Source organism: Varroa jacobsoni, unplaced genomic scaffold (assembly GCF_002532875.2).
Source record: "Varroa jacobsoni isolate VJ856 unplaced genomic scaffold, vjacob_1.0 scaffold_479, whole genome shotgun sequence".
NCBI lineage: Eukaryota > Metazoa > Arthropoda > Arachnida > Mesostigmata > Varroidae > Varroa > Varroa jacobsoni.
Window position 1 is genome coordinate 27593 of NW_019213381.1, and position 144179 is coordinate 171771.

Sequence of the window (144179 nt, forward strand, 5' to 3'; positions counted from 1 at the left end):
GATGTGATATCATTATAGCGAAATTCGCGACCTACCATATATGATTCAAACAGCAGCAAACCGTGCAAATGGAATTCCAAAATTTTGCCACGACCTAAGGAACTGCTCTGAAGGTATTCTGAAGCCATATGATGCCTTTCACGCCTATCTATCGCACAAGGATAGTTTGCAAACCCTAAGTGTCACGCCACACTTAAAGCGTAAATTGTACCGAAAAAGCCAGTAGAAATAACAGTTGATGGAGAATTCTTTAGAAATGAGCGTTTTTTTCTTCTCAAAATCCTTATCCCAATGGAAGCAAAACTACACTCGATAAATATTTAAGGCTTGTCAACAAAAAACACGAATTAACAGTAATCTCTAACATGTGGCCTGACTGGTGCTTAATATGGGTGTGTGTACGTTTCAAGAAATCCATACAGTATGTTAGCTGGATCGAGCTAGAAAAAAAAAACCACGTTGAACGAGCTCGGTTCACACATAAAGACAATGCTAGAAGTTATCCTTTCAAACAATAGCACAACCAGCAGAAATTTAAGATCAATGGTAGGGAAAAACATCGTTCCGAACAGGATTACTAACAATAACATTTAACTCACGATGCCCGCGTCCCAAATGCATCACTTATGATGTGATTGCCCATTTATATGTGTTATCGTCGAGCATATACAAACGCTGTAGACTGAAAGGCCCAGGATATGTACAAAGGAAAATGGAAAGAGCTCAAGTAGTAAGGAGAAATATTCCGTGTTCTACCAAAGCATTTGAAATAACGGAACATACGAAAATGCAAATCGACGCTAGTGGAGATTTAACCACAAATATCAAGGACTGGGAACAACTGGGAAAACCAAAGCTTTACTCAGCTAATACGGAACTCTTAGCGTAAATCGCCTGATAGATAGATACGTTGCCGATGTTCCAATGGTATCTTCAATTAAACGACAAGGTTCACAAATTAGATTATTACAATTTGAGGCTCTGATTGCTGGGAGGGAAACGCCTTGAATTGATGTTGTGCGTGGATTATAGTACGAAACTAAACGACATAGCCAAAATACCACTGCCCGCCTTCGACGCCTGGACACCTCATTTGACCGAAAGTAAGTATGTGTCACAGGATGACCTTAGCGAGGTTTACTTACAAGCCCAAGTTGAAGAAAGAAAGAAATAAAAAAATTCATATACATCAATTTAATGGACCTTTTATTCGAAATGAAGGTAATGTCGTCCATATTCCAACACACTAATCAAAGTCCTTGCCGAAGTACGTGCTTACCTTGATGACGTAATATTGATAGCCGGACCTTAAAAAAAACCTACAATTATATTCGCACGATTTTCTAGAAGAGATCAAATTTGGTTCATAGGTTCGTCTTAGAAGATGTGTATGTCTGAAGACTCAAATACGATATCTGGTATTGTCGGTCAACAGAACGGAGTCTGTGCCCGATTTAGAAAATCTGCAACGGATATAGCCTGCTTTTTGAAATATTTTTTACCTATGCTTTGTGATAGGGATGAACATCTCTCATAGCACCATTTCATTGTTTCGTAAGCTCATAGGTTCAGGATTGTCCTGAACGGTGGATAAACTATTGGCGAAGGATACCGCATCTGTTTAAAGCGAACAATGCCAAAAAAGTTTGAGCAAACGAAAGAAATGTTCGTTCTACATTTTCTACTAAGGCACTATATCCAAAACTCTCAGACACATACGATTCAGCGCAGTCGTATTTTAAAAACAATCCAATGAAAGCGAAACATCTATCTCACATGCAGTTAAATGGCTCACGTCAATAGGAACTAAATATTTGCTTAAGCTGAGGGACAAGAACTTACGGCCGTCTTCTGTTGTAGGCAAGTTCCACTGCTGTATCTATGGGCGCCCGTTAACGCTGCTCACCGATCATCGCCCTCCGCTTTCTATATTTGGAAGCAAAGCTGAAGTCTCTGTGTTCTCGGCGCGTCATTTGCAATGGTAGTGACTCTACTAAATAGTGCCAAACGACAAAGTTTGGACAAGCCGACGCTGTTTCACGACTTAGCAACGCATGCACACGTAATAAAAACGAGAAAATGTCACAGTCGCCACAACTGAGAGACATTCGTGATTCTATTGAGATCATCGAACTAAGATACCGCTTACTTATTGGCGAAGGAACAACAACTGAGGCTTTTACTCTGCTTAAAGGTTTATCTGTACGGAAAAGATGGCGCCGACAGATCTCTAGAGGCGGCCCATTTTAGCCATTCCGGAATAGTAAAGGTTCACTAACGATTCCTAAAATCTGTCTAGTTACAGGTGATCGTGGAGCGGTTTCTCTGTGTTCAAGGTCACAGGACATGAAAGCTTGTTGTATCGCCTATTCTGGAACGACCTGCATAAAACGTCAATTTTGTGATATTTCGATTAGAGATCTTATTAAAATGAAACTACATTTATAGAGTCCTGCGCATATGGTAGGAGCGTAGCTTAACGGCCTCGTTCTTTTTCCCAATGTATATACATGGAAAGGGTCAAATTAGAGAAGGACGATTTGCGCGATCAATTAAATTTGTTATCTATTACATTTTGTAACTGTTCAACCATTGTTTAGATCGCCATTGGTGTAGTGGGGGTCAGCATGAGATACGGATTTTCGATGTGCCAAATTCGAGTTTCGCATTGATTTTGTGAGCTTTTACGATGCCCAGTGATTCGATGATCTATCTATTGGTACATATATGAGTTGGCTTATCGTATCTCTACTATAGTACTGCGACTGCACAGAACACATAGGTAGTTCTTCCTCGTTTATGTACTGCCGAGCAGAGCGACCCTTATGGGCTTCGTCCGTCCTTGTTTTTCCATCGCGCATACGTTGAGCGCATTGTTTACGCAATGCAATTTGCATAGAAATATACACTTGTGTATTTGAAGATATATCAGCACGAATGACCCTGGTAGCAGACTCTTAAACGCTGCTGCGGCATGGCATGAACACGTGTCATAAGAACGATATCGGTTGCTGGTTTCTGCTTCCGACCAATCAAATTTAATAGCACGCTCTAGGAAAAAAAGCAAATTTTTTGTTCTAAGCTAACAGCGTATGGCCAGTAAGATCCACTTTCCGTTCAGACTTTTCTAAAATAAAACTCTAGCGACCCAAGATCAGCAGACACCCACTTTTAATCGTTTAGAAAGAGATACATTTGATTCTACCTTACTAGAGGTAAACGGCCAATTATATCAATAACAGGTAATATAGAGTAACGGCTAATTATTAAACTAATGGACACAAGTTTCGCCTTGACGATCTCCGCTCTTTCCTATGCGGTAAAAGATATTGTTTTTTGATTAGTTGAAGAAACTATTGGCATACTAAGTCCTTAAACGATTGCCCGGGTGTGGTCATCCGCTGCAGGTATTACTCTTGTAACCTAGGTACCTAAGGATGAAAAACGCGGTAACGTACAATAGGTGCAAATCAGTTTCAAATTGGTAAACAGATACGATTACGTGGTGGTCAAAAATGTAATTCCGACGAATCAATGTGAATGAGCAAGTGCTGAAGCAAGCGAACGTTGCCGAGGTAACACTTGTAGATATAGTGCGCCACCATTTCATGGAGATGGTGCAGGATGCTGTGTGTCGTCCGAAATGTTGCCAGGACGGCTGTCGAGCGATGCGCGTACAGCTGTTCAGTGGAAGACGTTAAGATTCATAGGTGCTAGTATTGTTTTTGGGGATATTTTCAGACCCACGAACCCGGCGGTAAATAACCTAGGATTGGCCATGTTTGAAAACAAAGTCGTTCAGAAAAATAAGAGCTCAGTGGATAGTCATTGCAAGAAAAATGGTAATAGATGCCGACTAAATCCTATGTCTTAGAAAAGAGTGGGCGCAGCTCACTCTTATTTGAATCGGCCCGCTGCTATCTTTGTGGCAATGAGGTATCGGCGAATGCCATTGCATAGTTTTGGAAAGTCAAGGTTAATCGGAGCACCTTCTCCAAGTTGCAGAAAAATACAGCGGGAATTCAGATGCCTTGAGCTTATCGAAGAACTCAGTCGTGAAGTGAGCCGAACCGGCGTCATTCGAGACCTTAATAAACGCTTTGCACTGTAGCCTTCCAAAGAAAAAGATCAATGCAGCGGGGGGGGGGGGGGGCGATCACCAACGTTCGCCTCGTACTATCTCGGTGAGTGAGAACTTGTCTCCGTTTAGTAATCTGAACTTTGTTTATGTATAAGACTTGAGTATTTCAACGTAAGATAGTGTTTTAGGGAGAGCATTGTGTTTGCAGTGGCCAGGAGTACAGTCTTTTCGCAAACCTTGGTGCTATATAAAAATAAAAAAGTGCACTGACCATCTATACGGAGAGTTAACTATATTGAACTAGGCCGTCATGTACTTCAATACTAGTACATTAGGCTCTAGGTTTACCTGGATTTTAGGTTTTCATCTGCATAAATTTTGCAACGTTTGTAGCTAAGACCTTGTTTGTTCATCGAGCCAGAGGAGAATGTAGACACGCGGGAACTCTTTGTCTTGGTATCCTCAGGTTGCTAGATAGACCATGACATTGCCAGATTTCTGCATGTGATGACTTCGGCCCCATGAAGGTCTTAAACTGGAACTCTCTTCGATCATGCCTGAACCCGGCCTTGTATGGTAGGCTGGCAATAAATGCTAAAGAGAGGGTACACCACTTACCCATAAGGGCTGGGTAGTTATGATTGTTGACTGCGCAAGTGGGACCTCTACATCTCTGTAAGAACGGATTGAACTTGTTTACATCAATGGCATGTGCTCGTTATAGCTATTATTCTTTCAATGTATAAGGCAATGCACTTATAGTAGAGGTTGGGGAGCACAGACATAGACGTAATATCTCGTAGAGATGAAATCGTTTTGCTACAAGAGAATTTAAGAAGCACCGTGGAAGAGACTTCCGAAGGCTGACGAATCGGCTATCAGGCGTCGTAGCTGCAGCAATGAACGCTTATGTACCACGGTAAATAAAAAAAATCACGTTTTTGGAATTTTTCAAACCTTTACGTGTCGCATATATAGTGCAGAATCGTAGATGCCCACCTTGATCACCAGAAACTCATAACATGTCGTTGCTTAAAAATTGTTGATTGTATTGTATACAATTAACGTATTCCGACTCAGTCCTCACCGTCATATCGACAACGTACTCTTGGGACAGATGGCCTGGCTGGTGCAAGTGGTTAAACGTACCAGTTTAACTGATGATGTGGTATGCATAGTGAAGGAGTACGGTTAGTTTTTTGTTGTGAATCGTCCATAGCAAACAGGAATAGGAAACTATCTTGAAAACTGTGATAGTATAGATGTAATAGGACAGGAGATGAGCTTTGATGATGAGGATAAATCTACTAACACGTGGGCCGGGCACACGTTTCACAGGAGAACAATGTACCGGGGCTGTGGCAGTACTGAACAATAATTTCTATTTTGCCGGCTATTGATGCGTCGTAAGTGCAACCGTGCGCCCTTGGTAGTCGTCGATCTGCATCAATAATGATATAAGCTTTGCGTACGTTACAAATCCTTTGCTGTGATTAGATAATAAACAGAGGGATTCTCCTACCGAAGCTTATCCTTTAGCACTTCAATGGTGGCGGGAAATTCGAGACGATTCATAGCGTGCAGCAGGCGTTCGATGACAGCGTGGGGTCTAGGAAATAGACTTGGGGAAAATGTTATGGCTTGTCGTATGCTGACATTAGTTAACTTATTTGATGATACAAAGCTGCATGGTTAAAAAGGAATTGTATGTAGCCTCAGGAGGTGCCACAGCTCGTTAACAACATCAGCTCAAAGGGGTGTGAGTCACATAAAACGCTTAGGACGGCGGGTGTGTTAATTCTATATAACGCGTTAAGCTCTGCGGGTCGATGGTAGAAGTATAAGAGGAGTTAATTTTTCTCTACCTTCCATGCATCAAAAATTTGCCTTCTCATCTTTAATAAATAATACAGCTTTACAGTGACGCATACCTTGTTCACTGGGCCAACACTTGCCGACAGGACGTTGATTCGGTTCCTGATTTGTTAGACGGGTCGTTAGACAGCAAACGGGGGGAGGGGGTAGGAGCTAGGGGGTATATCAAGGGGTCTCGCTCGATTTATGGCTGGGTGGTTGTGCATTTAAATGGCTTAACGACTTATAGCCGCCTCATACTCTAGCCCCGAACCGGTTGTCATATCATAGCGATTGTACTGGTGTCGACGGTTGTGGTCAGTTAGTCGGGAGCTTGTCTGCCTTGCAAAGTGTGAGGGCCCTCCACCTAAAAGTAAAGGTGAAGTCAGCGTACTGCTTCTGTTATAGGCCGGAGCGAAAAGTGGAAGCATAACAGTCGGGATATTGCGAAGACGACGTGGTCTTCTCGCGGCCTGAAAACCAAGGATGGGGCTTTTTGACCAGCGGCGCCTCGCTATTGCAACGCGGGCTAGTAATTACAACGTATGAGTATAACGCTAAAATGAGAAGCAATTTTTTTTCTCTTTAAAAGGAAATATGTGTGTCGAATATGTCAATGAAAATTATTTGATGAGTTCATTTGATGATATATCGGCACACACGATGTTGGCGCTCGCCGTGATGTTGCTAAATACTGCGCTGCCGCTTGTTTTCGAATCTGATAAATGGGTATAGCTGCTGCGATTGATTCATGGTCCAATCAACATTATGCTCTATGGGGCAAACCAACCGCTTTCCGCTAGAGGCAAAGGTTAATTTAATCGGTATTTTTTTTGTATTACTTTTCTCAGGACGGAACTATACCAAATAATGTTAATGATTTGATGACCAACTAAAACCTATCAATGCTGCAATCATATCTACCCCATGGACGAACAATTTAAGAAGCATCCTACAGTAGACATGCTTTCTTTCTGCCCTGTTTTTAATTTCTATTCTTGCTTTTCTTTTCTGTAGGCTTTTCTTCTTTTTGTAGGTTGGATCCATTTCCTGTTACTCCTCCAGATTGATTAACTGCACGACGATGACTGGCATATGGGGCAAAGCAAGTCGTCAACCCTCAGTCATTCATTCACTCACCTACCAAGTTGGCCTTTCTTCTTCTTCGCTGATCGAACTGCTTCTTCATTTCCCTTACCTACTCTTGCCCGCACTTCTCCTTTACAGCCATTCTCCAGTGCCCGAATCCCGATGCCCGACGCCCAGCGACAGACATCACCGAGACATCTACAGAGCGACATGAAGCCAATGCCAGTCTCAGCAGTAAGAACGATATAATCAACGTAAAAATCTGTTCGTCCGATCCGGTTTTATGTGTTGGTGTTTACAATACTGCCCTGTACGTTGGGGACGATATGCTAACGACGGTGGCACGCTCCGATGCTTGTTCTGCTCTAAGATCGCTCGTTTTATTTATCACCACTGCGTCTGCTCTGTGTGGTTGCGGTCAGATAACTAAATGCAATAGGGCCTATTCGTTGACGGTCAGCCAGTGTAATAGCGGGATCTATGCCTCAGCGGCAAATTTACTTGTCTGCTTACGATGCAGTTGTTACGGTCGTTGATGTTCATACGGCCTTTCATTGAAGGCGACAGGATGAAGTTTATGTCGATCATATGGACCTCATACTTGTCGCTCTATCGCTTTATCAATAGGTACAACAGGTTTGTACGCCCATTACCGAAAATGATTGCTTACACGCATTAGTTATTTGCTTCAGCTCTAACGCGAGCAAGATTTCAGAACTAGCATCCGTACAGCCGTCAGCAAACCACAGGCTCAGTTCGTAAAGGCATTAGGAGAAAGTCAGCGAATTTTACTCAGGATAAGGGAGGTAAAACTGATGGCACTGAGAACCATTGCACAAGTACACACAAATTGATTCCTACTCCTGAATACAACATCTGCTGAGAGAAGACGAAGCCCTACAACCCAGTACAGACATTAATGTTATTGCAACACTAACTGGCTTTGCATGCGTGCTTCGACCATGACTTTCGCCGAACGATCTTAGCTATAAAGGCGGCGTTCGTGTAATGTGACAGAGCTCCACCGGTGTCAGCAATTGTCGTGTATATAGGCACGCACGTGGTTGAGCGGACTGACAACATTGCCTCAATCGACAGTGACTTCCGGGCTGCTTAAGTGGCCTCCTCGCGCGCTGATGATGATGATCGTAATGACTCCCTTGCTCCCTCAATGGTAGCTTACGCGAGCCGTAATCGATGAAGGACACTTTTGATAGTTGTCTGCTACTTTATGTCTCTTACGATCGCCGCCTAGAAATCTGCTTACACGTGATGAGAACTGGTAAGGTGGTAACCATACAAACCAAAGCTTTTTCTCCCTGTCAAGCAATGATATGCTTTTCTATTACTGTACTAATGAATATGACAAGAAGTAGTCCAAGAGGGGCAAAATTTAGAGACCCGCACAGTATATATTGCTCCACATCTTGCCACAGATTACTTGTTGCTTTACTGAGCACGTTTAACTTATGATGATGATGATGATGAAAATGACATTGCTTTACCATGAGATGGTTCATTTAAAAGACTATTTCACAAAAGTAAATGTAATTCATTCGGCAACAAGTAAAATGCTACAACAGGAACCTATTTAACAGGATGGCGCCTTGGCAAATTGGCCTAGGAACGAGCGAGCAACACATTGAAACCTAGTCAGTTCGTGTTTGCTCAGACAAGCCAATAGTACCTTGTGTCTAAAATAAATATTGCACGTCAATTTGCAGAGATTATTTATTACAATCCCATGAACTCACATAGCACATATATCTATATAGTGCGTCTGATGAAATCCTGTCGAAATCGCTAGAGGGCAAAAGCAACTTGACATTGATATTAGTCTCTACATGATGATCAATTTGAAAAATGGCAAAATGGCGACAGAGTGGAATAGCTACGGATAGGATCCTCAAAGCAGGACTTTCCCAAAAGCATAGTGGTCCTACTATTAACTCTAAACTTACATGGCTAATATGGGGATATTAGGCGGTTGAGAGTTACCAGAGTCGCATTGTGGCGCACGCGTTTTGCAGCTGCAGCCAAATTGGACTCTAGTATTGCCTAAAGTTACGGCTGGCTTTTGCTTCTCACGTCAGTACCCACTGAATTTGCATGCTCGTCTGTACCCGCTTAATTTCTACATCGGTTTCAGGAGAGATTCACTTCCTGTTCAATTCAAGAATAGGCTATCCTTTGCTCTGTCTGCGTCTTTCTCGCTATTTTCGTATTTTTTTGAGCGTCTCCAGAACCTTTTTCACACGGTCGGACTTGAATCGCATTCTGGCGCTGCTCACTCCGAGGCATGCAGTTCACCATAACGACGTCTAAATGGGCACTGTAGCACTTTTTTTCAATGTTTGTCCCTTACCCCCTAGGGAGTATATGAGGCTCATCAGCGCATAGGTCAATGTTGAATGTGATGCACGAGTCACTTGAAGCTGACTCCAATCTATGGCAATACGTTTGGAGGCCAGTGAAGATCTGGGTTAGAAAGCTAGACCACTTCTCCGATGCCACTACCACAACACTACGATGTTGGATATAAACCTTTTAATTCAAGCAACAACTTCTTCTGTGCTTTCCTATTTTAAAGAGTTGTGAACGTCATATTACAAAGCGGCGTTACAATACAACCCCAGCTAGGTCATAACCGCAACAGCATGAACATTTTTAAACCTTAAAAGTGCTCCGCTTAAGGCATCGACACCTCGAGGATGATTCTAAGGAGCTTTATCTAATTTACAGATAAATTTGGCTGAACAAAAAAGTCTGCTGACTTTAACTAACATTGTTCGCATAGCATTGTATAAATTATGTAGCGGGAAGTCCTCGGAAGAAACTTCATGAAACTTTGGGACAGCATATTGATTGAATCATTAGAAATGAAAAGTGCTCTACTTTATATAGTTTCAATTTTGACAGACACGAATTAAGAATACAGGTGATTATTTGACAAACGATGCTTGAGGTTATATTCAAGTAGGACACACTTGGATGGCCCTTGTGAAGCAAACAATATTTTTACCTCGAATTATCGATCTGCTTCCATTAAGATGGCTTCAAAGTTATATCGTAGTTAATATGAGTTGCTGCCATTTGAAAGTCGAGACTTGATAGTAGTAGTTGTGCTAAAATTGTCAGAGTGTCTTTATCCAGATTTAAAGCATGTTTTTCTAAGGATGAGTAAAACTTCTGCAAAAAATCGTTACTTTACGATACAGGCTCATGAATCTGCTGTACTACACACTACGGTCGAAATCCATTTTTGGAAAAAAAGATAGTTTTGTTGTTTTCCTTCTGAATTTCCATGTCAAATATGCTTATTGTAGTACGCGACCGATTACGAAAACAGTCGATGAAATTATCACTTATATCGAGCAAAATCGACACCTCGGCAGCCCCGATGTTGTCCAGGGTCTAAACATCTACTGAGGTATATTTTGAGAAAAGCTGGCTGCAAAAAGGCCAGTGCACTACGGGTTGCCGCTGCACGAGCATTGCAAAACAATTGATTTGTCAACAAAAAATAAAATTGGAAAAAGTCGACCAGAACCAACGAGAAAAACGGGCATTATTTATCACTAAGTTTATGCCAGGCCACATACATTTCGGTTAAAATTGGGAGAAGTTATGCATTCGCCATACGGTCCACATTTTGCTCAGACGATCGCCTGTTTCAGTCATTGCAGGATTCGTGTTGAAGTTGAGAAATGCAGAAGCTTATCTCGATTCTTTGCCCAAAAACCACGAAAGTTCTCCAGTGATGGGATTATGCTGTCACCGGAAAAATGGAAAAGGCTCATCGACCAAAATGGCACATGCTTAGTTTAATAATATTATCGCAAGACACATGAAATTTCTACTTCAACACGTTTTCGACAAGCTAATATAAAAAGGATTGTTAGCTTATATGGGGCGTATATGCGCGTCTTGAAAGACCCAAAGCAGCGATGTTTTAGGCAGAGCGTTAAGATGCACTCATAGTTATGGTGGTGGCGACTCTTTGTTGTTATTAATTATTGGCGCTGTTGTTTCCAAGCGCCAATAATTGCCTATTCAGAAGTCCCTAATAGATCACAGTCTAGAAAATTGGCATCTCCCTATGACGTTCTCGAATGGGACCTTTCAGAGGGCCGCAACGATTCTAGGACTAAATCCTTGTAGGTTCGAATCTTCTCAGAGAACGCCAAGCTAATAGAAGCTTAATCTGACAGCTAAGAAATCCTAAATTAAGCACCTCGTTGTACCTTCACAAATTTTCCTTCACGATTAACTGATGCTTCTTCCAGTATACAAAAGCTGAATGTATACATATGTGTACCCGCGTCATACGAGTACTTAGTGGCTATGGTGATCCGTACTAAAATCAGTACGTGATACACAAATATTACCACTATAAACATGTCGAAACGTAATAACCCTTTTGATTCTGTGAACAGAATTTATTTCAAACTAATCATAATATAGATCTTAACTATATTACTTTTGGATATCTATAAAATATAATAGTTGCTAATGTGATCATGCGATACATATCAATAAAAACCGAGGATGTAAAAACAGCTGTGGGGGCATTAGAAAAGGGAGTCTAAGTAGAGGTAACATATCCTAAACTTTGTCAAACGAATTTACATAGATACCTGGGAACTTTGAGCTACTAATATCGCACGGACGCTCCCTGGGCTGACCGATACACTTTTTTGCTTTTCCTTTTCTCCGATCATGCAAAGGAAAATAAGCGGAAAGTTAAAAATATCCAATCATGCCAGATAACTATATTGATCGCAATATACGAAATCGTTTTACATATGTGTAGTTCTGCGGTATCAAGATAGCCAAGATTCTTACAAAGGCCGTACGGTGTACCGAGGCCTTTACCGTTTAGTATGAACCTTGCATTCACAAATTAATTATACTATAACTTATAAATAGCTATCCTTGTTATACTACCTTGCAAACATTTCGTAGTCTGTATGCAGATCTACCTGGTGTGGTAAATGTGAAACATATTTTTTTTAGGATCAATGGTCATGGACATCTTACATCAGAACTATAAGCGAGGAACAATATCGCAATGCGTATCGCCGATGTACGATATAGGTCGTTAACAAATAAGACCGAACTGTACGACGAATGATAGCTTAGAAGAGAGTAACTTAGTGCGGCGTGCTTCTTGATACCCGTTGCCTTCCCATTATTTAAGAATTAAAAAGTTGCTAGCTCTACACAGACGAAACAGTACTGCTTTATAATATTTATTAATTTTATTATAGTCATACCGATGAGCCGTTTGAGGCTACCTTGTATACATAGGATTTTTCGTAGAGCACCTAGAAGTGTCCTCACCTCAAGTCTCTTTCAAGTTAAAATTAAAAATGAAGTTGAAATCTGCGACAACTTCCTACGATGTGACACTGAAGCAGTTATTTACGGATTGACATTACGAACCAGTCTATAGCCAAAAGAATATTGATCAGCTCAAAAATATGAATTAAATAATCGTATTCCCCGAGATTGTCTCGGATCAAACCAATGAGCGGGGTTCGTAGTAGAAACGGCAGAAAACAGCTAACGTTCATAGTGGCAAACACTAACGGGGCTTGTGAAGGCGGATATCTTTTGCTTACCATTACAAACAGAAGGAAACCTCGGCTACCCTGTCCCCAGCCAGCAAGAAAGCACCCCAAAAACTGCCACCAAAAGGCACCCTTAAATGACACCATAAAAAGTAAACCAGCAAGTTGTATTATACAGGAGCTGAATATGGCATAGCGGTCATAATTTTCACCCCTATCGACAATTGGCCCTATTACACTACTAGCTACAAGCCAGCCAAAGGAAATAACGACGACCAAATATGCGGCCGAAGTGCTATTGATACCGCAGTCGATCTCGAAATCGATCGTTATTAGAGCGAGTGCAAACATTATGAAGTTGGCTAAGGCGTTTGTAATACACGTATTAAATAGAAATCCACTACAAAAATATCGTTTGTTTCCTATACTTTCATTTATCGTGTTGACTTTTGCTGTGACGTTATCCGTCGTCAGTCGAGCTGCCTCCTGTAAGGCAGGTTTCCATACAGCGGCCTTGCAGACAATAACCGATAATATCTGGTTCAGGCAGATCCCGGAAAGAATAAGCAAAAGACCTGATAGCGAGTAAAGCTCAAAGAGCCACGTGGCCAAAGGCGGGTAGATGATACCACTTAATGATGCCGAAATAGATATTAACGACATGGCAGTCGCCCGGTGCTTGATAAAGTGCTGAGATATGACAGCCGACGGAATGCATGTGGTACATGCCAGGCCGAATCCTGAAGCAGCAAGCAACAACATAGTTATAACCGTCTCTACTCGGTAGAACCAGGACAGCCATTATAAACCAATGAATTTCTGATTCCGTATTAATTAGATCAAGAACAATCTACGCGAGTAAGTTTCTTCCTACTTTTTTTCAGAATGTCTGCCGGTCTAGCGCAGTTAAAGCTCAATTTATTTCGGATAAATACTTTAAAAGCATCTTATCGTATTGGCAGCCTTCCCTCAGACGTACCTTAATGCTTGAACTTAAGGCCGTATGAGAAGTATATGGCAACCGCATATACTGGCTGATTCCATTCTTACCATGTGCTATTCCCAAAGTGAGGGACAGTATGAGGACGCTGTGTATGAAGTATGATGCGATAAAGAGTGCCCCCGAGGCGAAGATTGCTCCAATAAAGAGTAGGCTCTGCTCAGGGACGTAGTTGATCAGAACTCCATATACCACACCTCAATGTTTCATTGGTACATAAACAAGAGAGAATTTTAAATATTGTTTACTAGATCAATAAAATATTCCCTGCAACTATCTACAGAGACCGTAGACAATAGATTTTCATGCACCGCTATTAGTAAGTATGTGTAGCAATACTAGCCTTTTTACTCAAAAAGTTAAATATTCACTGCACAATATCAGCGGTGTTTCGATCTGTTTCATTAATGATCTGCAATGAATTCGTAGAGTATGGGGCCAATTCGCGTTAAAGCTATCACTACAGCTGAAAAAAATCAGAAGTTAGACGCTGCTTTAGCAGAATTTTATTTTGAGAACGGGATACGAAGAAAAAAGCAAAGACGGTTGGAAGACATGACTCACTTCCAGCAAAAGAGCAGCAAGACATGATAGTGAACGGCCAAGATGCGAGTTCGCGCATCAATTCCGGATTGGTCTTCATTAGAGCCACATATAACACTGGCGTTGAACTGAATGCGCACCAGCCAAAGAACATATAAAGAGAAGCAAAAGTTGCCACAAACCAGGATCGCAGCGAATCCGGGCCCTGTGGGCGTCCTATGTACTTTTTCAGTGGATTCATAGGGGTGGACTCGTCGGTGATTCCCGCTAAACCGGTGGCCTTTTGTGATTCCGTCATGGCACAACAACTATCGCCGCTAGCTTTTGTGGACCTTGAATCCATGCAACTACACTTCTTGATAAAGCACAACAGACGCACACGGCGGCTAGCGGAGACGCTCTGCCTTACTTAGCGGATGGTTGTGAATGCTGTAGCGTTCCAAAAGGATATATTCGTGCCCTATCACAAACTCACTGTTATGATTTCATAACAATTATCTTAGTACAAGCAATAGCTGACAACACCCGATAAAAGTGGCGTTTTCCCGTTCCACATGTGTCACATACGCACATCAAATCATCGATGCTCCGAATTGTATGTAGGAATCGCGTAACATTAACTGCGCCTACTGCCTGTCTGTTTGTCTGTGTTACAGCAAAGCTCAATCGGGAGCCAAGTTTTATTGGAGGTCTGACAGGAGCGTGATTTCATTCTGTGACTAAGCGAAGAGTGCGCTCGAAAAGCTAAAAGCGTTGATGTCATTCTTCTTGTCGTAAGGGACCATTAGTCTAAGACGTTTTTTTTAAAGGGATAACATCTTTACGAGACCCGTCAAGTCACCCGCTTGCGCGGCTCGACTATTCTATACATGTTAAAAATTTATAACTGCAAGAAACCTCACATAGCAACAGCAAACGACTAGTACAGGTGATTGCTAATTGTTTCTACGGAACGTTTCACCCTGGTGCTTCCATTAGGTACTTGGAGTGAGTAGTAAATCACCGCTGCGAAGATCCGAAAATTATCTTAGCGCCAAGATCCTGACTTACAATATGTTCACGGAATTCTAAATGCCGTTGGAATTTTTTTTACCTCTAAGTTATTACATACATAAACCTTGCAAACCATATTAAAAGCTGCTAAGAGAGAAAATCAACTCTGCATTAAAACTGTCGTATAAGCGTAGTAGTCTATTTTCGCTATAATAATCTATATCAGACACACAATTTGACCGTCGTCTGATTGTCAGTGGGTGACGTTCTCATTTCAAACGATCATTTTCGATTTTCACAAGATCTGTAAGCAGTATTTCCCGTAGCACGGACACCTTGTTTTATGGCTTAATTCATAGAATAATAACGTTTATTAGCTATCAATTATTACGACTAAATAAGAAAAACATGACTCGCAGTTTATTTTGTTTACCTAGATAAGGTACTGGGCTTTATCAGGCGCCCCAACAACGCCTGATAATAAACACTGTCAGTCAAAGACCGACATTGCCGATTTAAATTTGTCTAAAATCACTATTCGCCTATGTATAGTCCCGAGTACGTTACCCCCCTCCCCCCCCCAAAAAAAAAAAACGGGTGAAAGCTTCAAGAAAAGACGTACCAAACAAACCTATTTTCATGATTCCTTTAGTTGAAGCGTCAGGAAGAATACAGGCTTCCTCGCCTGTTTCCGATTAATGTACGCAAGTGAATATACGACTGCAGACGGAGCGCGCTTCAGCGGTAGGTCCACGGCAAAAACTCTGCAGAGCCTAAAGCTGATTGACCTTATTGAAAAATGCAGTTCTAATGATACTTTTGTTGCGATAGGATCGTTAGATAAGAAATTTTCTATGGGCATGTTACTATAGCGTTATTGTTCGCGAAGATCTCAGGTTCACGTCATATTTCAAACAGACTCTCTTTGAGGCCACGAAAGCCACTCGATGTCATTTTTCTTAAAAATTTCCGCAAGAATGAGGCAGCAAGTCATTTTATATTCACCTCGTACGTATATATGCTTACTGTCACTGCAAGAATCGATTGCAGAAATGATCGACTGCTTGATCACGATAGAAAGGATGTGCCCCATATGGGTAAGGGCAATCTTTCGGCTAATGTTCATATTTTGAGTACAATATCTGATAAGGAAAACGTCACGCCAGCATACTTCTTCTACAAAGGTAAACGTATCATTAGGGAAGTTTATCTGTGTGTTTGTCGAAGTGTTATATAACTGTATATGGTTAAAACGAAAAAAATGAGTCCGTATGGCCACCGTATAGCCCAGAATCTGCCGGACAGAGTGCCACTGGGTTAAAGTCCAACAAGCTTCGACGTGACAACGTTGACTCGCTCGCTTGTGCTATCAAGAAAGCCTCGACATATTGCACAAAGAAACATTTGGAACGATTCTATAAGTGGTTTAGGTCCTAAAACGCTAGTTGATGGTTATACTGAACAAAAACGACCGTCCGAAACTAAACGAATCAAGGACTTGTACATATTCTATTATTCCCTTCGGAATACTAAACCAATTGCTTCTGTACATAGGTGTACTAATTCCTAGCTCCGCCATTTTTTTCTTTTTATATATATATATATATGTATATTGGAGCAAATTGACTTAGCTCTATTATCTGCAAGTAGGAGCAAGTGGTTTACAGCGACATTCCCTGCGTTTATATTGCCGTAGACGTACTAATTTGTATATTATTATTATTATAACGTTTGAACCTCAGTCACGTTGATCTGGCGGGATGTCCTTGTTCCCGTTACCGTTCAGTGTGTTTGATTTCATCGTGTCGGGCGAAGTTCCATGATTTCTCAAGCCGACTAACTAGCGGTACAACTCCCGACCTTAGACGTGATCGACGGCTTGCTGAAGTCGGTAATAACAATCCGATACGACTTCGCTTCCCCTCGTCCTAAACTACATGCTGTTATCGCACTCGTGGTGATAACAGTTTTGTGTCCTACCTAATAGGGCGTATACGTCACAGGCAGATTTTTAAACCCACTGACAACGGGGTGCGGAAGGACATCGTAACCGCATACACATAAATCTCTTTGTTATCAAATTATGAATAAGTTTCTCTGCGCTCGGGTTATCGTGATGATAGTTACGGATTAGCGAAGATTTGGCTGACAGCGGAAACATTAGCCGCAGTTGCATGCAGCCAAAACGCGAAAGGGTATTCTGCCTGACTGAGCATTCTCCCAACAACGGTTATACGGCTTAAGATTTGCATCGTTGCAGAGCTTCACAGCTACCTACCACCGGCGAAATTCGGCAAAAAAATTGGTCATTATGGTCGTATGTCACTCAATACCGAGTCAACTATTGAGATACAACGCTAAGCCGCAATTTGTCTATAGATTCAGAAATTTCATGAGATGGTGGAGCTTGAAGTTCATCGGACTTGAAGAGGTTAATGACGGTCGTATGGCGGCAGATCATCTTTTCACGATCTTGCATAACAAGCGCCTTGAGATGATCGTCAGCAAACTCAGACGTCCGGTCAGAGTGATGTACATGCTTTAGGTCCCAAACACCATATTTGAACTTCGTAAATCACGCTTCGGCAGTGGCTCAGCGATAGAGTCGTTACTCTACATACGGCAAATTTTCCCTGGTGTTTCGTCGTGGTAGCGTTGCGGCATTCATGAAATGCATAGCATATAAGGTAACAAAAAAATGTACTTTTCATCCACGTGGAACTTGAATTTTTAATTTTTTCGTACACTATCGATAAAGTAAACAACAAATAAGGAAACGTAGAAAAGAGCTCTAACCCTGTGATTAGCCCGATTGTAGTGCAACCGTTGACAGTATTATTTTGTATGAATGATGCAACCAGGTTGTCAAAAGCTCTTCTACAAGCAGTCACATAAGACTCTCTGTCGAGTATTAACCTATGATACCGCAACTGGACTAGACATATATACACGCATTCCTGCTAAACTGAGCTGAACTTTAGGGCCATTAAGTTTTGATTATAAAGTTAGCATTGACGGCACCCGATTTCATATATGAAGCGGCCTATATGGTCCCACCTCTCCCTGACCCACAAAGTCCCCAAGGTGACCAAGGTCAATAAAGTGACTTTCATAAAACGTAAGTTGCTTTCAGTTTATTTTCAAAACGTATCTTTGGGAAAGTCGAAGCTGCGGCTATACATGAGGCGACTCTCGTACTTCCTAGTCGTTCAACAAAGGTTCGATGAAATTTAGTACAATATAGAGCTGTTCTATATTACCTCACCTTTTATAATTTGGTTACACGAAAGATGCACATCTTTCTATAATAGAGCCACAATAGACCTCGAAGATGTTGAAGGTATTTACATTTCAACACTTATCTGCTAGGAAAAACAGTGTGGCTTAGATATAGTCCTTCATTTCCCAATATACGATATCGATGTGATTTCAGTGAACGGAAATTCGTTGAACAGAAAAGTTGTGTTATCTGTTTGTAAATACCAATTCCAGTTATCGTGTCTCACCACTACTATACCGGTTACTTCTACGTTCGTTTATGCTCTGCCGTCTGTCACGGTTCTGTCAAGATATTATACACACTTTATTTGACGCCTAGCTATTTACTGAATTGAAAATTAAAAAAAAATAAAGTCAACAAAAACGGGCAACGGGAATGTAAATGTTAGAAATAATAAGGGCCAATGCAATGCATCATCAATCAGATCAACCTAACTATTTGCTATAGTTTAAGAGCCTTACCTAATTAAGGACACCAATCGATATTTTTAACATAATCCCGCAACGCTGTAGCGGTTTCTTTGCGAGGACAATATAACGCCGGTGAACGTCGCATGCGCCCTCTCTTACACGTCGCAGGGACTTTATTCTTCGTCCATAATTGTCGTTATTTTATCATGGCCGCCCGTATGTGTCAATGTGATTATTACCGTCATTATAGTCAACGCCGTTATTTAATAGATCTTGATCTCCGGCATCTTTCTGGCCTCGGTCATCGGTCACTTATGCATTTTGTCGTCATGATTATTGTCATGAAGATCAGTCCTATTGTTGTTTGGCCTTTTCTATTTACTTTGTCCTCCTTCTCTGGCTGTTCGTGCCCTATGGCCGTTTGTCAGAGCTACAGTTATCATTGGCGGCATTTTGTCACATGCTGGTTTTCCTTTCATAGCAATAATCAATAGTATTGCTAAAATATTCGTGTTAAAAGTAAACGCAAGACAATACTCGCTGTATAATGATTAGTACATTCAACATCGCTTTTTTTTTATCTTTATTACTATTATTATTATTATTGTAAAAATTAATTAAAAAATAAAAAGAGTAGTATATCATTGTGGCGCGCCTGACGATCGTCTTGCCACAATATGGCTATAGTCAGAGGGCTGTTATTTTAAATATTTGTCCTTTCTTCAGGTTCTTCTCTGAAGGTGGTCCTTGCGCTGTACTATAACATCAGTACGATTCGTTTGTGCGACGGACTGTTGAATGTTGTTGTTATTGTAGTCGCTGAGTAACCGAGTGAATAGTCATTTTTATGTTTGTATGTGTGTGCGCCCGCGCTTCTTGAGAACACCTCCATGCTCATTCCGGGGGTGTCTGTCTGCGCAAAACGGAAAATTAGCTCGGCTTAACCTACGGTGATAGCTTACTCAGTGTAGAGATTACACAAACAAAAAAAAGTTTATTATATCAAACAAACTACGGTAACGTCGTCATATTTATCGAAATATTTAACGGGACCGACCTATAGAAATAGGTCGGCAATTTTATTTACGATGTATTTATATATATATATATATACTTATAAAACAAACGGAAGCAAAGGATGAGAACAAGATGACAAAGAACAAATACTACTATACAATCATATCTATAAATGTGACGTATATATATATATAATGTGGTAATGTTTAGGTGTTCAAATCTTTGTTGGTGTTTCTTTGTTGCAATCTTGTTGTGGCCATTGTTTCTTTGTTTAGAATTAGTCAGCAGGTCCAGCGACAGGGTTCTGATTAGTCAGAATCAGGGTGACGATTAAAAGGTGTGGTAATCTGAAGTGGAGCTGAACTTAGGGACGAGTAGAGTTCGGGACGGGGCAGCGTGTTTATCCGGCTTATGCCCTTATCAAACAATCAACAGGCTTTTTGATGGCTCAACAAGAGAATCAGTTGAAAACTGTTGTTTGCGTGTTATTATCGAACATTGTCTCATTTTAACGATACCCACACTATCACTCTAATTAATATGGCAAACGATGCTAGTTCAACTGATCCTCAATAGTGTCTATGTTGTCCAGCTTCCGTAGGTAATTCCACATTTATTGGATAGCATATTTAGTAAATAAATGTATTTCTCTTTTAGCAATACGGTGGCTGATAGCAGAGACGTCAGCCTGCTATTCATTACATCGATTTCTGTTAGTTCTCTATATATCCCATCAGCGTTATTACTATTAGCAATTTATTATCTATACGCACAGAAACTTTAAAGCGACACCCAATTTAAATAATCTAAACAAGTCAGGACCCAAGTGGGGTTGCGTTTACATTCTCGTCCTATCTCTTCGTTTCAGGCCAACTATCCGGTTAATCTACGAATATCAATAATCGTCGTCAGCAGCATCATCAGTTTAACATTTCAATAGCTAATACTCGGTCCTGACAAAAATCTCCACTTATCATTAGGGATACAAACAAGATGGGGAAAGAGATAAAGCGGGTCAAAACAAATAAAACAGTCCCGTCTAGGAAGGACGGCCACTGTTTAGATGGCGTATTTGGTTTTTTTTTTTCCGTAGTATTCCAAACTGGATTTGTTCTTGTCATTTTTATGGTTGCAGTGATTGATAATTGTCGGTGAGGAGAGGGATTTATGTTATGTCCATTTTCGTTCGTCCACCATCATCGGGTACGGAGAATCATTGTTTCCATCTTCGTCAGCAATGCTGTTAATAATATCACTGCTAGTATAGTATCGTTTCTCTTTTATATATATATATATATATATATATATATATATATATATATATAATCATAAAAGATTTCCATTCTTTATTATTGTTGTTGTTGCTGTTGTTCTTATCATCGTTCATTATGTCTCGTCACATTATTATTACTGTTACATATACGCATTCGATTATTGTTATTATTTAACCAGTCAATATTTATAAATAAAACAAAATAAATAATAACAGTCCAAAGAGATAACGTCCGTAAAAACTGACGAGACCAGGCGCCTTCTCGCAAAAGAATCCCATACCATCACCTAGGGGCTATCGGGCTAGTAACAACGGCCCGATTAGCAACCCGAACGAGCGAAATGGTTGACTTCGACGAGGTGAGCCCTGGCGTCAAAACAGAAAATGGGTGAAACAAGATCGACAGTGGTATACTTGCTGAATATATATATATATATATATATATATATATATATATATATATATATATATTGTAGGTGACTTTTCACCTCGACCGAAACTCTCGGGGGCGAAACAAACCCCTTCCCTTTCGGTAAAACGAATTAATTATGTTATTTCATTCATTAGTATAATGTTGACATCAAAGCAGCTCAACAGCTGCACCGACCATGATAGCAGAAGTTCAAAGCACAAAATCGTTTAAATCAGTCCGCCAATAGCACGTCTAATGACTTACTATGATGGAGACGGCGGCGGCGGCGGCGGCGGCGGCGTCGGCACCCCATGCTCTACCTACTCCCTAAAATCAAACTAAAGGTTTCAAGCGTGAGTGTAATTAATTGTCGCGCTTGCTAGTCGTAGTAAAAGTAACATAGAACGGCATTCAAACGTGTTTGTCTGTATGTGTGGATAGGTTTATAGAGGTGTCTGCATACGTAGGGTGTTGAATAAGGATTATATGGGTCACGCAGCATTAATATGCTTTATTGGGTACCTTTTGATCCGACAGACAGCCAGAGAGGATGTCAGTTGTGCATACTACTGGTTTCATTTTCTTGTGTTTTTCTGACAGAGAAAAACGCTGCTAGAGCATTACGGCGGCACGTACGACAAGAATACGCCGCTTCATAAATACATTCACTTTGAAGACGTACAGATGGATGGGCAGATGGTCGATAGACAATGTTGCAAGCGGCAGAACTATATCGAATCGGAAGTACAGTAGATATCTTACATGTACTTAGATTTATATCTATATATATATATATATATATATATAAAGTGGGTGAGAGAGAGAGAGAGAGAGAGAGAGAGCGAGCGAGCGAGAGGGAGGGAGATGGAGATGGAGATGGAGATCTCGTTTTCATTTGATTTTCTTTGCTTTTTTTTCTAGCTACAATAATAAATAATGACGATAAATTATAGAGCAGACGCGCTTATAACAGGTGGCGTTACTCCACTAGTAACGAGATTGCAGTCGATAATTTAGACAACATTTGAATCTCCTCCTATGAGCAAACCGATGCCGTTAGTACGGACCCATACTCGTGGTATTTGCCTTCTGGATCAGGTGGGTTCTCGTCGAGATTCGAAGGGGTAGATTTCGCCTATATCAACGATGGAAGGTTAGCCTTATTCCAAGGCAAAAAGATACGTCCTACTGGGGCGTTGCTATTCTGCACAATACCGTACATGAACGTACACGGGACAAACTCTACTGCCACACTAACACCTTTCAAAAAAATACATCACCATGATTATCTTCTGATGTCATGTGAGTTGACTCGACACGACAGGCTGCAGCCCGTAGCGGCTGACGTCTGTAACCCAAAAACGACACACAAACAACCCACTCAGGAACAATCAAATGCCAAAATTCGTTCGCACAGGACCCAGTATTGGTAGTAGAACAATTGCTATTTGTATACTTCTAGCAATAGATAAGCTATAACAACAACAAAAAAACCAGAGATTACAGACAATAGCGAAAACATGCCTTCAAAACTGTTTGTTGTTTCCATTTTTTAAAATATAACCGTAACCACGTACACCGTAGCGAGCCGATATCGTCGCCAATGGATACGCTAACTATATCGCCACCTAAATCTATACATCAATTACAGGTCCGTCCGGTTCTCAATCGTTTGAAGAAGCTGATGAATTAAGCCCCACGTGCCCTACGAAATCGTGCAACGGGAACGCCTTTGTCTTAGTTACAATAGATATTAGTAATAAACAGTTTGTCCGGCACGAACGTTCTAGCATTTGTTGTTGTTTGTAACACGTTTGATAAAATAACTGAGGCTGGTTAACAGTGACTAGGGAGCTAAGGGAAAGGATGAACCTGTCCGATCGGCTGTACGCCATCGGCCGCCAGCGCAGCCAACCCCTTCAGTTCTAAGAAATTGCACACCAAATAAATTCACAGATACTCTCATATGTATTCAGCCATTATTATAATAGTAGTAGCCGTTATTGAACGACAATCATCATATACTACCGTTACTATACAGTGATTATTACTGTTGTTAATATGGTACTAATCATATAACAATGATATTAATTGCTAAAATGTCAATAGTCAACGCTTTTGTGCTACACACAGATACAAAAATGATCTTTCTTGTTATTGGCCACCTTTAACAGGTGCGTGTAAGAAAGCCGAAGATATAGCTCTGTCGTAGTGGGGGGTAGAATCCAGCTGCCAGAGTTACTCATTATGGCAGGGAGCATAGCAGTCCTTGTCGACCACCGTCTAACAATCGATCGATCAATCAACTAGATCTTGCCGCACAACTGTATTTGCCCATCCTTCCGTCTAGTTTGTACGTAGATTCATACGATCGAGGTAGTAGTGCCTCGTGACGGTTCCATCCTACGCGTAAATGACGCCAACGGACGGCTCAAGTCCCGCTCAAAAACAAGAAGCAAGTCTACACAAGCAGAACTAGTCACTGCCGTTATCTCTAGAGAAAGCACTGCATGTTCACAGCTGTACGTACGTGCCATTCTGCGCTATCCGGAAACAGGAATAAGCACGCCACCGAAGAAATGTATACCAGTAGTACATTCCGATCTCCGCTGTTGCTATTTCCTCCTTGGTACCATTATCACTTTCTTCTGCCGTAAAAATGAAGCCCGATGTCACAGTCCCTGTACGATAGCAACTTAGACCCGACAGCTTGCTAATGGGAGATTTAATCTTATTATTGTCTTAGAATAAATCGGCATGTTTAGTTGATGACTCGTTGTCGTCGTCAGCTGCAGGTCTAGCCGCACTAACAGAAGCTAGTAGTCAATCAGTGCTGATGATTATTGGAATTCTATTCTTGTTTTCTCCTAATCTCTCGTATATCGTCCACGTTAATATAACCATTGACTGGAAGCACACTGACGAAGTATTTCGCAATCGCGTACAAAATTTTGTCTATTTCTGCCCATGTCTAGTCTGTACTAGGGCAAGCAGTAGCAGTGGCCGCAGCCGAACACGGGGAGGCTAAAACAGAGCTCTTTTCTCCAGTCCCATGGCAAAACGAATGTATCGCAGGCCGCTTATAAGAAGGAAATAAATGATTTTCTGTCAAAGGAAAGCGCGTCTGTTTATTTATGTGTTGTTTTTACTCGAACTTATCATTCCGTCTGCTGCAGCAGCAGCAGCAGCAGCTTCCGAAATCGTTGACGCACTCGTTAAAATATAGCAGCCGTACATGTCGTACGTAAACGGCAGGAAAATTTTCCTTCCGTGCTTATGCAGACGTAGTTACGCTTCAGTGCATCACCAGGGGCAAATGCAAGTGTCACAGTCGTAAACATGACCTTGGACTGATCGACTGAAGCGTAAATTGTAAAGTTCTGCACTGTTGTTCCTGTTGTCATTGTTGCGGTTGTTGTTAGTGGTCTTGCGAGACCTACGACTGCCATCTGCGGAATCACCAGGATCGAATAACTCGAAGAATGGTCTGGTTAGTTATTCCGACTCAATGAATGTGTGTATAATACGCATTAGATTGATGTAAATGGGGTCGTTGTCTGTTACATTCAATTTGGCGGCGTAAATAAATAGTATACAGCATCTAATTCATCTGTTGATTAATTGGCAGTAACAAAAAATGGGTTTCGTATAGCTGATGATGGCAGGGGCTTGTTTTCCTTCGTACGCTTCATGCAGTTGCACGGGCCTAAATAGAAAAAAGGAACTAAGCTCACCGCAAATAACACTCCGTTTTCATTCGTTGCCGCTTTCGGTACCGCCTACTACATGACTTGACCAATATTATTATTCCCACGGAATCCCACTTTACTCGATCGGTACCAAAGAATATAAGGGCAACGTCTGTTTCGACAGCGTCCTAAACATGAGACCGACAAGAGCACGGCAAATCGTGGCGTGTATGTGTACGTGTACGTGCAGACGTCTATTCACAACTCGACAACACCGCGCTGTCGCTTATTACTTGCTTTTACTATCATTGTTGCCACTCTGTATATTGGAGGTAGTAGCAGCAGCAGTAGCAATGACAAGAACAGGTAACTAGACGAGTGAGATGGACTGCAGGACCATTAGGCGCATATTACCAAACAGCTACGTCGAATAGTCAAGGCAAGAGGGAAAGCCCTGGGCCTATTATTAGTGCTAATCTGTCGAGAGTAGTTGAAAAATATGGAGACAGACGCTATTTCTATTTCTAGGTGATTTAAGTACAGGGGTACTGCTTACGCGGAATTGATATGATTCTTTGTGATTGAATACGATGTTTATAATATATAAATACAACGAGCACTGCTGGCGCATTGATAACTACCACTGCTACTACGAAAATAATATTGTAGTGGCCTACAGAGTTCCCTTGTTTTGGGAAAAAAAAAAAAAAAAAACTACCCATTGTTAACTCGCCTGGTTCGACGATGCCTTTCTGACAGTTGAGATCATTATGTCATCGTTTCCGCGTATAACATCGTCTCCGTTCGAACAGCCAATGTACAGGGCATGCACGCACAATGATGCGATAAATTAGGGTAACTTATCAATAGTTGTAAGATCGTCATGTCGAATGGTTACATAGTCCAACTTGATCAACAATACCCCTCATATTTCTGGCTAAATTCAATGTAAACCGTTGAAACGTATCAAAATGAAATAAATCCAACGGGTACTGCTCGATTGTTTTTCACAGCCCCCTGTTGTTAGTTTTTTCAGTATTGATAATTAAAATGATGATCGTCATAGGTATGTCAGCCATATTCATCCTATTAGATATAAGAGCGTGTTAGGATTAGGCAAAGTGACGGTATAGGATAAGGAACACAGTATTTTTGATTCCAGTGTATGTAGAAAAAATTGTTGTTCTATGTCTATGATTCCTACTTATCATAGACAGAGGTTACGTAGGCGAGGTGAGCATAGATCGCCCCGAACTTTCAACCGTTCTTGCAAATCCCAGCTCGAACGCAAAACAAAACAAAACAAAGAAAAAAAAGCCGAATGTTTAATGACGACGGCACACTTGTTTTCTCTTCTCCCTCTCTGTCGTTATCTCTGTCGCTTTTTTCGTCCGCTTCTCAAAGCTGGGTCGTTTTGTCTTTCCATAGGTGAAGTGTCCTCGAGTAGAGTAGTATCTTGCTTTGGAGAACAGTGCACTGTGTTTACTATAAACGAAGAACGAAGGGTCACGGTAAACAGCGATAGCAAAGAGGCAAATCGTAAAGCAGCGGGAACAGACGTATATATAGATATATGTATGTATGTATATATATATATATATATATTTGACTGATGTGTATATATTGATGCGCGTTAACTCAGCGACTAACTACCCCGCCACTTACTAACTTAAGCAGGACTCAATTACCTCCGTTAACTTGTTGTTGAATGTTTCGCGTATCCATCGAAAGATACAAAATAGATGTTTGTTTTTTTTTAATGCATCTTCTTAACTTCGTTCCCCCTTTATATCATCATCATCATTATTAATATTGTGTAATAATTATCGGCATTGTCATTTAGGGCATATAGTTAGTAGCATATAGGACTTGTCTAATCGTGCGGTACGCTACGCGGTTCGGTCTTCAGATTACGACTGGCCTTGAGGAGCCGGCGTTCGATTTTTGCATTTCGAAGCAGTGAGCACCGAAGAGGTAACTGTTCAATTGTTTGTCTCATTTCCGATAGCCAGAAAAGTTTCCTCTACACTTAGTTCGGTACCGAGTTCAGAGAGGAACCTGCTGTGGCATTGTTATTGCAGCATTCACTATTGAGCAACAAGCTGCTTGATTACGCCACCAGCACGAACACTGTTTCATGAGTACTATTATCGTTATATTATATGTAATCGTTACTATGGAAACGCCTTCGCAGCATCTCTGCGCCCAGCGTCCAACGTACGGTGGTCTATTAATATGACATATAATTTATATGACTGGCGAGTTGTGATCCGTTCTGTCGTAATCATGCTATGGGCTACTAATAATATAATAATAGCAGCATTAATTATAGTAAAAGTATCGTATACAGAGAGAGAGAGGTACGCCATTAAATGGCCAGCAGGCTTGATTTCCCTCAAAAATCAGCAGCTACCTGAGCAAACGGGATCAAAAGAATAACAAATTCTATTGACCAAACAAGCAGCTCAAGTGGTTAAAGGTTTACTCCAAACGTGTTCTTGTTGATGGCATTGCTATTCTGTCGATCTCAGGCCAAACTCGTGGCACAACGAGACGCGAACGTCCTAGCATTTTGCCAGACAAGAATGACCTTCGGGGTTACCTTTCCAGTGAATGGCTTTCTTGCCTGCTGTTTGTTCGTTTTATTCGTCAGCTTTTACCGGCGAGTTAGGGTGCTATGTTTGGGGGGCGGAGAGCCAATACAATCGCTCCGCGCTCCAGCGTTTGACTTTTCTGTCTCCGAAGAGGGCGTCCCATAGCCTAGACAGGGCACAGCGCCTGTTCCAGGGCGCCTCTTGTCTCATGCTGCAACGGCCGGTGGTACCTTGAGGTACATCTGATCAGCCGACAATCTGATCGCAGATGTGTGTTTGTAGAGGGCATATCTAGTCATACGGGTATATTCGCGATGTGTGCCTTCAACTGCGTACGCACACATTATCGGCGTTGTTGTTGTTGTTGTTATTATTATCGATATTGTGATATTTCAGGGAAGTTACAGCAGTGCGCTTGTCGTGGAACAAGTTGCATAACTGACATCGGGCGGGATTTGTCAATTAGTTCCCTTCAGCGTCAATAGGTAATAATAATGTTATGCTATTTTGTTATTGTTGCCTGTTGCACACCATGTTGTTATTATTATTATTATTGTTATTAATGATGTTGTCATTTTGTCGTGATCTGGGAGAGGTTCATTATCGTGGATCACTATATTTGATGCGGTAGGTAATCTGTAACGGTAATCAGAATAAAGTTTACTCTGTTTGTCTATCTGTGTCCGTCTGTACTTCTTTTACTGTAGTTTGTCGATACAATTATCTACCTGAACTTGACATTTCTGGCCATTGTTATAGTTTGTTAGTTTTCATTTTTCTGTGTACACTTGTATCCTTTGTCTGCTTTCTCTTACGGTTTAGTATTTGCATTCGTCTCACAACAACTCAACTCAATGGCGCTCGTCAACTAGTCAATCAATCAATCAATCAGTTAGTCGATCATATTGATAAATGATCGTCATCATACACAATAAATCAACCGACAACGTCGCCGTTTTCTATCTTACTCAGCTTGCCGCACACGTCGGATTACCGTTATAGATATATATATATATATATATATATATATATATATATATATATATATATATATTCACGATCATCATCATTATTATTGTCGTATGATTATTATTATTCCTCATCGATCAATCAACTAACCAACAAATCAATGAACCATCCGTCAACCAATCAACCAATGAATGATCAATCAAAGAAGCAATCAATCAACCAACCAACCAAAACTAAGAGATCATATGTGCTTGAGCGCCTCGTGAACCCGACGGCCGGCTTACATGCGTCGTTTGCACAATTTTCAACTGGACACAACTGTCCATATCCTGGTGCACGATATACTACTGTATACACAAAATAACCCGACAGAACGACGCGGTCGGGTGGAGGGCCATAACATTGAATAGGCGATCGCCGAAACGTTTAACAGCGTCACCAAGAAACACAACTAAAGAGACAATCAATCAATCAACTAGGACCGACCCTTGTTCCCCTACCCACTATCGCCTTTAATGATCCTTTTTTTTAACTCGCTGCCTTTTCTCCTCTTTTTTGCCCCATTCGTTTAATGAAGCACGAGCAGCAGTTGCCCGCTACCAACACAACGAGCTCTTGTTTTTTTTTTGTTTTTCTTCCTTCGGCAGGACTACACGGGTATTCGGGGTGTTGCACTTCACACCTGCACGCACGCACGCACGCACGCACACACACACACACACACACACACGCACCCGCACACGCGCACACACACAGGCACACACGCATACACGGTATCGTTCTTTCGTGGAAGACGGCAAATGTAGCCCGACAGTTATTTGCAACCTTACAATGATTCCGCGCCAGCGTGAATGTATCGTCGCTCGGCTGCAGATGGGTTGGAAAGATAAGACGAAAATGCATCGTCAGCATAACACCTTCTATACCCTTAAATATATTAATCCGTAATTACAGTTTGCTGGTGTGGGTTGATCCGTGCTTCCCCCTTAGTATTACCATTAGAACGCTAACTGCCATCGTTCGTCGGTATGCATGTCGTGTCATCACGGAAGTGTTGCGCTTTGCTCTGCGCGCTCGATCTGAGGTCGACAGCTTGATCTAGACCTTCAAGGGTACTTCACTCCAATGAAGTTCACGACTTTGAGCTCATCGCGGATGGATTGGATAAATCAGTTAATAAATCACCTTGTAGCGACGTCATAGTGAGTCGCTGAATTTTTGCAGAAGTCTGCTGCTGAGCATCAGTTAATCAGCAACCATTATGGACAATCACTCGCGACACACATATACATATATAATTTTATCCGGTGCCATTTCAAATCACGATTACGCTTCTAGCAGGCCACCACGGGCCCCAAAACGTCGTCTAAGCCTTATTTTTCATTTAGGTTCTTTCTACACAGTGAACAGATGTGCGAGACGTCGACTAACAGGACGTCGAGCTCCCATTACAACAATGTTCACCCAGCTTGACCCCATTCACCCGTTCGATCAATCAGCTGTACATTCGCTTTAGCTCCTCTACTAGTTTTAGTCAGTCAAATGACTTTCTATACGAATCGTAATAATAGAGCACAGACAAGATGTCACCTAAGTCGACAGTAACAATATTATACTATAATAGGTAAATCGTCGATCAATCACGCTCCGCGCAAGCGTATCTCACGCCAACGGAGTTCGGTGTCTTATTGATATCTAATCGATGTATGTATACATAAATGTGTGTATCGAGTTCTGTCTGCTTTATGTATTACATACTGTATTTGTATGTATTAGTACTATTTATCCACTTCAGCTGTATTCGAGTGCTCTGTGTATTGTTTGTTTTTTTGAAATAATTCTTTTCGCCCACCCGCTAGGTGTCCATTTAAAATATATGAAGGACATCCCTGTGGACACCTCACCGGTTGGCTTCAGTCACGATTCGTAAGTTGGATTAGTGACTCGAGCCGGTAGTAATAAATGTCTGGATTTTCGTATTGGGTGTGTTCGGCCCTGATCGCTCCTGCTCAGAACGAATGCCAAGTTCACGAGTGAGTTTGAGAGGATATGGCTAGTAATAGTACTGTTGTCGTAGTGGTAGTATACTTGTTACCATTATTATAACTTGCTTCTTCTCGAGTTTCGAGTCGCAATAGACTTTGTGTTTTTCTATCATCTAGGGACCAGCAATACATCGTGTGTATATGTGTGTGTTTGTTTGTCTAGAACGAGATTGTTGAGTCGTTATGATAAATCAATAATATTATTCAACGATTCAAAAATTATCCCGAACGAAATTGTAGTAGCGGTAGTGATCGTAACGGATAATAATAATAATTGAGTAGCGAGTGGGCTGAGCCGTTTTGACTGAACGCGCGAGTTATCAGTGACTTACAATAATAGCAAATGATAGATACAATGCGAGCGTCAAAAAATCTACCTTCGTCGATTTAAGAGCCTCCCCTAAATAACTTAATAATAATTAGCTCTTTACGACCGAGTAGGTAGCAGCTCCGTCGTGTGTACGTAGGTATGTGGCTGCGTCAATGAATGTGTTTGCTTTTTCTAGATTTATGTCTGTATAACCATCGTTATTTAGGACTTGGAAGCAACTGGGGCATCTTTTTTCTTATTTACGTTAACACTCGCCATCCGTCGTTCTTGACGACGGACCCGCATGTGATGATTATTATTAGCCTTACTAGTAGTAGCTGAAGTAGTATGTTTATTGGTATAAGCCAGCTGAAGTTGCTAGCAGGACCCGCGTGTCGCCTACCGTACCCTCACAGGAGACGGATGCTGGTCCGTTCTTTCACCCCCTACACTCTGTTCTTCCGCTGCCTAGAGGGCTAGCGCGGGCACCTGTATATAGCGGTAGATGTACAGCCGATAGTCCTTGGAGGCGAGCACGACACTACCGTCGTCCATGAGGGCGACATCGAAACATTGCGCGTGCTTCACCTTGGACTCGAGCGCGTTCACGAGCTGGCCATCCTGCGTGAAGATGGTGATGTTGAAGTTGTTGTGATTGTCCGCAACCAAAATCTCACCCTGTTGGTTGATGCATACACCTAAGCGCATCCAAATAGTATGAAATTATATCGAATCAAAGATACAACATTAGTGAATTATAGTGTATATAGTTTGCGGGTCTGTCCACACATTGTATACAAACCACACAACAATAATCGATCGTAAAAATAACAATAATGCGCAAGATAGTTAAACATATTATATAATTTACGATCTATAGTGTTTGATTGTCTAGATCGTATGGTTCCTATCTACAATGCAATAAGTCTCAAAACGCTACGGTGACTGGCAGTGTTCATAACGTGTATAAGACGCGTAATTATAGGGCATGAGATTGAGAAGTCTATTAAATCGAGCCAATTTACTGTACCTGAAGATGGGTGGCAATGTCTAATTTGCAAGAAAACATAACTGCCAATCAACAGAGTTTTAAAAGAGAAGATTCAAAAATGAGAAATGGTAAAATATACATTACAGCTATATAGCTAGTGACAGTACAAATCGTATAGTACATACCAATAGGATAATTAGTGAGTCCCTCCCCTCCGATTTGACGGAGGAATGCTCCTTCGTAGTTGAATACCTTGACGCAGTGGGCCCGATTGTCCGAGATGAAGATTTCCTGCTTGTCGTTGACTACGACGCCGTTGGGGAATTCTAGGTGCTTGGAGCAACCAAACTTCTGCAGGACGTTGCCCACTTGGTCAAAGATTAGAACGCGCATCACCTTGCACTCTACCACGATAATACGGCCCTTGTTGTCCACCGTAATACCTAAAACGTTTAATTACAAGAAAATGGTCTCGGCCAGTTTAGTATCGATCCATATTGTCACAGCGAGCCCTTTTGTATGAGATGGTGCTGTATGGTCGAAAAATACAATGATCTTTTTCTCGATAGCTTAAATTTACTTAAGAATGGTATTCAGCTACATACCACAAGTTAATATGCCCTTGTGCAGAATGAAAATAGCGTAGAACGTAGTATGACGGATCTTTGACAAGTCGCGAGAAAAGAAAAGGAGCTCACCTCGTGGGTGCTGCAGAATGTTGGCACCAAACTTGCGCACAAACTGTCCGTACTGGTTGTACACCTGAATCTGATGCGTAGGGCTGCGCTCCGTCACTATTATATCCCCTGACGTCTTGACTACGGACACGCGGTTGGGATAGAGCAACTGGCCATCACGTTTGCCGCATTCCCCGAACTGGAACTTAAATCGACCTTCTTTGTCGAATATCTGAATGCGATGGTTGTTTGTATCGGCAACAATTATATCGTTTTGGGCGTTCACGGCTACACCTGACGGCTCCGTGAACTGGCCTTCCATGACGCCGAACTCACCGAACTTGCAATGATAGATCATTTTCTGCCTTTTGAGTTGGGACTTGAGTGGGTAGATGGAGGGCGACACGAACTTCGAGCTTAAATCGACACTAGCAGGCGCTGTTGGCGGCGGTACACTAACTCCCATCGGAGCTGATACACCAACACCAACAACTCCAACCCCCATCGGGGGATCTGGTGTCAGCGAGAAGTCGGCAGGCGAAACGACACCAGGCGCGCACGATCCGCTGAAGATGTCGCCGCATCCCCCGGTTGACCATTTCTCATACGGGTTTATATCAAGCGATGTTGAGAATGGGCCTAGACTGCTGGCCGAGGAAAGACGCTTTGTCAGTGTTGATGAGTCGAATATCGACGGAATACTCGGAATACCTGGACTTGATGAGGTCATCGACGATGTTTGCGAGCCACCTGACAATCCTGTCATTGAGCCCATCGATGTCATTGAGCCCATCGAGTTCATGTTAGCTGGATTATTTCCGTGATTCATGGCCGAGGAGTAGATCGATGGTGAAGATGATACGGCCGAGATGAGCGATGAGGAAAGCGTCATTGCATGAGAGTTGAGCATTCGTTCCGCTCCAATTACACCACCAATTGGCCGCCCGATTGGTGCGAGTGGTTTTTGTTGAAGTGGTGCGGAGGAAACGCCAGACATACTGTTGCTGCTGACGGGTCCGGTGACCCCCGGCGGGCCGTTTCCGTTCCCGTTACAGAGTGGCCCCCCTGACGTTGGCGGGGTTGTTGTCTCCAGGCTCTGCTTGATATAGCCGAAAGTGTTTCTCACTCCAACCTGAATAGCCTGAAAGTTGGAAACAAATTCCAGATCCATATTTTGCATTGCGCTGTTCACGTCGGGCTGGTACGAAAGAATACTTTGAAACTTGTTGTCTAACAGCTGTTTGAACACCATCACTTCAGTATGAGATGAAAACTTGGTGAGTCGTTCAACGAACTCGGTCACACGGACGATTTTGTCCACAGTCTCTTGAACGCCTTTCTGCAGCATGCCCAGTGCCAGCACTTTGGCATTGTAGACGTTCTCAAGCTCTTTGAGCGTCTCTTGGCGACGTTCTTCGATCATAGAGCGATAAAACTGGAACGTGTCGCTCACTTCACCTTGGGCCTTCTGGTAGGCCATTTGCAGTCTCTGTTGTCCCTGCTCGGCGTTCTTGAGCTGTGTCTTTAGCTCATGGCTCTTCGAGCGACCCTCCTCAATCAGATGGACCAGTCCCTCAACATGTTTAGGCGCCACGTCCGTTAAAAGGTCGTAGTCGTGCAAGCCTTTGGGATGGTCAAGCGGTGTACATTCTTTGCATATCGGTAGGTTGCAAGTATGGCAGAAGAACTTGAGTGGCTCATTCTTATGCCGAAGGCATGACACTGGTTTGTCTGGCTTGCACCCGCTATCATTTCCCGTTTGCGCATCCTTTGAGCTCTGCAGTTCACCTAGGGTCATCACACGGTGACCCTCGAAGCAGTGCATGAACTGATGAGCCATGACGCAGTTGGGACATAGAAAGTTGGCGCAGTCGAAACAGCGAGCGATAGCCCCCGATTCTTTGCTCTTGCATGACGTGCACGATGGACTTCCGCCATCCAACGCCGAACTTTCGAGCATATTCGAAATAGCGTAGTCGCTCAGAAGACCTACTACGCCAGCACCCGGCAGCGCTGTCTCGACGCCACACTGTGGGCATTTCATTTTTTCGGGGCCCTCCTGCACCTGAAAAACCGATAAAGAGAAGAACGGCTTAGTAGTAAATTCAGGCCATGAAATTCTCCTATAAAACTGCGTAAATAGAATTAATAGATTATTATGATAATGTGCAAATGTAACCATAATAGAATCCGATCGGAAACTACATAGATGAGAATTATTGTCTGAGAATTGCGTAGCTGAATCGGCTAGAATGAGCATACCTTTTCTAGGCAGGGCTGACAAAATGTGTGCAGGCATGATAGCACCTTGGGTATGGTAAAGGTGTCGTGGCAGAGCCCACATTTGGTGCTCACTGTCGGCTGAGCGCCAGCATTTCCGGATCCGTTCTGCGCCACGGGACCAAGTGGCGGTGGACCGAGAGGTCCAAGCGAGGGACAGGAAGGAAGTGGAAGAACTCCTTCTATAGCAGGCGGGGAATCTCCGCTGCCGAATGTCGGTGTACCCGTCAGCGACGACGAAGGCGAATGTGTATTAGGTGAGGAACATGCGTTCGAGCCCATTGAAGGACTGCCGCCAAGCGATAGCTTCACCTGCAAATCAGTTTATCTCATCTGTCATTAACACGTTCACACGTTTTGTACATCTTAGCCATTTTCGGACCTTGCACTTTTCACTTTCTATATACCGCATTTAAGCGACACTTTAGCGAGTTTGCATCCACAAGTACCGCTTGACGCCCGGTTATTCTTAAAAAATTATTACGATTAAAGAAGGAAAATATTAAAATCGTCATTCGATCGTGAATTAATGAAATAATTGTGGCGATGGTCGTTATATTGAATAGGCATGATCGTCAGAAACCGCACTTCTAGAGCGTGGAAAAAGTTTATTCAAATATCTGTTTTTATTTCGATATAATTTTGGAAATTGCTAGCATAACAAGTACAGATTTAGACACTCCACCCTGCTCCACACTTGTGCATATATATATATATATATATATATGGTTGGCCACAAATGTTTCCGTAGCCTCATAGATATAGGCTCAAATATAGGCTCTCGAACAGTTCGGAGGCATATATATATATATATATATATAGTTTTAATTGTATTCTTCATTGAATTTCTAATGTGAACCGCTGATCTGACATGAAATACGTCCAGCATCAGTCGCGGTCATTTTCAACCAGAAGGTGCAATGACGTGTGCGAAAGGGAACGAACGTGTCATATAGGTAGCTTGTCGATGCCTTTAGATCGCAGCGAAGCGGTCGTTCAAATACATATTTATGCGTTATACATATATGTATATATACGTACATATGTGTGTATTCGAGTAAGGCATATATGAGTAAGGTATATATGAACGATAATTTCTCATACTAACCACGTTACGGAAGGGGATACATATTTGCACCGTATCCATCATCGATCGACATAAAGCCACTTTTGTTTTCTGTGCTTTGTTTGCTATCGGGTCACTGCTTCTTCCAGCATAGAGCTTCAGTACCGCGTTTCTGAGTTGTCCAACCTTTGTGGGCTTTTTCGTATTTGGGATCGCATGCCTCATATCAGCCGAGTTTTCCATTCGCTTACTTCATCTTTTAACAGTACTAAATAGCCATCAGAAGCTAGAACTAGCTCAATTGGCTTCTAAATATGTATGTAAACTGCAGCAGATGGTTTAGATCAGACACGTCTGAGTGGCCATCTGTCCTTACCGTTCTCTGGCCCACTTCGAATTACACAATGTTATTTATTAAAATAGTTTGATTCTATCTCTTCTTATCAGTTTCCTGTACGTTATCTTGTTAGCCTTCGCCTGTATCCATTCTTGTAGGCGGATTGGCCATTAACGTGCATGACAATGGAGATTCTAATTCCAAACACTCGTGACAACAAGTTGACAAAGGCGTATATCACTGTACGCTGGCTAAATCGCTTAATAGATACTTAAATATATGTATATATATGTGTGTGTGTGTGTATCGGTCGATCGAGCTGGGTTCACAACAGATTCAGTAAACGGGACCAACAATAAAATGTCTATAGTTTTAATTAAAATTGTAGCAATTGCGAAATATTACGATTGATTATATAAAACTGCCGTTATATCTTTGCTTGTGCAATAGAGAGAGATATAGGTGCATGTCTATATACCAAGAACACTCACTAGTACAATTATTACCATTGCTATGAGTAACAATTTAAAAAATCAATCAAAATGACGAGTATTTCACCGAGCGTTTAGCCGCGGCTATCGTCTATCCACTCGATTAGTTTATTCGTCTCTAGAGTGCTTGAAGACAACAAGCTTCAGGTGGCAGATTTTCGTTGTCGACCTTGTCTCTTTTCTAATTATACTACTACTACGGCGGAAAAATGAGAACACGTACTTGCATTTTATAGAACATATATGTATATATATGTTTTATAAAGTGTGCATATATACATGTTAATAGGAAAAATGAATCTCTACAAGACATCTCCTACGCAGTTCTAGCGGCGCTCGCCCCGCCGTGTCCCGCACCCGTTCCTGCTCTGTCTCAGCTAAACATGCATCCAGATGTAGCGACACGCATATACACTCATTCAAATCGCTGCTATGTTTTCGGCGAGTGGTTTTACTCAGTTACTATTCCATTTGATCATTTGGAGCCGCATAATGGTCGACAGCTACGGGGGGTATCAACAATAGCAGCTGTGACGACACAACAAACTCAACTAACGGCGATGGCTATCAATCATAGAGCTCCTTTTTAGCCTTCGATGTCTACTTGCGTACTAACAATTGTAACAACTGCGCAATTAGTACTGGTTTTTTGAGTAGGTTTCGGTCCCCGTGATGGTGCGGTGATAGACTTCGAGACACATCAACTGGTCTAGTCTTGAAACCAGACGTAGATACACTTCGGGTTCTACTAGGGACAAGCTATTCGAAGCAATACACAACAATGGTACCAGACGTGCAATTCCGAACGATCTAGTCGCCGATGGATACATGTATCCGCATTGCATTTAGATTAGGAGTACACGGTACAACCAACAGTGAAGGTGGCCTCTCGTGCCGTTTTCGCTATTCATAGAAGCAGAGAAACGCCGGCAGACAACGGCGAGTACACTTCAGAGCGTGCTTGTCGTAGTTCCGTAACGTGGTTTTCCGTCGTATCGCAGGTTGCCGCTTTGAAGAAATAATGGCAAGTGAAGTTTTTGTTAGCCGACCCATCGGCCTAAGTCAGTTGTCGTATGTCTGTTCCAGGACGTCTTCTAACTGGATGAGAACTCCTGTTGTCGAGGGTCTATTCCCAAAAGGTTTGCAGAACAATGCAAACCGTTTCTGCTAGAAGGCCGCGACGATGGCCACGCGTACTACACCACACCGCTGCTGACCCTGTCGTTTGCTCTACCGGTGAGCTTCCGCTAAGAGCGCGTTAAAGGCACATATGTACGGCCGCCTATAAATGACAAACTGACTAATGGTGGAACTTCCGATGGGTGACGCTTCCCGACAGTTTTAGTCATCAATAGGCAACACCAATCCGATACGCTCACACACACCCAGACCCAGACAAACAGACAGACACACACACACACACACACACACACAGCATATAGCCTTCAAACTGTTGGCGCCCACAGAACTTCAATAGCTTTTATGTGTAACTATGTAATAGCAACCAGACCGGGCGCGGCCCCAAAGGGAGGGCGGAAGTCGTCAGAGCTCGCCGCAGTTTTTGCCACCAGCTGCCGTCGGATCATATCAAGTTACCAGCGGCAGTAGCAGAAAACAACATCCCGAACAACCTGATCACGTCAAAAACTAACAACCAAGTCTGGACCCTATCTCCGTCGGCCTAAAGTTGGCCATGCCGCCTAGCTAGTTTCTAATTAGAAGACGTGCTAAGCGTGCTAGCCATGTTTGCTGCCCGGCAATAGTTGAATTAATCAAATTCGAAGTACGCTGATGGCTGTTACTGCTGGTACGGGCAGAACAGAGCTTGATGTTGAAGCAAACAGAGTTTCACTTCCCTTATCCCTCTCTGTCTTCGATGGCAGTCCTCGGTGGGCTACGGGGCACGAACCCGCCGCGGCAGCCTCGAAGTCAGCAGCAGCGACTTTCCTCAGCAGCGTATAGCGGACACAAGGCCAGAACCGCTGTTGGATGCAGAGAGGGTACTTTAGAGAAAGAACAGATAGACGTGGTGAAGGTGCTGGTTTTCGTGTCCTCCACTGTTGCTGTTCGGAGTTGCCATCAGAACCGCCATCTTGCTCCCCATTCTGAAAGGAAGGGTAAATACGTAGCGGCGTCTATAAACAGGAAACCCGGCGACAGGGCGTGAAAGGGCCGCATCGCTGACAGATTTCGAAGCAGCAAAGCTGGTAGGCAAACAGGCAGCCGGCCGTCTGGAGAATGGCACCACGAACGCCAGTGTAACTAGGATGACAGCGACAACAAGGAAAACAACGACGACGACAACGACCGGATCCATGGTTTGAGGACTTGGTCATCGTCGCTAACCCTCCCTCTTGAGCGGACGGAAGGCCGTCTAAGAGAGGGAACGGGCTGGCGGCGTCGTCACGAGGGCGTTGACTCCAAGGAACTGAACTCCTAAGCTAAACATTGAGCCCCCTCAACCCCTCCTGCCCTCGAATTTACTGACGTCAGCAGACATTGAGAAAATGAGTGAAAGCAATTCCTTTTCCAACTATTCCCCGCTATTACGGTTATCTCAATTCAAGCTTCAAATTCGTTGCCAGGGTCTCCAGTTGGGGGTATGAAATGCTGCATATATTATACCCATTATTCGTTAAAGATCTTCCTCGAAGCATGGAAAAAAGTAAGCGAAGGACGGTTCGATATTTGGATATATTTTCGTTTGTAAGGTATCAGGATCATTTGTGAGCTATCGGCATGTTGCGCTAACCTTCAATGGAGAACTAATGAAATAAATTTTTGACTAACTGGCCCCCTACCAGCTGAGAAAATAGCCGCTACAGATAGGTGAATATAGAACACAATTATCTCGGCTTGAAAACTCAAAATTCTTAATGAAATATGAAGGCCGGGTTCTGCTTTAGTCACTGCGATAACTATAGTTCCGCTCACGAAGCTTTACTGAACCAGCCAAAAAAGAATCATTTTTAAGAACCAGAGGTATATTAATATTATAATGATGAGAATATTATAATACTAATGTATAAATAAACGCACGTCTGCAGTCATCAGAGCGAATGGCTGTAAAGAACTCGTTCCTGCCAGTTATCGAAGTCAATTCGTTTTATTCTGTGGGATGACTAGCGACATGAAAGCGTTGGTGAGCTGTCTGGACGATTGGAGAGCATCGTCTTTGATGAGACTCGACAGAAGAGGTGGATCGAAGGATTTCAGTGCGCAGGTGAGGATCGCGGGTGCTCGGCCGACGAGATAATGCAAGAGAAGCACGACAGTTCCTGAAACGTACGTCCCGAAGGTGGTTCGACTCGCATGCAAGAGAAGCAACTACCTCGAATGGGTCCGAGAATAAACTCCCACGTCTAAAGGAAGCCGTTTTTGCATAAACGGAAGAAACAAAAAAAACTTGTGGCACGTAGTAAATAAAAAAAGTGGTGGATAAGCTATGAACCAGTGTCAACTGTGGTTATGGCTAACGTTTATATAACCGAATAATCGGCTAATTTTTCGGTAATTTTCCACTACATCAAGAGTTTATTCGTACACTAGGGTAATTCGAGTGATCCGCGATTATACGCCAAAAAAAGCTCTGCTGCATCCGGTTCCGGGATCGTACCCAGTAAAGAAAATGACCGGCGCTGTTGTTGCTCCGAAAGCATAACGCGCGGCATCCGTACTTAAGAATTGTGGCTGTCAAGACAAAACAGAGTGGCAAGCTCTAGTTGCGTTGGTACGCACTTGCCAGCCGGTATGCCCGCCATTAAAAACACCGGCCCCGCTCTATGCATGGTATATGAATTAGCCAGTCCTCGGTGGGTAGCGATAAGACGATTGTTGCAGAGTCTTTTTAATGGGAGACCTATGGATAAACCCTCAGTGGTATTCTGCTGGAATAGTCCTGCGAAGAATCAGCCAAGGCGTCTGTTTTTTGCCATCAGGGATACCCAGACGTTTACGCCGGCTGATTACGTGAAGTTCTCCGGACCGGGAGATATGGACTGACGACAAAAATACGTATGCGACCGCAACGTGTGCCGGCTTGTGGGAAAAAGCAGGGAAATTAAATAACTATCTATTTCATCCGTTGACCAAGGAATCTTCAAATTGGCCCTTGGAGGTAGATGGGAATGTATCCTATTAGACAAGGCGACAGTACTGATCACAACGAGCACTGCAAGGACAGCAGAATGTGCTTTGGGACGGCAAAAGGTCTGATTATGTAGTTCTCTTACTGCGAGATCGTAGACGTTCCCTATGGCACAAACTCGACCGGGATTGAGCAACACGTTAGATGGTTTCGGAAAGAGCGGGATTTCACCGGATACGCGCAGGACGGATCACGAGAAGGGTGGGATAGTGCAACGTGACGTCAAACTCGGCGCTTAAAGATATATACCGCGGAAAGAGATTATCCCGCCAGATAAGCGTGACCGAATTGTAATGATGAAAACATTAAAATATGAATCTATAAATATATACATCATAGTCCATGAAAGATCATAACTAAGCCTAAATATATATTGAATAAACACACAAAGACATTTGTGGTTATATAAAGAGCTAGCACCAGTGGCTGCGAAGCAACTATAACGTATATAATTCCATTATTACATAATTCCGTTGAGCCTTGGTTTAACACCATTCCAGCCTATTGAGCTAGCAAATAAAGAGGGAAGTTTAGTTGTATATTTGTTTGGCGCTAGCAGCAACGCCGCCTTACTTTGCTGGGGGTGCTGTGGTGTACACCCGGCTGTTAAGGCCGACGGACGTCTATACTTCGCTCAGCCCAAAAGGCTGGAAGTATCCCGCAGAGTGTGGTAATGTTTCAATACAACGGCACGCACCGCTCAGGCGGTTTGGAGGGAGCGGTACAATATTAGCGCACAATACACAAAGCTGTCTGCCAGTAAAATGCTTGTGGTGCCAATGCCGACGAAACGAAATTCCTGTCTGTTTAATTTCTGTCTTTTTACAAACAACTTTTACTGTAGTAGCCGTAGCGCCAGCCAGCCGAGCAGCTGTCCAAGCGAATCGAGTGCCGATTTACGCCATGAACTGGAGTTGTTTCGAGGGGCCAACAGAAGAATCGACGATGTTCCATTTTAAACGAGCGAAGCATGAACGGGCGCTGGCTGGTGGGCTCCCAATAGCGGAGGGCCATCGGCCACCGTGGTGTTCTTTGCAGTCGCGTCATGAACATTGAGCAGGGGACCCTTAAGGCAGTGAGACCTGCAGTCTCCTACAGTTTCAGCAGCCACCGACCCGACAGACTGATATGAACTGGTACCTCTCAGCACTCAAGAGCCGTACGCAGTGTTGATGTGACTCAAATAAGCCATGCAGCGCCTACACACGCACATCAGAGGCAACAACAACGAATCGCCGTCGCCATCAGAACGAAACAGGGCCCCACTACGAAGCAAATGAACATCAACATAGAATACCATCAACGGCACGGGGCTAGTCAAGCAAAGTTAGTCGGGTGTATTCTTTACATGTTCAACAATCAACAGAAATAAAGATACCAAAGCCATTTTTTGACTTTCGTTCAATAGCTATTTGAAAGGTGATTTGTCAATACGTCCAGCTTTGTCGGTAAACTGGACCAGATTAAGGCGAAGAATTAACTAAGTGGAACTAGTCAAAATAGGATTCTAAACCTATACGATACATGAAATTATATCTACCATTTAATAATCACGTGTCTTCAACATACGATACTTGGGCAACGACATCAACTATAGTAGTGCGGGGGCAAAACACTTCATTTGCTTTCAGTTCTGTTAACTGTGCTATGACGGTGTCATAAAAGGTCTTTTCCCTTTTCTCTTTCTGTAGTATTTTTTGTGTATCGTTCTCTTTAATTTTCATTCTTTCCCTTAGCATCTGCCTATCCGTATAATTCACCCTGCTTTCTGTTTGGGGGCAACGCTCCTCTTCCACGTTTTAATACGCTCTTCGTCATGCCTCTTCAAGTTGCCTAAGCTGAGCAAGTGACCGTAGTCGAGCTATAGCTATTTGGTAGTCCCACAGCCAATCTACTCCCGACTGCTTCTCGCATCTTCGAGCGCCAACGGCGGCAGCAGTCGGCAGATTCAGCCACCGATTTAAACAACTAAACAATGTACTGTGTGTGTGACGCTGGGCGTATATCTCTATGTATAATATGTATTAGAGAACTGGTCTTCTCCATCGTTATGTGTCGAAACTTGTCCGACAGCAGACGGACGCAGAAGGAACTGCACGTATTCGGTTCGATGCCCAACTCAGATTTTTGCTTCATCTTTATTCGTCCTTTTCTGCCTGTCTTTATTTCACTTTCTGGCTTCTCGATGTATGGCTGACAGTGTAGCTAGACGATGCGGCCGGCCTAACGTCATCGCCGACCTCGTCAGTATTACCTACTGCTGGAACGCTTCTGCTGTGCGATGCTCAGACGAAGCAGCTTTACATCGTCACCGTCGTGCGTCTCGTTTGCTTCAGCCTTTTTTTAGCTCACCGTTTTTTTGTTCTTCTTCTTTATATTCAGCAATCGTGTTCTCCTTCTTTTTTGCCGTAGCTGTTTTTGCGTCTACTTGTTATTCTGCTAGCCGGAGCAGCTTCTGCTCTCTTCTGTTCTTTCCAGTGCTCCGATCTTCAGTGCTTCGGTCGCTCGATGCGCCTGCCCATTTCGGTTTCTGTTTCAGAGCGGAGAAGCGTCGTTCCGCCCGTCGCCGTCACCATCGCTGCTGGCGTTTTTTTAACTAGCGATACACGGTACTGCTGCGAAACGCCACTGCAGTCGGCATCAGATGTTTGTACCCTCTCAATACTCGCCAACACCATCAGCATCACAGTCAGTACGGCTCTACGCCTCAGCTTCCACTGCGCCGACTTATAGCGCCGGTGACGACGATGATGGTGCCGCTGCTACAATGGCTACAGTCAGCGAAACAGTTCACGATCATCTGTATTGCAACGTGGAAGATTTTAACTGCCTGCGTCCCTGCTTTGCCGGAGATGCACAGTTCTATCAGCATTTAAACAACATCAGAACGCGTCACATGTGTCTATATACTAACGACCCCATTACAACATCGAGACTAAGGACAATTATGGCTACAACAACCGATTCCTTGCCTTCCGTCCGAGCGACTGCATGGAAAATGTCTGCCAGCAAGAAAAACGGCCCAGCAAAATCTCTGTTTTCTCAAGAGCAGTCCACAGCTATATGCCAATTCAGTGATCGTCATTCACTTACTACTAAAAAGGCCAACTCAGGCTATCTGCAGCGACTACTACTGAAATTAGGAATAGAATAAGGCAACTGTCTGGATTAATATTTCATGTATTAGTAAACAACCCTGTTTCTTTCCCGTTGGCTCACATCACCCTGAAGCCGTCTGATCAAATAAAGCACATACAAGTTTATTAGCAGTACTCGTAGAAAGAAAATCGTCCGACTAGGCGGCCTATGCCAACGCATCAACACCTTTTTGATTCAATAGACAGCTCTGACAGAAAATTTCTTCTCTCCAGGCTGAAATTGTTAGTCAAGAATTATGACAAATTGTGTATATGTTAGTGACATATGTTGGCGATAAATGCACCTTGATAAATTTAAGTCAATGTATCATTAGATTTGACGTTCAAAGCCCGTCCTTTCTGTGCCTACACTGCATTCGCTCGGCCATCTTACACAGTTATCTAAGAGTGTTATGTTGGGACTCGTATAGTTTCCTTCGATATGTTTATCTGACATCTGCGCTAATGCCGGATAAGTTCTCTTGAACTAAGTGCTGGTCATCGAACATTCTGTCGTTCACACAAAATGTATGATTGATTTTACAAACTGATCAGGTATCTACTGTCTTAGTATTATTTATAAATCATTGTGTTCGCTTTTATCAACCGAATCCTGATCAAATGAAGTCAGATGCCGATGCTGTCAGATGGACGTCTCAAAGCGCACCAGCACTGTGACGAGACACGAAACAGAGGGGGGAGTGAGTAAATGCGGTCAACGTCCCTGCCCTCGCCGTAAGACTTTCCACCTGTTTGCCTTTCTCTCCTATAGTTAACCCTCTCCTCTGTTTTTTTTGCCAAGGAAACACCACTGTGATTTAGATTGTAGTCGAGGAACCACTCCGGTGATTCCAGGAGCGGTGGACACTTCTACTACGCCAGCCACACGCGATGACTTTTTCTGGTTGTCGTTTGGCGTCGCATTTATATTAACGAACAACCAAAAAGAGGCAAACATAGTTCTATCAATATCTCCCCCCATCGAGTAAGTGTTCCATTCTTATAATACTCGCTCCTCTAACACTCCCTACAAATTACAGAAAGATATGTGCTTGAGATTACAATGACGACGCATATAAATGGTATCTAAACGCGTCCATTAAATGCTGTTGCTTTTTCCGATTTCGTGAAGCAGAAGGAACAGGCGAATAGTTTGGTTCATCTCACGATTTCCTAGCCCATAGCGGTCTGAATAGTCCTACTAAAGTTCGACACTGCGCAATACCCGCTATCCCTGCGAAATTAAGTTAGGCCCCATGGTCTTCTATTCCTGTTCCGCTTCTATGCTTTTTCTATAAAAACGGTACGGCATCTTACCCACCCGTATAATGAAGATCCTGCTGAAGATCATCAAGCTACAGCATTAACGTGAGCTTGCTATATAATTGAGGTCTATAGAATTAGTATGTAAAAGCTGTTTTGTAGGTTGTTAGTAATTAGTGTGTCATAGTGGTCATCCTCGACTGTTTCCAAACTGAATCTCTCCTCCTCGTTCATGATCAACTCATTGCGTTCTCTTTGTTTTCCCGACGTGGTGCTTGTGTCGAAAATTGAGGAGGAGGGAAAAGACGGCGACCGCGGGAAAGGAACACGACGGCTTTAGTGCTAGTTTGGCCCATCTTTTGGTTTCTATTCTATTTTGTTCTGAACGGTCGCCTTGCTCTTGCCTAGCCCAGTTCACATGCTGTTGGTGCTAGCAACGTTGCGGCGCCCATTCCCTTGCCTTTTTCTCCGCGTCCTTCTTGCGGCGACCGTAAAAGGCATCAGCAGTAACACCCCCCCCCCCCCCCCCCGCCCTGTAACTGTCAGCACCACCATCTACGGGCGGCACCCGCACCATCGTGTGATAACTGGCCATAGCAGTAACGCTCCAAACCGGTCTGCCAAGCTCGCCTGTGCGCAACACATCTGCCATCTACCAACCGTTCTCTTTCCCGCAATTCCACTCACTATATTCCCCTTTCTTGGCAGAATCCCCTTTGCTCCGCCTTCATTTATCCCCCTCTGCCATTCACCCCTCCGAACGAACGTTACCCCAATCATCCAGCCAGCCAACTGGCCAGTCGGACGGCCGACTATCGTTCGTCCCAATTTTGGCCCTTCTGTCGCTGCCTTCCAACTAGAGAAGACAGAAAGGCATCAGCCGGCTGTTCCAATACCCGCAGTAGCAGTCTAGGAAGAAATAGCGGGCGTGTAGCCGCGGGGTCGTTCACCTCGCCATCCATTGCCTCCCTTCCAGAGTTCCTATCTCAGAAGTTTCTCTTTCTAGTAAGCCCGCTTCGCTCTCCTCCTCATCCGCATCCCTCATCCCCCCCTAGTTATCCCGGTCTCCTCCCGACTCTTCCCCTTCCCTTTTCCTTCTTCCCCTTCACTCTCTCTCACTCTCCACCCCTGATCCTCTCTCTGCTACTCAGAGGGCATTGCCCTTCTTATAGTAGGACGAAAGCTAGACGAAAAGATTCGCCTACCTCAAGCAGCCTTAGCTGCTAGCCTTAGACGGACGCTTCAAAGAGTCAACATTTGCCTCTAACTTCCCAAAGCCAATCTAGCAAAGAAGAGAATAACTTTTTCCAAACGGACAAGCCTTAGGCCACTTTTCAAGATCTCCGGAGCATTCTGATAGGCCAACACTTTCAAATCGGCTTTTTGAAATGCACGTAATGTTGGGCAGCACCGAAAAAACATGCTCTCTTTCCTCGGTCGCACCTGTTGTATAATGCGTTTCGTTAGCGGAATTTGCACCAGCAATCCCCGCCCTTGCATAGATCAAATAATAGTTTTACTGTCAACCGTTATAATTGAGTATAACGGGACGTTGTTCGCGATATCCCTCACACATTTTGAGTCCAAAAACAAAAAAGTCATATATATATACAGATACATGTACAAAAGTAATAAATATTGCTGAAAATACGTATACCTGCATAAGCGATTTCACCACACCTAGTATGTTACGGCACGCCTAATAAGGTCGCGTGCATGAGTATTTTCAATCGAATCGACAGAACGTGAAAAGCGTGAATCCATTGCTTATATAACCTTATTCACTTTCCACGCAGTTGGGTTCTCCATGCTTTTACCCATTACTCGTTGATATGATGTAGGCAATTCCACTGCACGCACGATTGTATAGTTGTAGTTACAGTCGCGTTTGCGATAACATGATTTTCAGACGTGCTATAGAAAACGGTGCCTTGCCAATCTGGGACTGCGACTTCACACGGTAAAAGTATGTACAAACTGGGAAAAATATAAGTTACGCAACTTTGCCTTTTTTCGCACTTAATGAGAAACATCGATACACTAACTGTTCGACAACGGACCAACGCAGCTTATTTCTTGCCAATTTGCACACCGTTTTAATTACAATTTGTACTTAAAACCTATTTTCTGACAGCACGTAAAATGAAGTGCAACGTATCCGCTAAAGCGTAAACACACCCAGGCCGACAAAAGCACAGCCGACAATCTGACCTCAACGTACACGATAAAGGTATCGCGTAAAGACCCAACGGCGGCTGAACGTACTATACGGACTCGTCTATCCACACGAAAGCGCTGATCATGCTATTCATGGTGTTGCTATTACAATTACTACTTACATCGCCAAACTCCAATAACATTCTTCTAGCACGGGATGTAAGCACTGGGCGACACCCCAACAGGCGTATGCTGCTCGTGAGATAGACGGCAACTCCTTGTTTACTGCGTACCCTATAAACAGAAATGAGATGCCCTATTCGCCATGAAAACGCCAGCAACCATCTCCTCCGCAGTGACAACAACGACGACGACGACGACGACGACGACGACGATAATAATAACACTCACACTCGCAGACTGTCACTTCAATCACTGCACTGTCAAGTTAAGACGACTAGCACAAAACTATAAGTACCTACGTACAACACAATATTGACCTGAACTTTAACGCGTCGTCATTGTCATAGTCAAGTAGCGACCCTGCGACTGCTACACTCCTAAAAAGGTGCGTTAAGACTGCAAAACGAAACCTCACTTCTTTAGAAACTACAGACAGACCAACCCGACGGAACAGACAACCAGTAAGCCAAAGGGGATACATGTACTGTGTTATACCAAGTGTACTGTCAGACTGCTAAAGCTGCCGCTGCCACCGGTAGCAAAAGAACGCTAATGTGGCCCACCCCAACGAAGCCACGCTAGCGCAGGTACGCAGAGCACTACTACGAAAACCTAGGATAGCGTCGAGTGAACAAACGAAGGAGTCCCCCTCGCGCCTGCCCTCAGGGAGCGGGAGTCTGCCGCCCGCCCGCCTGCTGATACTTAGCCAGTGGCAGCGGGCTACTGTGTCGGACGTTGGGTGGGGTGGTCGACCAGAGGGAGCGGAACGGGGACTCAAGTGGGGGTAGCGTCCCTAGTTTCGCGCATGCGCAATCCACAAACGCGCCAGATCCTTCGTCTCATCTCATCCTATCGCACCATTACTGCGGAGGCCAGCACCGCAACCATCAACTTTGAACAAGAGTAACATATAAATGGGGTGGAGGAGACGAGGAGAGTGGGTAATACTAGTTGTATCCTACACTAAAGCGATCGTTGCCAATGGCGCTACAGTTGCCTCGGCTGCCGCTGCCGCTGCCAGCAGCGTGGAAGAAACACAGCTGACCCTGAAACCATGGCCAAACCCCACGCTTGATGGCAAGGCTCTGTAGAGGGGAGGGGGGTATGGTAGACAGAATACCGTTACTGATGAACTACCGTTGAGTAACGTGGCTCACTCTATATGTGAATGAACTACTCTGTCAAATAGTTGTCACGGTTCTGACACTTAAGAAAATTTTCCACGCAGTCTCGACGCTACGGTCATGTTTACTTGTATGGGACGCAGGCCTAAGACTGTTAGTAATTATCGTTAGCTTTCTTGATATATTCTTTCTTTCTGTATGTTTGGCATTTTCCACTCGAATAAACTAATTAAAAGGTTGACACGTCTACATCTACAGTAGATTCCAACGGATGAGAGCGACGTAAACAAGCGCGGCTGAACATAGCGGACGTTCTACAGCACGGTATCAGCTATTCATAGATAGACTAATCGCCATGTCAACTCAATCTAATTTTATCTCCGAAGTTTCGGACTACGTTAGACGTTTTGTGTTCCAAATTTGTCGGCTTTAGTTTCACTTTTATTTGCAAAGCTGAAAAACAGCGATTTAGCCATAATGACTGGTATTTTAAGCAGAGCTGGCTATCGCCTCTAAAACGGCTGTGCTAGGGACCAGATGTCTTCTTCTGGGAGTCTGATGGGAGGCACCCAAACAACAGTCGGAACAACGGCCTTACGAGCCACAGCACCGACAGAATCAAGAGTGAGCCGTCAGGGCTACACGGAGGGAGCGAGGAGACTAGATACATACGGTCGCTTGACTGAGAAGTAGGGTAGCGCATGAAAAGCATACGCTCGCAGTCAACCGATAAGCGAACATGGGAATGACTTTGAAGACGTTTGCTTACGGTGTCGAACTAACCACTACAGATGGCCGATCTAATATTCGGCGGCCAATGTATGATAAATCCATTTTTTACCTTCATAGATACAGCAACGGATGGTATCCTGATAATCGTCATCAATGAAATGGACTCGAAGAGTCCCCGAAATCACATCAAACTCCACTCGTCCTATTCATAGTGTACACAACATAACGCACTCCATAGCGTTAGCTTAATTCCTCAAAGCTCTTCTTACCATTAAATCCGTGTCAAGATGGCTCATCATCACAACGTCCATGACGAACTTCCCGCCCTGTTCACCGTTGAAAATATGCACTTTGTCCTTGCAGTTACAATAGTAAACGACGGAAAATTTATTTGACTACAACTCGCTCACTCATTCAGTTCACTTGACCTTCGTTCTCAGTCTTCGCTTTTTGCTTTTGCATGGCAATAGGGCATCAGGACATAACTGATTATTGCTAGCTTGATACACTTGAATTTGTTCTTGCGCATCATTTGGCACCGCCAGAGTAAGCGAGAGCTTTTCAGAACATCTTACATATATATACATAAATATATATATATTTTTTTCCGTAGTTATTTAATGTTGTATACGACTCCGGTCAATTGCGAGCTTGGATCACAACCAAAGTTTAGGGCGAGAGAAGCAGAACGGGTCAGCTTTCCCTTTTCTTTCTCCTTGCCTTATTTCAGACCTCTCAAACTTAACGTAGATTCAACCACTAGAATTGCTATCACTCTTGTAATGCAATATGTAGCCATTAGAGTCGATGTTATTGTACTGTCAGTTATTGTTTTTATGATAATAATGATGATGACGGTGATGATATGCTCGGTGTGCCTGTCTGGTATACCACATCAACACTATCGTTCGCCTGCGGCAGCCAGACTAGACGGGATCGTGTCTGTTCACGCAACAAAACGAAATGATCGGGCTTTCATTCACTAGCTGGTTGTTTCTACGCTACTCCGAGGGAGCAAGGTCACCCGACACGCGACGGCATGAAGGCAGCACGCGGCAATAGAGAACGTGACAAGAGCCTTACGCCACACACGATATCTGAGCACACCACTTCACATAAGCACACGCACAAGAAGATAAACAGCGATAAAACCAAGCGAGAGAACGTGCCCTCTTCTCTTTTTCTAGCGACAAAAGTGCGCCACCCTTCAACTGGACTCGGCAAATTTCCAGACGCCTTCAAAGATGTTTCCTAAGCGGATTCAAGCAGGAACATGTCACTATTAATTGGCGGCACATTGACTGGCACGACGGCATGGCCGGCGGCGTCGAAAATGGTCGGCCGAGAAAACGAATCAACGTTGTTTGCGAGGTGCTCGTTACTAATGGTGACCGTGGTTTCTAATTCATTTCGTTATTGTTCTTCGTCTCGAATTTGTTGGTGCGTTTTTTGCTAAGACTTTCTCATCGATCGGTCGAACTATTCGTATAATGCAAGAGGGCTACTAGTTGAACTACGGTCGATACGTTTCGCGACAATGGCCGACTGACGCAGTGGTACTCGTCATGATAGAAGTGACAACTGCCCGAGTACGATGCCACCGATGTTAATCGTCGTTGCTGTCGTTATTGCTTACCTACTTGCTTTGACTATTCGTTGTTTGTCCGTTTGTTGGTGGTGACGATCGGCGGTTGTTGACGCTGCTGGTTCTGCTACTTCTGAACGTTGTTAGATAGTGATGGCGTTGTCGTATCGTAGTTCGTGTTGTTGCCGTTGTGGAGTACCTCCCGCGGTCGTGGCTCGTCGCGTCTGATCTGTGAGAGCCAGCGAGCTATGCTGCCATACGAGTAGAAGCAGCAGTAGTAGCGCTGCTGGTGATAGCTACAAACGCAGGAACGAACAGACGACCCAACAACGAGTAAGCTAGCGGCAGCGGCAGCTATTCAGCGTAGCGGCCATCCAGCCAGCCAGCCAGCCAGCCAGCCGCTGGGCAGGGAGGTAGCGGCAGTCAGCCAACAACTAACCCACCTCCGACCCAACTCACTCGAAGACTCCTTCGTCTCATCAGCGGCACCGGCAGGCCGACAGAACCAGCCAGGCAGACGGACAGCAAAGGCAGAGAACCAAGCAGGCCGCAGGAAAGGAAGGCGCAGTAGTACCATCATCCACCATCCGACGGTTCTTGGCGATACACGCTGCTGGTTCGGCACAGTCGTTGCTGTCGCACTCTCTCTTTCCTCGATGGCCGCTAGCTGACTTGCTTGCTTGTATGCGAGCAGGCAGTCAGCCAGGCACATGGAACGAACGACTGCTACTAGTGGTGGAGTTGTCAGCCGACTGGAGCAGAGGACGACAGGGGTAGCCAGCCCCTGGCAAAGAGAGAGGACACACACCTACATGCACAGCCGCTCATACACTCGCGAGTGCTTGCTTGCCTGCTTTCTGGGTTTTTTCGCTGTGCTTGTATGTATTGGCGCTCGCGTGCGAATCAACGTGTGTTTGTGTGCGTGAGAGTAAATGACACACTCTAGGCGGTGACGGCGGCGGCGGCAGCAGCAGCAGCAGTAGCGGGAGATCGGCTAGTTCACTGCCTGCCTGCTGCCACCCCACCTCAAGCGACGAGGAAAGCAGTTGGAAAGATCCAAGCAAGAGCACATAGTAGCGGAAGTCACAACCGTCGACCGGTCTAGAATGCTCGATTCCACTATGTACTGGCGAATAAATGTGTCTCGTCCTGGGATACTCTTCGACTCTATCTGCCGATCGGTGCTGTACAGTCCCTTTCCTGGTACGAAAAGCAGAAGCAGCAGTATCAACGCACACCCTTGTAGGGGCTACTGTTGCTGCTGTTGCCAACACTAGTCTGCCAGTCCCTCATCGTCGTCGGGAAAATACATGTCAAGGCAGCAAGCGCCGCTGAGTCATCGGTAGCCCCCAAGGTTTGTCCTATTGCTATACCCCCTCATGCTCTCTTACGAAACCCCTTGTCCTTTTTTTCTGAATAGGGCTAGGGGGGACGTGGCATTGGGGCACAGGTATGCTTCTGATGTGGCTACAATACCCTCGGTGAGTCACCACCGTGCTTCGAATTCGCTTCCTTTGAACACTAAGGAATGAGGCGTCTATTAAACAAAGCGTCACTTTGACCGCCTACTGATCCAAGAGCGAAGACGCTTGGATGAAGGCTAAGTGGATTCCCCGTCCACCCTACCACGTTTGCGGGATAAGGAGCAACACGCCCGCAACCACGCTGTGGTCCACATGGGAGGGATGCACAATAAGAAACTGGTGAACGGAACGCGGGAAGAGCTCCAGCTGGCCAGACTACGTACAGGGAGACGGACTGCTTCGTCCGTCACGCCTCTTAGTTAATGGAAAGTGCCGTAAAGTGCAATCTTCAAAACCCAGGCTCTTGCAGTTCATCTCAGCCAGCTTAGGCCAGCTGCAACAACTCATAGCTGCGCATACAGCCCTAGTGACGCATTGGAACTGTTAGTGCGCCCTAGCATTCTGTTCCTTGGTTGCACTATGGTTATGTCATATTTCACGAAATGACGGCACACGGTCGCTGATCCATTAACAATGGTCCTTTCTGTATTAAACTGCGCGATTCTAAGCCAAATTTCACAACTTTCTCTATGATACTTTTTCTACGATTCTGCATCTGTTGTTGCTTTCGCTGGTCGCTTCTTCAAGCCCCTTTTTTCCACTTCCTGATCTAACCCCATCGTTCTCTTTTCACTCAATTATTTAACGAACGGCGTAAACTCACAAATCGCAATTGTCGCCTGTGTTCAGTCAAGTTATTGATCAGGTGATCATGTTTTGTTGCTCGCTAGGTACCCAGTGGCTGGATCACGGAACCAGACCAGTTATATTCGTCTTGGAATACTAAGCTAACCATCAGCTTGTTCTTAAGACTGATTCGTTTTTTTACCCTTCCAGTGCGATAGAACAGTTGTGCTCCTCCGTTATGAGAGGATTATACTACGATTACTGTTTCGCCTAGGCTGTACCAGTTTGAATTTCGTTTATATGCCGCCCATCGTAGTGTCCCTTGCTCTCGAGCAACGCAAAGCAATAGAAAAGGACAAATTTTTGCTCACCTCCATATACCACCCAGGGCTTGCCCGTTAGCACCACCAAAACCCTATCGGTGTCGACATTTTTTTTTGATAAAGTTCCCGGTCTTACGATTCCCAAGCTTCTACGTTAAGCTGTTGTCTCCGTTTCACCAAAACTTCCAACTCCGTTCGCCTCTGTTACCCGGGCTGTCTGGTTCAAGTATACATCGCGTTCTCTTTTCAGTAGACGGCAACCTGCTCGTTCCCTGTTTTCTGTACAGCAGCCATAGCATTAACAAAATAAAGGATAAGGTCCTATTTTCTCATTTTGCATCTTATTTTGGCTTTTGCAGTTTTCATTGGTTTGGCCTTTACTGGTTCATCTCTCCTAGTGTTGGCCTTAAGTATTTTTGCTGGAGCAGCACCCGCCGTTTTCTCCCGTCGTCTCGAGCTCCTGGCCTCTGCCTACGGTGCAGTTCTCCTAAGTATGCCCCTCTTCTTTCTACTCGTCTCTACTTTGCGTTTGGTACCCCCTTTCCTCTCCCTTCAGCGGTCCGACATTTCCCATAGTTTCTGCTCTGCCCTTCCAGAGGCCGTCGGGCTGGCTGCTTATACGGCCATCAAACGACGAGAGTATGACTCATTCCCCCTCGCACAAATACCCCCACTTATGGCATCTCTACACCTATTTCATACCAGGCTGCCAAGTCCTTTTGCTACGCTCCGCACTCTGTTACTCGGTGAAACTGCCACCCCACCGGTCAAAGCACCCTTGAGATACGAGCTTCTTTCCCCTTGACTTTTTTCGTACCGTTCGATACTGGGTTTTCTAGCAAGCTAACTCGCGCATGCAGCTTTACACACATGGGTGATGATGTGTGTCTCAAAGTACCAAAGAGAAGAATAGTTGCAAATTCCCAAACAGCAAGACTAGCGAGAACTGAATGAATAGCTCCAAAGGGGCGTCTTGACGGACGCACTGGGCAGGCCAGATAACAACAGGTAGCAGAGACAAACGCATATATTCTTAGTTATGCATATCCCTTTGCCCTATGCACTGAAGTTAAGCGGCCTTTTTTTCCTTATTGTTTGCGTTTTTATTGAAATCGCTTAAAAGAAATCTGCTTATTAACCCAGAAGTTATATAAATAGCTAGCGCTTCGTCTATCACACGATACAACGCTCTATCTTCCACAATATTTTCTTGGAATTTTGTATAGCCGGATAAAGTTAAATTGTATGATATTTACGATCTTTTTTTAATGTAGTTGGATCAGTAATGTTCTTAAATGTCATTAAAAACAGTAGTGCTATAAAAACTGCGACTAGACGCTAGCGTGCACTGGGTCCGTTTTCTTGGGACCTCGGTATTACGTTACAGCAATGAAGCTAAACCTTATCGTATCCAGTTGTTGTCAACGGCGGCAACGGACGTTCACTTCGATACCTTTCTACCGTGTGCTCAGTCATCATGGTCTGACTTTTTCCCTCCACGCCTGCACCCGCGGTAAACCTTCGGCCAACCCAAATCTTGTAGGACGCAAATGAACCTATAAAATCTTACCTAGTTCTACAGTTCACATTAGCACACCCGCGGGAGAATTCCAATCAAATACCGATGAGCGGAACAAATATAATAGACTCAAAGGTAACTTTTGTTTAGTCGTGGCCCATCTCCCTGCCGCAAAAGGTCTAAAGTTTAGTAGAGTTTAAGGTCATTAAACGCTGCTATTTGTAAATATTATCTACATTTTATATGTAATAGTTTTGAACAGCCATATATCTGAAGAACGATTAACACTCGATAGCTCTATACTCAACGAATTCCGAAGGTAGAACGAGCTTCGTGGTAGTTTAAGGTTTCGGCTCGATGGTATTCGTAGTATTATTATTGACAAAGCGGACCGTAGACAGTCTATCTCTGTTCCATTATGATTGATTTTACGGAGATGTAACATACGAACACATTATTAGCTCCATCCATAGAGAGGTTAACTACGTCGATGAAATCCTTTTTGCAAACTAACATCGAGGAGCACGGAAACGGAAGATGGTGACGCTACCGGTAAAATTACGTGATTGCATTTTTCCTCGCCGGGGATACCGTACGGCGACCACTGTTACAAACACAATGCCATGATGAGTTCTAACTAGCTTAGGCAAATGTTATAGAATACATACATGTGGACGATAAATCCGGACAAATACTCATGATGCAAAAATAATTTTGCTAATCATCATATTTGTTAACTAGGCTCCTACATCTGACACACATTTTAGATTACATCCAGTTTGAGGGATTATCAATTAATGATTGAAAGGATTCCGTACCAAATTACCTCTTTTATAACTGTTAGACTGTTACAAGCGATTCGGCAGATTTAAAAATTTAATAATTAAGATTTTTCTAATATGTATTAGAGATACTCGCCTTTTTTTTTTACATATATCCTAGCAGTTTCTGGATAGCCATATACCTACCATTCGTTTTCTTATATGTAATTTTTCTATCTATGGTTCCTTAAAGTAAATTGACAGTAAGATATGCCTACTAATCGGTTGTTCTTTTTAGGCGGGGTGGAAAACCTCGTAATTACACGGAGTTATATAAAGAGACAAGTAGGTTGAAGCCAACCCCGGATATTCTTTTACACAATCCAAGAAGCGCTTGAGGTATGACGATGACACCTGGCATTGTCATCGAAGCATCAGGCTGCGTGCTTTCAGTTGCCGTGCTAATGGCTTATAAGTCTTTTGAAGAATCTATGATAGCAAACCGTGATAGCACTTTCGACAAGTACTTTATATAAGCACATCTCCCCGATGTTCATTGCATATAGTATTATCACGTTACATCCAAACCTACATGACATTGCCACCGAACTCAATTGGTCAAATTTGTAGCGACGCCATTCCTTCGCCCGGTCTTACTCCGGCGAGATCGAGCCACACCTCGTCTATGGTGACCGTGTGCTCGAGACAGATTTTTATAGCCTGAAGTCGATTTGCAGCAATCCTATTTTTTGCTTAATTTTTTTAGAATTTGAGTTACGATTTTTTGGCCCCTTTGATTGATCCTTTGGATCCTGACGTTTGATCAGCTTCTCGCTGGTCTTTAACACCCTAATCTCCATTTTTGAAAGGTTTGCATCATTTACTTACTGTGATTTCGTTTAAGGTCGGCTTTTCGAACGTCTTCACGGATTGCTGGTAAGGTTCTACAGTGGCTTTCCAAGAACAAACACATGAGTACTAATGCTGTTGATAGTTAACTTAAGCTTGATTTCTCCACTAGTTTTATGTATAGATATACTGGGTTCCCTGACTAAAAAAGAATTAAAATAACTTTTGTCGACCTCTTGGCCATAGCAAGAGGTTAGTTCTTTTTAGAATTAAACCAGAATTAAGACTTTTTCCAAGACTCATCAAGGTTTGTCTTTGTAATATAAGTGAAGGTTAGCTATTGTCGAAGATCTCCACACTAGGCGAACCCCTTCTGGCTAGGAATCAACGGTCTTCACTACTGCTGGTTTATGTGTGACTTTCCGTATGACGAAGAATCCAACGAAATCTTCCATAAAGCAAAACAGTAAATCTTCAATTTTCAGGGTTCAGATTTACGGGGCTCAAAAATTTATCAAAAAAGCAATTTCTGATAATGCTGGAGCTTTGATCCAGAACGAAGAAGCTAGTTAACAGAGAAGAGCATCTACCGATAATCTGTTGATCCAGATAGATTTGTTTTATTAGACTTTGTTACTGCTTTGAGCCCTTAGTTTCTCAAGATTAGGGCCCGCTACCAGTCGAGAAATTAATTTCGCTAGAATTCTTCACAAAGCATACTTGGCCGATACATTAACGAGTCTTCAATTACCAATCGTGTGCGTCTGGTTATACTTAGAACATTATTTACGACTTCGAGAAATATTACTTTGAAAATTACTAGCAAGTGGTTAAAATGTCTATTTGAAGCTGTCATTAAGGTATACAAAAGTTATGCTAAATAGACGTAACCATCAGGACTGGCGACTTTAGTATATATACAAAATTTCGTGTTAATTATAAACGAAATTCCCTGTTTGGGCCGATCCACCTGTATTGTAGGATGCGTAATTGGTTGCATCGCATTGAATATAGCTATCCGTCTCTGGGCGTATTTAGACGTGGGCACAAGCGTAAGGAGTTTTCTTAACGCTCGAAGGCGCCAGCACTCACACTGTAAGCTTTATTAGTTTTTTTTTTTATCCAGACGATCTTTCCTAATTCTTCAGTAACTTATTCCCAGTCAGTATATGTGTTAGCAGACGACGTTAACGATTCTAGCTCACATGGGTTCGATTAGCTCGTCGAAGCACGGCGCGGAACACCAAGCAGTTGGAATAATTCTGGTACTCCGGAACTTAACAACAACAAAAACAAAAGTAATAGTAATGAAACGATGAAGGCTCAATAATCCGTCTGCGATTATCAGAAACGTTTGCGTGAGCTGTACGTTTGTTAGACGCCGAGAGCAGACGCCATGCTCGTGTTCGCGGAAACAACTGTCAGAGGCAGTACCTAATGGCAGTGAGGTAATGCTGAACGTACAACCCGAAGCGAATACTCCAGTAGTGGCAACGCTGGCAACGGATGACAAACATATGTCGAACAAAAGAAAGCTACTAGGCTTGCTGCCGCAATGGCAGTAACGCCGACATCACAGTCCCTCGAAATGCATTTTGATGATTTTGTTCTCTCTGAGATTTTAAGCAGCAGTAGCAGTAGCACTCGACTAGGACGCTCCTTCTTCCGTCGGTCTCTTCTATTATATACCTTGTAGGCGGTCGGATGCTCAAGCAGTGAGACAATCCATCTATGCAAGCAGTAGACAACCGATATCGCTGTAGCCATTACATCGCTGCTTATGTTTGCCCGTTGATTTATTCCTTGACGCTAGCTAGCTGACAACAGGCAGCGGCATCTGCCAATAGACGGACGGACATACGCGTCATCGGCCGGTCGCTCATCCCTGCGTCCAACATCACAACAACGACGACAAAGACCTATAGTAACTACGCCGAGACGCTGTTGGTCCATCATCTACAGAAGTAGCAGAGGCAGCATCAGCATAACCCTTGTTGCTGGTTGGACAGGAGCAAACCTGACGAATGGGAACAATAATCAATACTAACATCATTATTGTCGCCGCCGCCGTCGTCGTCGTCGTCGCCGCCATCATTGGCAGCAGCAGCAGCGCCGTAAGCGTCTTCATCGTCATTATTTCACTTACTGTTTATCCTCATCAGCGTCGTGCATACCATCAACATTATTACGGTTTATAAAGCAGAAATGAGTAAGAAGCACCAATCAATACAACAGCCGACCTACCACATCAATTCTTAGCCATGAAGTCAAAGAATAGAATAGAAACCTCGAACGAAGCTGAAGTGGAATTTCACCTTAATTTCTACGGACCGTATTCTAGCCGGTGAGCTCGCGACGTCTAACACAAGGCCAGTGTCGATAAATTAAATAAGTTACGTATGCCTATCTGTGCATGCAACAGACAACAATTGCATTCATTGAAACAGATAGATACACGCTTAAATTAGACATTAAAGTAATGGGCCACAAGCAAGGTACAGTATATAGTTCTATTTCTTACAAGCAATGCATCTGTTTCATCAATGCCAATTACGGAATTCGAGCACGATCTTACCGTAGCAGTTATGACCGCTTTTGTTGATCCTGTAATTCACACTGCGAATGCAGTTAGATCTAGCTACTTCACCGCGTGATGTCTTGCCTCGCTGTTTCATAGTCCTTATGGTTCGTAAAATGGTCTACTCGGACTTACTCATATTTGGGAGATTTAACGGCCGCACGTAAAGGAACACACTTACGCCAGTTAAGAAAGTTCAGAATAAATATTCACGCACGGTTACACTACGCTAGAATACAGACCGGGATTCAGTTACTCTCCCGGTGATGTCAGAAACGCCAAAAACAAATGCTGGTTTTTCGAATGTACGATCGACCATCTAGCTTAAACCGGACTAACAAATCCGTCGATAGGCAAATAGTTTAAGAAGCGGATGCACAATCAGATCCAAAGACATTTGAGATCGCCATCTGTGATCGATTCAACCATTCATCACAGGAAGAATGTTCGGATAACGTAGAGGATGATAAATGGACTATTCATATTGTTTAAAAGTTACCGATCCATCTTATCATCAGGGCAGATTTTGATATTTCAAACCAGGCGCTATTTTTTTTTTCTTTTTTTTCGTTTTGTCTTCCATGTATTTGAGCGTGTCATATGCAATGCATAATCTGATTCCAATTCATAGCTGCGAACACAGTGACGCTGTTAATAATTATTATTACACAACGTATGTGCTAGTACGTGCGTCCTTTGAACAAGAAAAAAATTAGGTTAGATTGTACTAAGGTTCGACCTTGTAGTCTCATCGAATATGCCGTAGTTAACCTTTATTTCAGCTGCAGAGGCAGGACGTCGGTTGAAAACTAGTCCACTTCTAAAAGGGGGCTTAACGTGAATAGGTCACCTTAATTAATTTGGAAACGATATTTGAAAAAACTTACGTGTTGTTCTTTGCAGTGACCATATCTTTGCCTGCAGGAGCTTGACGTAACCCATAATCCTCAAGAAGATCTAATGAAAGCACACTATGTAGCAGCTTATCGACGTCATCACCCTTTCATTATCATAATATACCTGACCCCTAGACAACTCCTTTTCGACGACGGCACTCGACCTGCACTCTCAGCCCCGACATTGAACTAGAAAGAAAGAGTTCAGCGACTTGCACGCCACGTTAGCTTGAGACCCTTCTCTGTCCATTTCTGCCACTGCAAGCAAAGACTATTGCGATGATTACCGCAGTCGGTTTGCTTGTCGCTGCGTTGATGGCGGCGCGCGGCAGTCAGTCGCTTCTCATAACAAGGATAACAGTCAGAGAGGGACGGGCCGGCACCGCGGACAATGCCATCGCCATCAACAACAACGACGACGACAACAGCAGAAGCAGAAGCAGCCGTAGGAATCGAAGCTACCTTTGGAGCTGCAGCACGCTACTACTATATCAACCCCGCGAGTCGTCGGGGCCGTCATTATCGTCACAATTGCACAGGCGACGACCCGCGCCAACTGCGGCGGCGGTGGCAGTGGCGACGCTGTGTTCTGTATGTGTAAGTGTGTGTGTGTGTGTGCGCGCGTGTGCGTGTGCGTGTGTGTGTCTCTGTGTATATGTATGTGTATGTGTGTGTTTGTGTCTGAGTCTGTGTGTGTGTGTTTTTGTGTCTGAGTCTGTGTGTGTGTGTTTCTGTGTCTATGTGTGTGTGTGTGTTTGTCTGTGTGGTATTGTGTCTGTGTGTGTGTTCGGGTGTGTGTGTGTGTGTGTGTGTGTGTGTGTGTGTGTGTGTGTGTGTGTGTGTGTGTGTGTGTGCGTGCGTGCGTGCGTGCGTGCGTGCGTGCGTGCGTGCGTGCGCATCTCGGTCTGTGTGAGTACCTATGCACGTGTGTATAGTTCTCTATCGCTGTTGTTATTGCAGCGATTGCTGTTGTTTGGTCGGCTGGTAGAATGGATAGTTTGGTCGTTCGTTGACTTTTTTGCTCCTTCGCGTCGTTACAGAAATACTACGCCACCATTACCATGACAGCTATGACTAGCAGTGCCATTTTTAGGGAAATAGAAAGAAAGAATAGCATGGCGTGCGTAATTCAGAAATGTGACTTCTGTTTATTTCGCTGACATCTCACGAATTCCAGCGTAACAGACAAAGCACGCACCTTCTTAGCAACAGAGTTCAATAACTTACAACTTATTCACTTATTTGGTAGCTGATTTGCTAGAACTTTCATTTCAATTTGGTTATGAATAAAAGTTGGCGAACGACAATTGTTGTATAGCAAAAGAACTCACGTCCGAACCTGCCGCCGGTTTATTACTATCAAAATACTTCAGTTTGATGTTATTGTAGTCTCAGTGATAAGCAGTATGGACTTGACTCGCTGCCGCCCAATAATAACAATCGGCATACGCGTTAGTAGTAGTCGTCATCAGCGTCAAGTTGTAGCGTTAATAGTCGTCTTGCTTGCCAACACCTTTAACGAAATCGGCTTTACGCGAACTACATACGATCGGTATTTTCGAACCTTGAAATCAGAAGAAAGTCTGTCTTCTTGAGGCTCAACAGCGCATCCGGCGAACAGAAGTTGACCTATCGTACACTTTACATAGGAAGCAATCATTTTTGTATCCTAAATATAAAGCCCAGAATTCAGACCAGCATGTATGCACCGTTATACTCTGGAAAGTGCTGGCAAGCAGACGTAACCAAGCACTGATAGGAGTGTGCTAATCAGAGCTTTGAGGTTCGCTGCAGCGGCTAACCCGGATAAAGGGGTTCAAACAAAGCCACTAAGAGCTTACGGTAAATCTAGAGCGTTATCTGCTTTTATTTATACAGTCTTTCGATGGCCGCCATCGACGTGCTCCCGCAAAAGTTTCTGCGTTACAGATGGCCGTTGTCATCACATTGCTTTCTCATTGTCACCTTTTCTTTCACTTAAGGTCTTCGACTTATCAGTTTCATAACAGCCTAAACTCTGCTTCGACGGTAAACGAATAATGAAATGAGATGAATTCATAGAAGAATCTACTTACACCAGAACACCAGCTTATACCAGCGGTTCCGCTAAATGATACCAATGTTTAGTTCGATAGACTTGATCACCCATCACAATTGCCTATTGCCTCCCTCTGTAGGAAGGGTTCAACATGCGACAAATATCCGTTTGATTTTTTAGAAAAACGTCAGTGCGTATCATTATGTTAAAATAGGCATGCTTTAAAAGACGTTTAAACAGTTCACGTAACTTATGGGATAACACACATTTTCTAGGGGCAAGAGTCGATACATCGCCAAAGGATATGAGACCATATTTTTTTTACCTGCTCACCTGAACATATTTGGCCGATATTTCTGGACAAAGACTCTACCAACAAACTAATCAGAAAATATCAGCAGGAAGCACAGCATAAAGACGCTCCCGAAAGATCCTATTTTCTCATCGCCCTTTTGCGAAGTTTGCGACTATTGCGGATCAGCTCCGACTATTTGCTGTCAAAGGTTCATAAAAATTTGTAAGCGTTCTCTCTTATTCATTCATTTTTCTGGTATGCAGAGCGTGTTCCCCGCACTTAGCTCACAGGTTATTAAATTCTTTCGATTTGAAACGGATGCTTCGTATGTACACATTTTTCTCGCCTAAGAAACATAATACAAACAACCACTGAAGAATAGAAGTACTTACATCAGTGGGGCTGGGAGAGTTGTTAAACGAAAGCGTCTCCAAAAGGGATGCCTCGATGCTTTGTAGTTCTGGCATCTTGTCTTCTTTTGTACGGCGGCAGTGGCTTGTCCGTAAGGCGAGGCCGACAACTCGGCGATTCGGAAAGGTAATATTCCAGGACGAGCGGATGACAATATATGGATAAGTATGTTGATACGTCGAGTGGCAGTGCACTTATCAAGCGTCACCGCGTCTTCTTTTGTGGTTGCTCTTCAAATTTTTTCGGTATCACGTCTAGTCCAGTTTCAGCGGGACTCGATTATCAGCAGATTGAAACTACGTTACTGAAAGTTGACTACTTGCGATCTTCTTTGCACCGTTTATCTGATGGACAGTGCGCAGTCTTAAGCGGATCCTGACCAGCAAAATCTTCTAGGCTAGTTTATAAATTGAGTTCCAGCCTATACGATGATTTTTTATTGGTTATTGAGATGAACGCTGGTCAAAGTTCAACAGGATGCGTTCCTTTCGTCGATTTTTACTGCTTAAAATTCAACTCTCCTGCAATGCACACGAAAAGTATTCTTATTAGAACTTACAAGTTAGCTATCTAAACGCAACATTGTAAACCATACCCAGATCTAAAAGATTATACCGAAAGTGGGATACGTTACTCGACTAATAAATCGCAGATGTAAATTGAATTTTGGCCCACGCCTACGATTAACGCGACCATTTCATAATCTGTAAATAAAAAAAATATATGTATGTGTGAATTTTTGCCCCTCACAGCACAACATATAAAAGGATGTCCTAAGAATGCATATTACTTCAATTTTTATTTGCATATAATACATTGTATATTTCTGCCTCTACTTCAGATGCGTTGCAATTCTGATTAATACTCTGCTGATAACGTTATTCAAACCCCAGCAACATTTCATTAAATGTAGTGGCACATTCTTGCTCAATCGCGGCTCTTATGTCCCTCAGTTGTTCATTCTCTGGCGTAGACCTTTCAAGGTAACTTTCAATCCGTGTCATATCCGGGAAACGGGTAAACTCTTTCATGGACCTTTGTGCAATACATATCTTTTGAAAGATTCTCACCAAAATATAATTATGGATCACGATAATCGTGTGCAGGTGCTCCATTTACATATACTGAACCTAATTACTAACATTCGTGCACTTTAAAACGGACCGGCTTTTATCAGAGTGTCTAACTTTTAGCTTTTCGTCTCTGCAGGCGGTCTTCCACAGGACTCATTTTCTGGTTCAGAGTTTTTTTTCTTAAACAATGGTTCACGGTGTTTTTAGCAATAGAACGTTCATCAAATACAAGGTTCATACGGTCAACTGCCTCCACCGTTATAGTTTCAAGGCGGAGCTTGTATTCGTAAAGCACTCATATTACCTGATTTTCCAAGGCTCACTAAGGCTCGCCTGCCAAAAGCCTAAATCACTGTATGCGAGTGAACTGTCTGAGATTTCAAGAAGCACAAGCGCATTTCGCATACGGCCGAAATGGCGCCAAATGTCGCACCGTTATAAAATAGCAGTTACCTTGAAATATCAGATTAACGTCTGGCACGTTTCTTACCAACTATAGACCTAGTACATATGGTAGTTGCAGCGGCACGAAAAAAAACTTACTATGAAAAGATGTTTATTATTCCTTAAAAAGAAGCACAAACTCTGGTTAAGGCAGGAAATTTGTCTTTACTATATTAGTGAGGTTTAGCTAGTGCTCTTCTAATCCTGGACGAATCCATATCGAAACTGTACATTTCCTTGATTTCTCTGGCTGAACAACGATGGCTTTCGTTTGAAATTGTGGTTGTGCGGAAGGCATAAGTAGGTTTCTGCATGCCATAGCAGAAAGAATACGACAGGATATCAGCTGTAAAAGCTGCGCAGCTTACTGAAAAAAATGCAAAAAACTAGTTTCATATTTTAGTAATCGTCTTGGGTGCTAAGTAAATTGAGAATAGGCACAACGAATCGTTTTATACACGTGGATCTCAGGTACGTTTTTTACCATTAGGGGAGCTTTCGGTGTTAATTGCTATTGGGTTCTCCACGGAGCGGTAAGCCGTTTTCGATTCTTCTAGTAGTGTAGTATCAATTTAACGAAAAAATGTTCACCGTTAATGCAAAAATAAACCGCCGCCGTGACTACGATTAATAACATGTAATATCAAGTGTTCAATCCGAATCCACATCCTATGCTTTGAGTCCTGTAAAGAGTACAACATGTTATCACATTTGCACATGTTGAATAGTAGGCCGCATGTCCACCCGCCGAACCAAATCATTGCAAGTTAGGCTGGCTAAATCGGAGAGGACGTTCTCGAGCAAAAACGGTCGCCTCACAATTTAGATTTTAGTCATTAGCTTACTATTTACTAGACGTGTTTGAGAGAAAATTTACGGAACTTTAGTATGTTACCGTCTACACGCTCGCTGCTGCTGGTAAAAAGTTGTTTCGAAATAAAGAGAGGATTATTCTGATACGTCTATATATATATACACCTGGAACATGAGTAATTTTGTCTCTTTTATCCAACAAAAGACGCATCATTTTACTGGAGGTATAGCAACAAATTAATTGGTGTACTGCGGTTATTGTCTACGACTGAATCCTATTATATTTATTCGTTGTCGCCAAAACTTTCCAGTTCTGCCGTGGAAGATCTCGAATAGCCATGGTTGAAACCATTCACTGTCAAATTTATGATTATTAATGTAATGACTGTGTATCGGAGATTTATTATTTTATCGGATTTGCAGATTATGGTGGGTGCAAAATAATCTCCCACTGAAGCTTTTGCATAGCGGCTTCCATAATCTTCATTATGTGCGACCAGGCGAAGATTATGAAAGCCAGCCTCAAGAATTTCGTCTTTTTTTGCTGGATAACCTCGTTCATTCGAGGTAGCTAGGCTGTACCTTGTTGTCCCCATGATAGCTCAGTGGGTAATCTACTTGCCTGCTAATCTTAGGGGCACGTTCTGGTCTGGGTTCGAATCCGGGCGCAAACACTTTCTTCGGGCAATCTCTAACAGATGAAACATAGATGCTGTATCTTGTTGATCATCTTGTTCTACTCAAGCCTTTTCTGGTACACAAGACACTTCAAGTCCCAATAAATGCAAATGGTTATGCAAACATTAAAGTTTAAGTCGACTGTAAGCTTGGATGTATCTCCTAAAGCTGCCCTTTCTTTTCCTTTAATCTACCTCAACATAGGATTATTACTTTTCGTCGCCGCTAGTAACTCTATAGAAACCTCTCTGTAAAATATCTGCCCGCTAATTGTTTCGGCGCCCGTAGGACACCAATAATTCATTCATTCAGTACCGTAGGATAGCTGACGGAATATTATGAAAATAGACAAGAGGTTGTTGTGAGAAGCCGATGTGCGATGAACAGAGTGTGTCTTGCTTGTAGATGAAGCAATTTAGAGTAGCGTAACGCACCTATATAATGTCTTACGACTTTATTCCCCTTCAGATCAGGGATGCGCTTGTCACCTTCCAATCTGCGAGTTATATCCCACAAATTGGCGCCGTACTACCAGAATCATTCTCTTTATGCCACTCTGGGAAAGCCAACGTGCTAGCTACGCCCTCATTTGCGACTACCAATTGCTCTCTAACGTAGCGACACGTGTATTCGTTGCCGCCAGGGGTGCCGTAGTGAATACGGCCCCCGTTTTCCTGCGTGCTTGTGAAAACTCTAAAGATCCGTTTGATAGTGTTTTGCTAAACTAGCGTTAGCACAACTGCGGACTGTTGTCCAAACTTAGTGACTGTCTAGTGGTTGTGTAAGCGCCAATTAATGAAGTCTCATTTCATCACATCGACGCCTGTAATACTCGTATGGGTCTACGTTGGAGCTTGTTGAGTTATAATGTCTGTCAGACATAGGTTAGCACACTTATTCAAAAAGGGTGCTTGGGTATTCCACGAAACGCATGTACTAAAGAGGAGGAGCTTGCCAGTTCTTATGTCGCTGTAAATGTTGCAAATCAGAACGAATTGTTGGACCTGGCTGCTAACGTCAAGTCCCTTTTGGCGAGGATAGGCAAGCTGGATAATAAGATTCGATCTCAATTCTAGCTGTGGTCCGAAGATGAAGTCCAGCTCGGTGCAGTCCATGACTACGCAGTCCACTACTAAGCATATAAGAGCCTACTTGCGGCCAGCGCTGGTCAAAACGGTTTTGCCGCTGGGTCTAACGGCCGCGTCAACGGCATCATCTGGGCAACGCAGTGCTAGCCAAACGCCGACCAATGACTATGCTAACCATCCCCCCGACAGTCAATACAACTCCCTAGTTATTTAACGATAATGTCGCACGACATGGAATTCGGCGTACCCAATTTAATGATTAGATGAGCAGACGAAGGACGGTGACGGACTCGGAGAGATTAATCACACTCACAAAATTACCTAAAGTATTGCGCAGAGGTCTAGTGCCACCACTTAGCATCAGTAGAGCAATCAACACTTGAACACTGGAACTTCTTAAGAGTTACTACAGGTCTATCTATCGACTTGGAACGGCGGCGTAGATTGGCAGGGATCATATGGATACCAATAGCGCATTCTGCCAGTGGGATGAGAGAACGGCAACAACTGCTAAATCATCTGCAGGTGTGTATACTTTCGAGCTCTCGAAGTACACGTTAACCGTAAGAACCTGTTGTCACGCAATCCTACCAGCGCCATCCTCAAGTCTGAGAAGAGTGCCCGTTCTGACAGGCTTATTGCAAATGATCGCCCCAAGACAATTAATCCAATATCCGTCTAACGACCAACTTCAATAGTGAAGTTTCTGCACATCGCATCGAGGGCATCATTGCATACCTAAACCAGTGCACCGAGCACGAGGTGCTATTAGTACAACACACGGATTGCGGAAATTATTTCAAGGACTAGTCATCGTCGTTATCTATGTTTTTATCAGCGACCTCAACGTTAACAGCTGCAACCATCATCACGCTCAGATACCCAACAGGGCCGTCCACTTTGTTGTTTTCCGCTACGTAATCATCAATCAATACAAATCTCCACCCTGTTTGTTCCGAAACGCGTCCACCATCGCCCACCTCAGTGCAATGATGGCTTGCACAGCGGTCCGATATACCTGATAGACAGGGGTAGTGTTCGGTCGAAGTCACAGTGAATATATTTGATGCCATGGGCCGCTCCACGTGTCCACGTGCGAGCTCCAAGAGTCGCTATCATTATGCGGCGATGCATTAGCCGCCAGGCCATTCTGCCATCCGTGGCTTTTCCCTACAGAAACTGCTTGTCGATAACGCTTACCTCGAAAGCACTGCACCTAATACCCGGCGCTACTTATTGCTATCAATCAATACTACAATACCATCCTCCGGCCTACATAGTTAAAGAGAATGATGGCGTTCGAAAGTTTTTTTCGGGTGGTTGATAATGGCCAGCCCCTTCGCCCGCACATAGGTGTACGATACCGGTCTTTATCTCTACTGCGATTGGACTTGCGCGCGTCGTTGAGCATTTGTGGTCATTCGAGGTTTTGGCTGTCAAGGATTCACCAGACAGCATCTTGTTCGCTAAGGAAAGCGAAGTGCTACCGGAGTAACGTGACGGCCTATGCCTTAACGTGTGTTTTCGCTGCGGCGAATGACCTGGGCATCGTATCCGCTAAAAGGTCATTTGCAAAAAGGAAGACTTCACTCTCTGCCAACCATCACCTGCACCTTCACAGCCTAGTCACCTTTTAGATTGCAATCGACATCGATGATCTAGAAGGCGGTATCTTCAATGTACTCTGAATCTTTCGAGGAATTGTTCTAAATGTTCTAAATTACATCTTCCATAAACCAACGGCATGACTTTTTGTTGTACCTATCCTCGACCCGATTAGTCGGCTAATGCTCTACCTAGTGCGCGGCGTTTGTGGATACAAACAGTAGCTGAGACAGCCAAAATGACATACCTATCTATTGCGAATTTCAGACATGGGCGGCCAAAGGGGTACCTGCCTGAGCTACATGTACTGGGACAAATTTATTTAACCAGTAGATTAGCTGCGTCGTACAGCCTTTCAGGTCTTCGGCCACCCATCCGAGCTTCCATACGCAGTTTCTATCTATCCTCAGATTTAACGTCAACAAAAGGCAAAATATAGTAGGTGTCGAAAGAGTACTTTTTTTTTTCCAAGAATTTACATCGCTAAAGCCTGCACTCGACATAAAGTTCCGTTTATTATAGGACTAGATTGTAGCGAACACAGAGGGAAGGAAGTAAAAGAGAGGTAAAAAAGGGAACACAAAAAACGAAGCGAAAATACTTATGTTCTTTATATAATATAACGAAACGTACACCTTAACGGGCTCCGTATTTTTAAATTAACTTTTCAACGCTAAAGCAAGTAAATAAAGCACATAAAATGATAGCGTCGTTTACGTAAAAATTAACGATTTGTCTTTCGTCAGTGGTTTGAATTAACCACTTTCAATCACAATCAGTAGGCAACATAATAAAATGTTGCCTACTGATATTGGATGTGTATCTACGAAATTAAGGTAAAAGTCTATGGACATGCAGATTGCATCATCAGTGTCGCAGAAAGCAACTGCAGCAAATCGGTCAAAAGTAGAGGAGGGGGATTTAGCAAAGGAACAAAGCTGACGAGGCTATATACAGCTATCTATTTCCGGGTGCTCCGTTCTTTGCAGCTCCCAATTGGCGCGCATCTCGCCGTCGAAGGACGCTAAACTCTTGTCAGGAATGACACGCTGGCATACCCCTTCCTGTGGCCTACTGCATAAACGTACTGTTTTTCAAAAAATTCATATATGACAACAACACATTGAGCAGTACCTTTTTCCTAGACGAATAGTAGTGCTACTTCTTAAAGGCATCGGCGCTTTATAGATACAAGGTGTCTTGTTCTCGGCTTAATACGTATCATTTTCGATATGAACTACAACGTACTTCTGAGTTACTTAATATACGATAGATAATAGTATGAATTAAGAAATTATAGGACAATATTAATTCTCGAGTTGCACGTAAAAATTGCGATCCTCCTTTCAATGCGAACTCACTGTTCAAAAAGTGAAAAATGAAGCATTGACAATTCAACAGGTCGTCTTTGGCCGCCCATTTGACGATGTACTCGGTATTGCCCCTTCTGTTAGGAGGTGCTGTCTCTTTACTCATCTCATCCTCCTTATCGTGAAGGTCTTTGTAAAAGCTTTGCCTCAAGCTTCTATTACTATAGCCACGATACGCTATATGCAGTGTCGTTCACATTGGTTATGCCGTTTTCCTTGCGTGTTTCCCCTACGCGGAAAAGGGTGTGTCCCGACTTCCGACTAGCGACTAGTAGCGTCAGTTTGTTCGTCCCTGCGTTTGTCCGTCGGGACGATCCGTTAGTGAAGCGGTGGAGCACACGTCGCAGTTCCACCGCTACCGAGGGCAACGTCCTCCGTGACGGAGGGCGCTGCAACCACCCGCCCATCCACTTAATCGGCGGCACGGCCATTCACCAACTGTTCCTCAGTTGTCCCATGCCCCCATTGCCTCCTCCTCTAATTCTACCCCTCCCCTAACAGACAGACGTGCCTGCTTCTTGAAGCGGCCTCCAGCAATGCTGTTGTTGCTACTCACACGTAAGGCCTCATACTCGAACCCTTCCTCACTGGCCACCTATCTGCTCCTTCCTTCCATTCTCGCTGCTCTCTCCGCCATAGTCGAACATACCCACACAAACCTATAACAGCAACAACACAGTGTATATAACGTTCCCTTCCTCTTGACACTCACCACTACCCTCAGAAGGATAGCAGTGCCGGACGCAGCAGAAGAAAAAGACGCAAGATTGATCATAGAGTGGAGTTGCTATTTATAGTTAACTTGCAGCAGAAAAGTGGCAAGGGCAATGAACAAATACAGCCACCACCTAGCTAAAGGGAGACATGATAAAGCCGTGAGCTAGGTTGGTTCTCCTCTGCTAAAACCTCAACTTTGGCGTGTGAGAAGCGGCGGGCAGGCAGCAAGGCTATGGCGCTTCTAGTAAAGTTGCCAATGGTGGTGCCGTCAGAGGCCGTTTGTCCGATGATGCCGATGCCGCTGCGCTGTGTCGTTATCGTCGTTCTGAGGCCACATCAATAACAAGCGTTATCAGACGCTAGTACGCACGCACTGAGCCTTTGGCTGCCAGCAGCCCACTGCTGTACGCTTGTGTTTTATACTAGAATTTTGTTACACAGCAAATACTATAGCGGGCCATACTGAGAGCTCAGTGTCTCTCGTGGACGCCCTTTCCCTCCTATCGCTGAAGGGCCAATAACCTTGCCACCGCCCAGATCCCCAACCAGTATGCGAACACGACCCCTCACACAGTATCCCCTTCCGCTCACCCGTACGCTTTTCGAATCCTTACTAGGTAGGACTAAGCGAGTCGACTAAAAGTGCTCGGCGTGTTGCCCAGTTTCACAATGCGGTAAGTATAATAAGCAACGTAACGAAACAAACGTACACCATTTTCGTGTTGTTGCTTCGTCTTTTTCTGCTGCAGAAAACGTAGGCTTCGAACTCATCTCTTTGCAGATGGATTTAACGTTCGAGGCCTATTGGAAGGCGAAGAGAAGCGCGAGCACTTCAGCAATAACGAATAAAGGACACGAGAGACTGGATGACGCGCCAACTTAAACCGCCACTCGGATCTTGTATATCATTGGCCCAATTCGCGTCAGAATTGACCTGCTCCTCATCCTTTTTCCTCTGGTTCGCTACACTGATCGTTGGGGACGCGCGACTTAACCATTATTCTCTATTGTTTTTGTGGGTTCTGTCAGGGTGTCCGGTGGGTGAACGTCCTATGTTTTCTTTCTTTTAAGTAACAGCGGCATGCTAGTATCACCCTACCATCGACCCATCATAATCCAGACCATCAACACTGTCACCATCGTCATAGTCGCTGCTAGGATCTATGCAAGATGGTTCATCCTTACGACAACAAGTACTATTACTACAAAGCCACTATTCCATTCGCGAACTAGCAAAATAATTCCACTACAGCCTCCTCAGAGAAAGACAACACGGTTTTCCGCTATCATCGCTATCACCGTTGCACGTCTTCCTAATATCTTTTTCTTGTTCTGGTCTTTTGCTATGCCGTGCTGCTGCTGGCGTCGTTGTTGTTAGTGTCAGCATTACCATCACTCTGCCTGTTCTGACTTCTGCGCCTCCGACTTCTTTATCCAACCCAAAGATCGCTGACGTCCGTGCACAAAACGGCGGCAGCCCTGGCAACGGAACAACGCGACGCCGGGAAGCAGCAAAGACTCGTTCTAGTGCTACTCCTCCTTCTGCTCGTGCTGCTCTAGCCAGAATAACAGCACACTTTGCGCTGGCGCTTATCCGCGCCGTGACGCTGCTGCTTACGGCAACTGCAAGCGATGACGGTCATAGCAGAGTAGAAGTGATGGGTCATTGTTCCTTCGTTGTCGCCTGTCTACGAAATCTGCACTGCTCTTATTGCTGGCGCTCATTCACCGCCGTCGTCACACTACTGATTCCACCGAAGCCGGCGCCGGTAGCGTTCAACGGCCCGGAGTGGTAACGGCGTCCAGCAGAAAGCGTTCGTCATGATCAGCGCAAGGCAGCTTACCACTAAGCCACAGCGATACGCTCGAAGAATAGAATCGACAGCGGTAACAACTCCCATTTGCAGATAACAGACCCTAAGAGGCAGGGCTGTTGAACAGTATTAGCACTAGAAGCCGAGATTGCTCGGCGTCAACAACAATCCATAAAAATGGCACGAAACGTCAGCCGAAGTAACGCTCACAGCTGCGTTGGCTTAGAGATCAGTAACTGCTGCCGCAACTAAACCGCAATATCCCGTTTTCTGTCTTTTCGTATTCTGTCACTATTTGGAGCCGCCGTCGCCGGTGTCTTTCACGAGACAACGACATGAAAACCCATCGGGAAGATGAAGGCCTTTCCACTGTTCGTTTCTACAGTAGCAGCAGCAGCTCCTGCGGTTCTATGGGCCAACATCCTGTCTTTGCATCTTCGTTACTGTAGTTGTGCTTGATTGGCTCTTTCACTTGTCTGGATATGTATTTACCGGGGACTTTTTTTGGAAGCGTTACGCGACAAGTTCAATGGCCGTCAACTGACGCGACGACGCCGATGCTGCTTTCGCCTGCGTCCAGTAACCAACGGCAACGTCGAGTGAGCAAAAGAAGCAGCTGCAACCAGAAGCCTTCGTAGTAACCACTAATTACCAGCAGTGGAATAGAATTCTGCTATCGCAACTAGCAAACACGCGCAACCTAATAAAGAAGGCATAGCATATTATTATAGATACGTATTCAATTGCGTCCTTCGTAAAGTTTCATTTTTTCTGAATATCGTGGCAAGTCATAATGTGCGCATACGATGAAAGTGTAAAAAAATAAGGAATTTTCAAGTAATTATAATTACCTTGGACAAACGAGACACAATATGGGCGTCGCCGTTGTGTGCAGTCGTTTTGATGTATCATAGATATTTATGATATAATGATAGATGATGTATAGTAATGATATTTAACTTCTATTCTTTTAATTACCAACTAATTACACTAACGACAAGCAGTACCGCAGAAAACTGCCTAATGGACATTTTAAGGAATACTCTATCTGTTATCACTACGTAAAACAGAAAACCCCTAAATACACACGCAGTTTATATATATGATATACAGCTGGGAATAAGTCTTTTTATAGAGCATATATATACTGAACATAGATACTTACTGTACCCGTTTGTTTCACATGTTTGCTATTATTATAATTACTTAAGTGGGTGAAATGAAAAGGAGTTGAAGGGGGTGTGCCATAAACTCTTCGCACTTTACGTATCAATGACATTATTTTCTGTGTCATCGACGCAGGTTTTAAGAAAGCTGTGCCGACATTCGATGTGCCGGCGGACGATATAATTGATCTAAGCTAGTCCAATCCCTGCATAAAAACTTCAAACTCATTAATAGGAGCACGTAACATATTTAAGAAGCTCGCTTGAAAACCCGAATATGGGAGCTTCCAATCTACTCGCTCCAATTCAGGCCGAGAAACGTATTTAATCGTTAATTAGGTTACACAAGTAAATGTGAAGCTGCGAGCTTATTCCGTGTAACATCACAACACCAATATTAATATCTCGTACGCGACTCTGTCTGTCCTAAGAACCTGTATTCTTACACTTACCAAAACTTAACAATTTGCAATTAAGGGCAACAATAGGTGGCGCTTAACGTTGTACCCTGGATTGTATGATGAATGCAAAATTCTATTTCTCTGCGTCCTTTTACCAAAATGGTAAGTTTAGTCACTTCGTCTGACTATGTTGTTTTTTTCCTTGTGTTTGTTGGGCTCCACTTATGCATCTATTGGGACTTCGACTTCGGCTGAACTGAGGTGAGACGGGATGTGAAGATGTGCGTGTCCCAACCCAGTCCTTCTTTTGCGTTTGTTTGTTGATTGCTAATTTTTTTTTTATTTGCTTCTGCCAAAGGGACTTTACGGACACACAACAACTGCAGCACAACACTCGTAGTATTGCTCGTAGAAGTGTTCCTTTTACCAATATAATTGTAGCATTAGTAATAATAATAATTAGTAATGTTGCTTGCTTTCTACTGACTGGATAGCTGTGCGCTATATACTAAGCATCGCCTCTCGGTAGATAGTTTGATCAATTGAGTAAGCTTGCTTGATTGCTAATGAGTGTATAAGTAAGTTCTTCTTTTTCGTATCGCGCGGCGTAGACGAGCAGCATATGACGTCGGGTAAAGGTTGCAATAGTACTGCAGTGATAACTGTACAGTTGTATTCGTATTATGGTGATTATAATTATATTCACTAACGTATGCGTGGTGTTTGCACGATAGTACGAGTTCAGCGAAAGCATCTACGGCGGACAACTACGCGCGCACATAAGGTGTCGACTTGACAGGTTCTCTCTTAAGACGACCAACTTCTCCTCTGTCATTCACCCGATAATAGCAGCCATAAAAAAGCTAGAGGCCGGGGGGGGAGACGGCGCATGAGAGCAATGAAGATATTGTTGGTGACGGTAATGATAATGACGCTCGAGGTATGTTGTATGAAACGGCGTCGATCGATGATCAACTATCCAATGAACGATTTTTTGCACGTTCAAACGACAACGGTGCGGAAACGCATGAAACAGATGCGATGACGCTTATCTCTTGGTACGTTGCCACTACATATATACGGTTCAGCCTGTAGTAATTGCATGTGCAAGTGACCTACGTATCTCAGGAATGACGCGAGGCTGGAGAACACCGCTTCTGTGGAGATATCATTACCCAACACTGTAACATTCCAGACTCCTCTAGAATTTTCGGTGTGTTTGATTGCTGATTGCAGATTATGCGCCTCTTCTTCGTCCACCTAAAACAGCGGATAACACCCACGTGTGCACTCAACCAGCAAACAACGTGCCTACGTGAACCAATCAACCCACTTCCTACACGGACGGCTTGCCATCAAAGTGTGAGCCAAGATGAGAACTCACTAATTCACCTTTTCGTTTCAGCCAGCTACCTCCAGCTTTGAATGACAATAGCAGAGCTGCAAGTCGTTTTCCATAACAGCGGCTGAAAAATGACAACTTCGAAACTCAGAATAGAATGTTAACAGATGATGACCATCACGTAAATACCCCGCGTGGTCAAGTTGGATCACACTTGGTTTCAACAGGCACTATCCTGCTGGTTACAAGTCCGACAAATAAGTGGCCAGATGAATGTTTGCTGTTATCAGTAACCTTCGTGAGATCTTTTTGAATCGTCTTCTGGACCTGTGGTTTTTCTCGAGTCTTCCAGACGTTAGCTGGCGATGTCCGCTGACAGCGAATCCCAGCGCGTTTTCCCAGTGCTTCCTCCAGCTCGGGTCAATGAACTCCGCCTATACTGCCTGCCGTTAGTACGGGGTCTCGCGGGGATCGCCGCAGTATTCCAATGCACAGTAACGTTTAGCCAGTGACACCGCGAAGCTGCTTTTCTATAGCCCAGAATTACAAACAGCCTTTTTCTACACAATTTAACATAGGTGTGATGGCTGTTGCCGCTCAGTTATGCGCGCGTCCGTTGCCTCCCACTTATTTTCGTCTGTCTTGTTTGCTGGGCAACACTTTTGACACACGCTTTTTCCTCACATCACTTCCTGTTACTCTACACGATTTTAGTACATTAGTACTAGCAAATCGGCTGCTTCTTATGGACACTGCAAATCACAGATGCTGTTCCCTGAGTTAATCAATTAATCGGTTAGGTAAAGAATCAATCAGGCAATCAGTTGTCAAGAGTCACTTCTTCAACAACAACAAAATTAACAACAATTTAGTGCCCAGCTCGAGTACCACGAGTGAGTCCTTCAACGAGCAACTCGATCGGAGACTTTCAATTTTTATAACTCGGCGAACGCACAAATTTTTTAACTTCCTTTTTGTTTTACTTATGTATAGTCTGGCGGCCGTGAGCAGGCAAATCAACGTTCTCCTTAACGTACATACGCTATTTCCAGCCAACGCAGTTACTAAAGAGACTTGCTATCGTTATTATGATTACTGGTAAACCGATAAGCAGATTAGTAGCTGAACTGTAGCAGCTGGCTGGCGAAGTTGCTTTCCCCTAAACTGGTCGCCAGCTGGATTCAAATTAGCTGCAACAACAACAACAATAACAACGGCAATAACACAAGCGCACTACTGCCAGCTCCTCAAATGATATTTCACGAAATCTGAGTGATGCTGAGTACCGACGATTTACTCCGGTCCAATCCGTTTCTTGCGCTCACCCTTATTGCGAAGGCCCTTCTGTTCGGCTTATCTACATCGACGAGAGAAGAGGCCGCCTCCTTCCTGAAGCCTCAGTTCCGCAACTTCTCTCTCGAAGGATGCCGGTGACTGGGAACGTGTTTTACGTCGGCTATCAATTTCCGGTCTACTTTCCTCTTGCCTAAATCAGGCCTGTGTCCTCTTGTCCCGATAAATGTAATGTGTTCTTACTCCGACCTTTTTACATTCTGCAAAAAGGTTAAGCGCTGTTACGTTTGGCTGTAGGAAGGGCGGTGGCCAACGACGTCAACCAAGGATCATCGCACGAGCTAGCGTTTTTGCCTAGAACTCTGGGTTGCACGTTTTCGTTTTCTTTTGCTCAATTCGTCAGCGACATCTGCAATAGCTGTTGCTGCCGCCGTCTGCTATCCTTGAGATTTGATACTACATTCGTCCGTCTTCTCCTTTTTCTGGTTGCTGTTCGGCTGGAGTACCGGACTCGACTGACTGCGATCGTCGTTCCGCTCTACGTCGTCGTCGTTGCAGTTGTTATTGTTGTCGCTGTTCCTGCCGCCGCCACCGTCGCTGCCGCTTTCAAGCACTCGCTTGATCGTGGTCGCTTAGTCCCCGGCCGCTGCTGCTTCTGCTTTGCTTGTTGCTGTTTCTGCCAGTCGCGCTGCCGCTGCAATGTGACTTAGGCGTGAGGGACAGGCAAGCGACTAACATCATCCGGCCACCGACCGCTTTCGTTGACTCCTCGCTGCCTACTCCATGCGTTCCATTGCCGCTACTACTACGCCAGCAGTCACTGGTGCTGATACTTCTGTTGTTGTTATTGCCGTGTCCTTTATCGTCGCTAGCGTCGTCGTCGTTGTTGTTTATGCTGTGGCCGTCGTCGTCGTCGTTGTTGTTTCTGCTGTGGCCGTCCTCGTCGCTGCAGTTGCTTTGCTGTCGTCAGATTGAGTTGCCGTCGGGACCGCCACGACCGACCGACGCTGGCATCACATCACTGCTGGTTGCTGCCGTAAGTCGCCGTAACCGCCAAAGCCGCTGTCGCCGGCCCCGTTCGTACACAGGTCAATGACCCCAGCGCAGCTGCTGTAGCCACCGCTCTCCCCCCTTCTCGGCCGTCACAACTCTCGCCCACCTCACACTACCACCAGAACTACGGCAGCGCTTGCCCACGCCGCCGTTGCCACCGTAAGCGAAAGACGACGGACGGTATCACAATCCTCAACACTAACAGCCCTTTCCCACCACCGCAGACTCTAGCGACAGACCGACAATCCGCCATTGGGGGAAGGAAATGGAAGAGAGAGAGGGACGAGGGGCAAAACGATGAGCGGAAAAAAACGAGTGAGAGCAGTTTATGTAGAAAAATAGAAAAACGTGGTTGGAAGAGGAGCGAGGATCCGGGAAAATTAGAAAAGAAAGAGAGAACGAGATGGGAAAGGGAAAACAAGGGAAAAAGAGAAGAATACACGAAGGGGCACAATGTGGGTGCCGATTAGTTGGTACCCCCTCTTGGGACAAGGCCCGTTGAGAGGCGACGGTAGTATGACTAAAGGCCAAAGTAGTGTAGAGGATCGAAATCAGACCATAGGGCGGTAGCGTGGCCGTTGGTGCCACTACAATACTTTGAGTTACGTGATAACGACGGCCTTTTGCCTTGGGGTGCAGGTGTTACAACTGCGCCCTATGACGGTCGATTGAATTTCAATTAAGAAAGTAATAGTTTTATTAATCATTAGGACTGAATAGTAAGATGTTATATTTACAACGTTTATCATAATAAGACGTATATATATATATATATATATACATATTAGACATGCTATGAATTAGCATACTTCTAATGGCGACAATGGAAACCTTGCAGGACGTTCCCCTGCCGCCGTTCTATCTGCTTGCACATCGTGCTGTATAATTACGTACCATGAGCCCAATGAATATGACATAAATATGCCAATGCCTCTGAAAGTACTGGATGAACAAGAATGAACGTGACACCCTATTAACGAATACTTCCAATATCTTAATTTGCTCTTTTTGCTGATTACCTCTTGCCTGAGTATTATAAAATGCTATACGAATAGGCAAAAAGTTTACTACAGTCCACTGCGACCACTAAGAGCCCTAGAATAATGCTATGAGTACACTGGTTGATGCTAGAACTGTACTACGCAATCTCTTAATGTATCTGATCGCGATAGCCTCGATATTTCTCGAAGCGCTTGGAAAGCAATTCAATCTTTCCGAAACGTTAGCTTATCGCGCCGTCGCTGCAAGGCATATAGAGAGGGCTATCCCGAAAATGGTTAATCCCGCATTTTAGGTAACCCTCGCACTAACCAATGACAAGTAAGTATATAAATGTATCAGTAGATATATGTTCTCAATCAAAAAAATTGAAGTTTTTGAAAACTTTTCATTGTTCCTGACTAAATGCACCTAAACTTGTCCGAAAACCACAGTAATTATTGTCATTTGAAACTTAGTTAACAGTTTCAAATATAGCATAACTGCGGGTGGTGGGTAAATACTTTTAAGCCGCGATTGATTCTCAACCTCTCTTTCTTTATACTGAATCACTTCGAATATTAATTGTGAGGTATTATTAGTCACCCAGGAGAGGCCCACGGCATAACTGGGCCCACCTCAATTCTCCATAGAAGCTCTTAACGAACAAGCTAACATTGCGGATCGACGGACCCTGTGCGAAGTACTACTAGATGCCGTGTTTATCTTCTTCGGTTGTTAAATACCAAATTCTTCGCATTAGTGAGATCAGTTGTTCCGACGGTTACGGCCGCGGACATTACAATATAAGCGTTATTTCATGCCTAAGAATTGGTAGGTACTCGTTAGGTAGTTATGATCGCTGCCATTATCGTATCAGGTAAGACAAAAGCTCAAGGAAATTTTATATGAAAAACACCTTTATCTCTCAGCGCACCCTAGTATTAGGGTGACGCAGTATACACATCGCGTTACCAACTAGGCCCTTGCGTTCGGCTATTGCATGTGAGTGCTGAGCGCCAACGACTGATGAATTGAAAAACTCGGTCTGCTGATGGTGCGTCTGTTTGTTATGTATTTCAGTTTCTCGGTCGAGCTTGATAGTGTGGAGCGTCACATTTTTTGTTGCAATAATGGCACCTCTTAAGATTATTCCTTGGCTAGTTGTTCTTTAGTAGTCCTGTCTCGCAGATCACACCGTAACGCTTTAGATAGTTAAGCGATTTCGAATAGCAAAAACTCATTGGTAATTAGAAAAGCGCTAACTGCATTTCCTGTAGGTATACAGCAAACTGTATGGAGATATAGGTCGCTAAATGTAATGTCCTAATAACTATTTACTACAAGGTAGGCTACTCAAATCAGCAGGCTAAAAAAGAAGTAGCGGTCCACAGACATTTAGAAGTTACATTCGATAAACAGATGAAATTTCGAAACAACATTGCGGATAGAGCTAAGGTTGCCGCTTACGTCAGTCACTAGATTCTCAAAGTGCTTCCGCTATGAAGTAAAACTAAATAGTTGAAATTAAGTTATTTTTAATTACACCCAAATGGACATCTTACATTTATGTATGGATGTTTTTTTACCAACAACACGTACGCTTTTCAAAATATACAAAGGACTTCTTTAAGATGTGTCTTTCGGTGGTACGTTAGTTGAACTTTGTGTGGTATTGTATTTGTTGCCCCGCAGCCCCTTATTCAATGATCTGGGCTATATTCACTTAGGAACTGTAATATTATTAACACTCGCAGGTCACATCTTCACATTTGGTCATTGGTTACCTGAGTTACCGGAGTAAGTTTCCCGATATATGGTTGTATATGTCTTAAATTTATGATCATCTGACATCCTCCAGAGGTCATATTTACCCTTCTTAGCGCCTTCACGCCGTTCTCTAACCCCAGTGAGACATACTTACCTTACTCTAGCAATGCTTTCATGCTCCGCCGTTTATTCAACAGTGCAATTCTAATGCATGAAGGCTCTCTGCACTTTTTCTTCGAAGAACTCATAGAATAGTACGCGAAAACAGGTTGCACTTTTTACCTTAGTTGCTTCAAAACCTTCGAAGAAACACTATATAGCTTTTGCCACCCGAATTTCAGCACCAGGGTTTCCTACCCGGCAGAAGCTGAACGCAGTAGTTCTATAGTGCCTATATTTAGTGTTTTATGTCCGGCATCGCCGTTAGGCATTCTATCAGATAGCTGGCTCCCAACATGAAATTAAGTATATCTTTGCCTGGGTACGAATCTAAACCTCAACGTGTCCCTAAGCAAAGACATTACTAAGCTATCACGGGGACTATATTACTATAGTCTACCTTACTCGAAACATAGAAATCCTTACTTGGTCTAGGCTCTCAGAGGCTTTCAAATCCATGCCCGTCTTATCTTGACACATTTCATTGAGAGTACCTGATCAAGCGCATCATTTCGCGCTGGATTCCGGTTTTGCTTTTGACAGCACTTGAGTCCGGCACTATTTTCCAGACTCGATGAAAAAGCACTCCTTCACGAGTGACGAAACGCGATCATTTCTTTTATACGGGACGCAACGCCGTGAAGCAGTGTCCTTCCTTGCTCGACTTTGTACGCAAAGCCATCCTTAAGCACGTAAAGTGGGACACGCTTTCCCCATTCCAACCCTGAGATGACTGTGTATAGTTGGGTTGCCCTTTGTGTATTGCCCAGTTCGAATACGCCGTAGTGCACCAATGGCATGGACAGCAACCGGGACAAAGCGCCTGTATTGGTCCACCTCTGGGCAGCCTCAAAGTCGTATCACTATGAGGTACGGAACCAAAAAGTCAACTTCGCCTTGGCATTCAGATACCTCAATGCAGTGCTGTCGATCACTACTTCGCTGTGATGCTTACCGATAGGCTTGCAACGGCGCTTTATCGCTACAGTCCTTCAACGGTTTTGGTACTCTCGTGATTCCATCCATCGCCGTAGTACGACCCCAGCGCTTCCCAGGCTTATGAGTGTTTACCTTTCCTTGCTGCCGATGTGTCATTCGTCTTACTTCTCTCCTCCTCCTGTGTCAGGTCTTTTCCGAAGCTACTTGTTCTCAGCTGTCGAGCTTCCCCCTTTCGTCTCCAGCTTCGGCGCTGATGACCACGTAGAGTACGAAATGACGCCGTTATTGGTACTAACGATTACAACGGGTGTGGGCTGCTTCTGTCGGCCATATGGTTGATGGGTCCCGCATTGCCGGCTAGCCTAATACCTTCTGCAATTGTGGAGGAATCGAACAGACGTATAACTGGCCAAGAGGCCAAGGTTCTGATGGTTCTTTCGCTTCCACAGGTTTTGTTCGGCGTGGGCTTCGACGCTAATATTACTCTGTGAACAACAAAGCCAGTTACCGACAATACATATATATGTATATATATATATATGTGTGAGTGCATATATTAATCGATACATAGATAAAAACGTACTTTTTTCACAAAGAAAGCAGCGTTACGCTCAGTTCTAGCAATAAATCTATATATTACGTATTCGCCATAACTACCTACGACCGTCTTTCAGTTTTTAACCGACTTATGCATTTAATTTAGGTCGAAATTCTCGGGCTTGATACCGAAGAACTTATCCGGCCACTTTTTGAGACTCTACCCATTGTCAAATGATCCGAATTTCATTCTTCAGTGATCGAAAATGTGGCAATATGTCAGGCCAAGACCTGAGGTATATGGTTAAGCAAAAGTACTTCTCACTCTTCTCCTTGTCACCAACAACAATTTGTTTAGAAACTTGAAATGTCAAAAATGTAAAATACGTGTTGCCACATGTCGAGTTAGATGTTTAGAGACAATGATAGCCAGTTCTCACCGTGCTCTTCACTCAGATTATGCAGTCAGTCTCCCATTTTTTTAATAAATCCTATAGATTCAATATGATACACATAACTGTTGTTCGCGTTAGGGAAACTCACGTATTGTTTGCTCCCCAATTCCCTCAAGAATGAATCAGCAACATGTTGTCCTCCATGCTTCTTTAACGAAGTAATATTATTATGGATTCAAAAATCAACCGCAAGAAATATGGCGGGCTTGTTCGCGGTCGAGTGGATGTGCCTACTGTGGGTAAAAATTTTCAACCAATATTAATGTTTTTGATGTGCTGTCCATCAAAGAAGACATCATGCCATCATACTTCTTTCAGAAGGGCACATGCATCACAAAAGAAGTTTATTTGCGTGTTCTATGAACCGTAAATAATTGAAATGCCTAAAGAAAAATTATAATTTTTTCAGCAAGCTGATGCATCGACTCGTACACACCGATCTGTACAGACAGAATGAGCTGCTTGAAAATACAAGCATGTTCTGAACTGAGTACATATGGCTGCCGACAGCCCAGATTTGAATCCGCTAGATTAGGGATGGAGCGTTATTGACGGAGAGTCCAATGAGCCTCAACATGACAACGTGTACTCACTCACCCGTGTCGTCAAGAAGGCGTTTATACATTTATAAAGAGAATATTTGAAATGGGTCTGTGAGGGAATTAACTTTCAAATTTAAGCTGTAATTGTTCTGGATGATATTTTTATTGAGAAATATGATTGTAAGGAATGACATATTCTGAATAGGCCAAAAGCCTGTTAGAAAATCTGTTTTTGTTTAAATACCGTCGCAGAAGAAATTTCTCAGAGATCTCCGGATTTAAATGCCACCCACTGTATATATAATGAAAAAAAAAGCGGTCATAGCCTTCCAATACTTTAAAAATGTTAGCGAAAAGCATGTTCTCGGTATCTATCTTGGTTGAAGTTCGGGCGTAAACTAATTGAACACAAACATCAAGCGACACCTAGTGTGCATTGAACTAGTAGTCCTTCGTAGTCGTTTATATTGTTCAATTAATAAAGACATGTTTATTATTTTGAGTGCTGACCTCATCAACCAAGCATTATAACTCTAAGCTTCCGATGCACCTGAAGTTACAAAATACGTAGGTCTACTCACCCTTTTCAAACTTGAGCTTTTTGAAAATAAGTTTTTTCCCTCTTTGATAGGTAGCTCCCATCATTTCCGATGTTTAATTCAGTATGTCATATATTTTTATGTAAATTAAATAAGTATTATTAGTTCATTTTTAGTTAAAACAACTTATCTGTTTGTACCGGAATACGGCGAACACTTTCAAATGGATTGACTCTGTGGCGCCCCCTTGTGTTCGTCTATAACTACTCTCTAGCTAATCTGTTTTCACTGCTTCGACCCTTTCCCTCCATCTAATTTTGCACGCAGTTGATGCTTAGCTACGTAAGAGTTGTGCCCTTCAACAGGTGGCCTCAACGGCTGCATAACCTCAATACTTTCTTTATTATTATTAGCTCAGCATAATCATGTGACGCTTAATTTTTATAGCACATCACTTTATGCAGTGATGAGAACTAGATACTTGTTACGTTACAGTGTTCATTACGTGTGTGCATAAAGTGCTTATAAAATCAAACTTCTAGTTAGTGAAAATGTGTAACAAAACACTTTACAAGCGATTTCCTTTAGCAGAGGGGTACTAAATAAGATGTTTCAATACCGCATGCAATATCTATGTGTGTTATGTAACTTGAACACTCGCCTGAGCACGTTTTATGAACCCATGTGCATTCAGCACATCATTACCGTCATCATTACAGCAGTTGATGTTTTAATAGTGCGACTGTGATGATGATGGACATTGGCCGCATGTGAAAAGGAATGTGTCATGCAAGCAATTAAAGAGGATTCAGGTAAGGAATTAATATAGATATAAACGCCATATGCAAATAGCAAACACGCTTTTTCGTTACATTTTTTTTGAGACACGTTATGATACCTTACAAAGAACGACTATATGGATATATAAGGAGAAGCTTTTTATGCACATTCGACGATACGTCAGCTTTTCCGACGGCAGTATACACGACCTTTTTTAATTCTGTGCGGTAGCTTCTTCTATATGCAGGCGCCTCAATCAATACCCGATATTGACAACGGAGGAGAATTAGCTTTCACTTCGAAGCGGAATTCGAACACTTCGGAACGGATTCCGACCGCTTATGACAGAAAAGCATATTAAAGTAGAATAACGATCATGTTGACATAGGTGATATGTCTCCGTGTGTATATACTGTTCGGAAGTTCTGCTTTTTTTTTAGCTGCGATTACTATTTCTCCTTACAGCGCTGTAGGGCTACCTCTATGAAGGATATCAACACTACGCGTTACTTCAACTGCCTGTAAATACCTCATTCCGTTTTATATTAATACAGTTAGTGCTTTCTGAATGTGCAGACATTAGAAACAATTTCGTTAGGCGTCAATGAAGTTCGACAAAACCAAGTTAGCTAAACATGGACACTATTAACCAACGTACCGATAGAATGTGGCAATATATTACTATCGAGACGAATTAAATACGAATTTCATCTTGTGAATAAAATTAGGGAAGAAACTTTAACCCTATTCTTAACAATTTTGTTCTACAGTTATTCTGCTGAGACTTGAAGCCGCGATACACGAAAATTCTATCATGGCCGTTTTCTTTAATATCAACTCCGCTACTAATGTCATATCGGACGATACAAGCAAGGCTCTTACGCTTATACTGCATTGACTCAAAAAAAGTTTTTGTTTTTAGTTACTCTCTGGAACTCTAAAGTCCTTATACGTTAACTTTCAACATTACATGTTTTTGCTATTTGATTGTATCTATAAGAGTGCACTATGCATTAAATAAACAGGAGAACTCGAGTAGAAAGCACAGCCTTTTGTTGCTGAAATTCAACAAACTTATTGACGATGGTTTATCTACTATGCAGTATTATATTTTCGTTAAAAGGCTCGTGCACAATAGTACCAATGGGCACAGGGCCCATATTATTATTTTACTAACACAAAAATACAAGCCTGTGACTAACGTCATCCATCTAACCGTCAGCTACGGAGAACCAATTCGTTTTATTTGTTACTTGATCATTGACTAACTACTGCATTGTACTGAAAAATTACGGGAATGGGTCAGTGACTTTACTGCATCTAACTTACTCTTTCAATAGTTAAGTGCAGCCTACAACTCAGAAAATACCAAACACGGTCGCCCGTGGTTCATTATTTAAAAAAAACCGCATGGTTGTCGTTTCATTTGGCTTTTCTCTCACTTTTTACCAATACAGCAACGACCAGACGAAAAAATCGTTATTTGCCGATTACCCGTCTCTTGTGCTACCAACAGTTGAAAAATGAAAACACACACGCATACATATAAATATGTTGACAAAGCTCTAAGAAACAGGACAGATAGCGTTGTCATCGAAACGGCCCTGACTGTAAGGGCGCTTGAAAAAATGCTTGGTACTAACTGTACCACCGATGTCAGTCAGTCTTCATGTCAGCCGCCGCTGCCTCCGCCGTCCCACCCCAGTAGTTGAAGAGTCAGAGTAGCAATTTCCAGCTGTCTAAACTAATGATTTTACCAGCACTACTTTTGTGGTCATCGTTACTGCTACAGCAGCAGTTTGGCCGTCGCTGCCGCTCTTGACATAGTATTAAATAGGTATGATAATTAATAATATATAACTAATTCTATACGCTCGATACTTATCTTTTTTTTTCCGTAAATAGGCTCAGCTGGAATCCAGTGATGTTCCGGTTAGCCCACGAGGTTAGCCAAAAAAAATTATCGTTTTTACTTTTCGCTCCTCAAATTAACCGAGCTGATTGAATAAATAGACCTCCCAAAAGCCATAGATATAGACTACAAAAAGAAAGCACTAACATCAAAATCTGAAAATAAACTATGGCTAAATACTCTATTGGCAATAAATCTTGCGCATTTTTATTGCCAATGCGAGAAACCCTTACATCTTTCATACATCAAGACAGTTTGAATACTGTTTGCATATTACAGATACATTTTATACGTATTGCATATTTACATATTATGGAAATATTATAGATAAAATTGAATTAAACACGTTTAACGAGCTAATCACGTCTTTCATGAGCTTAAACACAATCAGTATTATTTCATTCAATATTCCAAAAGCTTTATACGTTACGATTGCCATATAGCAGCGTTTGAATCCGGTCGTAGTATTTGATCTAACAACGGAAAGGAGAAAGGACATTGTATGCCGTACGGAGTGAACCATTAGTGATTTTGTACTTGTTTGCCATAGTTTCCCGATGCGATTTCCTTACGGTAAGTTTTTTCTGGCGGTTCCGTGTCTATGTGTTTCAAGGTCTTTTGGCTAAGCTATACCGGCTCTGATACCTCTAAAGCTTGTTATCAACTTCAGTTAAACTCAACGCAAAAACCGAAATTTGCTACTTATCGAATAATACTTTTATTGTTTTTCTCCCCAGTCGATAATAACCTACGAACTTTAGTACTCAAAATGTATTGACCTGCCGAATCCAAACTTTCACTTATAGAAAACTGATTGAAAAAGGTATGTAAAAAATTAAAGCAATTTTTTTTATTTAAGTTCAATAACATTTACTACCAAAGATCGGTAACGAAGTTTTAAAAAATTCTGAAAAGTTTTAAAAAATGAACTGCTAAAATTCTATAAGGTTGAATAACTTGAGCTAATACAACAATTTTATAGATGTCCTGCGATCAATTAAGCCATTTACTGAAGATTTTCTTTTATATATTGACTACTTTTTTTGCATCTTGATAATGCTTACCTTGGCTGATAGCGTTGATACCCCACACTAGCCTACATCAAACTTAAAACAACTGGAGCTGGCTCAACTCTCTCTATATTCTTTGTTGGTTTATAAAAATGATATAAAAAAAAAAGTATAACAACACAGTATGTTCGCATAACTAAATAAATGCATAATTGGTAGAGAGATTACACCTGGAAAAACCGATATGGTGACAATACAGATACGGTAACTACATCTTGACAAATGACGTAAACACAGCAACGATGGTACTAAAGGAAATAGTAGCCCATTAAAAATACGAGTAGGTTTTCAGCTATCATCCTCTTTCTTAAATGCACAACAGTCGTAATCAAGGTTAGAGAAAAACTTCATTTGGCTTAGTGACTCAGGTAAAAAATGTAAAGATAATTAGAAGTCACCTAAGTGCTTCTAATCTCTTTTAAGGCAAGATCAACTTGATATTAACAATTTGTACTGTGGCCACTATATTTAGCTTTGAGTCACTGACAAATCGTCATTACACGGAAAAAAGTTTTTAGACACGCGTAAAATGTCCTGATGCTGCCAGTTCACGCTAATCATGAATCGAATTTTCATGTTCTACTCTCTCCTTCTCCTTCTTAAACATTCACTGCAATTCGTTAGGCAAGCGAATGCGGGAATCTGCTTCTTATCGGTCTGTGCCAGAGTGCGTTACACAAATGTAGATGTTCTAGGCTGCCTCTAAAGCTATGTGTACATAGATGCTGTGCGTTTCCATATCCCTGTATAGTAAAGGTGGTGGAAGTAAAACCGGTAGTGGCATTAATATGTTGCTTTTCACCTTGGCTCTACTACGTAACTAACTTATCAAAACGCTATGACACAGATACTCGCCGTCGTCGTATTTCGATGTAAAAACAATAGTATCGATCAGTGATAGCAACGACCACGATGATGGTAGCAGCTACGTCATAACCGCGATGAACTAATTCTACGAAACAATGACCTCCATTGTTAGTCGGCGATTCTGGATATAAAATCTTATAACAGAAACACTGGTAGCAGCAAGAGCATCATTGCGATGCAATAACATGAACTACTGTCCTTTTTATCGCTAGGTCGGAGTATCATCTCAATTACTGTATATTTTGCTTAGCTATCATTGTCCGCTGTTGCTCAGCCCCTTGCTGTTACTTACTGCCTGTTTGAGTAGTGACAACACATTGGCAATGCCACGAATCGCCATTGCCGACCTGATGGTTCTCGTCTGGTCTTTATCGTCTCTGTGAACCTTACGGTTGTGCTTGTTGCTCCTGGTAGAAGGGAGGCGCTCGAAGACAACTGGATCGAAGAAGAAGGCAACTCAGTTCAGTTCAAGATGGCGTTCTCTGCCACGAGGGCGGAACGAAAAGAGGGACTAGGGCTGGGGTAGGTTGGTTCGTTGTAGATCGTCCGACAACGAGTAAACGCGGTCGGTTTACTCCCGAAAAAAACTATTGTAGTTTAGTAGATTTTTACAACCTTCTCTTACAACTATCGTTACTGCTACTACTAATGTACTCATTATAATTGTTGTGAGATATAATTTACAAAACAACGTAATCAATGAAAGGGATTGGGGCGGTAACAATCGACATCTTACTGGTGTTGGTGCTGTTAGCACACAGCAGTAGTTTCGTAGCAGTGGCAGCAACAGTCAGTGATATCAAGGAGCTGACTTGGTTGGTTGTTAGGCGGCTTTGAGCTTGGTGGATATTCTACCGAGTTGTTCGTTGTCGCCAGTCTATTCGTTGGAAATACGAAAATAGAGTCAAGCCACATGGCATCACATTTGACCGGGCAATCATAGCAAAAGCAGCAGCAGCAACAATCAGCGATCACTCAATAAACAACGACACTGAGCACCGTTGTGGCCAAAAGAAAAAATAATGCAACAAAAGCGATTACGGGTGCGCTATAAAAACACAACCGCACAATAAACAATGTTACAAGTATATTCATTATATGATTCATAGTACGTTGACGCAATCACTCCTGGCCATTACCGATGGCAGTTTGAACACGCAGCCTGTCAAACTTATGCCAGCTCGTCATCGTTGTACAAACTTATGTGCCTTTAATTCTACTGATATATATAACGATGACAAGCATAGCGCATAAGCCTAAACATTAGCAGCGCCAGAAATGAACCGAAAAGTCAACGATGAAGAGAAACACACAATTCTGTCAGTAATAATTAAATTTTTCTTTTTGTTTATAGTAACAGTAACAGCAGAGGGAAATGTAAGGAGTTTTCCATATGCTCCCCTTTTTTAGATTCATTCCCACTTCCAGCTTCCACTTCGTTTTCCACTCAATTAACTAATTTGCCTTTCCAGTCACTCTGTTCCAACGATACTCTGTTACCTTGCGTTCGTTATTTATTCTTGTTATGTTCCCCCTCCCGCTGCTGCTACAATCGGCAGCCGACGGTCCGCGGCGGCCGGGTCAATGCACGATAAAGCGCAACGCGCAGCAAGACCCGGAGCTAGAGGAGGACGCACAGAAACAGCGAACGAGCCACAAATACGCAGGTGTCGTTCATAAAAAAAAAGTATCTTTTACTAAAAACACACTGAATTTCCATGGTATAAGTGTGCGTACATGGTCAATTTTACCCGTAAAAATTCGCGACGGATGCTGTTGGTGATGAATCGAATAGAACATTCTCGACTTTGGGACAGTCAAAGAAAAAAAAAATGGATACAATGAACAAAAATCGCCAGTAACAGAAGCTTGAAGCAATCGAATTTAATACAATGTCGGTTACCTATTGCATATGATTCAGTAACTCGGTATGGAATGACTAATTTACTATAAACGCACCGTCCACCTTTAGTGACTGCCATATACTCACACACACACACTGTTGCTGCTTCTGCTACATACTTCTAGACCACACACACACACATACACGCACATGGAGAGTCATAGAGACACCCACAGAGATACAGAGAAAACACAGTTTTCAATATCCTGTGGCGAGATCCATTAAATGTGAAAACTCCCTGCACCATACGGTGCGTCGTTCGAACGATCACTTACCGGTTTTTGGAGAGTTGAAACTCCCGCTGTTAACGCAGATGACGGAAGTTGATCGTATTAGTTGAACAGGTACTTAGTTGTTGGTTGTATAAAAACGTCGTCGATACACAAAATGTTGTCGAGTCGCGAATCGAACCGGATAACAACGAATAAACAGCAACTAACGAATGCGCGGTAACCCTTTCTCTTCACAACAATTAACACACACCAAACACTTAAGAATATCACTAATAGTTAACAAATCTACAACAGGGTATCAACAGGTCAATATTGGGTTGGCTAAATGGGAAGACGAGAGATTAGTCACTAGCCATAACGAGTACAGGGGTAACCACCGCAACCGTTAGTGAAAGAAGCATCTCTATTTTTTGTCGTATTGTTTTCTTTCCGCAAACATACACAGCAGCCGGCGTGCATTAGCCGTCGTGATAACACTGACGCTAATAGTGTGAATCGTACGAATAGTATCAATAGTAGCTTCAGCACTGTGATTTCTTTTCTTTTTCTTTGTGCAACGGATTCTAGATAGAACTAAGCCATCAGTGGTCATCAATAATAATAAATTCGTCGTCCGTCGATCTCGTTCGTGGGTTGTTTGCTTGCTTCGTTTCAGTAGAGACAGTTTTACGGCGGACTTCTCCACAGCGCGCCAGCCTGAAATGCGCCAGATCAGACACCAGGCCGCTCGCTCCGTGCTTTCTCGTTCCGCCGCTAGCGCCTGTTGCTGCCGCCAGCGTCGTCTGCTTGTCCACCGGCGCTGTTCCACCGCCGAACCACGCCGCAGTAACAACAACAACAACATCATCACCACCACCGGCCGGCCGGCAAGTTGGACTCTACCCATCCTAACACTTACCTGCCATTGGTCCGGACTTTGTACGCGCTATTTCTCAATCCTTTTTTATCTGTTGGCCAGTAGCAGTAGACATTCGGGCTATGTTTCTATAATCTTGTATCTAGAGTTTACTACACAGTTTGTAATAGCTCGTTATGCACGGTTTGAAAATAAGTAGGGGCTACTACACGAACCACGTATTTTCAGTGACGGTCAGTAAATGCCCGTCGATATTTCCTACTTCCCAATACTCATTTTCGTCTGAAGTGAACCACTGAGTGGATTGATATGGTTTGCTTATTATTCTTTACCTCTAAGATCAAACCTCTCATTTAGGCTTGCTGTAAAGTTAACATGAGTAGACCTACAAATCGCTTGATTTTTTGCGCTACTGAGTTTAAATATTCGCGCCACAATTTCAAATTTTGGCGCATCGAAATAATGCGCCTGTGCACATCGCGCTTTCACGCGGGCGGCGGGTTAAGATCGCTTCGGATACTAAGAGTCGGGACAGCAGAAGCGAAGACAGCAAGCAGTTGCATCGGGTCGGTTCGCGGCAGCGAACGGTGAGAGTGCAATTGCCGAGGCGGTCACTCAGTAGTAGCAGTGACCAGTGACTGGTGGTGTGAGAGTTTGTCCGATCTGCCCTTCCGACGATTTACCGTTTCGACATCAAGCGTTAAATCACCGACGTTAACCATTTCTCGATCGACATTTCTTCGGGAAACGAGTGTTCTGCAGTAGCATGCTGTGTGGCATGGGATCGGAGTAGGAATTCTAGCGGCAGCATTTCCGTACTGCAACTACGGCTGGCGCATCTCGATGAGCCAATGCTGATCTAGACCGCTTTGAAGGTGCAGTTGTCTGCATTTGAGTAAAAGAACGTGAAGACTGTTGACACGCTTGTGGCCGTTTCGTACTTGTGTCTCTGTGGAGGCGTGCAACGTCGTGGCAATGATGGATGACCTGGCATGTCCACCTGACAACGTTTCCCCAGTCACAGATCTCTCACGAAACCTTACGACTCTTCGCACGATTACCGTCGCTTGTACGCCACAGATGCCTTCCAAGATACTTAACACTGAAACTCCTGACAGCGCGGGCAGTTTTCGGCTCAAAGCGCTTACTCCTGTTTCCGAGTGCAGTTCTGAAAGCGAAGCGGAGCCGTCCCCGCTAACAGTAAACTTACGTCGACGTGCTCTAATGGGCCAGACAAATAAAAACAACTCACAAGATTCACCGCTGCTTATCAATCGGAATATTCGCCGACCATTGAAAAGACCCAGCCAAGAGCTTAAAGGTAAAGAGGAACCCCAGAATTTAAGCAGCCCTCTCCGCAAGAGTTCATCGCAGGGATACAGCTCATCGACTTCAGATGGTTTCGCAGTTGATGAAGTCAACCTAGACGAGGATGGTAAAAACAAGGAAAACGTTGAGCCTCCCTCTGCACTCACATCTCTTCTGTCAGCTCCTATTACCTCCGAGGGGGTCCTGTGTAAGAAAGCTTCATCCTCCGCTCGGCGAAACCTCTCGTTTGCTAACGGCGACAGCGACACTCCTGTGAAGTCAAAGCGCTCAAATGATGATGAGCGAAGTTCGAAAAGGTCTCGTACCTCCCGCTGCTTAGTTGAAGTTTCCGCAAATATTATGGAGAAGCTGCCGAAATACTACAGCGAATCAAATATTGACCGTGAAGCCGCTGAAGGCGTTATCGATAAGCAAGTCATTGAGACAACGTTGCCAACAAGTGGAGCGCATAAAAGTTGCGCTCTACCGACGATAACGGCACAGACGATGAACGACATCATCAACGGTGTGTACGACCATGTTATTAATTCGTTCCAAATCATAGATTGTCGATATCCATATGAGTATGACGGAGGCCACATCAAGGGCGCCCTAAATCTCTACACACCCGATCACATTATCAGGCAGTTCCTTCAGAAAATGCCAGAGGACGCCGAAGTTGAACGCGAATCTAAAAAAAAAGACATTGTCATATTCCATTGCGAGTTCTCGTCTGAACGTGGACCAAAAATGTCGCAATTCCTACGAGAGTTAGATCGCGCTGCTAATGTGTATCCTAAACTCTTCTATCCCGAAGTATACATTCTGCAAGGAGGCTATAAGGAGTTCTTCTGTGAATTCAAAGAGCACTGTCAACCGCAGGAGTACTTGAAAATGGTCGACGAGCGTTTCGTTAAGCAGCTCCGTCTGTATCGAACGGAGAGTAAGACCTTCGAGAAGAAAGGTTTAACAAGGAACCAGAGCAGCCGGTTTTAACGACGGAATGCCTATAAGGCTATCCATCAATACCCATTAAAAACACATTTAAACACTTCGTTAATGTTCTTGTGGAGAATGGACAATGTACCAAGTTTCTATCCAGCCATATCCAGCCCATTATTATAGATGAAAAAACTGACTGGCCTAGGCGAAGCATGAACCACATGCTCTTTGTGGGGCACTCCTTCAGCGAATAATTATGTGAAATAATCGACGCGGAGAAACGGATGCCGATATCGGTAAAATAATAATATTAATAATAGCCAGGTTTCACGTCAATGCCGCTTTAGCACGCTGAGCCATTCTGCTGGCAAAAAATCAACCTAGAACTGTTTATAGTATCGTACATACGTGAAACAGGAGCATCGAATGTTGATGCTCTCGCTGAAATGCCAAAATAATTGAATGCAAATGGAAATAATGCGGATGATGATGAGAGGACGGAAATGTAGAAACTAGCGGGGGTTAAACGACGCTGGTTGCTGCGAGCATGGAGGCAGGCAACTGAAATGGAATCAATGAAACTCTATCGTCACGAGTGAGTGAATGAATATAAAAGGTGGCCAGAAGGAAACTAGTGTTATTTCTCAAACTAAACGGTTTGTACTTGCCTCTTGTACATACAGAATGCAATAGCACAGATCGGACGAAAAACTCGAACCTAACGACAGAGCGACTTACAATTCATACATGACGAAGGCAGTGACCAGTAATAATAAACCCGGAATGAACTTCATGAAATGTTGCAATTGTTGTCATTTCTTGGATGACTTAAAGGATATTTATGGCTACCGATTTATTTTTCGCAAATAATAGATTGAACCTTTAGCACATATTGAGTTGCAACTTAGCTGTAAAAAGCGAATCTTGTGTTGATAATGTACCACTGGTCTCATACAATCAATAGTTTAGGTTGTAACGTTAGTTTTTTTTAATAATCTTTAACTTAATTTTACGTAAAATGTTGGATAAATATCAACTAACCTGTATATTACTACACACTTCCAAGGATTAAAGCTCTACGCATTTACTATGATGACCTAAGTCTTGATCGCAATCATGCTCTGTGTATGTAGCGTCATTAATGCACCGAAGATTTGCTCTGAGAACACAAACACCAAAAATTATGGCCTCTAGTGTTCTAAATAGCAAAATATAAGGTATTGTAAAATTTAGTAGTGTTATATAGGTTTAAAAGGGCATTATAATAGGAATTGTTGCACCTGGAAGGATACTTCAGTTCTAGATGGAATCAAATAACACGATTTCTTTATCCTTGTATAGACTTTATATAATATATATTCATGTTTCTTTAATTAATAAATAATAGTCATATTTATATATTGGGATTATCTTGTTCACGTGTTATTTCACCTAACGCGTATGGCTAATCACTTAATGACCCGTCGACTATAAGCAAGCGTTACATCGCAACAATAAAAAGTACCTCTTTGAAACAGGATGCCGGCCACAAGAATTCTATGCGTTCGAAATTTGTTTACTTCATACTTATTCATGTGTTTCACTGAATACATTTTTTCTTTTTTAAAAGTTACCTGCTTCCTGTATCGGCGTTAATGGTATATATGTTTCGGTGTATGCTATGCTGGTGTACCGGATGTAGAATACACAACATATATTTAGGCTGAGGTTGCATGGATTTAAGCTAGTGTAAACTTATAAAACAAAATTTGGTTCATTGATCACCATGATGAGATTATTAGGACTTAGACAATGCCCTTCTATAGAGCTGTTTGAGTTTCACATTAGTGCGGAAATCGTGTGATTCTATGCCGTACAATAATATTCCAAAATGAACTTCTCACTGTTATACGAGCAAACAACAGTAATCCTATGGGATGTTAATGGGAATAACAAGGTTGCTGATCAAACGGTTGCTACCAAGTTGCTTTGTGAGCTGACAGTGTAGACTTATTTCACATTCACTGACACTATACTCAGTGCATATATTATAATTAAGGAAGTTTAGGAACTTACAAATAAAAGCAATATATTTGTATAAATGAATTGTGTAATGAATATTAAACTTCAACTTCACGTAACAACTTACCTGAACAAAGGACATACACATAAAAGAGCCATCACATTAGATGAACAAGACCATGCTTTTTGATTTCTAAAAGTATTTAGAAGTTTCTAATCACTGGACTAATGAGCACGCAATTATCGTCTTTTACTGAACGATTGGTATGTGAACCTGCGACATCAACATTATGTCCACGTGGAGAAACTGTAAGAGGAACTCAAAAAATGAAAATTGTTATCAAAAAATACAGGCCTATTTAACAATTTCTTCTTCGGAAGTGGCTTAAGATTGTCGAAGCGTGGAACTTTGATTTTCCCACCCGAAAGACACGTTTAGATACCTGCTTTTACCCGCATAAATTGGCACTCATTGATACGCACGTCTTCCAAGACCGAAATCAAAATATATTGTTTCCATTTCAGTACAGTGGAACGGCCCTGTAAAACAGAAATGTTTCCGATGGTAACAATTGATCATAAGCAAATGAAAAATCAGAGGCAAAAACAAAAACGGTTATTGCTTATTCAAAAACATATATATGATTTCACCAATAGCGACACAAATTGGACTGAAGACCCATTGAGTAGTTTATATATATATATAAAGGCCCATTGAATATATATATATATATATGAGCTATTCAATAGGTCTTGAGTACAATTTATGTCTCCATTGGTGAAACGACCAACAGGTCATCATGCTCCATCTATATGTTCCATTACAACACAGAACTTCAAGCAAAAATAATGGAAAGTTTTCCAACGTCAGACACGATTATATATTATATAAAAGAAACAATGCAAAACAATTGCTTGTAAGTTGCTTGGTTAGTAAAACAAGTAGCCAGTAAAGGTCAGAAAATGGCAGCTTTTGTATTGAACAATCGCGCACTAAACTAACATAACAAAACACAGCGCAATACTTTTTTTTACAAGGGAGTGAGTGTTACAATTGAAATGTGCATTTTCACGGGTTTAGAGTATAGAGAGCTAAACCTAAGCATAATAATAATGGAAATAATTCATAAATGTCAACTAACTCTAGTTAGTGAGCTTACCAACTACACATGCTATTCCTCAAAAAACCGGTATAACTTTAATTCTTTTAATAATATTTAATTTGTAGTACCTTTAATACCACCTAAATGACCATCATCAAATAAGAACTGAAACAAATACAAAAAACTGAAATCAGACGAATGTCGGCAGAGGCAACTAATAAACCGGATTATACCTTGCAGGATATATTGAAATAGTTGGGTAATGTACCAAAATATGTATTTATCGCGTTTTCGAATGCTTGCTGATATTAACACAATAACGAGACTCAGTTACCTACAATAGGACTTAATTAATGCTTAGCAACAAATAGGTGCAAGATTTAGCTTGTTTGACGCAGAGTTTGCACGTATGTGTATCGCGAGTTCGGATAGTTGAAGTTGCATCATCTAATAAAGTGTTTGAAATGATAGTAGTGTATATATATATATATATAAAGAAAATTGCGAAAATGGGTGACAAAACAATTACACAAATACAGCATTGTCTCGTTACTATCTTGGTTCATCACGTAACTCTTACCACCAAAGCAATCTATTTTTGTCTCTTATAAACAGCTTACAAAAAGCTTGTTTTTCCTTGCATAATACACTAACTATGCACATACAATAGAATAAAAAGTACAGCTGTTTGTCACATATGTTCTCATTTATTATCAACCATTTATTCATTTCTATCAAACCAAACGTTTCGGTCTTATCTCCCCACAATGCCCCCATCTCTACCTACTGGACAGCTATGCTCAATTTCACTGCCTCTGTGATCATTGTCATCTTCGCCTATTCATACTCCGTCAATATATTTTCCCCTATTGTCGCATTTTTCGCCCTCGTAATCTGTGGTTTCGTCAATATGAATATTATTCTACCCTTTTTAACACCTTATTGTATTAGCGGCGTATTGACCTGGTTGCATTGCTCTGTTACACAATAAAGCACGTATCCACTTCGCTGCTCGGCTGATCTTTACCATTTACGTACTCTTATGCATATACACATAAACAGGCCGCTTCTCTTTTAGTATCCATCACGGGGCCTTCTCAAGTTTTACCCCCACATGTGTGCACACGTATGTTACTAGGAGGTTATGTAAAACTGCATGAGTGGATGCTAATGGATGGGTGCAGATCTATGTGTAAATTTGTAGTACGTATCATTATTGTGTTGCGTTATGTTTTGACAGCGTTAATCCATTAGCTAGTGTTCATCCTTGTATAATCCATGTTATTCTACGATTTTTTGTTGCTTTTGTTGTTACCTACAGTTTTTTTTGTATGATTACTTTCCTTTTTATCTACATACGCAACGATTCGAAAATTCTCAACGAATTCGGCGTTTCTCCTAGCGCATTTATCCAGAGTTGGCTAAATCGACCTTGGGGCCCGATATTGGTACAATGTAGGTGACACAGTTATTCGTGGCTCAGATCGCATGGGACCAAAAACGGAAATACGAGGTCTTCTGCGATGTCCCAATACAGCGACGGCAAGTGCAGCAGGCGGATTTTCGGCCGATGAAAGCCTACGCTTTTGGGGCGCTGTTCGGTGGAGCCTGCTTGAGCTGCAGGATCATGGACTTCATGCGCGAGACGTCTTTTGTATGCCTCGTAGACTTTGGGTTGAAATCGCACATTTTGGCAATGCCTTCCCATTCGGCACCTTTGGCGGACTTCTCACAGACGTACTCCTTTTCAGCGTTCCTGTTAGGTTCGGGTCGCAGTTGAAGTGAATCGAGTTACCAATAAACACCCAGACCCAAAACAGTAGACGTTAATTACACACCATAATGCAAAAAATTTGCAGAACAGATTTCACACGAGTTGTTGACATTACTCGAAAATATGCAATCAAGCAGAAATAATACAGGCATGGACCTTCTTCAATTGGAAGTTCGCGCTCAACATTTCAACGAAAAATGCACAAACTGGCCGCTCAGAAGACGCAGGCGCATGTGAGGAAGCCCGAAAAGAGAACCTTGTTCCTAACACATCAACAATTTTCATTGCATGTAGATGTACATTTCAGTTTATTACCATGTGTTCTGCTTTAATTATACCAGTTCTCAGTTCTATTTAGTTAAGGTGATTGTTTAGTTTTTATACATTACTAGTTAATTGTTTTGTTCTTTGTCCATAACAGTTACTCCATACACCAAGTACATATTATAGTAATCACTTTTTTCAATTAAAAAGCGGATGCCACAGGTCTGGGAAAACGGTAGAGTGTGGTTTCAAGTATTTTAGATTTTTGAATGGCCTGTAGGAAGAAAAACTAGAAACTAATAGTCCATGCAAACAACAATGTTAAACCACTAACTGATTTGTCGCATAAAGCAGAAATAAAATATACTTCCGACGAATACTGACTTTCCTATTTCATTTGATCTACTTAGTAACGGGCGTTAATCATTAAAAAAGTAGATACACATTGTGTTTCAAATAAATCGGTATTCCTTTTGTATAGGCCATATTGAAACACAGACAGAACCTTAAGTAGAATGATGTGCGTATGTGTGGGCTTGTTGAAGTCCTGCCCAAACACAAGCTTTGCTCTACAAAAAAGCCGGCTTTCTCTTAGCACTAAGATTAGCGGATGGACGCAAGCTAATATCAGAATATAAGCGAAAACCAGCTGTTTTGCAGCGTCTTCGCGCCACATAAACCTTTCTCAAAATTTTATACCCTGAAAATGTTTATCGCGTTGTCGCTCATCTGGCTTACAAGAAGTTAAGAAAGGTTTTCACATACCAATAGAGGATCCACAATAAGGTATACATCAAGAGTGAAGAAAAAATAATCCAGAAGAGCATAAATAGTAATTTATGATAACACAATGAAAGAATTTTTATGCACTATTAAAGTCTGTTTTCGAAATAAGGTTATTTGTTGTATACGGGACTGCGTGTAGCCTATCCATAACTTTGTTTGAAGATTTCTTGTGCCTTATGGCCTAATTTTTGGGAGTTTTGGCCTGTTGTCAGCTTAAAATGTAGGTCTACTGTTTTATTTAATATTTAGTGTGCTTAACCTTAATGAATCTAGACGGATCAGTCCACTCCAGGTAACTATAAGGAAGTTACTGTGTTTATAAAATTTTTTTAATTTGGAAATGATTTGTGAGCGACCGGAACTCCGAACTAAATCGTGTTGGAAAGCAATGAGCGTTACATTGCACATTTCTGTTAGCACACGCAAAAAATGTCCTCCAACGATGTATTTTTATTTAAATATACACTACAAACAAGCATAATCTTGTACTACATACGTTGTATACTAAAATGTTTACATAGGTTGCTTAGTATGAAACGTGACAAACATTAATTTCATTTTTTAATATAACGCTATTTTCTAACAGTGCAACATCTCATGACACCTTTTTTGTATTCAAGGTGCACTTTTACTTCTTGAAATTCAAGTCCGTTCGCTTGAAACTCACCACTAGGGCTTTTAGCAGGCGGGTTTTAGTAAGCCATGCAAAATCAGAAACTTTTAATGCTTTATGAGTGAAAATTTCATCACAGAACTTCAGTGGAGGGGCAATTTGCTGTAAAAACCATGTCTTCGTTGAGGGTTCTACAACTAAGAATACCATTAGTCGTCATTTAAAAAATTCGAAAATGAATTTCCTGAAAGACCCCCTGTGAAAGTGAATAATGAATAGTTAAGAACTGTGATACAAGCTGGCGCATCTTGAAATTGACGGATGCCACCATTTAGGCTAGGTGCATCTTAAAGAACAATACTTGTTTACCTCGATCAAATTAATAAAGAATAATGGAGAATTAATAATCAAGAAAATTAGTGCTACATGATATGAGCAAAAATCAGAAATCGAAGCACAGACGCTTGCCCTCTTGTTATAACAACAACCCATTTTTGCACCGCCTGTCACTTGTAATAAACAAAGTACAAATCACGCAGGGTTACATTGGTGGAATGTAACTGGACCAGCGGAATTTCACCGTAAGGCAGCTGGAAAAATTAATGATGTTTGTTTGGAGGTCTAATGCAGATTTTATTCACTCACTATTCATGAGTCCTGGTCTTAGATCAGGGGTGAAATAGTGTCGACAAATAGAGGCAATGAAAGCCTCCGCATTACACAGCCAATATTAATAAACAGATGCAAACCACATTTTTTACACGATAACCTCACACTGCAAGAATTACGGCGGCGAAAATATAGGGGGTTATAGGTGGAAACTCTGTCAAATATTGATTTCACAGATTACCATATTTACGAAGCCTTAACGACTCCTTCGTAGAAAACTTATTCAAATCTATAATAATGCCGAAATCGCCTTTCGAGAGCTTAGACTCTCATACCGCAGACTTCTCTAGTAGCAGGACAAATAAGTTGTTACCTGAATGACAGGCGATCACAGCCAGTAATGGTGCGTAGTCCGATTAAAGAAAAATTAACTAAGCCGGTAAAAAAGCTAGAGCTTACTATGTCACGTTCCGGTGCGTACCCCGATTAAAGAAAAATTAACTAAGCCGGTAGAAAAGCTAGATCTTACTATGTCACGTTCCATAACTAAACAAGAAATATTACGTTAGCCATTAGTGTGAGTAAAGTAAGATAAGTGTTGGCCATTCATGTAAATAAATCAATTTAGAAATTCTGCTACGTGGGTCTACATACGTGTGTTGCGTATATTTGTTGGACTCTATCAATCACATAGATCTATTATCATGCAATCGAATGTTATTTACGATATAACTTCTCGCACTCTGATATTACTACATGCCGAAACTTACTTGGATAACTCCCTAATTCAGACGTGAGGAAAGTGAGAAACGTTAGTATTGTTCATGATAAGCGTCATAATTATTAACTACAATAATCGAGACTAACTGTTAGTTAACAATATCAGCAGTACTATATGTATACGTTTATCTGAAGCTAGTTCCATTATGTAACATTATTTCGTATAATAGAAAGAAAAAAATCAACATCCGCACACACTATAGCACCCAATTAATCCACACAAATTCCGAGTTTGTGGAATTTCGGATCTGTACGTTACTTAGACCATTTTGATATTACCTGACATACGCATCTACTAATTACGTACTTTGGGGTTTGCGATAAATGATCACACTGTACTGCCGAACCCGGACAAATCGCTGCTTCGTTCGCAGCCAAAAATGGATACATTAGCAAACAGCAAAGTAGTACGCAACTATTCCTATCGCTTAATGAACAATATAGATAAAATATCTTGAAGAATTTAACCAAGAATAAAATCGTTGAACACTTTGCCAGATAATAATGATAATTGACAAAACTAATTATAGAGGAGTATAAGTTTCTACTTGACTTCAGATCTTCAGGTGACGTTCAAAAGTACCTGCGACAGGCTGGAAACAAATGAATAGAAGGTAGTCGAAAAAATAATGTAGCTGCTAAAAACATTATAGCATTAGCAAATGACATACCGTGAATATTGAAGCGATAGCTAATTACTTCGTAAAACGTGCCCGCGCGTTTTCTTCACATAATCTTGTCATTGGCAAAAAATATTTCTCGGTACTAGCGCTAAAAACTTTGCACCGACGCAAGGGAGAAGTTAATAACCCTCACCTGTTGGCCTGTTTCGCCTTTTCGATTTGTTCCCGGTAGCGAATATACCACTCCTCGAGTTCTTTTTGTGCTTCTTTCCGTAACTCTTCTTTTCTAATCTCCTCCACAGCGTCTAAAAGGAGGTTGTCATGTAAACATCAAAGAGAACGCAGCATACTCGTAAATTACATTTTTCACAACAAAAACATTCGGTAAATACTAAATCATAGCATTTGTCAAAAAAACGCAGAACTGACGTATATGGTGCACGTTCACAACTTTTTCGCAAAACATTTTTGAGAACTCACCTGAAATCATGTATTCTATAAGGCCTATTGTAAAAAATATGTCATAACCGCTTATAGTATAATCATGTGCTGTCTACGCAAATTACGACTGCGTTGTATCCACCACGTAATTAAGTCGCACTTGCAAGCCACGGTAAACAGTAGATTGAAAAGAATAAATATCGTACAATTATCTTTCTTTACTGTTATTGTTTTCGCTGTTTTAACGTTTAGACGAATCCTGTCGTTCAAGTTAAGTTCCTGCTCACCTTTTTGCTCTATGATCCTTTTCTGTTCTTCCCTCCACTTACGAATCTTTTCAGGTTCCTGACGAGGCTCAGAAGGAACTGATAACGCCGTTCCATTACTCTCTGATGCAGGAGGTGATGGACCTGAAATTACTGCAAACATGTAAGAATGACAGCGTGTGATACTTCGAAGAAAATTCTTTACACGGTACAATAATGACGTATCATTTGATAAGCTCATAATTTAGCACAGCCCATCCCTTTGTAATACAAAAGCCACCGCTAGTGTTAATTATTAAACACCGGAATCTCGTTTCAACGCGAAGAAGCGAATGCCAAAAACTCTGTTCTCACCCTTTTTGCCTCCAACCTAACTGATACTTTTTGAAACCTAAAAAAAATGTAAGACATGACACTTAATGACGCTTAGGAAGGAAGATTCAATGACACTTAGCTTTAATAAGTTGTTCTAACTTTTTTAGAAAATATATTTTTTACTCAAATGTCATAAGTTGTCTCATGATGTTAACTTTAGCCAGACTCGTGAAATCATCATTAGCATGGCATAGGAAAATGTATAAAAGTTTGTATGTTAAATTGTTAGAACTCTAACATTAAATATTATGAATGCTACCTGTCAAAGACGAATAAATCTAATTAATTTTTCATTTCGGGCAATGATAACAGCATAAAAAATAAACTTACACAAAATTCAAAAACTAAAAAACACTGGTAATTATTAATTATTCATACTGTGTGAATAAGTCCTTGGATTCACCTATTTTTAGGTATAGCATCAAGGACTTGGTCTCATTAGAAGCCTAACCGGAGTGGGTTTTGCTGAACTAAGACTTTTCTAACAGACCTATAACACAGCACCCTTATGTTATTGTCTAATATTCTGTATATCAACTGACCTTAGATGGTTATCAAAAAAAGCTTTAGACCCCATTCGCGTTCGAAGAGATACTTGCCAAATGCTTTTAATTTCCACTTCTAGAAGACAATGTCGGCACTTATTGAAAAAAATGCTTCTTACTAGTTCTTCGAAGACTGAACACGATCCAAAATGCCCTATGCAGTCATAAAGTTCACAGCTGTGTGTATATTATTATTGACTGTAGCTGTTCTATTTCTTTATTCACCCGTTAAGTTTATAATATTTCTTTAACGTTGAGTTCCAAAGGTTTATGCATATAAAAATTCTTGTCATTAATAATATTTGCAACATAATAAATAACATTCCTAAACGTTCTGACATGTAGAGTACATTAAGGCATGAACATAAACATACTTTAATATTATTATGTAAATGTATAAATGGTCAGTTTAGCCGTAATTTTTTTTTATATATTTTTACGTTAAAAACAATAATCTGCAATCATGACAACTGCAGTTGGAAAGGGAGTTAGTATTAATTCATCCAAATCATGTAGTTGTGCAGATTACCGGATAGCTAAATGCGTGTCCCATACAAAAAAAAACACCTACCCTCAAAGCTGCCTTCGATAATATGATCATCTGTAAATGACAAAAAAACGCGAATAAACAAAAAAGAATAAATTGATTTAATTATTGTCCGTCACGAAGCTCAAAAAGTTGGTGGATCAAGTACACCAAACTAACGAAAAATATCCTGGGAGCGTCCGCGACAGTACATTATCATCGGCATAAACAACCCTCTTGAAGAACAAACTTACACTAATTCTTAATAGGAACTAAAATGCAGCAGAAAGATTCAGGGGTGTATTAACACTTGTATTTTGAATCAATGGTACGATAAACCATTGAATGTATGAGCAGCTTGCTAATACAGTGGACAAAGTCTTGTCCTCATAAGTGCATTATTCTATTCTGAACTTCCACGTTTTCGGATACATAGCACATACACTACCAACATCACAACAACTAATGTATTGAATAGCCATCAATACGAAGCTACCCCGATCACGGACGATGCGTCGTTGTGCGAACTGATTGCAAATTTTTGATCGCTGACAAGACAGGCGTCACCGTTCACAGAGGCACTATATTGTAAACAATGAGTGAACAAGCCAACACTTAGCATTACTAATAGTCGTGCATACCGTTTCCATTCAGCTGGTGAACCTGGATGGCGGCGACGTCGTCCTCGATGCCGGCTAGATCGGCCTGCTCGCGAGCGAGGAAGTCGGCGGCTGGATCTTCCTCGAGATTATTTTCGAATTCAGACATATTGCTACACACCGCTCACCACACACGGGCACTCGCTCGTGCGGCAAATGCTGTGTACACACTTCCTTTCTACTACTAAGAGTGATTCAGAGCACCACTCTGTTGAGTGGCCGTCGGTTTTCGACGACAAACGACTGTTAGACGGATTTAGGGGCCGCGTGAGGTCCGTCCAAAACGTGATGATGGAAAAACTCGGCGTCGCCGATCCAAGCGAAAACACTAACAACTCGACCATTAAAGACAGCCCAGCCAACAAAGCATGCTAGTACAACACACCTCTCTTACTCGTACAATCTGCACCACAAGTACGCTGATGCTGGTCTCTACAATGAGAGTTGTCAAAGAGGTGCTCCAGCAAAATCGACTAATGGTGTCGGGAGGCCAGTTGATCTACACATCGCCGAGAGCTGGTCGTGCATTGGAGCGCCAGTGGTTTCGCTATCAAATCACACAAGTGTGCGGAGGAGAGGCGTTAAGTCACGGATAATGACATCCGGCAAACGACCTACGGTATAATTACTCAGATATGCCAGCTAAATAGGAGGGTAGGTTAGGTTTTTACAAAACATGATAAAACATCTAGTTGCCAATTCGACTATTCGCAGTTTGGGCATAATCGGTAAAAATGCATTTAACTTATGGCGGCGCTGTTTGACTGAGCGTCTGCTGTCCGACAAACGCTCGCCGTTGGCTCTACCAAACAGCTGGTCTCTGTCTGCGGGTCCACCCCACGGGTGTCATGGCCGCACACAGCGCAGCGAGTTAGTAGAAGGCGCTGACAGTGCAGTGGACACAGTGAGCATACGGAACGGCCGTACGGAGTAGTCCGTACGCAGCTCGGTTCTCACGACGGCCCCCCGTCAAGCGGCAAGACGTGGAGGTTCAAGATGGACATGATTAAAATTTCAAAAGTAAGTACATCGAGTGTGAGCTCTGCAACAGCTTGGCAAGCACCCGGTCATCGAATCCAACGGAAGAGGCACCTGTTAAGAGAATACACAGATATCCGCTGCCAGCCGCAGTAGCAGCGGCAGTGCGTCAAGAGCTCCGATGGCGGGTGACTGCTGAGTGATGGTCGTGTACCAGTGACATTGTTCATGTCGAATCATGTACTCAGTCAAACTTGGGAAGCGTCGTTTAGCGACTAACACGGCTTAACGAATTCAGCTGTAGGCTTGCGGTTGTTCCCGTCGCTTCCTATATTGTTCAATGTTATCGATTATTTGTGGTGATATTCTTTCTATTTATAGAGGTTGGACGGGCGTGCGTGGAGTTGCTTTCTAAAATTAGCTACTTTGCTCCCCCATAGTTTCTGCCGAGCCTCCCCGCCACCCCCTCCGTCAAAAAACGCAGAACGTAAGATCAACTCTGATCGCCCGCGCCGATGACAGCCAGCCCTCTATGCGCAGCATCCACCAATCAGAAAACAGTGTATGGGTTAGTGTCCAATAGAGCTATCGTCCTTAATGGAACTGGTTGGCGGTGCAACAGTAAAGGGAAAAGTAAAGCGGTGGGGAAAAGTTGTCACTACTTTCGATTCGGCAGATAGTTCAGCTTGCATTCGAGCAGAGCGCTTCGGGTAAGGTAGAGTTGCTGCTCCCGATAGCATTAGCGCACCGCATTCTGTTCCTGCTCAAGTGGGTCTGTTCTCTTGAAGGCTAAAGTCCGATGTTTTCATTCTGCCATTACTGAGTCGAGGCGAATTATTATTGGCCCTGATTGCCGACCCACTTGATGCCACCACAATGACTCTTTTTGAGATCGATCACTAACCCGCTAATTCGCTGTCATGGAAACTTCCCTTCGCACATAAATTGTGTAAGGCTCATTTTTTTGTAGAGAAGAAACAACGCTGATCGGGGCTGCTACAGGATTTTTTCACGACTCTCTTATCGTCATCACCCCGAACCTCAATCCGGCCTTTCCGACGAAGGAACGATGTTGTCCTTGCCTCGGTGCAGGCCGTTCTATTGCTGTTGCTTCACCATTCTCCACCCTGGCATTTTAGCCTTTCATACAATGTGAGCCACCTCTTGTGTTAATATAACTGTTGTTATTGCGCTTATATTTTTCTCTAGTTGACAATAAGTGATCAACGGCGAGGATCTCGTCGATGCGGAGGGCTCTGTTTCGCCGGATCACGATGGATGATAGGGCACAGTTGTTGCCTTCATGCCTTCACATGTGAATATCTGTTCCACTACATCATCAGTGAGTTCAGATTTGCAGCTTGTAAGCGACAATAATAGAACGCGAGCCTCAGCCGAGTTATAAAAGTAGTATCTGGTAGTTTATTGAAACCAGCTAAGCCTCTATATTAAAAAGATACTTCAAGAACTTGATCGATGGCTGTCTAAGCAGGGTAGAACGTAGGTATAAAAAAAATAGTGAACTTTAGTATTGCGTTTAGTTAAGTAATGCAACAGTATTTAACAATTAGTCGATTCAGGCTAACTCAGGAGACTATTATGCAACGAACTGACAAAGAGAAAAGATGAACCCTGCAACCTGATGATTATTGGAGTATTGCTTCTCATTGGCGCAATGTCTCTTAATCTCTAAGAGCACATAAGATTAACTCCGAGGCTATTTAAGTTTTAAATAATAAACAATATAAATAAATTTTGATAATACTCAATGATAAGAATAAGCCAAAATCACCTCGCGCGGACTGAGACACGGAAAACTGATTAGAATAAGTCTGTGTTTGAAGATCCAAGCAGTTATTCTCCCAGTTGAAACGGGGCATCCTCACCGAGCCAATAGTGCCGTCTGACATACGTGCTAACAAAGTATACAAGTTTTCATTGAAGTTTTTTTGAATCGAAGATTTTCGTATGTTTTCAACACAAAAACATGTCGTCTGCATCGAAATATTTCCTGATTCCTATAAGCCTACACACACAAATCAAAGGACCGTTTTCAAGATTATTGGTACACACATCAAATCAGTGTATCAGTGTCGGCCAACCCATTCACTCAATTTAAGCTCGATGAACGCTCCTCAAAACTGAAGTAAACAATAGTAACACAATTTATTCTAGTAACAACGACTATTTGGTGGACATTCCATATGTTTTAGTACGTTATTACTCTATTGACACTTTATGGATTCTTGGCAGGTTTGTCTAATATACAAACCTGTCTAGCATCCATACGATATTCACTATTACTATAGATGGTGGCTGTATGAATTTGCAGAAATTTTTTAGTTATGGTGTTCTCCTTCAATCTTCTTAGCAGCGAGCTGGAAGTAAGCGTTCGCTGGTCTATTTGCTTTCCCTTTATTCTGCTGGAAGATCTAAATAATTTTCTATAAATATGAGAGGTATCAATAATGCAAAGATTGAGCAAGCAATTTTTTTTAATATGGATGTCTGAATATGCCACAACTTCTTCGCTAGCGTATAGTTTCTCTAGAAATGCATTATACCTATTTTTTAGAAATACACTTTCATCAATACCTGAATTCAAAGTATCATTATTAATACGCCAGATTTTCGGGAGCTAGATGTGTGTAATGCTTCTCAATATTAGGATTCGTACTATGCCTGCGCTTTTATGACGTATAACTAGAAGCAATACTAGCAGCCGGCATTATTTTTCCCCACCTGCGTTTTCAGCATCAAACATCTATGTCTGCAAATAATATACGAAGGAAATGGAGGGCAGCTTGATATGCACAATTGTAAGATCCTGACTTGCACTTGTTCTGATAAACACTGATTATTCTGATAGACCAAGTAGTAGATGATCAATGACTTATATACCAGGAGTGCGAAAAACTGAATTTTCAGTCCGACTCACTGCGGTTATTGCTGTTTCTCCGCAATGCTACATAACGAATGTCTAGACATTCTGACGTCGTTCCCGAAACGCTTTAGTTGATACAAGCCCATGTTGTACCGCTGTAAAGGGAGCGACATGTGCACCGACAAGTAATAATACGTAAGATCGCTGCAAGTCAGAGTGTGTTTGCGTATCGACACTGATTGTTTTCGTTATTATCAGTAATATTAGTGAGTCACTACACGGGAACATTTCGTTGTTCTCAAATGATCAAATAAAAGTGTGCTCGTACACTGCCCTGTTTTCGCTTTGTAGAATGCGCATCTGTTTCGTTATGACATTATATTAAGAAAGTAGTTGTCTTAAGAAAACTAATTTAGCTGTTAAGTCTCTTGCCTCTAGTACGTAGAAAGGCATTCGTCTGTAAGTACTAAATCTTCGCAGTCTATCTGGTTAAGTTTAGAAAGGAACAAACAGCGAATGGCTAATAACCGTTAGATAGATGGGTAGTGTTGCAATTATAGACAAACACTGAAGCTCTAAAACTTTGTGTAAATCATACATTCAGGAATTAAATTATTCTGATCTACCGGTGTCGCAGTAGTGCTCGTTTTATTATTCGAACGGATCCGTTCAAACAAAAATTCTTGGTAGATTTGATTTCCCCCTTATTGACAACATCCGTCCAACGAACGATTGTTCTTCAAAATCACCAAAGCAGCACTTTCTTAAAATATACTAATTAAAGATGGAAACTGTTAATTTGATTAAAGTGGCCAATATCGAACTCAACAATAGAATTCCCGGATTAGCTGATGATGTTATAATGTTTGTCGATGAAGGTTCCTTTTGCTTTATTAACTTAGGTACTAACTAGGCTGTATTATTATTATTTTTGTTGTCGCCAGGATGGGCTTGATGTAATGCTAAATTGTATCTGCGCTGCTTAGAAAGCTCCACGAGTACCGCCCTAAACTTTTCAAAGAATTCGTTAATTAAAATAGAGCTTTCACATGAGCTTTCAGAAACGCTCGCTAAATGGCTTATATCTTTAGTGGATGTTTAGGCAATTTTTCATTGCAGTTTTTGTTGTATACTCAATGCGATATCGTACTTCGTTTGTTTTAGATTGAGAATGTACGAATGCTGGATCGGTTCAATGAGAAGAAGCATTCGGTGGGATCTTTGTTCCTCACCACAACGCACCTCATTTTCAATGACCCTGAACGACGCCGCGAGACCTGGTTGCTTCACATGCATATACAGGTACGTACCCCTAAAACATTCTTCATCCTAAATGCCTTAAAACATGTTCCGATACTAATAATGGAATTAGAATATTGACTTTAGAACACGTTATGTTCTTCGTTGATGTGCGACTAAGCGGTGGATTTAAAGATTCTATAATTAGTCGGCATCGGTCCATGCAGTCGTTCGGATACATTTGTTTTAGTGTTTCAACTAAGTGTTCGGGGTAGAGTAAAAAGTGCAGTGTTAAAAACTTCCATTCACTTCAGGAGTAAATTAGTACGTGACATTCTTTTGATATTTCGCTTACCCACGCAACTTATCCAGTACGTGATATCTAGATAAACATATTCTTACAGCATCGCGCGTAACTCTTACGTCAAGGCGTGATCAATGTGCTTCCGCTAAGGAATGCCCTTTTTTTAAGGCTGTGCGATTTTAGTGTAGATAAACTTTTGTTATAGGTTGCGGTCAAGCATTTAGATTAACTGATTTCAGAGGGGTTGGATATCACGGACACTTTAAGATTCTTGTCCTCTGCTGAAAGTCGATTTTTTCCTGACTTAATATTTGCATGACGTTTTACCTGAAGGGACTGTTGCTTGCTAAATTTGGCATGAGTTAGTACGCGGATATTCTTTCCCCAGTGATACTCTGTTTGTTCTATCAAATGGCGAATGAAAACCATGTTTTTTTGGAATCAAACCTCTATACAAGATTAGTTTATGAACATTATTATGTCAAAATCCATAGACCACTCCGGTAAACTAAAGGCAGTTTGCATGCTGTCAATGAATCCTGTTCAAACTTTTCTCAAAATAAAATCTGCATCTCAATAGATTTTTACAAAGAGGTAATTGTAGCTTATTTTCATAAGCCTTTCATAAGCTTTACGAATAAGGTATCTTCAATTGCATTGAAGCACCTGCCGGATCTTTCATCTTGATTGTTGGGCACACTGGAAGTAAGAAAATTGGTCAACCACTTATGGAATAATATTCCCAGCTAGCCAAGTCAGTCATTGTAAAATCTTGAAGGCCCCAGCGGTGACCAAAAGTAAAGGTTATTTAATCTTCGAGCAGCTTATTTCATTAGTTTGAAATTATTAATGACGAAAATCGCCAATAGTTCTGCATAAAACCATATTCTATACCCTATTAGTTTGAACCACTTTCAACCCCATTGTCATCCCATTACTGCAGAGTATTCCACTAATGATCTTAGCAAGGTAAAATGTACGACTAGAGCGTCATAGCCGATTAAACACGTTAGGAATCGCTTTCCAATAGATATACTGATTAGACAAACTAGGTCTATCTACGTTGTATCTTGGGACGATTTCACGAACAAAGCGATTCTGTAGGCGTTCAGTAGCGTCAATTTGTTTCTTCATTTAAGATCACTAAAGTTAGGAACTTCGAAAGACTTCGAGGACTTTCGAAAACAACGAAGCCCTTGCAGAAACTAATATAAAACCTAAATCTTTCGCAAACATCTTCATATGAAAAGGATATATGCGCAAAACGGCGCCATGGTATCCCGGTTTAGTCCAAGAATTCACCCGCACCTCAAGTTCAAATAGATCTAAGAAGAAGTTGGACCAGTCGAACAATATTATCGGGTTTTAATTATTAAGAGTGTTCCTGAAAACATTATACACACTAATGGAACGATTCAAATAACCCTTAAAATTTTTACTTAAAAACAAACCCAAGTATTGCTAGAACACTAAGATATAATATTATAACTATAGCTTTAGGTGAAGTCCTGCGACACAGCAGTTAACACTTGAGTTTTACGTTTAATGTTGCTGCAGCTTCTAAGTTACTTATTCAGTCACTCTCTTTTTCAGTTACTCTGCTAACTAATGCAGTAAAAAATCAAGATACCTTTTATGCTATGCATAGAGTACAGTAATAGTCTTTTTTTTTGTTCCAAATTAAAAATGTTGTTCCGCGTTCTTAAGTTACGTCATTCAACAAACGCTGATGTTATTCATTTCTTTGTCAAATATCAATTCGAAGGACGCACTATAAACCTATATATTTTGCTGAATTAATAAGGGTTTACGAGTATGTTGACCGTTGCTTCTAAACGGCAGATACGGTATATGTATTACTTGGCTCAATCGCAGTGCACTATAGACCTAATTTGACCAAGTAACATAGCGCACTGTCATAAAATGTAAATACTAGATGATAGTAGTATTAACACGCAGCCATAAATACCGGTGTTGCACAACTATATATGTTACAGTTATGAATCATTATTATTAATCGTTCTGACATAAAAAGCGTTTCCACCAATTGCATTATTATAAGGACCTGAATTGCTCAGACAGATCGCTATGATGATTGCGCAATTATATAGTGTGGTGACCAGAGCTAATTATTAACGTTCTGGGCTAAAAAAAGAGAAAAGTTCATGACTCTTGAGTCCATTTGAGCTTTTTCCTTGTCAAGGTAACAATCGCAACTGGGTGTTAATAGAGCTGTCAATTCTGCTTTTCGTATGCGCTTGTCCATACTTGCTTACGATTTTGGAGTAACACCATCTCTACGTTTCGTTGTTCCGCAAAGTCGATGGAAAAGCAGGCCCTTACGACGTCAGGTTGTCCGCTGGTGGTGCGATCAAAAAACTTTTTGTCGGTAACCTTTCTTATACCTGCTGAGCGTCAATGCCATGACATCTACCAATCACTGCTGCAGTTGTCACAATCGGGTAAGTTTCTACCGAAGATTAACCTTATTTTTTTCTGAGCCTCATTAAAGCTATCTGTAGTATTTTTTATTTAAGGCAATAAAAGTACTACGAACATGTCAGTTTATCTAAAAGTTACTGTTTTGAATAAAACTTCACAAAGAGAAAGCGTTCATCAACATTTACTATGTTTGATTGAGGCTACATGTTCTTTGCTAATCTCCGGTTTTAGCGTAGTAAAACACTGAAAGCGAGCTTAGGATGTGTGCATCTGTTAACAGACCCATTTTTTTCGACTCCCAAATAAAAAAAGACACTGACGTTTCTCGCCACACTTACTTTGTATAAATGACAATGGTATCAGCCCTGGATAGAGGTAACGCAGATCTCCTCCTAGCTGTTTACAAGCTTGGTAGTGCTTCCTGTAAAGACGCGTTTCAGTACTAAGCTTTAGTGAGCAAGGCAAAACAGGTAAATATTATGCCGTAATGGAGGGAAACAAGCATCGCCGTAGAGGAGAAAGGGACAAAGGTTATTTGTACGATAATCAGCATCCAGCGAAATTGAGCATAACCACTTCAATACACCTAGAGTATTCGCCTTAAATCCAACTTTATTACTTATAGGCTTGTAAAGCTTTTGAGTGGGTTAACCTGTTTGTCGATATCCGTCATTAGGTCTCGCAAGCAACGAACTAAAAGTAGTGTTCTCACTAAGCAGTTCATGTATTCGGGTAATGTAATGAACATCAGCTTTCACAAGGCTGGAATTTCATTGTGTGTCCATGAAAAATTAACTATGGCTGTTTTTCTACTGATTTTATTCAGCTTTACCTTATGTCAAAGTGTCGAAGCTTCCAGCGCCAGCTCGCTACATCAGTTCTTTTTCAATCTCATGATTTGTCGATCTTGAAGTGTTTCTTCCCTGCCGAAATAAGACGTGAGCATTAACCAGTGTTTTTGTCTGTTTGCGATCCGTTATCGTTTTAAGGGAGTCAGATGATGGAGTGATGATGAGAAAAAAAGAATTGAATTTGGCATGACCACTGCCTTGTAATCGAAACACCGCAGACCGATAAATCAAACAAACATCTATTAATGTAATCGACCATTAACACAGTAAATTAGACTAGGTGAAATCCATATGTATGCATAAAGTGACGCGTTTAATGAGACTTTGAACTAATTCGTACCAACAAAGGCTTACGGGGTTAGTGTCACTGAATATATGACTGTTGTGTAATATAGCATAGAAAAGAAACAGCTCGAGAGTTTCCGAGCGCATATTTTCACTCCCCAGATAGTGAATAGGACTCAAAAATACGCAGCAAGTTTCGAAACGTTACCTGAATTTGTCAGTCAACTAATAGTACGTAACCACTTGTCTTTTCAGTTTGTACCTCTATCAAACAGGCTGTGCGGCAATCAGAATTATTTTCTCTAGTCTATCAGGTATAAGTTGCGGCTTACTAATAATAGAGCGGCTGTTCTGCCTGACGTTAGTAGCATATATAACAGGAACTACTTACAATTGCTGATGATTGGAATCAAGATAGCGCTTACAACTCTAAAAGGTTGTAAACGTTCTCTTTATGGCAGACGATTAAACCATCCACAATATAAGGCTATGAAGTTCTGGAAGAAGAAGTGCAGGGTTGCTCATTTTCTTGTTCCTATGTTTCAATAAATGCTACTCCAGATTAATTGACTTTCTAGGAAGCTGAAATTAAAATAAAAAAGACAGTTTCTCTACAAGTAACGTTCACTTTCATCTACGCACAAGAGTTAATTTACTGGGATTATACTTGCTTTTTAGTTAACTAAATAAAACTAGCTATAGTAGGCTATGGTAAACTTGAAGCCTTAGCTAACTTTTCTATTTCATTGATGTTGATTACGGCTTTTGGTATGCATTGACACTTCATGTATTTACCGTAAAATTACAATGCAGCTTTATTTACACGGTGGATTCCCTATTGCTAGTATTGTGTTCGGAAATGAAACACTCAGACTTAGACACGACAAGTCATGGCGTTACACGGATGTAATATCATAATCTGTCAATTTATCTTTTTAAAATAGGATCTACAATAGGCAAAACGAGTGAATCTACTACAGTAATAAATTCCCGTCATTATTAAAATGGAATCAGAAATTCTTGTTAGAACGAATGTATTTCCAATTCCGGTCAGCAGGTGGGCATATGATATCTTACGACCAGGTAGTTAGTCGTTAATTGCCAGCGGTTGAATTTTGCCATTGCGTAAATTTTGGTAGCAGCGGTGGGATTTTAGGAAATACGGACGGCTTAATTACTCGTTTTATGAAAACTGTGCAGAAACTTGATGGCCGGGTTTTTGACAGCAGCGGTACGCTAGATGGTTGGAGAAGAGGGCACGAGCAGCCATCGACTGATAGTGGCTGCAAGAACAAATTGAATTTGTACCCATGTGACTTCGCCTTAGTATGGTATGATCTAGAAGTCGTAGCCAGACCAGACAATTAGGAAATTCTCAAATTAAATCATCGTTCTCCCCTGAAAAAAGTCGACCCACCGAAAAAGTTTATTGAACAGGTATAGGTGAAAGAGGGCAGGTTGAGAGCGTTTCAAGGCCAAATGTGCTCTTATGGGCGAACTGGAGTTAGATTACAGTTACGGTTTCCTGGTCTAACATGAAAAATATAGCGAGGTTGATCCCTTTGGTAAACATGATCACGGCGGCTAGTCTGGTTTGATCTAGTGCCCTGGTTTAGGCCGTCCGGTATCATACACCAAAGGACTGTGAAGAGAGGAGACTGATGACTAGTGGTGTTACGTTTATTTAACCTAGCTCCATTTACAATTGTACCAACATTTTATGTTATCGGCGTGGAGACCGGGACTACTTACAGGCTAATTGTCCACATACACAATCATCAAACACAAGATTATGCTAGTTCAGCTCCTTTGCCGTTTCATTTATGGGAACGGGCACTCTTCAGAGTTCGCGATTGGTAGGTGTGTGACAAGCACCATGAGTGTCACATCGGTTGGGCTATTGGAACATACTTAGGCATGGCCCCGGGCTGAGGCTACCAAAAGGGTTGTCAGATTCGTCCACGCCCAACAGGAACATCTAGATGTTGCCGAAAAGGTCAAGAGTCAGGAGGGATTAGGTAGAGATAGTTGCAACTGTCGACAACTTGACATGCGATGTCATTTTCGAACGGTCGTTCTTAAGAAATTTCGTTCTGGCTAGAAATGAGGATGAATGTTATCTCAGTATGTGCTGATTCGTTCGTACCCCACCATGGCCAAGAAAGGCTAGCTGCTATCGCCGGAATCGTGAAAAAAAGTGAGTTTCCAAAGACCGCGGTTCAGATGAGTGGGATCTTGCAGGAATCTCCTACACGGAGTACATCCGTGGCTCCTTAAAACGTGATGACTATTGATCCAAGAAGAACGTGTGAAGTTTATCACTAAATTAAACAACAGCTTATATACAAGGTTACGTTGAGTCAATAGTTTTAAACCACTCGCTGGGTAGGTCTCTAATACGCCTCCTAACCATTGAGCATACTGCTAGAGTTCTGATGGGAAGCAACTAATCAAATGGCTACGTAAGGACTTCAATCAGTTACTTGAAGAGTCGGGAAAACCAGCTGTGACGCATTCCGTCAGCGTACTGTACTCATCGGTGACAAACTTCACCGTGTGTATATACGCGGCGAGTTGGGTCCAGGCACTGGGCTCGCATTGCAGACGTCGGATGACAACCTGACTGAGCTCTTGTCCATTCTGTGCACATTTGCGGTTACCCTACTTGCTCCGGTTTTGTGTCGACTGTCGCAAATTGAGCTCGATTACAAAAAGAGACATCTTCTCATTACGACGGGTTCACGTTGCCGCTCAACATCTTAATGTGTTCAAAGGTTCGTTCGCTATGCATTAAGTCGTATACCTTGGTGATAAGGTTTTTTTGCTGGGAACCTCCGTAGACCCAGAGGGGCTCGCGGCGATAGGCCCTTGCACCGTTCGCTATGCGCTAAGTCGTATACCTTGGTGATAAGGTTTTTTTGCTGGGAACCTCCCTAGACCCAGAGAAGCTCGCGGCGATAAGCCCTTACGCCGTTCGCTACCGTTCATCAATCATAAAAACTTTTAAAGCAGGCATTCTATTACAGATGATGCCTACGTGTCACGGCCAGCTTACATGACATCAGAAATGATTGGACTCGGAATAGAAGCATGTCCGGTAGTGTGGTCAAATGACAGATGCAGACACGGTGTATTTCCTGTTGAGGGCGATGAATGAAGATATGACACCTCCCAGTTGGCCGGTTATTTGTTAATAGTCGGCACTCTACTCTTATTGCTGCCAATTTGGAAAGAGTAGCAGGATTCAAGTAAACATGGATGACTCAATCCGCTTCTTTACAAAAATTCCACAGCAGGCTGAAGTGGCCTAACCCATGAACTGACCGATCCTAGGCAAAATACTAAGCTCTATGCTTTTTACAACCTATGTTTAGATGTACAATGCCTTCCAGAAATGTTCGATCAGTACTAATATCACGGCTAGAAACCACAGCCTACTATTCATAGCCGTATGCTGACAGTAATGTTTTGATGAATCATCTTGTTATATTTATTGGCGAGCTAGTCCCATCTGGTAGACACATTAAGCGGGGCTCTTCTGAAATACAGTAATGTACATTTCATGATCCATTCTGCCATCAATAAGATGTAAGATAACCACGCCAGCAGCACTATCGTATTTAATCGCTACAACTACCGGGTGCAACAATTTATGATGAGCTTCTCAAGAGTATTCTTTGCTTTTGCAACCCATTTTTGATCGATGTATCACACTACCTAGACAACTTGTCTTAACGTTTAAACGATATGAATTTACGATTTAAACGATTAAACGATCCAGCGGTGTCATTGCGTTGTATGATAATATGTGAAAATCGGGGTCTCTCTCGGTAAATACTTACCTATGAAAAAATTTCCTCAGAAACCTTTGTTTGTATTGAGTAAGTGATCTTTCGGGCCTAAAAAAAAAGGTGAAATATTAAAGTGTAACCGTATTTTATTTGAGTCGCACTTAAAGTATAAATGTAGATAGTATTTCATATATTCAGTGAACTATCGTGATACAAATGCATTTGTAGACATGAGTCTTAGTAATATAGACAGTATTTGCTTAATTAGATATTTAATTATTAATCTTTATTTACTGTTGTGTATCATATGTATTTTGTAAACATATTTGAATGATTTATTATTATATATAGCGACAATTTCAATAGATATTGGTACCTTTTAAGAAATGTTCTTTTCTAAATCGATTACCTTCGATCTATTTAAGCAGTTCGATTTCAAAATGGTCGAGGCGACGCACATGCGTTGGATATTACCGAGTTTTGATAGTAATGATAATTTATGTGTTTTTGGTGTTGTTACTGTCGGCATCTGTATACATGAATTATATTTTTGTTTTTACTCCTTTGGGGACCATTGGATGTCGGTAACTCTGTGTTGTCGGCTACGCGTCTGCTGTTCGACATTCAGTGCACGTACACCAACTATACTGCTTCCACTATACGGCATGCAGCGAAGATCTACCCAAGACATTCGGGTGGGACTTCTTCTCGCTTGAGGAAGAGTTCCAACGACAGGGAGTGCCTAATAAGCAGTGGATCAAAAGCGACATTAATTCAAACTATCAGGTCAGATTATAGTGATAGTAAAAGCTATTCTCAACTACGTGTCACGAGCTTTCTTCCCACGGACTGCCACTGAAATATAGTGCACCAAAATGTAGAATATATATATTTCTAGCCCAAGATACAACAGCGTAAATTTTATTTATTAGATTCGAACATAAACTGCTACTGTTTTTCACTAAATAAATTATAGCATTTCACTAGAATTCTAATAACAAACCAATGCATTGTGTATTCGCCGTTACTCTCATTCGCCGCACCTCAAAAAAATGTTTCTTTTCATCAATTTCAAAAGAAATTTTCGAGCCTGATCGATGCAGCTAGCCATATATCTTCTGCAGTTATCAATCCGTTTTCTACCTTACGTCGACAGCACTTCTCGTTATTAATGACAATTCTGTATAGAAACCGATCATTGTGGCTGCGTATTGCCCGGTGCTGGGCGAGGTTTTGAGAATCGGTGATACGCCTTGGTTTTATATGCCCTTCGCCCCGTTCGTGGCACAGCCAGACTCCTACTATCTAATAAAATGCCGTATACTCAGGTGAATGAGAATTGTCAGATGCTGGCAGCTTATCGTCTCCTCCAATTAACGAGTTACTGGTTGTTCGAGGTTTTCATCGACCTCAGGTGATAGATCAGTGTGGTACGTTCTCCAAATCTATTTTCGACCTTAGCAAACCTCGTCAAGTACAACCTTCAGTCATTGTAGAGTCCTTGCGGTACACAGCACGAACACCTCAAGCTGTTTCGGCAGATGTTTCTCCAGGTCAAAGCCGAAATGTAGTGGATGCGACAAATTGATTTAAAATTACGATAAGAATAAAAAGAAATTATAAGAGCTTCACTGAGAAGCCAAAGCACCTTTGAATGGTATATAAAAGTAAATGAACAGCCGAGAGCAGTAAAAGAACATTCAAGATAAACGGCCATAATATACGTTTTAAACTATGTATATTTCGATTGCAATCCTGACAGGCCAAGCTGTCTGCCTCGTCTATGCTAACTTAAGTAACGTTTAAATATTATTGCCTCTGTAAATTAATTAAAAAGACAAAGAGTATATATACAGTTAAGTTGTTCCTTCTAATAGTTCTCGTGGCTTCTATGAATGTCTTATGGATGACTGATTCATACCATCAGATTCATAATTAAGATATATTCGCTCACTTGTTCGGTAGTCAGGCAATTTGCGGTTGAAAAGTAAACCTCATTTTGGTTTGCTTTTTTAAAATCTTAAAAATTACAGATTTGTAACACGTACTCAGCTCTCCTTTGGGTACCTGCGGGTGCCTCGGAGCAACAGCTAATTGAGTGTTCACGGTTTCGATCGAAGGGTCGTTTACCAGTTTTGACCTATTACCACAAAGTCAATGGAGCAGCTATTTCCAGGTGAGTCGTTACAGATGTAAAAATGTAAGTTAGCAGAAAAACTTCACGTGTCTTTTTAGTGACAAGTGGTAGAAAAGGTATGGCGCTCTGTTTAACTTGTCTAACTTAATGTCAAAGATCTGACATAGTTAATAGCTTCACATGCTGCCTAGGTTAGCTAGCTTGGTTAGGTAGTAAAACGATGAACAAGGTTTGCATTACGGCAGTTTAGTCTTACCGTGTCTGTTTGTTTTACTTGACATGGGGGGCCGCAGGTGCTCCCAACCGCTGTCAGGATTCTCCGGTAAGCGAAGTCCGGAAGACGAGCAGGTGTTTGATTGTATTCTCAAGGCCAACACGAACCCAAACAGCCACTTCCTATATATCGTCGATACTCGGCCAAAGGTGGGGCTAATAACACTGCCGGTGATATTAGTTGACGTCAAGCATACTAATTATGTAGCTACTTTTAAATTTCCCTGTTTCTTACCTTGCTCGACCTAGATTTGATATTAAATAGACGTTAGATTTCCATACAATTTTTCATTTTGGGCTCTTTGGAAACAACTCACTCTAACTAGTGTAAAATCGTTCTATTGGCCCACCAGATTAATGTGCTATACTTTGTGTGACTGTAGTAATAATCGCGTGCAGTTTTTCCGTCATAACATTCATATTCTGACTAGTTACAATTACAGTCAATCATGAAAGTACAATTATGTGATACGTCACGTGCTCTACCCATTACCGCGGCTTTTTAAATTATAGTCGTAATAGCGACTATCGATTATCTTCCATTCCATATTTATCGCTTGGATTCGATACTGGCTGCGACATAGCTGTTTATTGTTTTTGCTTGGTTTTGTTTTCTTCAAAAAAAAAAAAAGACGTAGAAAATCACCGTTTGGCCGACTAAAGCGGTCTTTGTCCTGCGAAGATAGTGTTGTGCTGGAAATGTTTTTGAGACTTTTTTTATTTGCTTTCTTTCCTTTATCCGTTTGCTTGGATTTCGCGTCCTTTTCACGAGTTATCTTTTTAATCCTGAGTTTTGTGTATTTTCAGTTCTTGTTTCGTTTACACTCATGGCTTATGATTGTCTCATACACAGCTGTTAGTAAATCTATTTGTTAATATGCATTATATTCATGTATTTAATAAGCATGTAGTGAGTCTAAGTGCTTTTATTGCTCTACTTTTTTTAAAACAACATCTAGTGTTGCTTTATTTTTCAATATTTTGATTTTCTTATCTCTGTCTCTTCCTGGTATTTCCTGTAATTATCCCGAGCCGGTTGCGATCAGTGTCAGTGCGTATACACATTTACATAATGATACGTATGAAATAAAAAAGCTTTTTTCTGCATCCCTCTGGTCGCTTTTCATGTATTCCGATTATTTAATCAATAGGATTTGTATGGTTATTTTTCAATCTTCGCACTTTTTTATTTTCGTACATGATCTTTGTCTGGAATCACCACTTGGGTAACGTTCGGTAACCAAGTGTATCGTGGTGAAAGACTATTATTTCAAGTTTCATCTTTACGTCATGAATTTCTGCCTGAATTCATGTCCAAAAGAATTTGAAGGAAGAATTCTCGTTTCTCAAAGGAACTTAGCGTGATTCGTTCCGGTATCGGAGGCAAATCTTCCTTATCGTTGTGTCTTCTTTGGGGTAACGTATGCTACAACAACGCAGGCTTTCCCCACCCGATGTGCTTTCCGTCGGCCCCCTTCGAAGGCCGTGAGTGTCTGTCTGTATTCGGTTCCCGTGATTCACCCCCGACTATACCCGTAGTACGATCTTTTTTTGAAGAGAGATGGATACCCTTGTGTATTAGTCCCGTCTTCTTCGTTCACTGCTCATCAATAATGCATCACAAACCAGGCAGTAAGCCCTAGCAAACTAACGGTTAACCTGTCTTTAATATACAGATTGCTGATAGAGATCTGTGTGGTATATTAAAAATGTAGGCACAGAGGCATTATTGGCGTTTTTGCATTGCATGATGAAGACAGCGTGGGGAATCATTTATTGTTAGCAGATATAAAAGTTTCACAAATTTCAGAGCCTTAAAAAATCTAGAAAGCATTTTATCAAATAATATCACATAGTGTTGTCATCTAACTGTTCTGCATATGGTCGTTATTCGAAAACGCGACATTCAGGTGAACGCATTCGCACAACGGATGGCAGGAAAGGGATTTGAAAGTGCGGTGTTTTACGAGAAAGCCAAGTTTCAGTTTTTCGGAATCGAGAACATTCACGTGATGCGAGCTTCATTGCAGAAGCTCCTTGAAGCCGCTGAGATGAGGACCCCAAACCATGGGGCGTTCCTTGCTATGCTTGAAAGCTCAGGCTGGCTCAAGCACATTCGAGCAGTACTGGAAACTGCTTATTTTGTTGCAAGGTAAATATCAGCAATAAATCATATTCAAGTAGCCAGGCACATTTTCTAGGCTTTACTTTAGCATGAACAAAATTTGGTTTTACGAAACTTCTGCAATAACAGAATGCGGTGTCCAAACTTTATAATACGGTACTGTCAATATCAGGTTGCAGGAGTGTGCATTTGGCACGAACTGTGCTATACACCCACAGCCAGCCCATGCAATCTGAATAGATCCTTAGGGAGAGTAACATGTGAATATAGTACCCATCGAAGGACGTGTGGCGTTTTTCCGTGGCTATTTCAGACAAATCGACTATGGTATTAGTGTGGTGGTCCACTGTTCGGATGGTTGGGATCGAACGGCACAGACTTGCGCTTTAGCCTCGCTACTTCTAGATCCGTTCTACCGTACTTTTAAGGGTTTCCAAGTACTCATAGAGAAAGACTGGCTTTCATTCGGTCACAAGTTCATGGACCGATGCGGCTTCATTCAAGGAGATCCAAAAGAGGTATTATTTGAATGAATTTAAATCATGACACCAAAATTACGTATAATATTTTGTCCAGATAGTGGTTTTAATAATATGCTACAAGATTCATCCCCAGATAATGCCATGTATGCGGTAATGGGCGTTCGTATACTGTATTTTAAAGATCTGAAATACTATTAGTTTACAATAATAAAGTTTATTCCCAAGCATGAGTATACGAAACCGCAAGAAATCCATTACGGTGTCGGTTACGGAAATTCTAAGAAATGCATTGTTCATCAGGTTAAAGGCTTCGCCGGATGGCTTCTTAAGTTTCAAGTTTCCAAAGCTCAATATCCTATTATATAGGTTTCTGAAAGTATTTTAGTGTCGATTGGGGACTTAGTAAGAGAAGCTATTCTCTTACTATGTTCCCGATCATTCTGTTTTCAAGGAAGGCACACTCTTCATGAGAATATGTAAATCTAGACGCTCTGTAATTTACGCATAAATTTGTGACTGCTAAATGTCTTTTTGTAAAGACATCATAAATAGCACTGCAGAAACTGATAACACAGGTTCGGCATTATACAGAAATATAGCTGTGCATAATCTAGAATTCGTTTTTAGCAAAAGGTCATATGAGGACACTGAAAGACAGATTGAATGTTATCCGATATATCCCTGTTGAAAAAACATCTGGCCGCTTCCATCCAGTGCAGGTTAAAAGGTAGTGCAAGATAAACCAATATGGACAAAATGCCTGTCACAAAATGTTCATGATCATGGGACTAGATATTGTGCTATATTGCATGTACATATCTCAAATTAAACTCAGTTTTTATTTTAGGTGGCGCCAATTTTCACCCAATTTGTGGAAGGTGCCTGGCAGCTTACTCAGCAGTTTCCGTCATCATTTGAATTCAATGAGCGTTTTCTTATTACGCTACACGATCACGTCTATTCAGCGCAATTTGGGACATATATTGGTAATTGCGAACGCGATCGGCGCGACTTGAATGTTGCCCAGACCACCTACTCGTTGTGGGGTTATTTGGCCAATAATGCAGACGCGTACCGCAATCCACTATATCAACCTGAGCTAGACGGCGGCGGACTCTTGGAGCCCTGCTTGAATCCGCAGGCAATTCGTTATTGGCGGGGCATGTATAACCGTTTCGAGTTAGGAGTGCATCCCCGGGAGCAGACAGGGGATTTGCTCGCCGCATTAAAAGATCACTCGACCAGTATGCGTGACCACGCTGATTACCTTCGGCAGGTTGGTTCCGTCGCTACGCATTTTCGAGGTGCACAGATAGGAAAATGTTCAAAGGGGAAGGAAAATGGACGTCAGGAACGTAGTATACATAGAACTAAATATAACTTGGGAGAAGAATTAACACAGTTTGTTATATATGCACATCCTCGACTTGTAGATTATGGTATTGACGTACTGTATTGTCCGATATAAGGTAGCGAATCATATGGGACAGATACAACTTCCATCGAATAACAGTCGCGCTGTTGTATCTAATGCTTCTCCGATTTTGAGAAGAACTAAACTCATTATTGAGGGTAAATATCTATAGCAGTACGCCAATACGTTTGCTCGAGTACTTCAGAAGACTCAGGGTCTTAGTTTTCTGTATATATAACACGTTTGTATTTGATAACATTGACGCCGACAATGAATGATTTCTAAAGTTAATGTGAAATTGCTGCACTTGAGCCAGTTGCATGGATCCATTTTAACTATCAGCCGTTCATTGCAATATTTTCTCGATCGATACGGCAATACAGTTCGTACAAGTTATTGTTATTATTTTAAATATATTGACTGACATATAGTTAATGTCTTAACGCTTAGGTATGAAAGCAATGCGATTTTGGCTAGATAGAAAAGCTGCGATGTAAAAATAAGTGCTTTTAAATTGTTTTTACTAGCAACCAATAATTATACCTACTATAACTGCCATATCTGTTTTCTAATCATCCTTACCATTATAATACTCTAGTTATATTGAAGAAGGCGTACTATACCTCCAATCAAGCTCACTTAGTCCTATGTTTTGTTTTTCATAGTCGAAAAAATTAGTGCAATAAGTAAAAAAATGCAGGAATTGTATGTACAGTGAGAATTAGCAGACATGCTGTGGCATCAAACATGAAGATACAAAAGGTTAGCAATTAATTATCTAATTAGAGACAAACCAAATGAAAATAGTCTGTCTCTTGGTCGTTCTCTAAAGACTAAGTGTAGTGCTGTTTTTGGTAAACATTTTATTTCCAAGCTTCGAACATTAATTTACGATAGAAGCTTTTTGGGGACTATTTGTCTTTTTTTTATAGACAACTATTTACAAAGCAAAGCATGTTCACGCTGACGTATATTCCCACCAACATGCAAGGACTCTGTCATAATATTTCAAATATAACTTAGTATATCGGCTGATTTAGGCACATTCATATATCTTGTCGTAGACCACTGATCTAATTGGCTTAAACAAAATACATCTTGAGGGAGAAATTCCCACGCCTTTTGATAATAGTTTAAAGATCATAAAGTTTGACTCTGGTCTTTTTTAGAGGCTAGTTTCTTTTTCCTGCCGGCTGGCGATGTAAGTGTCTTGTAAGACACTTGTCTCGGCTTCTAGTTACTACAAAAGTCATCAGAATAATAAATCATTAATTCGAAAAATAATCTGGATTTTTGTAAAGCTTTGTCAGTCGACGGTGTTTCAAGTAAATACCATTGTCTCTTCTTCCAATGCTCAACTCCCACAGCAAATTGACGCACTAAAATTGGAGCTTGGTAACTCTCGACTGGGTTCTTATGACCTTACGTTGGAAAAGAGCACAGAAAACGCTCAGTCGGTGAAAGCAACTCAGGAAGAGACTTCGTATAAAGCAGCGGCTGGCAACGACGGCAAAGAAATTGACAACAAGAACCAAGAGGAGATAATCAGCTACGCGAACCTCTCACATCCGCTTGCCGTTCTCGATGAGCACAGTAACACTGCCTACTGCAATAATGTGAATAATCTTAATGACTGTGGTAAGCATTCCTGTGACCAGGTTGGAGTATACCTGGCTGAAAATTATTATAATTTTCAGCTAAAACATTATTTTTTATTAGTTGACGGGCGTGAAGACGATCGTTGATTGTGGCAAATCGAAGTACCCCATAATATTCGTCACATGCGTTTGCAAAAGCAAGCTGACTATCTGTGGTGCTATTTTGTGACGTTTTGCTATGATTTCCGTTTATATTGCTAGTGGTTATATAATGCCGTAAACCTATTTTTGTGTCAACAGATAGCAGTAGTGGGTGGAGGAGCAGCAGCGGCGTAATGGTAGGAAGTAATACCGAGCCGAGAGTGCCGGCAATAGAGACCGCTGAACGACAGCAAAGGCATTGCCAACAAGAGCAGCAGGAACAACATCAGCAGCGCATAGGGTCGATAGCCCTTGAATGGGCTTCACTTAGGAAGTCTGTGAATTGTTCATGCACTTTGCCGGTCGATTCAGCCTTAAGGAAGGTAGGACAATGATCGTGATGGTAATATAATCGATGACAATGCTTACACACCCGCGTTCTATATGTTTCGCTAGTAGGACCAAAGCCCCACAAAACTCGTTTTCGCGTACGCGCGAAGACGCAACTACTATCTGTTTTCTGAAATATTTATTTTCTTTCTGCACTAAAAATCTATATAACTTTGTTATGAAACGGTTTCTATTACAGTTCCATTGTTGGAGTTGCGGAGGCGTATTTTGCGGGCGGTGTTTGGACCGGCAGCTTGCCTTGCCTGGTCACCTAAGCGGGCGGAGTGTCACCGTCTGTCGATGCTGCTTTAAGTCGCTTACTAAATCCAACTCGATGGAATACGATAACAATACGTAACACGTATTATTTACTGATAGCCAAAGAACATCTTGATATTGTTTTGTGTCGCCACTGACGGCCATTCCTGGGCGGTAATGGTAATTGTAAGTGTCGGCCCTTGACCATTTATAGGTGTGGGACATTTTATGCTGACTGTTATCATTGAACATCGATTCTTCCTAAACCTAAGAAAACGTCAAATAATATACTGAATTTCTAGTAATGATATAAGCCCAACCTCGATAAATGAACGAAGGGGCCCCTATTAGCTGCGGTTGGACTTCGCTTATTGCCTCAAAGATTTACTATAATGTTAATTAATATATACAGAAGTCAGCTTCTACCGAAGAAACAATTCACGCGAAGCAGTCAACAAAGGACACTGTCAGCCGAAAAAGAACGGGTGATGGGAACGAGCATAAACCTGAATCATAAGGACAAGCGTCTGCAAAAAATCATGCTTTCTTTTTAATCTTGAACCTTTGGGAAACTTTTCCCCATTTAAATCTATAGATAAAAAAATATCTTCGACTATACTTCCTTGAACAAAGTATGTTCTTTTGTCCCGCTTAAAAACATACTTACCACAGATCAAATGCGGGATCAAGTGCAAAAGGATCGCACACTTTAAATTGAGTAGTCTCGAGTAATACTGTTTTTTTAATTTTCTTTAATTTTCTAAGTAACTTCTTCAAACCTTTTCCTATTCCACATTCGATTACAAACATAAGTAATATTCATGTTCTTCTAATTTCCATGCATCACACCGTGATCTTCTAAAATACAAAGCCAACCATGCACTTACTCTGTGCAGACGCTAAAAAATCAAGTGGATACGGTAATACCATGAAAGGCTGAGCACGGAAAGTTGAAACTTCAATACCTAAAATTTGCTGGCGCATATTCTGAGGAATAGCAGAACAAAGTGGATGAATGATGCATTTTGTTCAAACAAATTATATAAAATAAGTCAAATAAGCTTTTTTATTCGTTTTGCCCAGCCTTAAATAGATACCTCAGGACAGCTCACTAGTGGATGCCATGAACGAAATGGGCAGGAGTTAAAAGAAACAACTCAAGCGGTACTTTTTTTTGCTCCTAGGCTATACAATGCAAGGGTAAGATAAATGACTTCTACATCTCCTTTAGCGAGAATCGCAATCTTTTGCATCAATTTATGGCAAGAAACAAATTTATCAAACGCGTTATAGTGGCAAAGGAAAGCACGAGAGCAAAGCGCGATATAAGAGCATGTTGTTGTATACATCATTCTAATAATAGCATCGATTGACGGTTGGCTCATCAGCCAGAACAGAAAGACATCACAACAGAAGGAAAAGATGCAACAAGAACAGCACGCTCTCGAACTATAGTACCATAAACAGTAGCGCAGTTCAATAGTCTCCAGGGGGTCGCTTTTTATATATATATATATATATATATATTGTGGTTATTCTGTGTGATAAAGCGTTTAGCACAAGTAAAGGTATTAAGAAGGATATAACAGAGGTGAATAAAAAAGAGAACACGCTAAAAAAATCATTTTATATATAAATCGGCGATAATTAAAAACGCTTCTGAAATTTAGTTTCCCTTTTTAAAATTAAAATTATACCTCATAATTGCACCAATGGCATACTGTATAGGAACAAACGCCTGGCAGTACGAAGACAAAAAGGCACCATGTTGTGAACATCCGGCGACTAATCATTATTAATGGTTAAATAAATATGGGTATAATTGTTACAAACGATGAGAGAGAACTTACAACCGCGAAAAATTACACAAAGGCAGATGAGTTGGTCATTAAATATATGATAATAATGGGCATAGTTGAAAACTACAATGGACATTAGGTGACTACTATTTTTAGCAAAACGCATGACGGATGAGTCGATTAGATGTAGGTCTTCACTTTTCTTCGTTTAATAGCTTCCTATAGGACACTTTCACAAGTAAATAGAGGTTCAATCGCACTGAGCTAACTAACTGAGGTACGCTTGCAACTGAAGTATCGTCGAAGGCACAGCCTTTTGCGTAATCACTCAAAAACGTGGAAGGAGATTCCTAAAAGTATTATCACACCCAGTATAAATATTAATAGACAGATATGACAGTTATTACTATCGTAATTATCACGAGAAGACGTAAGAAAGAAACAGAGTGAAAGCTATTGATTAAAGGATAAAAGGGTGATATGTAAGAGGGAAAGAAAGATGGTAAGACTTAATAACTGACAATAATTATTATTATTCTATAGAGAATAATAAGTAACTAGAAAATGGATATTGAAGAGGAAGAGCTTGCTACCTAAAAGTACTTGATTAATGCAACGAGTGAGCTCTAATTCGGTTGACTTTATTACGCCTTAACGACAACAAACGATGATGAACAAGCTAGAATATCCCAAGTATTCCAGACATTCCGACATTGTTATTTAATCAAAACAAGTGAAAAGCGGAGGAGGATAATTAAGTTACAAGTGAGAAAGGTCCAGAAAAAAATGAGAGAAGCGAGGAGTAAAACGTACTGAATATATCAAACTGACCATCATTACAGTAATCTTAGAAATGTCTATAATAGTTATAACGACATGAACGATAAGTGAATTAATCACAAAGCTAATAGGCTAATAATTATAATAAAAGGATAATGAGTAGAGGTGGAGAGTTTTATGACTAAAAAAGATTGTTTTTTATAGCCTATCTAAGTGTCGCGTTAGATAGATTATTTAGAATTGTATGGTATATGAAATATGTATTTATTAATTTTACGTATGAAATTTGCAACTATTCTCACTTACTAGCTTCTATACAAGTATCAAGTAATCCTGGTTTAATACGAAGTTTTTTCAAGCTTAATTCTACTTCTATACCTCCCACGTTACGGTGACAAAGCGAACATGGTGATTAACAAGAGAAGCAAAGACAAAATTTTTCTTGATTGTATTACTGATACGGCAATAGCGCACCAGGTCAGCCGCCGTTACTCTCGATCCTACCGGTAAACATTTTATACACGCATACGCATGATAAGCTGAGGGATCACCTAAAATAAAATAACGAGAATAGTTTTTGAATCTTTATAGTCCTGCTAAATAGCGCTTTCCTTTACCAATATTTATTTTTGTTTCTTTTCTTTCTCCTCATATTTATAAAGGCAAATAACTGGTATAGCAAATTTCGTCGATAAAAACCCAAATGTTTCCGTTCATGCACAATTACCTCTATAAACGAGAAAGTCAGCACCGAAATTAGAAGCTCCACCGATATAGTTCCCCTGATCCCAGAGTTCACGAAACACCTGGTAACGAAGTTCAGCCTCAGGTGAATTAGAAATTGATCTAATATACGGCAATGATGACACCGACATAGTGGTGCTGAAAGGAGTATCCACTAGTTGCACCGTAAACGGGTCTTTTTCATCATACGGTTTCGGCTGGTATGGAACTCCACTAGGATTAGGAGGGCGTTTCTTGAGGATCCTTGGTCGATGAGGTGGGTTACAAACAGCTTGCAGTTTATCCCTGTACCGCTCTATGTTCTATTGAAACGCATCGAAGACGAAAGGTGAAACGTCAATCACTGACGGGTTAGCACAGAGCACTGATAGACATTTTGGAAAGGAGGTATTGCTACAAGTGTTCCCGTTTACGCCCCTGTTAAAAAACAATGCGGGCCGTTGTGTCTCACCACTCGTGGTAAAATTGTCATTAATAGAAGGCTGCAAGAGGAATCAAAACATAATCAAGAGCAAGCGCAGTATCCGAGAAATAGACTGCAAGAAATTTTCAGGTAGTGCCTTTTTGAAACCAGTATGCCTATGTAGTCATAGCATAAAAATGCCCCCATCGCCGGGGCTGATACTCTTTTCTTTTGAGTCATTACCAATGAGACGTCTGTTTCAATTCACATAAAGTACTTAAAATTTGATCGAGTCCACATTTTATTGCATATATAGAAATAATTACTATATTGCATACCGACACTTCATGTAACCGACGGTTGAATTGATCGAAGGCCTTTAATTTTTCCTGCGGTGGAACGCAATTGAGAGTTGATGGTGAAACTAACGTGGCGATGCCACATTCGAGCAGGAGTCGAGTCTCCTCAGGGCGCAATTTCAATGGCGGAGCTGCCTGTGCATGACCAGGCTGGCTCTGCAGTGGACCGCACATTGAGCCGACGATTCGATGTGTCAAACGTAATTTGCTGATATCTGTTACAGATTAGATTATTACGACAGAATAATGATTAAGTTATCATGTAACGTGTAATAAAATTCAAGCGCACCATCGGTTCCAAGAAATACACACTACATAGTGGAAAAAGAACTTTCTGTACATTGCTTTTTCTACATTAAAGGCCACATTTCTATATATTCTAAAAACGTAATCTGACTTTTCTATTAACAAATCTTGTTGTATACAAAATTTCATTTAAAGATACGGCCGTTAGCTTGATGCTTCTATTAAGACTCTCCATTTTGCATAATAAATTTATTAATGTATAAGCTCAAATTCAACCTCTAGCATTGAAAACGAAGATCCCGGCAGGCAACTCGATCAGCTGCAAAAGAGACGAAGTAATTTCTTCAGAATCGCTGTCGTCATGCGGTGAATCACCTGCTGACTGTTTTCGGTTTGCCGAACTCTCTTGCAGTGTATCCTCGTCCGTCGACTCTTCATCGGCGATAGCCCGTAGGGCCGCCATATCTGATACCTACAGTAGCGAATTAACGCATAAATTTCAATAGATTATGATGTAGTTATTCTATAAGATAATGTATGGAGCGGTTATCAAAGACGATTTGGTTAAAATAGACAGATCGTTGTCTCACGCCCCGTGGCATGATACATCTAAAAGTTAAGAATTTTATGTGCAGAACGAAATGGATGTTTCATCAGATTTACTAAGTTGAACGATGACTCCTCATTGTATTCTCAAAAAACAGGAAAGCGCCACAGCAACGGCAAGGTTGATTCATTGTTTATTAATAGATTATAATAACTCTTACTCATAAAAAATTCTCCTACAATTTTACCGTCATAGTGTTGATAGTATAATCGTATTGTAGCCAATTTTTAATACATTAGAGGTAAATAGTTCAAATAACGGGAGTAATATTTAAAAAAAAAAGGTCTGAACCTGAGAGACATATTTCCATATCGAGTCATTAAAATACAAGTTTAAAAAAAGTATCGCAGGTTACCCACCTTGTTAACCAGGGATTCCACTGTCACTATTACGTCCTCCTCGATGGAATTGATCTCCATTGTACTTTTCTAGCTACTGAATTCTAGTGCTGACATGCCTTCGACTTCCTTGTAAACAACACTTGGGCTTATTCCTGCTTCATAGCAAAACTATCTAGTTACTCACTTAGAGGCTGTGTTATTTCAAACAAATCTTTTCTTAAATTTGTAAACTAAACAAGTTTACACTACTACTTATTAAAGGTAGAGCATACTTAGAAACGTTTCTTTTAGTTTATATTTGTTCTACAGCGCTAAAGCATCAAATGTGTAGTCGTCTGAAAAGGTCAATACAAGTGACAATTCCAATACACACAAAAAAATGTCAGTCTTTCCTAGAAATCGAACTTTCGTGTGAAATTATAGCACCAGTTAACTTTAGTTCTAAAGCGGAGCAAAAAAGTAAAGCAATATTTTTTGTGCAGGATGTTTGTAAAAAACAGTAGTTATTTCTTACTTGCATTTAATTGCATAATAGCATACTCGATCGTACATCTTCGAGATATGAACAATTTAATTGTAGCACACATACCTTTGAATCTTTTCGAACGTCCGCCAGCCAAATAGATGACTCTCTATCTTTTCACATCATTCACACACATAGAGGCAGTTAATTATACATATATATGCAATTCATATGAACAAAAAACGACCATATTTAAAAAATGTGCTGAGATTTTAGCCAGATGTATCCAAGTCGACAACCCAAGTTCTAACACATCAAAATTAAGCATGCTGTAGTCCCAATTTTTCGAAATTCGACTGTTCCACTGTTTGTTTATATTGCAAACGGAGAAGGATGATTCAGTTGATTGTTTTGACAGACTGCTTATCTACTTGAGCGAAGTTCAGATTAGGTAATTGTTCAAAGCTTTTTTTCTCATTTTTTTGGTTTCCTCTGCTGATTATTTTATCTCTACGATAAAAACAAACTGTGTTGGAATGCATTAGCATCCATTAAATCGATGCTGCTCGATGATATGCTAAACAACTTGATATTTCAAAAGACTAACCCCATTAGCGTCCTAATGCTATAATTGAGAAAGAGTTAATATATATATATATATATTACATAACGGTGACACAATTAGCCCTGCAGTCATTCGTTCGATCGTTCATATCTTCATCTGACCGAGGAGTCTCTCCTTTTTATTATTAATACGCGGTGAGTGTCTCCGTTCAACGACGATCGTTATCATAGGTTGACGGCAAATTTGTGCGCACTGTGGTGCACCCACTATTGTTTCGAATGGCCACAACATCGCAGCAGGTGAAATACTGGCAAACTCAACTCTACCATGATTTGCACCAAATGATTTGCGGTTGATGTCATGCTCGCGTTGCAGCTATGATTATTCAAGCTTCGAGAAGTTCAAGAAGAATTCTCTTACAAATCCAGGAACATATCGAGGCTACTTAATCTGGTACTCGAGAATTTCAGCAACGAGCTGTAAGATATTTCAAGAAAAAGTACTACTTCATCTATAAAGGCCCTCGAATGGATACTTACACTCACCGAAGACTTGACTTTCGATGATACTGCTTTTAGTGACGCCGCTCGTGTGATTGTCACCGAAAATTTCTGTTCTTACTTTTGCTTTTTAGCAAGACATGAAGGTCAACTGAGAATGTCGAAAAATGTAACAATGGCCGTACAGGCATTGCCAGATCCATCTCGTTTCGAGAAAGACTCGCACGACATAATCGTAGGGACTATGTATGAGTGTACCGGAAGAAATAAAACACGATATAACGGTTAACTTACATTATACAACCCAGGCAACATTGCACAATTCGTTAACTCTGAAAGAACGCATAAAAAATCGATATTAAAGATGTTGGAAAGGTTTAGTTTAGATTAGGGCCGTGTTGGCGTTTGAAACATGAATTCTTTTTATTAAAATAGCAAGAGCGCCTTTTTTAAGGCTGCAACATTTTTTAAAAACATATTATTGCAAACACTTATAAAAAAATCAGAAAATATGTGTTCTCTGTTCTATTTAAGATGTTAGAAATCCTAGCCAGACCATATGAGAACAGCGAGAAGCGCGATATCTGCGCTATCGTCCTTTGCTTCTGATATAAACACATAACTCATTTGGTTTATGAAAATGCCGCATGGGCACAGTTTATGGTGAAAGTCTTGCATTACATACCTAATTACAACTCTCTATGTTTCGAGTTTTATGTTCGGTATTGCCGTTAGGTATCATATCAGACGACTGACTCTCAGCACAAAACAAAGTCTGTTTACGTCTGGGTTAGAACCTGCACCAAAACCTGTCCCCAATTACAAAAAAACATAGACTTTTCGAATCGCAGCGGTTGCGGCTGCTCCTTCCCTGGTACTGAGCCAGAATAGGTTCCACATCTCCGGCGCTTAACTTATAGTAATTTCCTTACAGCGAGTGGTTAGCTAAAGAGGAATCGTGTTTTAATTACCTAGAAATTCATAGTACTGACTTAGTACCTGTCAAGAAACGAATATCACTGCCGCCGTTGCGGAGGCCTGTTTTTTATGCTCGAAGTTCCTAGAACCCCACTTTTACTTCCGTAAACGCTTTCTCCCATATCGCAAAGCATTTATTAAAGCGAGGAGTAAGCAATAGGCATGCCCGCGAAAACAGAAATTACCCGATTTCATGCCGTGCAGCAGAATACGAGAAGGTGCCTGAGATAGGATGTCTTGTAGATCTTAAACGGCTAATTCTATAAAGAACCGGGTTTTCAGCGCATAGGCCTTAGGCTTTCAAGTTCTCACTGGCTGATTTTTCAGCGGCGCCAAAAACAGTAGGGGGCCGAGGTTTTTCTCCGGCGTAAGACTTGTCGTATGAGGAGGGGGAGGAGGCTTCGCCACGCCATCATCATCCTGTGATTTTAAAGAATAGCTATTAGAAGCTTTTATAATTTTTGGATGGACTTTTTCCAGGAACCAGTTTGGTCTCGTCGTAACCAGAAAGGCTAGCAAACTGTAGTACATAATCTTCTTTGCAATATCGCAGTATGAGTCTGGCAAAGAGGTATAAAGAAAAAGTATTCTTTCGTTCAACAGTGAAGGACCAGGACAAAAGTTTTTCAGGTGCTAATTTTTTTTATCTGTCCTGCATTTGTTGCCTTCTTTTTGCGGACTTTTTAAAGTTTGGACTTCAGTAAGCCCAAACTTCAAAAAGTCCGAGCGATGTCAGTCATCGAGAAGTGAACCTTGATGAGCTCCCGCTTTATTTCTCTGTCTAATAGATCACTATTAACATCGAACTATCTAAAATAACACTCCTCGAGATTCTGCTTAACTGAGAACCAATTATAAGTTTAGACGTTCTGTGGTTGGTTCAGTTGCTAACTATTCTTCTAGTTTTAGCGGTAATTGGTTTATAATAATAATAATAATAAGTATATAAGTTCCGAGTAAGATGTGGCTATTTTCCTCTTCAGGTAATTCTTTGTGTGTAGTATTTGCGTGCATCTTACAGAGCTCGCTGTTACCTAATGCAAGGAATGAATTAGACAGCAAGACTTCCTGATCCCTGACGATAACGACGATTTTTATTGGTCAAATAAACGGCTGTATTGATCGTACTGTTAACTTTACGGGACAGCACAGCTCTCTAATTTAGAGAGGTTTTCCGCTATTCTGAAGCCCACAGAAAATGCTCTGTCCAGTGTTCTAATGTAAGCCTTATCTCTAAAAATCTCTGCCTGATGTACCTTATGTTCTAAAGGCAGCGACGTAACTTTTGTGTTGTTTCCAATAGAAGTGCGCCGAATTTCAGGTTTCTGATAACTTTAACTAATAACTAGGATAGAGCATAGATCAAATAGGATGCTCAAGCAATAAACACAAACTTTTGACAGTGATGATAACCCCAAATAGCTCTACATATTGTAGCTGATCGAAACCGAAAATCATGCCATTACATCCAGCAGCCAAAAACAAGTGCATCTATCGTTGTCAAGGGTAGAAAAACGCTAATAAATGCGACTTCGTTTCACTGATGTGTGCATGTCGATCTCGATCTGTCAGTTTATAGTTTATATTTGGATACAATCACACAAATAGTGCCATAAGTCAAAATAAATAATGTGACGAAGTGGATGTTGTTAATATTAGATCTATCAGCCTGCATTGATCTTTGGTGTATCTCTCCCTTTATCTCTCGCTTCTCATCTTCCTATTCTATTGCTAACATCCTGTACTGCCACCAATACATTTGCAAGTTTCATGTATCTAGAATGAAGCACAGCAACAGCACGCCGTAATTGCATGCGGTACAGAACACAGCTTTTTTAAAATGTGGCGCTCAACAACAGCGGAGAGGGTATTTGCCCGCCTATGGATTTATATATAGCCACCCTTTCTCACTTCCTCTCCTCTTTACAGCTGAGTGAAGTTACACGTGTGTTTATTTAACAACTGTAAGCTAGCCAGATCAAACAATCTATGGTTTGTGATTGACTAAATATTAAGCTGTTCGGTAGTCTCAGAGATACATCGGGTGTTAGTGAAGGTATCGTAAGTAGAACTATAAACTATGCACACAGCCATTTTTATAAAACGACTAACCATTAATACATAAGCAACTAATAAATGATCCACGCCTTGCAGAAGTAAACAGTAGAGTCCATGCGATGGTAGTTAAGAACTTTTTTTTTTTCGAATATGGTTTTGATTAATCAAAGAATACGACCGATTAATTGTTTCAAACACCGCTTTCTGTGAGCAGTTGAACAATGAAAGACGATTCTAGGTTAACATAAATAATATCACTATATTAAATTAATTGCTACGAGACTTAACGACGCTAGTGTATATATATATATATATATATATATATATATATATAGCGCATTATTAATGGAATTTAATAAGAACAGCACATTTGTAAAAACCTAATCAAATCCAAGGACGCAGAATGTCGTCAATTTTCAATAGAGATGACATAACCATTGTTCTTAAACAATGGGCAAACGTTTAACTAACAGGCAATTCTTTTATCATTGTCTTATTTCATTAAGATTCACATGAATTAGGCTAGGTTTTATAGGAAGCAATATGACTCAGCTGTTATATCAGTGATGAAAAACTGATGCATGCGGAAAGACAACAAAGTAATTTAATCGATTAACTTGGACGAACTAGATTTTGTAGAAACGACTGCTATATTCAAGTGTTGTGTAGGACCTTCGACAAATCAACACAAATATGTTATGTGGGGAATTAAATTAATTCTAGACGCATGCATCTGACCTAAGCCCGACTACCCACAGGCATTCTAGGGCGCATTCTACTGGCGAAATCAGATGGGCCGCTTCAACGTGACGATGCTTCGCTATTTGACGGCGGACGATTTTCGTGTGTTAACTTCCGTCGAAATGGGTATGAAAAACCATGAACTAGTGCCCGGACCGCTTGTCGCCATGATTGCTTCGCTAAAGCACGGTGGATGTCAAAAACACTTACACGAACTCTGCCGACAGAAGCTTCTCTCATACGAACGTGGTCGAAAGTACGACGGTTATCGTCTTACCAATCTCGGCTATGATTATTTGGCTCTGAAGGCATTCACTGCACAAAACTTGTTATATTCCGTTGGAAACAAAATAGGAGTAGGAAAAGAGTCCGATATCTATCTTGTTGCTAATGTAGAAGGCGAAGAACTGGTGCTTAAAGTTCATCGACTGGGTAGAACGTCGTTCCGGAAGATCAAAGAGAAGCGTGACTATCATGTCCATCGTCGGAGCGCGTCGTGGTTATACCTTTCTAGACTAGCAGCGGTCAAAGAATACGCATTCATGAACGCCCTTCACCAACGGGGTTTTCCAGTACCAAAGCCAATAGGTGTCAACAGACATTGCGTTATTATGGAATTTGTTCAAGGAACTACAATGTGCCAAATGCAGAGTATAAATAATCCAGCTGATTTGTACGATAAGCTGATGAATCTTCTCGTGAAGCTGGGAAACGCTGGCTTAATTCACGGCGACTACAACGAGTTTAATCTGATGTTAACTGAAGGTGAAGAGCCAATTCTAATCGATTTCCCCCAGATGATATCAACGAAACATCCAAACGCCGAATTCTATTTCGATAGGGACGTCGCTTGTGTAAGAGAGTTTTTCCGCAAGAAACTCGGTTATGAAAGTGAGGAGTTTCCAACGTTTGCTGATCTGGAGAGAGATGATCTTCTTGATATGGAGACAGCTGCATCAGGATTCACCAAAGAAGTTCGCGAGCAACTACACGAAGCACTCGAGGGAATGAACAGAGATGAAGAACCTGCTAATGATGACCAAGAGGAAAATGAAGACGGCGATAGTGATGCTAGACAATCTGATGGAGTAGAGGACCTTTTACCTCAAATGGGAAAAGTAAAGTTAAGCAAGCGAGAGAAAAAAGAATTAAAGACAAGACATCGTCAGCAGATAGCGAAGGCCGAAGGTGCGTGTAGTCAGTGGGACTTCTTTATGATGTTCAATCCAAAAAAAAATTTTATGGTAACTTCTTATAAATAACGTAGATTTAGAGCTGTTTTTTTTTTTTTTTTTTAATAATTAGACAGGCACCAATTCTTGTACATCGCTGTGACATTTAAATACAGCAGGAAATTTTTGATACTTAAAAATTATAGAAAAATAGGCAACGATCTTATATCGCCGACAACTTTTCTAATTATATAGATATGTCTGCAATCCACTCAAACTGTTTTGTTCGTAAGGTTGGACAATCATGTATTTGAATAGTAAATTCCATTCCTAGACTTATATTATATATGCACGTGGGTTTTCTTTGATTTGTTTAGAACTCAACACGGAGCCAAAGAACGGCTGCAGTCCTTCATTGATGGAGAAATTCTTTGGTGTAGATGATATCTCAAAGGTGGAGGTTGATTTTAATACAAATACTCCAGACAACGGTTCGAACTCGCAAAAATCAAACGGCGAAGAAGAAGAACAAAAGGTGAGCTCAGTACTTGATTCGATCTAATGCTGTGTTAGGTTGCTATATGTGTAGGTACTCGCATATCTTGATATATAGTATTCTCCTTTGCTTTCTCTCTCTCTCTTTCTGAGGAATTTTTGTCAGTTTCAAAAGAATAAATACTCGAAATCTCATATAGCTTAAAATAACACCTTTTTTAGTATAACTATACGTAACGATTTACAAAGTTTTAGTCCTCTGGGGACCCCGTGTCCTACTCCTACTGCTTAAGTTCCTTATCTTCGCCTTCCTGTAGCGTATTCTTTCAAATTATTCTAATGTATTGTTAAGGAGGGTTCGATTCTTTTTTGCGGTTCGTTGGTAAACCTTTTCTTTCTCGCTATCAGTCGGTCTAATACATATGAGGCTAGCTTCATAAGGTCGTCGTGCTGTGATTTTTGGAAACTAGGTTCCTGAGCTTCTACAAGCGAACTCTGCTGTTAAGAAGGATGACATATGCCAACGTTCTGTCGTGTCAAGTTGCACAACGATAGCTCCTGAAGATGTTCGCGAGCGTATGAAGAAACAGATTCAAAGAAGGAAACAGCGTGAAATGTACAAGAAGTCCCTAATAGCAAAGGGTGAAAGCTCCGCGACAAATCGATTAAGGAGAGATAATCGAGATATCGTCAAGCAATATGCAGGATGGGAAGAGTTTTAGTGTAAGATAGAATTGCCGTCGTACAGTTTCCGTTTGCAAGGTGGAGTTGTTAATAATTTAATTTCAAGCGGAATTTTGATTCGCTGATGTCTTTATTGCACAAAAACCTGGGAACCTTTTACTCTCTAGAGAGTTGAGGTTCCTAGTAAAATCGACCATCTGGGTATATAGTCCATAGTGCAAACGCTCATATTTCTGTGGATCTTAATAAAAAAAAAAAACTAAATGTGATCTTATTTCTATTATATCAAAAAAAAAAGTTCGTAGTACGATTTTGTGTTTATTTACAGTAGGTTAGGCGGAACATTTAGTCAGTCTATATGGAGACCAGTCAACGTGGAGCTGCATCGTTTCGCGAAATAGAAGTTTTTAGGCTATGAACACATATAATATTTCTTCCACTGATTGCATTTGAGTATTGATTTTAATTCTTGATGACCTACTCTGAGGCAATTTTGTAGAAAAATTGTTTATTGGTTTTTGTCTGTTTTCGGTTTTGACGTTATTTTTGGTCCATCAAAGCTTGTTATTGCACTAGCTGAATGAACTGATTGAATACCAGGAGAATAGCGTATTGGCCTCTGCAACTACTCAACGAACTTAGTCTTAGTTCGTGACATACCAAATTGAATGACTGGTTTTCTAACTGTTTTGTTCCTCAGCTTCAAGAAAACATTAGACGATTCGGTGCAAGTAATGAGAGTGAGCATTTTGGTATACATTTGTACCTATAATTTTACCCGATACGTCTTCACTCAAAATGCGCTATGTTTTTGCTTCGTAGTGTAGTGAGTGTGCAAACTGTTCGATTAGATTATATCTACAGCCTATCTAAAACCATTATGTACGCACTGACGCAAAATGACTTCAGTCGCTAACAGTTAATTGGCAATTAATGCTTCGCTGACGTAGGACTTCGACGCATTAATTAGAACGAAAAAAATCCATATACCAATGTGTAGGCGGTTGCATAATATATTGTTAGAAGTTTGTTTCCATCTAGGCACATATTTGGCCTTTGTGATGACGATGGTGACAATAATGATGGTGAAAACACTATTTCGAAATAACCGAAGATATGTAAGGGGGAATCAAAGGGAGTCGAAGAGGAAAAGTACTCGAAGTAGAGGAAGGCGTCGTGGAATATATAGGCCGCTTGGCAGACAGATTTAATCGTCATCATCATCCGAAACGATACCCACCCGCTTGCCAATATTCCGCACCTTCTTCTTAACTTCTTCCTGCACGAGATTGAAGCTCATAGCGATTAAAGCCATCCCAAAAAGCAAATAGATCGCACACGATGCAAGCCGAGAACTTTGTGTCTCTTTTTCGTTGATTGTCTGTCCAGGAACTACATCACCGAATCCTGTACCGGCAAGACAATTCAACAAATACGTTGACTTAATTACATGTCCATACCAATAAGATTATGTAAAATAATACATAGCCCAATAACTACTACAAATTTGAATCCATTATGACCGATGTCATTACCATTATAGTTGAACAATAAAGAATTTAGCCAGCAATTCACGCAAGATAGGGTATCTCTTCGTCTTTAAGTGATTTCAAGCGATTTTGGAAGATTAAAACTATTCGAGTTTCTGTACGTAGTGTATACCGACCAATTGTAGTCAGAGTGACGAAACAAAAATATGATCCCTCCAAGAAATCCCAGTCTTCGTAGTACTTAAATAGCCATGCTCCACCAAGAATGTACAGTATAACAATTCCACAACACATCCAAAGGGGAACTGCTTCCTCATCGCGCCGGCGCTGATATTCTTCTTCAGATGATTCTGACTCTATTCAAAAGCATCATAATAATCAGCAAATAACTAATAATGAATTTCATTTGTTAATAGCGGAAACCAACATCTTAAAAGTTATCAAAATTTTCAACAATTTTTGACCCGGTGAAATTCAATGAGCAAATCATGCCACAATATTATAATAGCTGCATATATTATGTCCTAATACTGCATAATAGTATAATAAGACTAATTATTATGTTTACCTGTCTCATAGCCACCAAAGTCGAACACAATAGGTTCGTTGCGTGAAGTCTGGGCCACCCCAGTAGCCGCTTCAGGCGAGCCGGAACTCCCGAGTGTGCGTTGTCTATCATCCTCTTTAGCATATCGGTTCACGAAAATCTGGGAGTTCCATGCATCGGCTTTAAGAGTCGGGGTTGCTCTTGAACGAGGTACACTTGCAGCACGTCTGTATCCAACGTCTAACAAAAAAAATTCGAGATAATCAAAAATGGAAATCTGGAGAGCACTTTGTCACCCAACTTGTTTGCTTTTGTGCACTGACATGTCTTACGATCGAATGAGCAAATATCGTTCTCCTTTTATCAATCCGAAATATGCCACAGGAAAACAATGGTTTGATATAAATTAAATTATATATAATACGCAGTCATCCAACGTAGAAATATAGAGGTCTATAAAAGAGCTTCATGCCACAAGAGAAAATCGGATCCTTACTAAAGTGCTTTGGTTGGAGAGTTGGTGTGGTTGGTAAACTCGATGCCTGAGTGCTAGCGTTATTGACGAAGACTTTTCTTCCGGTCCCAATAACTCCTGGGCAAAGCCCAACACCAGCGCCGCTCATACTGGCCCCAATGCCGCTAGCAGACCCAGCCATCGCCAAAGAGCGTGCGTATGCTCTTCTCGAGCGCGACCGCTGTCGTCGTGGGCGCCGCTCTTTGTGGACCATTGCGCAGCACATGTATCTGTACCAAACATGGTCACTTTATATGACATTTTACGTATAAACTGTCATTACGTTTGCTTTGAAATAAAGAAATTATTCTCTTAGTTACATAAAATTGTAATTCCTTTACTGGTTGCGTTAGAAAAGAGGTGTGATAGAATATATAATATCGATGATATCTACTCATCACCAACTAACCCACTGTATTTCATAATTCAATTGGTGAGTTTCCCACTATAATAAGCACCGACCTACACAGCTAAAACCAAGAGAACAAATTAAAATAATATCCCCGGAGATCTGCCAGGCTTTTAGACAGGGGATAGCTGGGAAGTATGAGCTTCACATTATCCAGGAACAAGCCTAGATAAAAATTCAGATGTGGACAAAATATTCCTTCTAAAAAAACATACAGAACATAGACTAGGTTCAATTTACGTAGTTTGTCAACCATATTGCACTATCTATGGTTACAAAGCATCGTACTTGTAGGAGAATTTGAAGGAGTGTGCCATTGTATCGCCAAGATTTGAAAGACAAAGAAGCATAAGTGGAATGCCGGCGATCGCGTAAAAAATGGTTACCACTCGTCCCTGTGGGGTTTTCGGGGCTACGTTTCCATATCCTGTGGATGCCAAACAACTGTATTTAATCATTGAAAATTGCCTTAATTTTGGCTAAATTTTTCTGTTTATCTATACTCATATTCTCATGTAGCCACTCAGTTTTTACCGTCTAGACTGTTGGTCCATGCCTAGCCTATATTTATTCGCTAAATGTCATCGAACCTAGAATATGCGTAAATAAGTTCATGCCGAAAAATGTTGCTATCTGAAAAGATCTACGAATTACGAATAAAGGTATAGGCGAATGCGACGGGCAATATGTTGGTGTTGTTACTAATGCGTATACAAACCAATGGTCGTTATGACTATAATAGAGTAGAGAAGTGATCCTGTGAAACTCCACTGTGGCGGCTCTCCGTGGTCATTTCCATCGTATCCCTCCTTGCGGACCGCTCGGACTACCTGAATGCACACACACATATACACAGCAAACCACCATAAACAACAGAAATTAAATTTCGCCACAACTTCACTTATTGGATTTTTTACTCATAAAGATGAAGCAACTAACTTTGAAACTTGTTTGCATGACACTATCGTATAATTCAATCCATTCAAAAGTAAAACGTACCTGATCTTCAAACTTTTTGAGAACTTGAAGGGCATCCGTTTTCCACTGCCGTTGCTCAAGGACACGTGATCTAGGATAAAACAATAGGACATTAAAAAAAATTTCGGCACCTACTGTTTCTCTTTCTCAAAGTAAGTTATTCATTAGATTGAATAATCTTTAGCTCTAACTGATCAAAATGGCAAATATATTTTAACGGCAATTATTACCTTGATTAAAAAAAACATCTAGCAAATGGTTTAACGAAAAACGAGTGCGCGTTCCGCCTATGCAAAACTTTTTCGTATGATAGTAAGAAAAAGTGGACATTGTCGTGATTACACAAATGATCAGGTTAGTTGGGGCAAAAAATCGCAGAAACCTATTTGTTGTTAGCGCAAGAACTTGCGCTCATCCAGTGCCTTCTTCGGTATTAGAGTACTCCCCATGCGGATTAACTACGATCAGGCTAGTTATTACCCATTAGTAATCCTCCATAGATCGATGCTGACGTTTCCTCTCCGATACATCACTTCCAGTCTTTTGGCCCCTTCATTCGGGGCCTCTAGATATTCGAACA

General features: G+C 41.7%; 8 protein-coding genes and 2 long non-coding RNA genes across 30 annotated transcripts in view; 5 read left to right on the forward strand and 5 right to left on the reverse strand.

Moving 5' to 3' along the window:
- Positions 1-12263: 12263 nt before the first annotated feature.
- On the reverse strand, positions 12264-14868 carry LOC111260793 (monocarboxylate transporter 2). The gene is made up of 3 exons (XM_022833794.2): positions 14162-14868; positions 13648-13794; positions 12264-13337 (listed from the first exon to the last, which is right to left on the reverse strand). The coding sequence occupies exons 1-3, from the start codon at positions 14481-14483 to the stop codon at positions 12445-12447; spliced, it is 1362 nt and encodes a 453-aa protein (XP_022689529.1). The 5' UTR covers positions 14484-14868; the 3' UTR covers positions 12264-12444.
- A 4027-nt stretch (positions 14869-18895) lies between these two features.
- Positions 18896-91322, reverse strand: brat (tripartite motif-containing protein brain tumor). Of its 3 annotated transcripts, none has more exons than XM_022833797.2 (7): positions 90706-91322; positions 81313-82310; positions 63104-63643; positions 35063-35392; positions 32822-34865; positions 32309-32566; positions 18896-31830 (listed from the first exon to the last, which is right to left on the reverse strand). In XM_022833797.2, the coding sequence occupies exons 3-7, from the start codon at positions 63176-63178 to the stop codon at positions 31601-31603; spliced, it is 2937 nt and encodes a 978-aa protein (XP_022689532.1). In that variant the 5' UTR covers positions 63179-63643; positions 81313-82310; positions 90706-91322; the 3' UTR covers positions 18896-31600. The 3 variants fall into 3 exon arrangements, with proteins under 3 accessions (XP_022689532.1, XP_022689533.1, XP_022689531.1); XM_022833798.2 differs by lacking the exon at positions 90706-91322 and adding an exon at positions 83941-84017; XM_022833796.2 differs by lacking the exon at positions 81313-82310.
- Positions 84237-91554, forward strand: LOC147753450 (uncharacterized). The gene is made up of 2 exons (XR_015311204.1): positions 84237-84710; positions 91319-91554. It is a non-coding gene; the product is annotated as an uncharacterized LOC147753450 (long non-coding RNA).
- A 530-nt stretch (positions 91555-92084) lies between these two features.
- LOC111260799 (cdc25-like protein phosphatase twine) lies at positions 92085-94567 on the forward strand. The gene has a single exon (XM_022833811.2). It carries the CDS (start codon positions 92495-92497, stop codon positions 93821-93823), a length of 1329 nt encoding a protein of 442 aa, XP_022689546.1. The 5' UTR covers positions 92085-92494; the 3' UTR covers positions 93824-94567.
- Positions 94568-97560: 2993 nt separating this feature from the next.
- Positions 97561-105669, reverse strand: Clc (clathrin light chain). 7 transcript variants are annotated; one of them, XM_022833816.2, is made up of 6 exons: positions 105117-105669; positions 104521-104550; positions 103051-103173; positions 102516-102627; positions 101690-101701; positions 97561-98629 (listed from the first exon to the last, which is right to left on the reverse strand). In XM_022833816.2, the coding sequence occupies exons 1-6, from the start codon at positions 105241-105243 to the stop codon at positions 98452-98454; spliced, it is 582 nt and encodes a 193-aa protein (XP_022689551.1). In that variant the 5' UTR covers positions 105244-105669; the 3' UTR covers positions 97561-98451. The 7 variants fall into 7 exon arrangements, with proteins under 7 accessions (XP_022689551.1, XP_022689550.1, XP_022689557.1 ...); XM_022833815.2 differs by having other exon boundaries at positions 103051-103182; positions 105117-105668; XM_022833822.2 differs by lacking the exon at positions 105117-105669 and adding an exon at positions 104924-105045.
- A 251-nt stretch (positions 105670-105920) lies between these two features.
- Mtmr6 (Myotubularin related protein 6) lies at positions 105921-128561 on the forward strand. Of its 7 annotated transcripts, XR_002680553.2 has the most exons (14): positions 105921-106154; positions 107322-107454; positions 110161-110298; positions 112860-113001; positions 118537-118694; positions 119942-120084; positions 120339-120468; positions 122229-122470; positions 122757-122961; positions 123773-124201; positions 125707-125977; positions 126238-126461; positions 126668-126912; positions 127139-128561. XR_002680553.2 is itself a non-coding variant. In XM_022833800.2 (13 exons), the coding sequence occupies exons 2-13, from the start codon at positions 107416-107418 to the stop codon at positions 126824-126826; spliced, it is 2280 nt and encodes a 759-aa protein (XP_022689535.1). In that variant the 5' UTR covers positions 105921-106154; positions 107322-107415; the 3' UTR covers positions 126827-128561. The 7 variants fall into 7 exon arrangements, 6 of the variants coding, with proteins under 6 accessions (XP_022689535.1, XP_022689538.1, XP_086824587.1 ...); XM_022833800.2 differs by having other exon boundaries at positions 126668-128561; XM_022833803.2 differs by lacking the exon at positions 123773-124201 and having other exon boundaries at positions 126668-128561.
- Positions 128562-129150: 589 nt separating this feature from the next.
- On the reverse strand, positions 129151-132793 carry Tsen34 (tRNA splicing endonuclease subunit 34). 4 transcript variants are annotated; one of them, XM_022833812.2, is made up of 6 exons: positions 132595-132793; positions 132024-132157; positions 131334-131529; positions 130791-131026; positions 130033-130351; positions 129151-129856 (listed from the first exon to the last, which is right to left on the reverse strand). In XM_022833812.2, the coding sequence occupies exons 2-6, from the start codon at positions 132081-132083 to the stop codon at positions 129678-129680; spliced, it is 990 nt and encodes a 329-aa protein (XP_022689547.1). In that variant the 5' UTR covers positions 132084-132157; positions 132595-132793; the 3' UTR covers positions 129151-129677. The 4 variants fall into 4 exon arrangements, with proteins under 4 accessions (XP_022689547.1, XP_022689548.1, XP_022689549.1 ...); XM_022833813.2 differs by having other exon boundaries at positions 132024-132160; XM_022833814.2 differs by lacking the exon at positions 132595-132793 and adding an exon at positions 132520-132592.
- A 72-nt stretch (positions 132794-132865) lies between these two features.
- On the forward strand, positions 132866-136055 carry LOC111260803 (uncharacterized). The gene is made up of 2 exons (XR_002680554.1): positions 132866-132919; positions 133264-136055. It is a non-coding gene; the product is annotated as an uncharacterized LOC111260803 (long non-coding RNA).
- A 368-nt stretch (positions 136056-136423) lies between these two features.
- Positions 136424-139925, forward strand: RIOK2 (RIO kinase 2). Of its 2 annotated transcripts, none has more exons than XM_022833806.2 (4): positions 136424-136567; positions 137328-138498; positions 138860-139017; positions 139448-139925. In XM_022833806.2, the coding sequence occupies exons 2-4, from the start codon at positions 137361-137363 to the stop codon at positions 139697-139699; spliced, it is 1548 nt and encodes a 515-aa protein (XP_022689541.1). In that variant the 5' UTR covers positions 136424-136567; positions 137328-137360; the 3' UTR covers positions 139700-139925. The 2 variants fall into 2 exon arrangements, with proteins under 2 accessions (XP_022689541.1, XP_022689542.1); XM_022833807.2 differs by having other exon boundaries at positions 136459-136572.
- A 41-nt stretch (positions 139926-139966) lies between these two features.
- The window catches only part of LOC111260798 (potassium channel subfamily K member 18), a 5661-nt gene continuing 1448 nt past the window's right edge, over positions 139967-144179 (reverse strand). For all 3 annotated transcript variants that reach the window (XM_022833808.2, XM_022833809.1, XM_022833810.2), the window contains exons 3-10: positions 144080-144179; positions 143621-143690; positions 143340-143451; positions 142910-143048; positions 142195-142442; positions 141720-141938; positions 141328-141507; positions 139967-141068 (exon numbers count right to left, since the gene is read on the reverse strand). The exon at positions 144080-144179 is cut by the window's right edge and continues 233 nt beyond it. In XM_022833808.2, the coding sequence (XP_022689543.1) occupies positions 140869-141068; positions 141328-141507; positions 141720-141938; positions 142195-142442; positions 142910-143048; positions 143340-143451; positions 143621-143690; positions 144080-144179 (1268 nt within the window). In that variant the 3' untranslated portion in view covers positions 139967-140868. The remainder of the gene's footprint in view (positions 141069-141327; positions 141508-141719; positions 141939-142194; positions 142443-142909; positions 143049-143339; positions 143452-143620; positions 143691-144079) is intronic.

Bases quoted from the DNA above. Each gene is read 5' to 3' on its own strand.
- LOC111260793 (XM_022833794.2), bottom strand. From the start codon at position 14,483: ATGGATTCAAGGTCCACAAAAGCTAGCGGCGATAGTTGTTGTGCCATG. The intron at 13,795-14,161 runs GTGAGTCATGTC...TGAAACATTGAG, and splicing joins TTGCTGCTCTTTTGCTGGAA to GTGTGGTATATGGAGTTCTG. The intron at 13,338-13,647 runs GTAAGAATGGAA...TTGCTGCTTCAG, and splicing joins CACTTTGGGAATAGCACATG to GATTCGGCCTGGCATGTACC.
- brat (XM_022833796.2), bottom strand. From the start codon at position 63,178: ATGCCAGAACTACAAAGCATCGAGGCATCCCTTTTGGAGACGCTTTCG. The intron at 35,393-63,103 runs GTAAGTACTTCT...ACTGATTTGCAG, and splicing joins ACTCTCCCAGCCCCACTGAT to GTGAAGCTATCGCTTGGCGG. The intron at 34,866-35,062 runs GTATGCTCATTC...TCGGTTTTTCAG, and splicing joins GTCAGCCCTGCCTAGAAAAG to GTGCAGGAGGGCCCCGAAAA.
- LOC111260799 (XM_022833811.2), top strand. From the start codon at position 92,495: ATGATGGATGACCTGGCATGTCCACCTGACAACGTTTCCCCAGTCACA.
- Clc (XM_022833815.2), bottom strand. From the start codon at position 105,243: ATGTCTGAATTCGAAAATAATCTCGAGGAAGATCCAGCCGCCGACTTC. The intron at 103,183-104,520 runs GTAGGTGTTTTT...ACATGTTTGCAG, and splicing joins TATCGAAGGCAGCTTTGAGG to TAATTTCAGGTCCATCACCT. The intron at 102,628-103,050 runs GTGAGCAGGAAC...ACCTCCTTTTAG, and splicing joins AAGGATCATAGAGCAAAAAG to ACGCTGTGGAGGAGATTAGA.
- Mtmr6 (XM_022833800.2), top strand. From the start codon at position 107,416: ATGCCTTCACATGTGAATATCTGTTCCACTACATCATCA. The intron at 122,962-123,772 runs GTATTATTTGAA...TTTTTATTTTAG, and splicing joins TTCAAGGAGATCCAAAAGAG to GTGGCGCCAATTTTCACCCA. The intron at 126,462-126,667 runs GTAGGACAATGA...TTTCTATTACAG, and splicing joins TCGATTCAGCCTTAAGGAAG to TTCCATTGTTGGAGTTGCGG.
- Tsen34 (XM_022833812.2), bottom strand. From the start codon at position 132,083: ATGGAGATCAATTCCATCGAGGAGGACGTAATAGTGACAGTGGAATCC. The intron at 131,530-132,023 runs GTGGGTAACCTG...TCGCTACTGTAG, and splicing joins TGGAATCCCTGGTTAACAAG to GTATCAGATATGGCGGCCCT. The intron at 129,857-130,032 runs GTAATTGTGCAT...ATTTTATTTTAG, and splicing joins TGACTTTCTCGTTTATAGAG to GTGATCCCTCAGCTTATCAT.
- RIOK2 (XM_022833806.2), top strand. From the start codon at position 137,361: ATGGGCCGCTTCAACGTGACGATGCTTCGCTATTTGACGGCGGACGAT. The intron at 138,499-138,859 runs GTGCGTGTAGTC...TGATTTGTTTAG, and splicing joins GCAGATAGCGAAGGCCGAAG to AACTCAACACGGAGCCAAAG. The intron at 139,018-139,447 runs GTGAGCTCAGTA...TTTGGAAACTAG, and splicing joins GCGAAGAAGAAGAACAAAAG to GTTCCTGAGCTTCTACAAGC.